The sequence below is a fragment of the Mastigoproctus giganteus genome, chromosome 10 (genome assembly GCF_048544385.1).
Source record: "Mastigoproctus giganteus isolate SK-2022 chromosome 10, ASM4854438v1, whole genome shotgun sequence".
Lineage (NCBI taxonomy): Eukaryota > Metazoa > Arthropoda > Arachnida > Uropygi > Thelyphonidae > Mastigoproctus > Mastigoproctus giganteus.
Window position 1 is genome coordinate 211266374 of NC_143584.1, and position 144179 is coordinate 211410552.

At 36.5% G+C, this 144179-nt stretch overlaps 2 protein-coding genes across 2 annotated transcripts; both read left to right on the plus strand.

Annotated features, from left to right (window-relative positions):
- The first annotated feature begins 763 nt into the window (after nt 1-763).
- LOC150079848 (transmembrane protein 41B-like) lies at nt 764-44626 on the plus strand. The gene is made up of 7 exons (XM_090382562.1): nt 764-868; nt 23857-23986; nt 26172-26300; nt 30329-30422; nt 31865-31969; nt 37158-37296; nt 44436-44626. The coding sequence occupies exons 1-7, from the start codon at nt 769-771 to the stop codon at nt 44603-44605; spliced, it is 867 nt and encodes a 288-aa protein (XP_090238688.1). The 5' UTR covers nt 764-768; the 3' UTR covers nt 44606-44626.
- Nucleotides 44627-130586: 85960 nt separating this feature from the next.
- LOC150079849 (uncharacterized) lies at nt 130587-132710 on the plus strand. The gene has a single exon (XM_090383252.1). It carries the CDS (start codon nt 130587-130589, stop codon nt 132624-132626), a length of 2040 nt encoding a protein of 679 aa, XP_090239378.1. The 3' UTR covers nt 132627-132710.
- Nucleotides 132711-144179: the final 11469 nt, after the last annotated feature.

The window sequence follows — 144179 nt, forward strand, 5'->3', positions numbered from 1 at the left end:
TTTGAACAACGTAGCCAACTTCTAGTAATCAATAATAATCACATGATTAAGGCTAAGGCGCATTTAGGGCTAGAGCCTCAAGCTACGAACAAATTTAGACTATGTATATAAAGTGCTTAGCATCATAATACACAGCCATTTCTGAATAAACAGAAAATTTTTAAGGTGGCATCGTTTTAGGTTATATCTCATATTGTGAATACCTTCACAACGAGTTGCCATGATATTGCACTACTTCGAATAAGTAACGCTTCACCTAAGGAGAAGACTAGTGTTACTTATTCTCAGATAGGTACCACCACCCAGACAGCACTTTTCAGGGCTATTTGGCCCTTCGTCAGTGACTTCGTCAGTGAGTGGGTACCTACCCACTCACTGACGAAGGGCCAAATAGCCCTGAAACAGTGCTGTCTGGGTGGTGGTACCTATCTGAGAATAAGTAACACTAGTCTTCTCCTTAGGTGAAGCGTTACTTATTCGAAGTAGTGCAATATCATGGCAACTCGTTGTGAAGGTATTCACAATATGAGATATAACCTAAAACGATGCCACCTTAAAAATTTTCTGTTTATTCAGAAATGGCTGTGTATTATGATGCTAAGCACTTTATATACATAATCACATGATGTAAATTCCTGTTTTTAATTTGATTTTGTTTATTTTGAGTTAAAAGCTTTTATTAAATGCTAACATTTTCCGCATGGTGGATCTGTATGTTTATTTCCTAGAGAGTTTGCGGGTTTCGCGATATCACTGGTTTTCGTAAACATGTCCACTGAATTGGCTTGTAGCGAAGATGAGCATTTGAAAGATGGTTTGTTATTTCGAAGAAGTGGTAAATATTTTGAAACTTCTGCGGATCATACAGGTATTATTTTATTGTAACTCGCTTGCCCTCATTCCAAGTTTCAGTGGATTGATGTAACTTCAACTTCTTGACCACATTATTATTTAATGTTTGAAGTATTGCGTAATATAATACAGTATAACATGGAAGAACTTTATAACTAAGTCCTCTAATTTTTTGCTCGAAATCTGTCGGGCGTCAGGTGGTAGATGACTTTCATCAACCGGTGAAATACCACCACTTTGCTTATTGGAGGCTTGAAGTGGTGAAACCCATGTTTAGTCTCTAGAGCAAAGTTTCCGGTATCCCCCCCTCCCCCATACTTCTCCTTCAACCCATGCATAGTACTATAGGTTTTGATACCTTTCGTGTTTGGGGTTTTCATAAAAAAAAAAAAAAAACATTTATTTGCTAGCAGGTTATATAAGTCCAGAGCAGTAATTCCCCCCCCCCCTTTAAAAATAAAATCGACAGTATAATATCACAAATGAGTCTACGAGATAAAATGTAAATACCATATATAATTTGGAAAATTGGTGTGTCGTCCTGTCGGGACCTTGGGCACCCCATGGGAGCTAGCGCAACGAAATTTCTAGTCTCCTTGTCCGTCTGGGGTTGGGGGATGTTAAAAGTCTGCAAAGGCCACGGCACAGTAATGATAAAATAAAAAATTCATCAATTTTTTATTTTATCATTTCCTCCTTCCCCAATCCTCATGCTGATTAGTGTAGTACTGTATTCTGAAAACGTGTTCAATGAAATCACTGAATTTTTCACTAGTTTTTAAATAATGTTTCACAAAAAAATAATAAAGATAAAAACAAAAAATATATATAGTTTTAATAAATTATTCAATGTTGGATCCTTCAGCCAGTGTTATATTGGGTATTAGGGAAATCTGGAACAATGAAAATGTGGAGCAGTGCCTAGTAAAGGCATTATTCATGTTTTGATTGCAAACAAGAAATAGCACTGCCATGTTAAGGAGAAAAACAGCCAGAAAATTCATGATGTCAATTTCGGTAAAACCATGAAAATATGTATAAGAGGTGAAAGGAATTATGAAAGACATAGAACAGTGGTTCACAACCGGTGGTTTGCAAACCCCTGGGGGTTCGCACTAAAAATTCTGTGATGGTGTCTGCTTAGATTTACATAGGAAATTTTGGAAACAAGATTTTTAAATGAAAAGGGCAGAATGATTAGGACAAATTGTAGGATAAGAATGAACTTTAGATAGCGGAAAATAAGTAGCTTAATGAACAATAGATATAATTTTAGTTCTATGTTTCTCAGAGAAAGGAGTGCCCTTAACTGGAATGAACCATAAAGAATGGCAGTTGAAAGCTTTCAAATGTTTTTCAGTGAGAAAGGTAGGAAAGGAAAGATAGATACCTTGTTTGAGGAGCTAACAAATAAATTTTTATAAATGTAATAATTAAACAAAGGCAAGGAGGAATGAGGCAAAATAAATAAGAGAGGGATTTGATTAGCCAGGTTGTGATGTGTGGAAAGGAGGAAATGGTTCGTGGAAGAAATATGTTTCCTCCATGCCAAAACTCCATATATTATATAGAATAAATTATAATTATTATTATATAAATTATTAATAAAAATATTATATAAATTGTTAATAAAAATATATAAATTGTTAATAAAAATGTTATTACATAAATTAAAATAAATGGAATATATTATATTCCATATATTTATGTAATTTTGGTGCGAAGAAGAGTGTGGTGTGTGAAGAAGGGGTTCGTGAGTCAAAAAAAGGTTGGGAACAGCTGATGTAGAATACTAATAAGCCTAGAGATAATTTTAAAAAGCATACATAATAAGGGATGAATGGATGTTCTGATGTTACTGGTACAGCATTATCTAAGGTCATAGTGAGCCAAGCCCAGGATCCTTATACAAATAAAAGGATGCATAATAGTATAAAACCACTGACAATATTTGCATTGATGCCCAGAGTCTAACCATGAATTATGGGTCTTAAAAGTGAAAATTTTGCCCTCTCCCCCAAAAGTCGTTTATTATTAACTCTGTTGCTAGTGCAGTAAAAAAAAAAAAACCTGCATAAACAGACACACTGTTCTCCTGGATGAACGGGGAAAAGGGCAAAATATAGCTTAAAATGGGGTACCAGAAAATATATTCTTCATTTTGACACTATATTGGATAATAGACAGATATCTTTAGAAATGGTAGTATTATTATTAAAAAGAAAAGATTTCCTGAATACCTTTTTTCCAGCAGAGTGTCATGGACTGAGAAAAATGAAAGTAGGTATCAAAACTCTATGGGGAAATTACATGAGTGGGTGCACTGCATTTTTTACTCCAAAATGTATTTTTTTTTATGAATACACTCTTCCATTTAAAAAATAATCTGATGCAATTTGAAATTAAAAAGACTATTGGGCACATATTAAAATTTGTACTGACATCATTTTAACTGATATTAAAACTCTTAATATGTGTAGTTGGCAGCATATAACTTTGCACCCACTGTAGGGTTAAGTTTTGCTTTCAAGGAGACATTCCTTTTTATAGACATTCTGAGACTTTTATCCTTATATTATAAAAAATTTTTGTAAAGAATGAGACAGGACCACATTTTAGAACACTTAAAGTCACTAAGTTTTCTTTCCCCCACCTCCACTGAAATATTACCTGGAGATCAATATTTTAGAGATTGGTGGTTGATATTTGAGTAGTTGTACAGAGCAGAGTTTATTGAACTGGAAGGTAGAATTTAGTGTGATACCATCAATAGAAATAGATAGTATTTACAGTCAACATACACGAGAAAATGAATGTGAAAGTACAGGTTGGGGAACTTCAGCATTATTTGAGAAGTTAGAAGATGGCAATATACCATCACAGTCAAAGAGGTAACTGGCTACCCATTTTCAAAATGAAGACGAACCATGAAATATGCTTTATGCCAAACCCGATCAAAAGATTTAGAAATGTTTTGCTCAGTTGCTTGAGTTTCTCCAAACGTTTCCATAGAATTTGTTACACAGATGAATAAATAAGCCATAAAAAAGTAACACCAGTGGATCATTATTGGCAGAATCCATATTGATCATTAATCAGATGGAAGATATCAATAGTGTAAGATGAGTTCTCAGTTGTGAATTTCTCCATTACAATTCAAGGTATGAAATAAGTTTAATAGAATAATTCGTATATAGGGATTTGTCACCCTTCACAAGAATTGGCTGGACGTGCACAAATTTCCATGCAGGAGGAAAGACACAGGTGGAATACAGAATAAATGATTGTAAAAAAAGTAACAAAAAACATGGGTTAATTAGCATTTAGCATTAGCAATAGTAAAGACATATGATGCAAGAAAGCAAGCTTATACAGCATCAGCCAAAAAAAAAAAAAAAAAAAAAAAACCTCTAATTTCACCCATCCACTCGCTCCAAATGTTTATCTAGTTCTGCCTTGAATCTGTTTAAGCTATCAACTTCTACAACACAGATAGAAGTTTGTAGTAGTGGCATGTGATGCAAGAAAGGAAGGGATGAGCTTATGAACTGGATTGATCCCATCCACCCCAGGTGCCTTTCTTATGTTTATCTTCAACAATTTCTCCTCCACTTTGCTCTCAGTTATTAGAAAATCATCTAGCTCACTGCCAGAGTTTAATACACCTCTGGCATTCCCCTTCCTGAATAACTCCTCACATGTGAATGTAGATGCAAAATACTCATTTAGTTTGTTAGCTACCTGAGCAGGATCATCAACAGTTGAACCATCAATATCAAATGGACCAATCTGATTCATTCCCTTCTTTCTAGAGTTTGTAAGTAAAGAACTCTTTGCTGTTTTCTTTGCATGCTTTGTCAAAGATTTCTCGTAATTTGCCTTTGCCTGTCTAACCGCCTTTATGATGGTTACAGACAAGCTTACAATATATTTATCATAAGCTTCTGTGTCACTTGTTAATTTATATGTATTCCATGCATTTTTCTTCTCTTCCACACGTCTCATTAGTTCATCTGACATCCATTTAGGCCTAAACCTCGAACAATATTTCTTAGTTGGTATGTAAAGCCTAGTAGCTTCCAAGATTAATTCTTTGAATGCTTCCCATTTTGAATTTGCAATTGTTAGCATCATCAGTTGGTCCCACCGTACAGAATTTAAAAACTGTCTCAGACCACCATAGTCATCTTTACGAAAGCAAAAACCCTTCCCTTTACCCTTGATGGTAGTTACCTCTTTGAGTAAATCCCACTTCAGCACACTGTGATCACTGCCACCCAGTGGTTCCTTTATCTGCAGATTCTTAATGCATGAAGAATTAGTACTGATAACCAGATCAAGAGTATTACTCCCTCTAGTTGCCTCCTGAACATGCTGCTGTAGAAAACAATCATCGAATAAATCCACAGAAGCCTTGCTAGTGTGTGAGTGACCAACCCACAAATTCCAGTCAATATTTGGGAAATTAAAATCCCCCATTATAAGACTCTCTGATTTACTGGCCCACTCTGTATCTCTGTACAGTTGTTTTTTATACTCATCAGAGTCATTAGGCTTATGACATACTTCTCTGAATTTTTCTTTCCCAGTGCTTATGTCACACCAAACTGACTCGACACTGCTCTGTCCACCCATGTCGACTATCTGTACTTCCTTGGATTTTGTGTTTCCTAACTAATAGCATAACCCCTCCTCCCTTCCTTTCCTGTCTGTCCTTCCTGTACACATTGTACTCCCCAAATTCCATTTCTGCATTCCTTATATCTGTGGGACACCACGTCTCTGACATCGCAACAATATCTGCCTTTGATGTTTTGACCAACACCTCAAATTCATCAAATTTATTTACCAAACTCCTAGCATTGGTGTACACGCAAGTCCATGTATCCCTCCCCAAGCTAGCAGTTTTCTGACCCACCTAACACTGCCTCAATAGCATCAGCAAATATTCTTGCACCCTTTCTATTTAAGTGTATCCTATCTCTGTAGAAGAGCACTCTCCTGTTAGCAAGCACAGACCAGGCTGAGAAAAATTCTACCCAAAGCCTTGCACAATCTCTCCAGGGCAGAATTGCAGACACTTTCAAATTCAACCCTGATTATTTAGGAGAGGTGTTTAAGAACAAGTGGAGAAATGCTGCTTGTTCTTAATATCCTGTGCTAAAAGATTCTCTAGATTAGAATAATCCTGAATATTGAGATTGTTTAGGATTCTTCTATTCTCTTTTTCTCAGAAACCCAAAGAAAGCATTGGGTAGGATGTGTTTGTTTTAGAAAAAGGAGATTTTTTTAAGATTGTCTCTGCAAGAATTAGAAGAAAAGTAAGATACAAGCAATTTAGCTTTGTCTGTAAATGAAGATGTAATAAAACCATAAGGATGTAATAAGGTTATGGACTGACAAGTTGCAGCTAGTGCTTCTGGCTGAGGACAAGAAAATTTGGCTGTCATTTATACGAAAGGAAAATTTCCTATGCACAGACTTTTAAAATTAGAGTGTAAATGTAGTAATAACTTGTTTACAACTTTTTGTTAGATACTTGGTTTAAGCAAAAAATGAAGCTGTGGGTTTGAATGGGTTGTAAGCCCATTTTGATGTTTCATTTTTACTCTGAACAACCTTAGCTCATTTTAAGGAAAGATTTTCTTTTTGGAAGAGTGAATAAAGAATTTTATTCCTACAAAAATGATATCATGCACACACTATCTGAGCAATCATTAAAATTGGAAGATTTAAAAGGGTAGTACAATCATGAAGAATAGGAATTATGTAGTTAATTCCATTTGGAATTGTTGTAATGCCAAATGATATAAAGTTTAACATGAGACATGGGATATAGGTTCCGTTGCAAAAGAGACCATTCCTAAATTGTAATCCGAGGTACCTTAGAAGGATAGCTAACGTCATCTGTGTACTTTGAAGAATTGTTGGTAAGGGGTCAAGAGGGTTGTGTATGCAGTAAAGATTAACTGGTATTCTAGTAGGTAAATGAATAAATTGTGTGGGATCATTCATAATAGCAATGGCTTCAACATCTCAATCAGGTGAATTTGAGAAAATTTGAATCCATCTGGAGTTACAAATGTTAAAAATTTTAAGTGACAGGTCTATGCAAAATTTGACTTTATTTTACTTTCATTCCTTTACAGACCATCCAATAATATTTTAGTGTCAGTTATATCACAAACATGCTACTTTGAGAATTGGGCATTATATGAATTTAACACCAAGAAACAAAAATAAAAACGTGTTTTCACGTTATCGTGCTATTCAAAGTTTTGCATGGAATAGCTGTACTAAAAAACTTTGTGTGTGTGTACACGAGGTGTGGCAATAAAGTTCCTGGACTGGTACAATAAAAAGAACACAAAGTGAAGGAGCTCAAACATGGTTTTATTTATTTTTATTCAAAGTAATCATTCACTGATTGAATGCACTTATTACACCATTCTAAAAAGAGTCAGCAAAGGCATCCAACAAGATGATTATGTGGTTACGTTTTTCTTTATGTCCTTAACATCCTGAAATCTCTTTCTTTTGAGGGCAATTTTCACCTTGGGAAAGAGGAAGTCTGCTGGTGCTAGAACAGAAGAGTAGAATGGATGGTTGATATGTACAATGCTATATTTCATCAGAAATGCCTTCACAAGTGTGGAATAGGCATGGACATTTTTGTGCAACAAGAACCAGCTGCCTTTCTCTCAAAATTGCAGTCTCACCTGGAAAATGAGCTTCAAATAGTTTTTGAAGCATCTCTATGTAGAACACAGCATTGACTCTCGCCCCTTCAGTTACAAATTCCTTGTGAATCACACCTTGTTTGTCGCAAAATATGATTAGCATTGTCTTGATTCTGGACTTCTGTAAAGAAAACTTTTTAGTCCTTGGTGATGATTTTAAAGTCCACTGCATGCTCTGAGGCATCATCTCTGGATCATACTGAAACACCCAACACCCATCTTCAGTGATAATACAGTCAAGGAAATTAGGATTGTCTTGACAAGTCTAGGTGAAGTTTATGCATGATGACACTCTTCGTTGATTCTGCTCATCTGTGAGGCTTTGTGGCTCAAATTTTGCACAGACCTTTCTTTTACTTAAATTTTCATGCAGAATTTGACAAATTGTCTCTTTATTCATATCTGACTCATCAGCCATCATTCTGAGAGTCAGATGACAATCTTTTGTCACAATTTCCCAAACGTTTTGCAACTTAGACCTTATTTCGAGTGGTTGACAGACTCCCACTTCTTTGGTTATCGTGAACATCCTCATGTCAGTCTTTGAACCACTTATACCATCCAAACACACTGGTACAACTTAATGCACCAGTGTGTCTGAATGGTATATCACCATACACAGTTTTTAACATTTCATATGTTTCTTTTGCAGATTTTCCCACTTAAAAACAAAATTTGATATTCATTCTTTGCCCCATTGCAAAATTATGACAGAATTTTAATGCTACTAATGAAACTGAGTGTTACTTGCAATCTGTCAGCTTACCTGGACAATCTCTGTACCACCTTACATTGCAATTCAAACTTCTTCCATTTATTGGAAGAAGTTTGAATTGCAATGTATCACTCCCATTTATTTTCAAACTCATTGAACATGACTGCAACAGCACCACTCCGGGATCTTTATTGCCACATCTATTTGTGACAATAAATGAAACATATATAGTTAGAAAAAAATAAACTTTTAATATTGAGCATGACTTGCATGGACTTGAACGACATCAATAACCCTTTGGAGTATACTGTCTATCAGTTTTTATGTGGTGGAGGTAGGAATCTTACTCCAGTCCTTCCATGAGGTTGTGCTCAATTCTCTGCTTGATGTAGACCATCTTGTTCTGGTGCTCAATACAGGACATTGTCTTGCTGGTACAAATGTGAATTCCACAAAAGAACTGCTAAATTGCAGGTAAGGCAGAACTGCTCAATGTCACTATAGACTGCTGCAGTAATGATTTTTCAGTGCACTAATTGTGTTAATGAAACAGGTTGTTATTTGCAATCTGCCAGCCTATTGGACAATCTCTATACCACCATCTGTTGGAGAAAGTTAGAACTAAAAACCACTTCTGTTTATTTTCAAACTCATCAAACACGACCACAACATCACTGGTCTGGGAACTTATTGGCACGCCTTGTATATCTGTAGGAGTGCCCTGCAACTTTGTCATAACTTGCTAATTCCTGAGATTATCTTGAGTAAAAAATGTTATATCAACATGGGTGGCACCCTATGTGCCAAAAAAAAATCCCCAACCATCCATCAACGTGGGTCCATTTCGCCATAATTAGAGCCCTAGGTATCGAGGCAGTGTTAGGTGGGTCGGAAAACTGTTAGCTTGGGGGGAGACAAAGACCAATAGATTGACAGTAGCCACTGGCAGAGGTGAAAGAGATTCTTGCGCTGCTTCTATTAGAATGAGCAGAAGCCTGAAAAACAAGATGCATGGTATTTCAGAGACTGCTGGGAGCCATTGCGGTACAAGTAAACACATGGGTTGTGTTAGGATAGCTAAGAATAGAAACAGGTGCAGGTATACTTGCGTGTACACCAATGCTAGGAGTTTAGTAAATAAATTTGATGAATTTGAGGTATTGCTCAAAACATCGAAGGCAGATATTGTTGGGATATCAGAGACGTGGTGTCACACAGATATAAGGGATGCAGAACTGCAATTTGGGGAGTACAACGTCTACAGAAAGGATAGACAGGATAGGAAGGGAGGAGGGGTTATGCTATTAGTTAAGAAACACATAAAAACCAAGGAAGTGAAGCCAGTCGACATCGCTGGACAGTGCGGTGTGGAGTCAGTTTGGTGTGACATAAACATTGGGAGATCAAAATTGAGAGTAGGAGTGTGCTATAGGCCTAATGACTCTGATGAGTATAATAAGGAACTGTACAGGGAAATAGAGTGGGCCAGTAAATCAGAGAGTCTTATAATGGGAGATTTTAATTTCCCAGATATTGACTGGAATTTGGGGGCTGGTTACTCACACACTAGCAGGACTTTTGTGGATTTATTGGATGATTGTTTTCTACATCAGCATGTTCGGGAGGCAACTAGAGGGAGTAATACTCTTGATTTGATTATCAGCAGTGATTCTTCATGCATTAGGAATCTGCAGATAAATGAACCACTAGGTGGCAGTGATCACAGTGTGCTGAAGTGGGATTTACTCAAAGAGGTAACTACCATTAGGGGTAAAGGGAAGGGTTATTGCTTCCGTAAAGGCGGCTACGATGGACTGAGACAGTATTTAAATTCTATACAGTGGGACCAACTGATGATGTTACCAACAGCAAATTCAAAATGGGAAGCATTCAAAGAACTTATCTTGGAAGCTACTAGGCTTTACATACCAACTAAGAAATATTGTTCAAGGTTTAGGCCAAAATGGATGTCAGATGAACTAATGAGGCATATGGCAGAGAAGAAAAATGCATGGGATACATACAAATTAACACATGACACAGAAGCCTATGATAGATACAAGTTGATATGCAACCAAGTTACAAAGGAGGTTAGGCAGGCGAAGGCAGATTACGAGAAATCCTTGGCAAAGGATGCAAAGAAAAACAGCAAAGAGTTCTTTACTTATGTAAACTCTAGAAGGAAGGGGATGAATCAGATTGGTCCACTTGATATTGATGGGTCAACTGTTGATGATCCTGCTCAGGTAGCTAACAAACTAAATGAATATTTTGCATCGACATTCACACATGAGGAGTTATTCAGCGAGGGGAATGCCAGAGGTGTATTCAACTCTAGCAGTAAGCTACAGAATCTTGAAATAACTGGGAGTAAAGTGGAGGAGAAACTGTTGAAGATAAACACAAGAAAGGCACCCGGGGTGGATGGGATCTATCCAGTTATATTAAAGGAGGCAGCAAAGGAAGTAAGCAAACCCTTAGCCATAATTATGAGAGCTTCCTTGGACTCAGGGGAGGTACCCATAGACTGGAAAAGTGCAAATGTGACCCCAATTCACAAAGGAGGATCAAAGGCTGACACAAGTAATTATAGACCTGTGAGCTTAACTTCTGTTCCAGGAAAATTAATGGAGGCACTGGTTAAAGAAGCACTGCAGGATCATTTAGACAAGACTTCAGTTATAGCTCAGACACAGCATGGTTTTGTTAAGGGGAAGTCTTGCCTGACCAACTTGATTGGATACTATGATGCAGTCACAAAAGAACTGGATGCAGGGAATAACTTTGATATTATATACTTGGATCTTAGAAAGGTTTTTGATACTGTTGCACATGGAAGACTGCTACACAAATTGGAGCAGTGTGACATTGGAGGCAAATTGCTGCTATGGATAAAGGGGTGGTTGAGGGGGAGAAGACAGAGAGTGGTAATCAATGGACACTGCTCATCGTGGACTGATGTTATTAGTGGAGTCCCTCAGGGCTCAGTGTTGGGTCCATTATTGTTTTCTGTATTTATAAATGATATTGATGATAGTATATCGGGCTTAATGTCCAAGTTTGCAGACGATACAAAGGTTGGCAGGGTTGTCAAGGACACTACTGACACTATGCTGCTGCAACAGGATCTGGAAAGGTTGAGCAGATGGGCTGAGAGGTGGCAAATGAAGTTTAACATTGACAAATGTAAAGTACTACACATGGGAAACAGCAACCCCAGAGCAACGTATCAACTCTGTGGTACTACACTGACAGTGGTAGAGAATGAAAGGGACTTGGGGGTGGTTGTGCAGGCAGATATGAAGTTCTCTGAGCAGTGCAGACGGGCTGCAAGAGTAGCTCATGGAGTATTGTCAATGATATACAGGAATTTTTCCAGCAGGGATAAGGAGGTGATTATTCCGTTGTATAAGGCGATGGTCAGGCCACACCAAGAGTACTGTATACAGGCCTGGAGGCCTCATTTCAAGAAGGATGTAGAGCTGCTGGAACGAGTACAGAGAAGGGCAACAAGAGTAGTGAATGGAACAAAGGGGTGCTCTTACGAAGAAAGGCTTAAGTTTTGCAAATTACAGTGTCTGGAGACTAGGCACCAGCGAGGTGATCTGATAGAGGTGTATAAAGCCTTGAATGGTTTAAGCATGCTCAATGCTGATGGGATTCTTCCTCTAGCTCAGAAAAATCACCTGAGAGGGCATAAATTCAAATTGAGGAAAGACAGATGTAGGATAGACGTGCGGAAATTTGCCTTTAGCCAGCGGGTGGTTGGTTGGTGGAACAGACTTCCATCCCTTGTGGTGGAGGTTGATAGCCTAAATAAGTTTAAGGCTCAGCTGGACAGGTATTTTGAACGAACAGAGAGGTGAAGTGGAAGTGGTTTTTTTTTTTTTTTTTTTTGGCTGATGCTGCATAAGCTTGCTTTCTTGCATCAAATGCCTCTACTAATGCTAATGCTAATGCTAATTTGAACCTGAAGATGTTGGAATTCTCCCATTGGTTAGCTGCACATCCCTGTTTGCATTGCTACATTTTGTTCACCAGTAATGTACATTTTACTTCTGTTGAGTCCACAGTATCAGAAACTCAGGCTAATCAAACTTCAGTATTTGTTTTTCTGTAAATGTTATGTTCTTGGTGGACAACTGCTTGAACCATATATCTTCTCACAATTTCTGATAGGTGACGTTTAATTTGAATTTTGCAAAATGAATTGTCGGCCCTCTTAGAGAATGCTCCTCTGAAAATGTGATTCCAAATGTACTAACACTGTGACAGTGAACCCCTGCATTTCAATAGAAATGTCACAGTATCTGAATGAACCATTCCTTGCTGATAGATCAGCTGTGGTGGTATGCCAAATTGGACACCATCATCAGATCACAACTCCTAAGATTACCATGTATGAGTCTACATGAAAAACATGGTGTATGATTGCAAGATGGACACAAGAGCTGTATTATATCACACAATTTTTGATGACATGGTAATAATTGCTGCAGTTCTTCATAAGGTTACTTGTTCACTAATGAACATGTAACCTTACGAAGCCAGTCTCAAAGTTGATGCCGGACATTTTCAACAATTACTGTACACAGTGTAGCAGTTGGAAAATGAGACTGATGCTAGAAAAAAAATAATGATCCCATGTATGAGTAAACTAACCTTGGTTTATTCAAGGTAACTTTCTCCCACATCCACGCACTGCATGCAATGATCACAAAGTGACTGGAACAACTGGGAGAAGGCTGTGACTGCTATACCTGTTCGATATTCTTGTCACAGCTCTTTTAATGTTATTGATGTAAGTGGTGCCGTGAGCTTCAAGAACAAAAAGAAGTCTCATGGGGCTATGTCTGGTGAATATGGTGAGTGCAAAAGTATGCAGCCTTTTTTTGCTAGCCAAAAACTCCTGAATATTGAAAGCCTTGTGGCTTGGTGCATCCTCTTTTAAGATGAACCAACTGTAGTCTTCTCCATACTGAGGCTACACATAATAGATTCTCTGTAACAAACATTTCAAAATGTCTAGATAGTAGGCAGCAGTAACACATTGGCCATTGGGCATGAAGTCTTTGTGTGCAATTCCCTTGCTGTTGTAGAAAGTGATGAGTGTCGGTTTGATTTTTCACCTTTCGTGACAAATTTTTTTGCCTTTGTGTCAGTTTGCCAAACTTCCACTCTGCACTTTGTCGCTTCATTGTGAGGTTGTACCGTAAACACCCCTCTGTTCACCATAATGATCAAATTCATGAAGTTGGGTTTGCCTTCAACAGCCTCAATGAGTTCTGTGCAGTATTCAGCTCGTGCCTGTTGTTGACTGTCTGTTAATGAATGTGGAACAAACCACACACAGATCTTAGTTTTCTTCAAATCCTGGGTTATTATTTGTTTTTTTTTTTTTTTTTTTTATGAAAACCCCAAACACGAAAGGTATCAAAACCTATAGTACTTAGTACCGTGCATGGGTTGAAGGAGAAGTATGGGGGGAGGGGGATGCCGGAAACTTTGCTCTAGAGACTAAACATGGGTTTCACCACTTCAAGCCTCCAATAAGCAAAGTGGTGGTATTTCACCGGTTGATGGAAGTCATCTACCACCTATGGTTTCCTTATTAATGCACAGATCTTCTTAAATTATTTGGACATTGCACATTGGTAATGATTTTCCACACCTTTTCAATCAAATCTGGCACTTGGACCATTTTTGCTGAGCCCGGATGTTTGTCGTCTTCTAGTGATTCTCTTCCATGAGTGGGACATTTGTTCTACTCAAACACACGTGCATGAGACACAATTCTCACCAGTAGTGTAGCCAGGATGTTTTGTCAGCAAGTACATTCACGAAAAAAGGTCCCAATTGCCTAATGCTAAAAAGTGCGACAATACCAGAATTCGGCGGTACAATGTACCTGCTGACCCTACCCTGGCTACGCCACTAATTCTTACTTACACGTGCTTCATCATTTGAAATGTTTCATGGTGCTTTTTCCCAGTTGAACACAAAAATTTATGTTGCTCTTTGTTCCGTGGTCCCTCCACAATACAGACACAGGAGAGATGTGCAGTTCGGCTCACATTATGTTCTGAAATTGCAACAATTTCTGTTGACCTTGACTGCAGTGCTCAAGGAACAATCACCCTTTCATTTCATATTTACTTCTAATAGATAACAGCACCAGCACTCATAATATATCTTGTTTTCCAATTGCTGCACAAATACCGATTGAAGTGATTTTATTTTCTCTCAATGAACAAGAAACGTGAGTTTGTATCTTTAAAGACTTTGGTGGCAAAAAACAAAGTATCCTGATGCCTCTTCATAGAAAAATGGTTGATACTTTCTTGTTTAAATAAAAGCGATATCTATATAGTATTTTTAGCTTTCACAAAAAGAAAAGCAAGCTCTGTCCTTTCAGAGGTTTTAATATGAAACATGAGGGAGACTAGAAAAGTTGAATTTATTTTATCAAGGCATGTCTTTATAGTTTACTTGCAAAACAATGACAAAACCTTTTATAGATTTTTGTAGAAAAACTAACATAGTCCTGTTGGAGATAACATGGATATATGAAAAAATTGGAGTACAGCAATTACTGAATTCCTCACCAAAGGAGGCAACTCCCAAAGAAAGTCATGAAAAAAGGCATATGCCCTGTTGTGTCACGTCAAGTAAATTTCTGGAACAGGCAATTCAGTTGGTGAAAGAAGTCTGCACCATATGGAAAAGGTGTGGTTTAAATCCCATCAAAATGGGAGGAATTTATACAGACTTTTTTTGCAGCTGAGTTAGTTGGTCTGAGGTAGAGGTTACATCCCTTAGAATACATGCAATTTACAGACAATATGCTGACATCTCATAGCCTTAGTTTCTTTTGGAAAAACAAAACAGCTGGAAGATGACAATGCATAAGACTCGTGATTCAGTCAACATCACTAGAAATATGTGATAAAATGGAACTGATGGTTGTGATGATGGGGAGACATCTAAAAGTTACACAGATAATATATGAAACTAGCATAACACGACCAAGTGTTTTGTGCATGATTCATGATAAACTTAATTTAATGATGTCAAAGTTGTGTTATTGCTGGTAATCCTGTGTAACAATCAGAAGAAAAACATTAGCATTAGTAGAGGCATATGATGCAAGAAAGCAAGCTTATATAGCATCAGCCAAAAAAAAAAAACCCTTCCCATTTTCATCCATCCATTCACTCCAGATACTTGTCTAGCTCTGCTTTGAACTTAAGTTGTTGACCTCCACTATGACAGGTGGAAGTTCCAACAATCAAGCACCCACTAAAGGCAAATTTCTGCACATTTATTTTACAATTGTCTTTCCTCAATTTCAGTTTGTCCCCTCAGGTGAGTAATCTGAGCAAGTGGAAGTATCCCATCAGCATTGAGCTTGCCCAAACCATTCAAGGCCTTATACATCTCAATCAGATTACTTTGCAGGTGCCTAGTCTCCAGATGCTGCAATTTACAGAACTTAAGCCTTTCTTGGTAACAGCAACCCTTTGTTCCATTCACCAACCTTGTTGTCCTTCTCTGGACTTGTTCCAGCAGCTCTACATCCTTCCTAAAATAAGGCTTCCAGACCTGTATGCAGTACTCAAGGTGTGCCCCAACTATTGCCTTATACAAAGGAATAATCACCTCCTTATTGGACAGCGGTTTCAAAGGAAAACTTGAACACTTTTAAAAGACACCCCATAAAGTTTAACATCTAGGTTAACAGCAGATAGGCCCTGAGTGCCAAGCAAGTGATCACAGCAATTTGAAAGTCTTTTTTCCAAGTGACTGATTAGAGATTGTTAAAACCTTTTCTTTTATAAAGTTATTTATTTTTGGCTCTTCCTAAATAAAGAAGTAAGCTTCCTGCCAAGAAAGGAAAGACACCTTTCTATTCTATTATATATATATAATTGGCGCCTCCATAGCCAGGTATGGCAGGAGCAGCAGTGCGTAGCACACGCTTCTTGATTAGACCAGGGTTCGAGCCTGTCACCACCAAATACAGAGGATGCGGAAAGGTCAGGGAATGACCACCGCATATCCCTGGAGCAATATGGCCTTAGTTGCTGATGCTCCTAAAAACCAAATAACAAACAAACCACTTTTCAAGGATCGATTTTAAGTGCCATGCTCTTTGCTTTATGTACCAATGGCATTATAAGAGACATCCCAGCTACAGTAGAAGTTTATATGTATGCAGAGGATCTTGCTATTTCCTGTCAATCATCGAACATGGCTACCATTGAAAGACAACTACAGATAGCAATAAACAAAATTGAAACTTGGACAGAAAGCAACGGCTATCAATTAACCAAGGGGAAAAAAGCAGCAATACACTTCTGTAAATTAAGATCGCTTCATCCAGAACCTCTATTAAAACTGAAAGGCAGAGAAATACCGATTTCTGAATTTAGACACCAAATTAAATTTCCGTAAACATGTAACCTATCTACGAACTACATGCCTCCAGAAATTAAACATCCTTCGTGCAGTATCCTAAACATCTTGGGGTGCTGACAGACAGTCATTGCTGAATTTATATCATGCTCTAATCCGGTCACGATTAGATTATGGAACTATAGTATATGCATCAGCTAAAAACAGCATCTTGCGGTCTCTAAACACCATTCAACACAGTGCCCTTTGATCCGCACTAGGTGCCTACAGAACTTTGCCAGTTCGGAGGTTGTACATAAAGCACACGCCCCTCCGCTTTATCTTAGAAGAGAACGCTGCCAAAATAAGAATCTTTCCAACTCACTCCTGTTGGGTATGCCTCAACGAACTTCTATGGCCAACACTTTACGAATCCAAGCCCAATGAACCCAGACCTGCTGGGATACGTCTTCAAGAAGTAATACAGAAGTGGAAAATCGATCTCAATAAAATTGCGGAAAGTGTAAATATGCCTTTACCTCCATGGAATAGACATGATATAAACATTGATCTTTACTTTGCGCAGTGGTCAAAAAATACCATTTCATCACTTAACATCCGACAGTTACATGCCAACTATACTTCGCAACATACTGGGAAACTCATAGTTTATATGGATGGGTCTTAAGTCCCAATCACATGTAGGTGCAGCAGCTGTATTCCCTTCGCATGTAATCTCAAAATCACTTCCAATTGAGTGCAGCATACTTTCTGCAGAACTGTATGCTATACAGCTTGCATTAAGTGAAATATGTCAACTCGTCTCTCTCTCTCTGTCCTAATATATTCCGATTCGCTCAGTGCTATCTCAGCCCTACAGGATATACAACATTCTCGCCATCCCCTTCTACAAAAAATTAGCTTTCTTATCAACTGATGTCAAAAAAAACACTCTGAAATAACCCTTTGCTGGATTCCAGGACACTGGAATAGAAGGCAACGATAAAGCAGACAATGCAGCCAAGTCAACATCAGAACTGTCAAACGAAACAATGTCAGTACCATACACTGATTTCAGATCAATTATTATTAGAGCAAGTGAAGATGAATGGGCTCAAATATGGAGAAATAAAACTAATAATAAACTCCAAGAAATAAAACTGAATCCAGAAATATGGAACTCAAGCATCAGAAAAAGTTGCAAAGAAGTAATTCTTGCCAGACTGCAAATTGACCACACTCACCGTATGCATTATCATCTACTAGCTAATGAGAATCCCCCTCTCTGTTTTCAACGCCAAGTTCAGCTTAGTGTCAAACACATCCTATTAGTATGCCCGCGCTTTAGAAATTCCAGACTACTTTGCTTCCAACTTCTATGTAATAACCAGAATCCACCTACCCTCCAACAGATATTAGAAAACTCTGCAAATTTAGAGGAACTGTTTAGTTTTATTCGGAAAATCCGATTTGACAAACGAATCTGAAAATAGTTACAAAAAAAAAAAAAAAACCACACACACCTGGAAAGACACGTCTTGGCCTTGATGCCCTTGTTTCTTAAAACCCTTAATTAACAACAAACGCAGCAGCAGCAAATAAAACTTTGATCTGTCATTGGGAGCCAGAAACCAAGCAAGAATCCCTACACTGGAAACACAAGGAGTTATATATATATATTATATATTACTTGTTTTTAGGAGCAGTAGCAACTATGGCCATATTGCTCCGGGATATGCGGTGGTCATTCCCTGACCTTTCCGCATCCTCCGTATTTGGTGGTGACGGGCTCGAACCCCGGTCTAATCAAGAAGCGTGTGCTATGCACTGCTGCTACAAGGAGTTGCCTACTGTAAAGAAGTTGGACTCACCAGTCTGCTGAGAAGGCACTAAAAATATTAAATAAATGTGATGTAATCAAATAATGATTTACAAAATTAATTCTTTACCACCTATGAGAATTACTGCAAATTGAAAAATAATGCTGAAGAGGAGCTAAATGCTGCTAACAAAATAAAATTTAAAAAAAATGAACAAGCAAGTACCTGCACCTACCCAAGAAAGCAGTTGAAAACATGCACCAAACAAGGATGTAAATGATAGGGACAGATTCAACAGAAAGCATATCCTTAAAAGTGGTAAGCTCGGCACCCGAGAAACTGGAAAGACAAAATGTAAATTTTCATGTTGATTGGAGTCCATTGAAAAGGCAAACAGAAATGCAAATACACAACATAAAATATACTAATTAAAAATACAAATCAATGCAAAATATATCAAATTATAAAAATATTTAAACAAAATACAAGGAAACTCAAAAGAGAAAAGAAATTAAACTAAATTAGAATAGGGGCATAATGAAGAACATGGTGGGGGGAAAGACAGAAGAAAGTAAAAACAGACTGCACTGTTTAGATCAGAGTTCACTAAAAATATAAATGTGGTGTAATCAAATAATGATTTATAAAATTAAACAGTGCTTTGTCATGTATAAGAATTGCTGCAAACTACATCAAGTAATGCTGCATACAAGCATTAAAAAAGGGAAAAAAGTTCAAGCTACTTAAGAAATATAAAAATGCCAAAATAAATAAATGCTAATAAATATAATAAATAAATAATAATAAGTAATACTAATAAATAAAAACAAAATAAACTACCTAAATAAATATAAAAATACCAAAATACACAACTTTTTATGTATCTCTTCAGCATTACTTGTTGCAGTTTGCAGCAGTTCTTGTACATGGTAAAATAGTGTTTAATTTTGTAAATCATTCTCTTCTGAGAAAATTGTGGCAACATTTTTCTGATACTCAAAGTGGATTCTTCTTGTTGCCTATGTGCCCTACACATCTACAGTCTCTGGTGAAGTACATTCTTCTGCATTGCACAAAATTGAATGACTCTATAAGGAAGAATCAGCCTGGATGGAAAACGTTTGCATGGTGTTGTCTCGTGACAATGTGTTGATTCACAGAAGGCATAATTCTGATAGCTTCACTAGAAGTTATCCTGTCAGAAAGAAACTGCCCTCTGAAGGAACTAGAAGTCTCTTCGGTGGGTATGTTTTTTTGTTTTTTTTTTTTTTTTTTTGAGAAGTTTGCAACTTACCCTCTCTCAAAGGGTAATTTCTTAGAAACAAAATGAAGTGGTTGCATTGATATCAAAGGGGACCACATTTAAAAATAAAAACATTTGCCTTCTACCTTTGCGTGTTTCTTAATTTAGATAATATTTCTGGTGCTTCTCATACCTTCATGTGGACTGCATTGTAACCAGCAACATATAAGGTGTGCTATTAAATAATGAAACTATTGCTATAAAATAAAAATAATGAAATTTTTCATACCTTAAAAGTTATCCCCTTCAAAATAATTGCCTTGAGATTACACACAGTTCCATACGTTTCTTCCAAGCACAGAAACATTTCTGGAAGTTATCTTCTGTAAGCCCTTTTAACACTGTTTATTTTTTCTGAATGGCTTCAATGGACTGAAATGGGTTCCCTTAAGTACACTTTTCAGTTTAGGAAGAGAAAAAAGTCACAAGGGGCAAGGTCTGGTTAGTAGGATGCATGTTTACACATGGGAATTTGTTTTTTTGCCCAGAAACTGGTGAGAGCATGTTGTGTTCTGGAGCATCTAACCATCCTGCCACGAGTCGGGTCTCTTCCTTTCATACAGTAGAACTTTAATATAGTATGTTTATTGACACTCTGATTTGGTGGGACATATTCAGCCATTCAGCCATAATAATTCCTTTAATATCAAAGAAAACAAGAAGCATGGTTTTCATTTTTGATTTGATATTCTTGTGGTTTTTTTTTTTTTTTTTTTTTATGTTGGATTGTTTTGTCCTCCATTGTACTTGACTGTCTTTTAGTTTCTGGATCATAAGGAACAGCCAACTTTCATCGCAAGTAATTACAGTACTCAAAGTCTGGATCTTCAATTTTTTTTCAAAATATCTTCACAAACTAGGTGGCTTCTCCTTCTTTCATCTTCATTCAAAATTTTTGGCACCATCTTGGCGCACACTTTTTTCATGCCTAAATTTTCAGTTAAAATTTGTCTATTTCTTTGTCCATATTGAGTTCTGATGCAACCATTTTAATGTTTAAACGACAATCGCTTATAATTAATGTCCTTACCCAGTCCACATTTTCATGCCTGGTTGTTTGTCATCATTCAAATTCTTTTTTCCTTCTAAAAATATTTTATGCCATTTAAACATGCAAGCTTTTGACATATCTTCCCCATAAACTTGATATAACTGATTATTTTCAGTTGGTATTTTCTTTAATTTTATTAAAAATTTGAGGTTGATTCATTATTTGATTCTTTTGTTTGTCATTTTTCCAGCAAACTGCAAAAACACAAGGTAATGAAAACCTGTCTCTTTAGAATTAGTAAAGGCACATGATGCTAGAAAGCAAGCTTACATAGCATCAGCCAAAAAAAAAAAAAAATCTTCTAATTTCACCCATCCACTCACTCCAAATGTTTGTCTAGTTCTGCCTTGAATCTATTTAAGCTATCAACTTCTACAACGACAGACGGAAGTTTGTTCTAGCAATCAACCACATGCTGGCTAAAGGCAAGCTTCCGCACGTCTATCGTACAACTGTCTTTCCTCAATTTGAATTTATGCCCTCAGAATAATCACCTGAATAATCAGGTGATTATTCCGAGCAAGAGGAAGAATCCCATCAGCATTGGAGTCTCTACAAAGCGAATAAGCATGTTGGAGTGTAACTTTCCAGACAACAGGGGAAAGGTTCAAGGTCAGCTGCTGTGCCTTTGTTTCATAGGTGGTGCTTGGTGTGTAGTGGTTACATGCACAGTCTCCTTATTTAATACCACACCTTGTATTGAACACCAGATTTCATAAAAAATATGTTAATACTGTATTGTGAAAAAACAGTAACAAAGGATTACTGAAGGATGCATTACTGATTTTAGCAGGTGGAGAAACTTGAGCTGAGTTATAAAAGTTGGATGTGGCATTGGTGTCAAACTTATGTAATGAGAGTTCCTCGGTTGTGAGCTCTGAGATATACAGAGATATTACTTGAGTTTTTAGAACAAAGAAAGACAATTCTAGATGTTATGGCATAGCTGTTTTGGGTGTTTGTTGTTATTGTTGTCATATATCATATGTTGTTTCACATTTCTTTATACAGGCACTCCCCAGCTTACGTAATACTCGACTTGTGGAAATTCTACTTTACATAAGTTTTTGCTGGCAGGTGCAAATTTAGAAAATCGTGGAAACGTTTTTGCATCCTGTAGGAATAATTGGAGGTATTGTGAAAATATCGTAATGTGAACCCAAAACACTTTTTTTTTTCTTTTTCTTTTTTGTAATTCATTCCAAGACCTCAGAAGTTGAAATTTTCGCTATATAACTAAGCTATTTATCTCTCTAAAAGGTCATTTTTATAATGGAAATTTCATTACACTTTCATTGTTATCATATGTTTCATTATAAGAATCAATTTTGAACGTCTGTGATATTTTTCTTAAACACATTTCTGGAGGTCACGACCATAAAACAATAAAAACAGTTTGCACTTTCCAGTTTATTGGGCTTTTCTGTTAGCGCAATCTATTATAAACAGTTAGTAAACTCGATCTTATTGCATTTGCGATAATACCGATAGCTGGAATTCTGTAGTTTTTTACATTGCGGTACAGTATTATGGTGAAATGAGTTCCCTTCTGAAATCTTCAGTCATATAAAAAGCATAAATAAATTTTCAGAATCTTCTCTTCATTCCTAATTACTTATTACAATGGTGAAGGGAAAGGGACCAACGGACAGTGCAAGTGGTGGCAGTGCTAGGAAACCAAACAAAATTGATTTAGAAATGAAGATGAACATCAGCAAGTTTTACCTTTTGAGCATCATTGCCAGAATTAACTTTCCAGCTGAGGGCTGTGGAGATTTAGAAGGGTTTTTTCCAACACATCACAAAATTTCTCTGCAGCTCCTGTCTCCTCTCTTTTTGGAATTTTATAATTTTGTACACTTTTGTAATTTTTCCTGCGCATAAGATAAAAAAATTGCATAAATAATTCTGTTTACATGTTCATTGAACATTTATTTTTTGATTCAAGCAAATTCAGCTCACATAGTTTCGAGTGCTGCATAAGCATTCAGGGAAATTCTGACTTACGTAGAGTTCCATGGAATGCAACCCTTGCGTAAGTCGGGGAGCAGCTGTATATGATAAGAGTTCCTTTACATTAGTTAAAGAACTCTGTTGTCAGCTCTGAGATCTGCAGTAATGTGTGAGCTTTTAAAGCAGAAAAACACTTCTTTTTTTTCTTTTTTTTTTTATGGAAACCCCAAACACGAAAGGTATCAAAACCTATAGTACTTAATACTGTGCATGGGTTGAAGGAGAAGTATGGGGGGGGGGGATGCCGGAAACTTTGCTCTAGAGACTAAACATGGGTTTCACCACTTCAAGCCTCCAATAAACAAAGTGGTGGTATTTCGCCGGTTGATGAAAGTCATCTACCACCTACAAAATGATTACCTGTTTCTTAGTAAATTTTCTTTTTCATTGTTATTTATTAAACATTGCGATAGAAATTTTTGTTTTGTTATCAGAGTAATCCTAACTCTGTGCAGCATAGAGCCAGCATCTTTCTATGTGTAGTTGAAATTGTAGAATGGGTCTTACACATCTTACACAAATTAAGTGTTTACAGCTTTCTCATACATTAAAATAATTGTGTTTCTCCTGCAATATTGGTTAGGTGGATGTAGCATTGGCATTAGTTGAGGCATATGATGCAAGAAAGCAAGCTTATACAGCATCAGCCAAAAAATTGGGTCCATGGAACTCTTTATAGAAGTGATGAAAAAAAATGTTTGAAGTTTTCCTTAGCGTGATTGCTTAATGGGACAGATTTATACTCCTGACTGCCTTTAATCTTGTTTCTCCTCCCCCCCACCTCCCTACATAATTTTCTTATGTCAAAGTAAGATATGAAAGTATGGGTGGCTGCTGTTAGGCACTTTCCCGCTCTGTCTGTTGGTAAATTTGTCCCTGGTTATGTTTTATTACTAAATACTTTTACAATTAATATGATATTGATTAATAACGTTACTGTAATTTTTAAAACTTAGTTTTTGTTACAGGTAAATCTACTTGTAAACAGGAAACAGAACATGGAAGCACTAGGAAAGCATTCCTTATCCTTGTTATCATCTTTGTTGCCTCAGTTTCAAGTCTGTTGATTGTTTACCATAATTTTCCTGAACTAGAGGAGTAAGTATCCAAAATTATATCTCAAGAAATGTTAAATAAAGAAATATTTCCCTATAGAATTCTCTTCCACATTAATACTCCTCTAGTATTAATATTCCTGCTTATTAAGGAGGATTGCAGTTGATTTACTACATTACACTTTTATTTACTTATGAAGAAATGTAAAATAAAATATTTCTTGATATGGTTGAATGGCTGTTTAATGTAGTGATTGATATCTTGTTCAACAATTGTTTACAAGCACAATGTTTAGATTCCAGTAATATTAAGATGCTTGTTGGTTAAAATAACTCTTTTATGAGCAGAAGGGCAATAGAGTATCGCTTACATCAGTGATGGAAATAAGATTTGGAGACTTACAAGGGGTTACAATTATAAGACTCATTTATGAGGGACTGCCCAAAAGTTAGAAGAATATACAGTGGATTCCGGTTAATCCGGGCAGCCGTTTATTTGGGGCAAATCTTAAAAAACAGAAACCAATCGAGAAAATAGTCAGGGTTTACTTCGCTTAATTGGGACAGCATGCCGTTGAATCGGGGCAGGAGACCGCAGCACTGGAGATTATCCTACGATTGTCTCCGACGGTACCACGTAGTTCGGTCAAAATTCTGGAGGTCACAACCATAAAACAATAAAAACAATTAGCAGTCACCTGTTTATTGGGCTTTTGTGTTAGTGAAATCTATCATAAACTGATAGTAAACTCGATCTTATTGAATTTGCGATAATACCGACAGCTGGAATTCTGTGGGTTATTATGGTGAAATGTGTTTACATTTCCATGAAATCTTCATTCGTATTTTTAAAGCTTTGTAGCTTGTTAGTCCGTTCTCACTTGCGCACATCATGTTACTTACAATTTGTGTGTGCCGTGTTTTTTGTTATTGATTGCTTATCTTTTTACTGTTTTAAATTTTAACACCCCCCCACCCACCCACAAATGTCAGTGAACAGAAATGTCAACTAGTTAGTATGTACATACTAACTAGTATTCCGATTATCACGTATATTCTTCCGATTTTCATGTATCATTTAATTTTTTAATTGGTAAGGTAATAAAGGGTAAATTTGTGCTTAATATATCTTTGCTTTTATAGCCTGTGGATAATATTCCTCCTATTTTCGCTAATTAGAATTGCTGTTTAATAGAATTAAAATTCAATTCACAAACGTGATCACAATGACTGGTGCTTACTGCACATCGTATAGCATTAGCATTAGTAGAGGCATTTGATGCAAGAAAGCAAGCTTATGCAGCATCAGCCAAAAAAAAAATAATAATAAATAAATAAATTTAAAAAAATAATAAAATAACCACTTCCACTTCACCCCTCTGTTCGTTCGAAATACCTGTCCAGCTGAGCCTTAAACTTATTTAAGCTATCAACTTCCACGACAAGGGATGGAAGTCTGTTCCACCAACCAACCACCCGCTGGCTAAAGGCAAATTTCCGCATGTCTATCCTACATCTGTCTTTCCTCAATTTGAATTTATGCCCTCTCAGGTGATTTTTCTGAGCTAGAGGAAGAATCCCATCAGCATTGAGCATGCTCAAACCATTCAAGGCTTTATACACCTCTATCAGATCACCTCGCCGGTGCCTAGTCTCCAGACACTGTAATTTGAAAAACTTAAGCCTTTCTTCATAAGCGCACCCCTTTGTTCCATTCATTACTCTTGTTGCCCTTCTCTGTACTCGTTCCAGCATCTCTACATCCTTCTTGAAATGAGGCCTCCAGGCCTGTATACGGTACTTCACTATGTTGAGTTCATCGTAACGTGATTTGATTGTACAGTGAACCAATTGTAAAGGGGGGGTACATTGTATTTTTAACTATTTACGTGAAACTTTGGATAATTGGGGCAGCCGCTTAATTGGGCCAAAATGCACTAGTCCCGATGTGTCCCAAATAACCGAAATGGACTGTATTAATATCATTATTATTAAATTAAGTCAAAATTTTTAATCAGATCCTTTAAATTATACTAGATAAGTGTATGAAAGGTTAAATTAAATTAATGATATCAGAAATATTCAGTTAAAGAAAATAAAAAAATCATTTTATTTTATTACAAGCATTATTTTATAAATATTTAGTACCATTTTCTTGCTAAAATACAAGAAAATATTCTTAAATCTAGTATTTTAAACATAAGCTAAATCTTTTTTTCTATATTTAGAAATGAAGCAAAGTTTATCAAACTACCAAAAGATATTGATGATGCAAAGAATCTTGGAAAAGTTCTCTCTAGATATAAAGACCGTTATTTTTTTGCTGTTCTTGGTGGCTTTTTTGTTACCTACATCTTGTATCCTTTTTTCTCTTTGCTTTCTCCATCATGGCTGCTGTGTATATTTTTTAGTTTTTTAATGCTGAATAAACTTATGTAAATGGCAACTAATTTTTTGAGTTTTCAGCATATATGAACAAAAAAAGTGGAGAAAATTAGAATGATTCCTGTTTGGTACATATACTTTTAATAAATTTAGCATTTGCTTTGTGGGTGTGGCAATTACACACACAAAATAAGGTTAATTAGGAGGGCATCATTAGACTCAGGAGCGATTCCCTTTGATTGGAGAAGTGCATAAATACATAAAGGCAGCTTTAAGTGCAAAATGGGTAACTACAGATTGGTCAGTGTGACTTCAGTGGTAGGGTAAATCACAGAGGCAATGATAAAGAGTGCAATACAGGGACTTTTAGGTAGAAACAGAATTCTGAAGGATACACAACACAGTTTTGTTAAGGGATAATCATGTTTAACTCACCTGGTTGGCTATCAACATTGTTTATTTGGATTTTAGCAAAACATTGGACTCTGTCCCTCATGAGAGGTTACTGTATCAGCTGGTACATGGAGTTCACAGAAAAGATTCTAAGATGATCACAGGTTGGCTGCAGGGCAAGAAGTTGTGATTAATGGTTATTTTTCATATCAGTTTAATGTTAGAAATGGGATTTCAAAATTATTTATTCTGTAAACTGCTGTCAGCTGATATTCATAAATAATATCAAAGATATAGGATGTGATGGCAAAATTTACACATGATGTGAAGATCGAAGAGTGGTTAATGATCAGTACCAAGCAATTCTCCTTCAGTATGACATAGATATGTGTCAAGGATAGTCAGAAAGGTGGTTTCTACATTTTAATGCAGCAAAATGCAAGGTTTTACACATTGGGAATGGCAATGAGTTTCATATGCTAGAGCAGTGGTAATCAGCATCTGGTTGTGCAAGTCAAAGTGATAAAGTAACAGCTATGAGACATAGTAAAGATATCATGAAAGATTTCAAATTGTGGGAGCTTGTGGGGTGCTTCCATATTGTAAACGGCACGACTTGTCAGTTGCTCATGACTACTGTGGTTAATGTGTACAAAGAATGGTGTCAAACAGGTCAAATTAGAATGTCAGGGAAAGTACTAGGGAAAAGAATATTCTAGAACTGATCACCCATGAACCAGATGACATAATAGGACTGATAGTACAGGAACCAGTAGCAGGAAGTGATCACAGAGTTCTACAGTGAACGATGAAGAGAGGAGTAGCAGTAGTTTAAGGTGAAGGAGTGGGTTATAATTTCAGGAAAGGAAATTAAGATGGATTAAGGTGCTACATGGCCTCTATTAAATGGGTAGATATCACAGAGAACAAATACAATTGAATTATGGTATACCTTTAAAACATAATTCACACAAAAGCCTTGAATGCATAAATACCATTAAAAAATACTCCATGAGGAGGATTCCAAGTTAGATGAATAATGAAGTTGCCAGAATACTTGAGCAAAAAAAGATGGGCATGGAAAAGTTAGAGCAATGAAAAGTACTGAAACCTATAACAGCTACAAATTGATCTGTAATAGCGCCACAGAAAAGGTTAGACTGGCAAAGGCAGATTATGAGAAATCGCTGGCAAAGAGCACATATATAAATGCAAAGAAGAGGGGAACAAATCAGATAGGATCCTTATGTAATGGATGTGGAATATTATATGATACCCCAGCTGATGTTGCAGACAAACTCAGCAGTTACTTCGCATTGATATTTACAGGAGAAAAACCCTTTATGTCAATGAGAAATTATGGGAATGAAGTTGAAAAATATGAAATTAATAATAATATAATTTCACATGATTATTTAATGAAAAAACTTTTGAGCCCAGAAGTTTTTCTAGCCACCAAGGTGCCTGGGGTAGATGGCATATACTCTATAATTTTTGGGAGGTGGCATGTGAGTGCATTGAACCATTAAGGCTAATTATGAGAGCATCACTGGACTCAGGAGAGATTCTGTTGGTTTGGAAAAGTGCTAATCTTTTGGCAATACTAAGAGTGTAATGGGAAATTACCAACCATTCAGTCTAACTTCAGTAGTAGAGAAAATCATAGAGGCAATAAACAAGGGTGGAATTCAGGATTCCATTTAGATAGAAATGGAATTCTGAAGGATACATAGCATGGTTTTGTAAAAGGAAAATCATGTTTAACAACTCTGGTTAGCTATTTTGACAGTCACTCATGAACTGAATTTAGGGAATAATTTCAACATTGTTTATTTAGATTTCGGCAAAGCATTTGACTCAATCCCACATGAACGGTTACATTATAAGCTGGAACAGGTTGGAATCACAGGGAAAATCCTTAGATGGATAGCTGGGTGGATTTAGGGCAGAATGCAGAAGGTTATTCCTCAGAGTGGGTTAATGTAAGAAGTAGGGTTCCCCGAGGATCAGTATTGGGACTACTGTTATTTTTGATTTTCTTAAATGACATTGATGAAGGGATAGAGGGCGTGATGCCAAAATATGTAGATGATATAAAGATCATAGAGTAGTTAATGATCACCGCCAAGCAGAACTTCTTTAGAGTGACCTAGATAGATTTCAGGGATGGTCATAAAAGTGGCAGCTATGCTTTTATTCAGCAAAATGCAAGATCTTACGCCTGAGGAACAGTAACCCCACAATACCTTATACACTTGGTGGAGGTGAAAGGGATTTGGAAGTTATGATACAGTCAGACATGAAGTTCTCATAGTATTATAGACAGGTTGCAAGGAAGGCCTATGGTGTCCTATCGATGATTTATTAAACATTTGCTAGTAGAGGCAAGGATGTCATAATCCCATTGTATAAGCCTATTGTTAGACCACACTTGCAATACTGTGTTCAAGTATGGAGACCACACCTAAAAGACATCGAGCTTCTTGAAAGGGTGCAAAGACAGGTAACTCACCTGGTGAGATAGGCAGAAGGGCATCCATATGAGGAAAGACTTCGAATATGTGGGTTGCACAGCTTGGAAATTAGGCACCTTAGAAGAGACTTGACTGAAGTGTTTAAGGCTCTGAGAGGCGTAAGTAAAATGGATGAGGATGAAAGTTTTGCAGTAATAAATGATTCCAGAACTAGGGGCCATAAATTCTAGTTACGGGGGGGGGGGGAGATGTTTAGACTGGATTGGAGTAGGTTTTATTTTAACCAGCGAATTATAAATCACTGGAATGAGTTACCTACATGGGTTGGTAGAGGCTGACAGTCTGGGGAAAAGCAAAGGTCAGCTGGATAGTTACCTACGGGAGAAGGGAAATGCATAGGTGGTCTATTTCCTTTTATTTTATTATTTATTTAATAATATTATTTTACCCCCTTTTTTTTTTTTTTTTTTTGGCTGGTGCAGCATAAGCCTTAGGCTTCCTTGCACCGTATGGCCATTACTAATACCAAACCACCTCCCACTGACAGGACTGTAAAGGATTACACAAGGTGAATGTTCATAGTAAGCAAAGGGTGCAGCATGGTTTGCAGCAGGTCACTGTGTGAGAGTTGACATCTCAACTGTTTGGGGAATGCAAGAACAATATCCCAAATGACGATGCACCACACACTCAGATGCATAGGGTTCCAAAAAAGATAACCCAAGAGATATCCTCTCCTCTCTACTGATAATCATCAATGGCGAATGCTGTAGTGTAAACAACACACCGGTTGGACACTGGAGGGCTGGAAACGAGTGTTCTGGTTGGATGAGTCCAAATACCTAGTGCAACATGCCAGTGGATGCTTTTGTGTGTGTGGCACAAGCAACACACAAAAATTATCCTCATTTTGAAAAAATGCATAATCAGTAATAAAGCAACACAAAGTAATGCCTTTTGCCAGTGCAGAAAAAGTGCCTGTGGCTTCCTTTGACTAAAGTAGTTATAGTTGTCTCAAAATTCTAAATCTGTGCATATCTTTCTTTGTAAATATTTATTCTTAGTTTAATGTTACTGAATGTAAATATTTGCTTCTGTTGATTGCTAAATTTTTTTCCTTAAACAACATCCAGTTTACAGTCATTTGCTATTCCTGGATCCATCTTTCTTAGCATTCTCTCAGGGTTTTTATTTCCCTTTCCTCTTGCACTCTTCTTAGTGTGCCTAGTAAGTATGAGCTTTTCATTTGTTTTTTCTGTTAAAGAAGTTATTTGAAATTTAATATATATAGCATTTTTACCTTTGAAACTAGAATTTGATAGTGTAACTTATAATCTATACATATAGACAGAATCATACCCAAGAATTCAGGATAATCAAGAATTTTTGGATTAAATGATGCAGGTCCTGTTAGTCTGTTCTAGTTGAACTTGCATTTTTGAAGGAGATAAAAACAAAATTAATTCTCTTATAAATGAAAATCTTTCAGCAAACATGAAAACTATTAATTGCACAGAAATTTGCCTTTAGCCAACAGTTGTTTGGTTGCTGGAACAAGTGACTGTCTGTTGGAGAAGTTGACAGCTTAAGTAAATTCAAGTCTTTTTTTTTTTTTTTTTTTTTTTTTTTTTCTGGCTGATGCTGTATAACCTTGCTTTTTTGCATCAAATGCCTCTGCTAATGCTAAAAAATCAAATTTTAATTAGAAATATAACAGCTTTTTATCCTTAAATTTCCTATCAATATAAGTATTTATTAAGGCTTATCAAGATTTAGCAGAAGTGTAAATTCTATGTAATTTATTCTTATGAGAGAACTATGTCCAGTCTAGGTTGATGCATAAGGTTGCCTCATTTATCAAAGAATAAATGACCACTTGGTGATGTTCTGATTAAATTATGTAAAGCTATTTTGGGAGATACAATATGCATTAATTTAAAGAAGGTGGGGAATTTTGCAAGGAGAGGAAAAAGTAGTTTCAGGATTATTGCAGGATTTTTCCAACAGCAAGGCCATAATGTGCCCACTAAATTTATCTGAGAATTTGAAGCACATCTTGTGGTAATGGAGGAGGGGGACAGAAAATGCACGTTCATCTCTTTGATTAAAGAATTTTGAAACAACTCTGGAATCTATAGAATACTGCTATAAGAAAGCTATTAATATTACACATTTTAGAATACAAAAAAAAAAAAAAAAAAATGCCGACCGGGCTAGCCGGGTGGGTAAAGTACCTGCCTGGCAACCCAAAGGTTGTGGGTTCGAATCCCGCCTCGGGCTTGGATCAAAGTACTGCAAAAACCTTGGGAGGTGCATTATGGCCACAGAAGCTGATGCGCCAACAACTACCAAAAAAAAAAAAAAAAAAAAAATTACTGATAAAGAAAAATTTATTGTTTATTAAACAGTGATATGATAAAAGTAAGATGGGGGTGATGAAATAAGCATGTTCTGGAAATAATTTGATGCAAACGTTTGTAAAGTGTCACTGATCCATTCAGCATTTAAAATAGAAATAGATATTTAATTAATGGTTAGAACAAAATATTCTACGGATGATAATACTTTTTCAGTTTATGACATTTCAATTTTGTATGACATCTCTGTCTATTTAGTTGTGAAAATTTTTGGTTGCTAAATAAAAATTAAATCCATTTTCTTATTTACAGTGCTCAGCAGCTGGTGCATCATTTTGCTACCTGTTGTCCTACCTAGTTGGGCGACGATTAGTTTTAAAGTATCTACCAGAGCGTGCAGCACAGTGGTCCACTCGTGTAAGGTTTCATTAAATTAATTGAGATTACATTATAGTAGTAGTAATTCATATAGTAGAGGAAAAAGGGAAAGTTAGAATATTTGTTTATGAATTTATTTGTAACATTTGAAAGAATGTTCAACTTAAGTAAATTTAAGCATCCATTCAGCATTTAAAATAGAATGGAATTAAAAAGGAATTTAAAATATCCTTTCAGTACATAACAATAAGCAAACTCGGTTTTCTACTTAATCCATCAGTCTTATATTGTGGAGCAGTTGTAGCATTAATGCTTTTGCCCTAAACTTAAGGAAATTTATTTTACTTGCTGCACCATCTTTCATCTCACATATTATGGATATACCATGTTTCTGGGTTGTTTAGATCTTCACAGTGTCTACGTACCACCCAATGAACTGTAAAAAAAGGTCTAAACTTAGGTATAGCTGATAGCATATACTTTAAATAAATAGCAGTATACTGCTCCATTGAAACAGTGCTTTTTATTTAGAGTGGTGCAGTACTAAGGTAACTTGTGGTAGTGTCTTTGCAACATGAGACTGATGCGCTGAATTACAAAGGGTACTAGGAAAGTTTTGCAATACAGCTTTGTTTATTTAATTTTTTCAAAGTAATTTCCTCTACATTCAATACACCTCTCCATCCTCCGAAACCAATCTTTAAACCAGTTCTGCCAAGTTTCACTAGGGAGTAAAGCACACTCGTTGTCCCAAGCCCGTAGAAGGTCCTCATCACTGGAAAACCACTTCCCTTTTAGCTTCATTTTCACATGCGGGAACAGTGCAAAGTCGCAGGGAGCAAGGTCTGGACTGTAGGGAGGGTGCTCGAGAAGTTTCAGTCCTGTTGTGGTCAAATATTCGGTGCAGGCTTTGGCGCGGTGAGCTTGGAGCATTATCGTGATGGAGGTACCAGGTGTCCATTCTTGACTTTGGCCGCAGGTTCTTCATAGATCCAATGACTTTAGGCAGGCATTGTTCAGTATACCACTTAGCTGTGACTGTCTTCTGCGTGTCCAAAACGACACGTTCCACAATTCCACTCGATTTGAAAAATCGAGTGGCATTGTGGTAAAGTTTCTTCTTTACAGATCGGGATTTTCTGACAATTACGGGTGTGTCATCATCATCAAAGACCCAAACTTTGTTTTGAGCCTTGGTCGGCAGATCGTAATAGTACAGCCAAGTCTCGTCACCTGTCACGATGTTGTTCACATACCAAGATTGTCCCTTATCAAACTTTTTTAACATCTCCCGGCACCAAGTCACACGTCGTGTCATCTGCTCTTCAGTCAGTTGATGCGGCACCCAGAGAGAACAAAGTTTTTTCACGTGCAAATGATCTTGCAGAATCGAACGAATTGCTGGTGCATTTAGGCCCAAAGTATCCTCTATCTGTTGGTAGGTCACTCGCCTGTTTTCGTCAAGCATTTTCCTCACAGCAGTAACGTTTTCCTCCGTAACTGACGTTCATGGCCTTCCCGGCCTCTCAGAATCCTCCAGAGTGAAATTTCCCCTTTGGAATTCTCTATACCACCTGAATATCGTTGTACGATGTGGACAATCATCATCTAGTGCAAGAGTCATTTCTTCTAAGCACTGGTCTATGGTTAAACCGCGCACGAAATTATACCGCAAAACTGTCCTTATCTCATTTCGTGACCACGATGCCATCGCAAGCACTTTACACTCTCACTACTAATGAATAACTGAGCCCATCGACTTGGCGCGGCGGCTACTATGCACGTATGAACATGTCTCAACATGCAGCAACAAGCAGCTTCCTGTGATTCATTGTTGCGTCATATTGCAAAACTTTCCTAGTACCCTTTGTATAAACCTAGTTTGTGCATTGCTACATACAGAACAAGGTATGCTCTTCTTGTACAATAAGAATGTTGAAGGAAATTATTTTGCTTCTAATGACCTGTAACGAGCACCGAAGAGCACTAGCAGACAGAGACATAGAACACCCTTCGTCTTATTGGTGTAGTATTTTGTTTTAATTCAGTTTCTACTCTTGCTATTTATACTCTGTGTATTCCTTTTAATGTATTATTATTTTAATCCTCAAATAACTCATATAACCTCTTATAAATATACCTATTCAAATGGTTACTATTAATTAATTGCTATAAATTAACTTACTTTTACACTTATTTATATACTCTAACTCTTAATGTCTTGTAGTATATAGAGCTATTTATGTGTTGGAAATGCTCTTATTATCTGTTATGATTATGTTCTGGTTCCGTAATCATCGTTCATTGCTTTCGATAATGCAAGTGTGACAGCTTTGGCTGTTGTGATGTGACACTAGCAACATACCAGTTGAAGTTGTGCTTTAATTGTCATGTGGGACATTTCGTGCAGTTGTATTGATTCATTTCCAAGTATTGTATACACCAATTTTTTATATATGCCAGTGGGTACACTGTAAAAATTACACATACACGGACTTTAAGTCTAAAAATTACATGCAAACTTTATTAACTATCATTATTGTGAATTTCAACAGTATCCTTGTTAAAGGTCCACTATGCCATTATGAAAACCAGAATTCTCTCAGCATTGAATGATTTAATAACATGATATGATAAATTTTATACATCATTTCGGTCTGCTCGAGCAAAAGCCTTCTAACATCACTTTTACTTCTTCTGTTGTCTTGTATCCTTTTGCTGTTTGCTTCTGCTTAACTTTACCTTTCCAAAGGAAAAGTGTTGTTAAGCATTGCCAATGAATTTGTGAAGCACTGTCTGTCCACTTTTCTCCAGAAAAAAAAAACAATAAAAATAAAAAAAAAAAAAACCAAATTCTTAGAGATTTCATAGTGGACAGGTTCCAAAGGTGTTTTTCCTTCTGCTTGGAAATTTGCTCATATCCAGCCAGTTCCTAAAAAGGGTGACAAATCCCTCCCATCCAATTATCGTCCCATTGCAATTACTTCTACTCTTTCTAAAGTAATGGAGAAATCAATTAACCGCCAACTCTTAAACTACCTAGAAACCTTCCGTCTGATCAACGATCGCCAGTATGGATTCCGTCGGTGTCGATCCACTGGTGATATTCTGGCTTATGTTACCCATTTATGGACTACTTCAATGGAAAGGTTCGGTGAAACACAAGTAGTTGCTCTTGACATCTCAAAGGCTTTCGATCGTGTTTGGCATAAAGGTCTTCTAAACAAGCTTCCATCTTATGGTTTGCCAACAGTTTTTAGTAATTGGTTATCCAGTTTTCTCTCTGATCGCTCACTGAGGGTGATGGTAGATGGCTCTCTGTCTTCTAACTTCTCCACTAATGCCGGTGTCCCCCAAGGTTCAGTTCTTTCCCCCACTCTTTTCCTCTTGTATATCAATGACCTTCTTCCATTGACTGGAAATCCTATCCATAGTTTTGCCGATGATAGCACATTGCATTCAACTTTCCATTTTGAGAAACCTTGCCCTGCTCAATCAGCTTCAACTTCTCGAAAATCTGCTACCAATTCCTTAAATGCCGATCTTCAGGTAATTCTCCAGTGGGGCAAAGACAACTTAGTTGATTTCAACCCTTCTAAAACTCAGTCTTGTCTTATATCTCGCAAAAAGGATTCTTCTGCTCCTATGCTTATCTTTAGTGACACTCCAATTTCTAGGCAAAAGGATATATCTCTTTTGGGGATTACCCTGACTTCTAATCTCTCTTGGCACAAGCACATTACAAATATTGCTTCCTCTGCATCTAGAAAACTTGGTTTTCTCTTTCGCTCTCGGCGTTACTTTTCTTCCAAACAGCTGCTCACTCTGTATAAATCGCAAATCCGCCCTGCCATGGAATATTGTTCCCACATTTGGGGTGGTGCCCCCAAAACCTCTCTCAGGCTTCTTGATTCCATTCAGAAGAGGGCAGTTAGGTTAATTAATGATTCATCTCTAACAGAGTCTCTCCACTCGCTTTCTCATAGACGTACTGTTTCTGCTGCATGCCTCTTCTACAGATATTTCCATGGGCACTGTTCTTCTGAATTGGCTTCTATAATTCCCGCTCTCTCTTTCAAAACAGTCCGAACACGTGCCGCCACCAGCCAACATCCATTTACTGTCCAACTTCAAACCCACAGAACCAACTTTTCATCTTCCTCATTTATTCATTCAACTGCCGTTTTCTGGAACAACCTTCCTTCATACGTATTTCCTGAAAATTACAATCTACAGAAGTTCAAGTCCAATGTCAACAAATATCTTCTTTCGTCTCCTCAACCTCCAATCCAAGCACGGTACTAAGTACTATAGGTTCTAATACCTCTCGTGTTTGGGGTTCACATAAAAAAAAAAAAAAAAAAAAAAAAAAAAAGGTGCTCCATCTTGCTGAAACCAAAAATGCCCAAGATGGTTAGATAAGACTATTAATCAACAGGCCCATCAAAAAATGAAGACCAAATGGATATCTCTGTGGGTTTTTCACCACATCATAAATAGATGGCTTATGTTCTAACTCATTTTGTTAGACCGAATTGCGGCCTAACAAAATGTGCAACTTTAGCATTAGTAGAGGCATATGATGCAAGAAAGCAAGCTTATACAGCATCAACCAAAAAAAAAACAAAAAACTTCCCATTTCACCCATCCATTTGCTCCAAAAGTTTGTCCAGTTCTTGAATTTATTTAATCTATCAACTTCCACAACAACAGATCAACTGCCTGCTGGCTAAAGGAAAATTTCTGCACATCTATTCTACAACTGTCTTTCTTCAATTTGAATTTATGCCCCCCCCATCAGGTGTGTAATCTGAGCAAGAGGAAGAATCCCATCAGCACTGAGCTTGCTTAAACCATTCAAAGCCTTATACCCTTTTTGGAACAGGCTTCCATCTGTTGTTGCAGAAGCAGATGGTTTGAATAAATTGAAGGAAGAACTAGAATAATTGTTGGAGGGTATGGATGATTGAAGTGTGTGTGTATTTTTATTTTTTTGGCAGCTTGCTTTCTTGCATCATTTGCTACTACTACTATTAGGATTCTGTCTCTTGTTGACAACACGTAAATATATATTAACCATTAATTATTGGTTTTTAAATCAAGGATTTTGTATGATGATTAGTTTTAAATATAAGTTCATGAATGGACATTGTTGGTTCATTTGTGTATTTGAATGGGAAGCTGATTTATAAAATTAATAATGTACTTTTGTTGTTAATTTTTTCAGGTAAACAATCATCGTTCAAATCTCTTAAATTACATAATATTCCTTCGCATTACTCCATTCCTTCCCAATTGGTTCATTAATATTACCTCACCAGTTATCGATGTTCCACTCTTACTGTTTTTCTTGGGTACATTTATAGGTAAGTATTTTTCCTTTAAGAAAAAGGTTATATGTAACAAGATGATATTTATACAAGAGACATCAAATCAAGCTTTATGCTTATATTAGTAGCATACTGGAGAGAATGCATCCAGTTCGTGTAAAAATATCTTAAGTAGTAAACATTTCTTACATGAATCTTATTAATAACTGATAATGGACAGCAATATGAACTAAAGCTCTATTATAACTAGTAGATTTTATATTTAATTGTTGATTTTAAAAAGTTATTATGAGTTTAATTTAATTATACACTATATTTTATGATTAATATATATCAGTTTTTATTATGGTAAATTAATTGGGATCAAGATTATTCTGCTTTAATGTAATGGAAGCACAATTTTTTTGAACTATTAAATCATATTTACAATTAATGTCCATTTAGTTCCATGAGTGATTTCTGTAAATGCTGTTTGCATAGAACTGCAGTTAAACTGTGTTCATGAAACATGCATGTGATTTTTCTGTTGTGCTATAATTTTTTTGTAGAGGTGGGGTGTGTAAACAGTGTTATGTCAAGGGTACTTACCAGAAAATTTTCAAAACTTTATGTAAGTAGAATGTCCCTGGTTTGAGTCATACTTTGTAACTGTGACTCAAAGTGGGGGAATATCTTCTATAAGAAACAGTGAAATAGGTTAGGAATACAAACTGAAAGGTAGGATTAGGTTTTATCTCATTTTAACAACCCAAATTTATGTGCTTATATAACACATACATATATTTAGAAACAATTCCAAATTTAAAAATCATTAAATAGCATTTTATGCTGAATGGGCTAGCCGGGTGGGTAAAGTGCCTGCCTGACAACCCAAAGGTTGCGGGTTCGAATCCCGCCTCGGGCTTGGATCAGAGTAGTGCGAAAACCTTGGGAGGTGCATTATGGCCACAGAAGCCGATGCGCCGACAAGTAACAATAAAAAATAAAAAATAAAATTAGCATTTTATGTACTACTTAAATGCTTAAAATTTTTACTTACATTTTTAAGCAAAATATTTTACTCATTTTTAATAGAAAACCATATTTTGGCATTTTTTATCCTAACCTGTCATTCATTTTTATTAAATGAATTTTTTTTTTTTTTTTTTTTTCTCTCTCTCTCTCTACTTACCGATCATTTTAACAGAAACCCAATTTAAGCACATGGTGGTTTACATACATATATTGCACCTTTATTAGCTTCTAGATATGAGATGAGCTGACATTCAAGGACGTCTCGGCAAACATTTTTTTTTAATTATTTCAGAATTAAAAAAAATAATAGTTTCAAATAAATTGAAGAATACAGAGGAATTTTAAAAGAATTAACCTTGACCTATCAATCACGTTTATGATATTACCTTCAGAATTTGATGAGTTGTGCTTGATTGGTGAAGGTATTGAGAGAGGATTGGTGGAGGAACTAGTGTCTGATGGGTCAACAACTGTTAGCTACATCACTTCAGCAGCATGTTTGAGAGGCAACCAGTGGGGTTAATGCTCTTGATCTGGTTATCAGCAGGTGGTCTTGGCGCATTATAGCCTTAGATGCTAATGCGCTAATAAAATCCAAACTAGCCAACCAACCAACCAACCAACCAACCAATCTGGTTATTAGCAGTGATTGTTCATGTATTAATAATTTGCAGATAAATGAACCGCTAGATGGCAGTGATAAGTTTACTGATGTGGGATTTACTTAAAAGGTATAAGTACCATCAGGGGTAAAGGGAAGGGTTTTTGCTTCTGTAACGGTGACTACAGTGATCTCAGACAGTTTTTAAAATTCTGTACAGTGCGACCAACTGATGATGTTGCCAACAGCAAATTTTAAGTGGGAAGCATTCAAGGAATTAATTGTTTGTTTGTTTGTTATTTGGTTTTTAGGAGCATTAGCAACTAAGGCCATATTGCTCTGGGGATATGCGGTGATCATTCCCTGACCTTTCCGCATCCTCCGTATTTGGTGATCATGGGCTCAAACCCCAGTCTAATCAAGAAGCGTGTGCTATGCACTACTGCTCCTAGCTACAGAGGTGCCAGGAATTAATTGTGGAAGTTACTAGGCTTTTCATGCCGATTAAGAAATATTGTTCAAGGTTTAGGCCTAAATGGATATCAGATTAACTAATGAGACTCGTGGCAGAGAAGAAAAATACATGGGACGCATATAAATTATCAGGTGACACAGAAGCCTGTGGCAGATATAATCTAGTCTGTAATCAAGTCACAAAGGAGATTAGGCAAGTGAAGGCAGATTAAGAGAAATCTTTGACAAAGGATGCTAAGAAAAACAGCAAGGACTTCTTTACTTATATAAACTCTAAAAAATGAATTAGATAGTATGAATCAGAGCTGAATACTCAATACGTTCTACTTTGATATTAATATTTGTAAAATAATAAGAGGAGTTTACCTCAATATAGTACTTAGAACACTTCCGTATGATACTCTCCAGAAATTAAAACGAAAAAATCAAAAACTTACATTAGAGTAAAAAATAAATAATTAAAAACCAATTTAAATCAATTTAACACAATTAAAAATCAATTTAACACAATTAAAAATTAAAAAGAATCTAACGAAAATATTCAAAACAATTTTCCTTCCTGAAGCTGACAGCGCTTTTCGACCATATGTCGTGATCACAGGAATGAAAATTACCGAATAGGGTTGAACCTGAAACTTAAATAGCGATTATTTGTCTTCGCGCATGCACATAAAGGTCCACGCATTGGAGATCAAATATGGCTGTTCAACATTTAACAGAATTAGTGTGTAATTTAATTTCTACGGTTTCTGCAATTAATAGTCGCGTATAATTACGTTGAACATTAAGTATTTTGACCTCGTTAAATAAAAAAGTATGTTTTTCATTAATTGCATGGAAGGCTAATTCTGACGCTGCTGAACGAGAAGCACGGAATTGAGGCTTCATGTTGATTTACACGAATATTCAGAGAAAATCGCGTCGAACCTTGGTAAGACGAGTCGCAATCACCGCAAGAAATGTTGTATACCAGATCATTAATTTGTGTTGCGAACGTGGAATGAAACTGAGTGATTGTTCAGTATAGTGTGTAATTTCCGTATTGGCCTGGCCACAATTTTAAATTCGGTATCTTTAAAGAATCTGTTAAGCTGTTTGTGCCACTGTTCAACATATGGGACAGAAATAAAGTATTTTTTGATATCAAAAAATACTTTATTCAGGTTCAACGATATTCCGTAATTTTTATTCCTGTGATCACGATATACGGTCGAAAAGCATTGTCAGCTTCAGGAAGGAAAATCTTTTTGAATATTTTCGTTAGATTCTTTTTAATATTTGTGTTAAATTGGTTTTTAATTATTTATTTTTTACTCTGATATAAGTTTTCGATTTTTTTGTTTTAATTTCTGGAGAGTATCATGCGGAAGTGTTCTACATACTGTATTGAGGTAAACTCCTCTTATTATTTTACAAATAAACTGTAAAAGGAAGGGGATGAATCAGATTGATCCACTTGATATCAGTGGTTCGACTCTTGATGATTCTGCTCAGATGGCTAATAATCTGAATGACTATTTTGCTTCTACATTCACACATGAGGAGTTATTAAGGGAGGAAAATGCCAGCAATTCATCAAACTGTAACAGGGTGCTTAATGATTTTGTAATAACTGAGAGAAAAGTGGAGGAGAAATTGTCGAAGTTAAACGTAAGAAAGGCGCCTGGGGTTGATGGGATCTATCCAGTTATATTAAAGGAGGCAGCAAAGGAACTAAGCAAACCCTTGGCCATAATTATGAGAGCATCCTTGGACTCAGGGAAAGTCCCTATGGACTGGAGATGTGCAAATGTATCCCCAATTCACAAAGTGGGATCTAAGGTTGACACGATTAATTATAAACCAGTTAGTTTAACTTCTGTTCTGGGTAAAATAATGGAGCCACTGGTTAAAGATGCATTGCAGGATCATCTAGACAAGACTGCAGCAATAATTCAGAATAACATGGGTTTGTTAAGGGAAAGTCTTGTCTGACAAATTTTATTGGATACTATGATGTGGTTACAAAAGAACTAGATGCAAAAAACAATTTTGATATCATATACTTGGATTTCAGGAAAGCTTTTGACACTGTTGCACATGGAAGATTACTGTATAAATTCGAGGAGTATGGTATTAAGGGTAAGTTGCTACAATGGATAATGGATAAAAGGGTGGTTGAGTGGCAGAAGACAGAGTGGCAAGCAATGGATGCTGCTCTTCATGGACTAATGTTATTAGTGGAGTCCCACTGGGTTTGGTGTTGGGCCCACTATTGTTTTGTATATTTATCAATGATATTGTTGAAGGATGAAAGGGTGGTTGAGTGGCAGAAGACAGAGTGGTAAGCAATGGATGCTGCTCTTCATGGACTAATGTTATTAGTGGAGTTCCACTGGGTTTGGTGTTGGGCCCACTATTGTTTTGTATATTTATCAATGATATTGTTGAAGGTATATCAGGCTTAGAGTCGAAGTTTGCAGATGATACAAAGGTTCGCAGGATTGTTAATGGCAGTGTGCTACTGCAGCAAGATTTATAAAAGTTGTGCAGATGGGCTGAGGAGTAGCATCTAAAGTTTAACATTGACAAATGCAAAGTACTGCATATAGGTAGAAGTAACCGCAGAGAAACATACCAACTGTGTGGTACTACACAGGGTGGTAGAAAATGGAAAAGACCTGGGAGTGATTGTGCAGTCAGATATGAAGTTTTCTGAGCAGTGCAGACAGGTGGCCAGAGCAGGTCATGGGGTATTGTCAATGATATACAAGAATTTTGCTAGCAGGGAAAAGGAGGTGATTAACCCATTTGTATAAGGCAATTGTCAGGCCATGCCTTGAGTACTGCATACGGGTCTGGAGGCCTCATTTTGGGAAGGATGCAGAGTTGCTTGAACGTGTACAGAGAAGGGCAACAAGATTGGTGAGGGGAATGAAGGGGTTCTCTTACCAAGAAAGGCTTAAATTCTGCTAATTGCAGCGGTTGGAGACTAGGCACCTGCGAGGTGACCTGATTGAGGTGTATAAGGCCTTGAATGGGTTGAGCACACTGAATTTTGATGGGATTCTTCCACGTGCTGAGATTATGAACCTGAGGGGGCATAAATTCAAATTGAGGAAAGACAGTTGTAGAATTGTGCGTGCACACGCTTCTTGATTAGACCGGGGTTCGAGCCCGTGACACACGGAGGATGCAGAAAGGTCAGGGAATGACTACCGCATATTCTCGGAGCAATATGGCCTTAGTTGCTAATGCTCCTAAAACCAAATAACAAACAGTTGTAGAATTGATGTGTGGAAATTTGTCTTTAGCCAGCGGGTGGTTAATTGCTGGAACAAACTTCCATCAGTTGTTGTGGAAATTGATAGCTTAAATAAATTCAAAGAGGAACTGGACAAACCTTTAGAGGGAATGACTGTGTGAAATTGTTTTTTTTTTTTTTTTGGCTGATGCTGCATAATCTCATATGCTTGCTTTTTTTGCATCACATGCCTGTATTACTACTACTACTACTTGCTTCTGTAACATCCAGCATTTTGATTTCTGTAATAGGTGACTTAGTAACTGTTGTTGCAGCAGTTTTCTTTGCCTGAATGCCAGAAGTGCATAGTTCAGGCTCATCCATGAGCTATTTGGGTTCCTTTTTGCTGTAGCCTGTGCAAAACATCTTTTAAAATCCATGCTATATTGTGTAGGCATTCTTAGAAATACTTTGTTACACTAGAACTGCAAATCCCTTCCTTTTAAAAATATTGTGAACATCATCTATAGTTCCTTCTTCAAAAGTCTACTGGTCTAATTTGAGAAGGTCTACATTACTTGGAGACATAGTATGTCATTCCAAAAGCAGTTTCAATTATTGTTTTGTACTTCAAAACCAATTTCACGTTAGTTTGACTATATCACTGCATATTTTCTTTTGTGGTTTCACCCCTCCCCTTCAAAGCACATTAGGATACAGTTTTTCCCAAGTGCTGTACGTTAAACAAGAAGAGGTTTTATCTTAGGTAGAATCAGTTATAAAGTACATTACATTTAAGATTCTGTTAATGCTAAAGGCCACTCCCTAGGCTGCAGTTATAAAGTACAGTCATATAAAATGTTAAGCAATTTTGTGTATTCCTGGCCTCTGAGTCTGTCTCTACCATGTAGCCAAGTGGTCAGTTGTAATAGTGCAATAATGTACCTGCATTTGAGTGGACTGTGGTTTGAGCTCAAAATAATTGCAAATTCCTCTGACTTAGTGCCCATGCTGTAGCATAAACAAGTAAATTTTTCCACTGAATTTATAGAATGTCCTTTGCAAGTAATGTCTTCAAGTTTTACAGTTATTCTCTGGCATAATCGATTTTGTCTTTGATGACAAAACAACTTTTATGCTTGGACACAGCTATTCAAAATCCGGGTTGTGGAAGTTAATATTTTCTAAAAGGAGAAGTATCTTGAAAGCAAAATATTTTTTAGCATCTTATCATCACTAGCACTGCCTTATTCCAGAAAAGTCAGCCAGTCCTGTGAGGCCTTGAAGCTGGGAACACTTTGCTCATTAATAAAATGCGCAAAGTGCTCCCAGCTCTTAGAAGACATATACTTCCCATATACCCTGGTTTCATCTACATTTGACACTTGTCTAGGACCATAGCTGCCTACCTCAGTCAGTTTAAATTTTTTCAGAAGTTTATCTATAGCCTCTGTCTTGGCACTGGCCTTCTCCCTGAATTCTCATGCTGTCAACCTAATTTATTGTCTGGAATCATTAAAACCATCCACGTGGAGCCTTGAACGGTTTCTCTTCACTTCATCAGTCTCTCTCAACTCCTTCAAATCCTTATATAAGCTGAGGGCCTTCTGCTGAATCAGCATAAGAACACATTTGACATGTTCTCATGCAAATCCTTTCTCTCTTCATATTTTTAATTTAGCAGAGGCTGTAGAGTCCATGAAATCAGTTGTTAAAGTGAGGACTGCTTTGTAAATCCTGTTTACTAACTTATTTCATAGATGATTTAGCTTTTGCTATGTTAAAATAATAAAGTTATAAAAATACTTGTGTGAGTTATACTTGGAAATAACTGATTTATTTTTGTATTATTTTCTCTGTTAGGTGTTGCTCCACCTTCATTTGTTGCCATACAGGCTGGCACTACACTTCATCAGTTGACCTCCTCAAGTGATGCTATATCTTTGACATCAGTATTAATTTTAGCCGTATTTGCAATATTTTCCCTCATTCCTGTTATATTTAAAAAGAAATTACAATCAAAATTAGAATAATAGAAAAATTAATAGGATAATTTTCTCATATATTATAAATTCATATATTTATTTGTTTTTCCCACCCCTAATATCTTCCATATCTACACAGGATTCTGTTTGATAAATATGTGAAGACAAAATAAGGATCCTCTTTTAATAAAACATAAAAGAACTTAAAAGAATTTTCATGTGTAAATGTGTATATTTGATAGAAAGTTGTAACATGTTATATATTAATAATGTTTATCACTGTTAAACATACATGGGCTTTTGTATATATATATATATATTTACAATGAATGTTCAGAGATATCTGCTATAGATCCATATGTAAATTATAAATTCAGAGTTGTTCATAAGCCTTGCATTACCAATACATTTGATACAGCTTAAAGTGAATAAAGTTTTTTAAAAAAGCGAAGGATGTGATGAAGTGCCGTGGTAGTTAAAACTATTGAGATGTCAGAAACCTGACTTCTTGTTAGTTTTTTGAGATTTTTATTCTGACTTTTATAATGTCACATTGTTGTTCTCAAATTTGCTCACACATCAGACAGCCTGTTATCTTTAGGATTCCTTAACTGTTATGGTTGGCATTATTTAGTTTGGTTTTCGAAATTATTTAATTTCAGTTTTTGCATCCTTTTTGGGATGAAATTCACTATATATAAGAGAATTGCTGTTCATATAGGATGACTTGATGTTCATAAAATTATTTGAAGCTGGCTGGAATACATTTGAAATTATTGCAGTAATGTTTCGTTGCATGGAATTAACCTGGATACCTATTTCATCCATTCTGTAATTCTGAATCATATCAGCTGCTGTAATTATTCTATAGTACTGGTATTACCTTAAACAGCAAATTTTGTATCTTAACTCCATGATTGGAATCTATCTCTTTGATAGCAGGTATTCTCTCTGTTGTATGTTCAGGTCTATATTTTTCTTAAAGAATGAATGGAGCCAGTTATATCTTGCTTTTTTCCTCTTTTTTTTTTTTCTCCCCTCAGTCCGATAATCTTTATTTAATGCATATGAGTGGTCAATAAATGAGTGCTGTAAAAGTAAAGGTATATGAAATTAACAATTCCTCAATATCAGCACACTGATTGAACTCTTATTGCAGTAATGCTTGGTTTTTGTTTATAGACTGGCACACAGTTCTTTTTGTTTTTTGCTTGTCTTGAGGTTAGTTTATATATATGAATAAATTTTCATAAAATTTTGAGGTTTCTTCTGATTTAAAGCTCAGCCCAAAAGTAAATGTTCACTTAGCTACAAATTCCAGACTTACTTTCAACCGTTATTTATAAATTTTTGTAATGTTGTTTCTCAACATTCCAAAAATTGTGGCACATTGGATGTACTCTCAAATATAGGTGGAAGCAAATGTGTTAATTCCCAATTTTACAGCAAAATCATAATACAGAATATGAATTGTTTAATGTGTGGAATGATGACAGTTGACTGAATGTGACACTGGTTAATAAATTTAAAAAATATTTTACAAGTAGGGTTTAGTACCATTCTGTACGTAACATGAGCAAGCTAAGTTTATTACTTAGTGCATTGATCTTTCTCTCATGGAATTATATAAAATGGAACATATATTGATCATTGGGCTCAGAATTATCTTATAAGACACTCTCAGCCCCTCATCAGCTCACACACGAACTGAGGAAATGTCCATCATTCCTCTTGCAAAGTGGAATACTTAGTACCTTGTCATCTCTTTGAATTTGATTTTAGTCAGCTAGGTGCTGTTTAGGGATGTCAAATAACCGGGATTTTTTAATAACTGGTTATCTGATTTTTTTTTTGTGCTAGATAACCAGTTAACTGACATTTTGATACTTAAATCATTGTCTATTTCTTCAAGTTTTGCAAACATGAATTTTAAAATACCTTCCGCAGTCATCAATGTCGTTGTTTCTTTGCTAAGTTCTACTACACCTAATTCTATCAGTTTTAAAATTTTTATTAATTCCATAGATTTGAAATCACTCTCGTAATATACATGAGTTTGTCTCATATCATGTAGTTTTTTTAATACAATTTTTAACAAGAACTAATCTTTCAAACATTGGAATTAATGAATTCCATCTGGTTTTCACATCTAGAAGTAATGACAATTCTTTCCCCTTTTCTTCAACTATATATTTTTGAAGAATTGAATTTTTTAAAACTTTTATAAGTTCTTGAACACGTTACAACTGTATTTAAATTTTCTGTTAACTCCAGTTCATTATTATTCTGATACGAAATATCTAAACTATTTTCTAATTGTAAATCATCATCAGAATTGGATACGTCATCAGTTTCATCTTCATTAACCTCTTCGTCAAGTGATTTCTTTTACTTTTGATAAAAAAACATCAAGAACAGTTAAGTGAATAGCATGACTATAACATAACTGGTTCACTCCAGTTAACAAACCATACTTTTGCATCACCTTTACACCATCATGTGTAGATGCAACAATGTCCTTTTCAAATTCAATGCTGAATTCTTGTAGTTTAGTGTGAAGGGCGTTGCAAAGTACCTTTTATGTAAATCAGTCCCAAATTATAATTGCTTTTTTATAGGTGTAAAGTCACATTAAGATAACTCTTCATAGTAACACTAGTCCATCAATCGTTATGGAAAATTTGACATTATTGTTAATTAACTTTAGGAATTCATCTTTCTGTTTCAATTTTACCTCCTTACAAAATTAAATGATTAACTTTCTTACTGTTGCTCGGCTCTGTGGCATTTCATAGCCCCTTTTCACTAATTGAAAAATTACCTTTCGCCGCACATTCAGACAATAGTTCGACTAAACTTTTGCATTTTATATATATCAATATAGAACCGCTTTCAATTTTTTGTTTCTTTGCAGAGTCAGGAGTAGCATTGTCGTCTTCGAATGTAATGTGTTTGTGTAGATGATTTCACAGTCCTGTTGTGGAACCTCCTTTGCACTGTCTAGTGATGGAACGTTGAGAACAGCGAGCAGAATGCTGATCGGTTTTTTAAAATAATTCCATACTTCTGATTTCTTTGAATTCATCTTGAAAAACCCCTAAAATAATTTTAAATTAATATAATAAAATATGACATATAAATTGAAACTCTGTTCCAAAAAAAATTAAACGGAAAATAATCAAGGACTAATAAACGATCTCGTTGCGATATGTAAACAAATTCGCTGCAGTAAAAATATCTAATGAATTTATTACGTACTTGATAATAAAACACTGTCATACAATAAAAAAAAACCATATCATATATCATTATAAATATAAAACAAAGAAACTATTTTAGATCTATTTTTGTGTGTAAATATTCGCTGTCATTCAATTACTTATTTTTTATTTGTTATCTCTTAAAAGATAATGAAACACGACAGCGACGCTTGTAGCATTGAATGACAGTATAACATAAAATATGTGCTCTTTCAGAACATTATGTTATCAAAAACTACAATCTTGTCAATTATGCAGTAGAGTACCATTCTTTTTTTTATAACCCACCAAAAAAAGGAAATGACCGGTTACTGGACATTAATAACCAGTTATCGAATAGTTATAAATCTGCTCAAATAACCAGTTAACTGGTTTGACATCCCTAGTGCTGTTTAATATGTTTTCTATTTCTAGTTTGGTGGTTTTTAATAGTCATATGACTGCAGTTTGTTTTTAATTCAGTTTTACTCTCCTTTTGATGGGCGGTAATATGGTAGTACCACCCACACGGAAAAACCATCCCTTTGTGATACAGAAATTGTGGCAGACCTCCCCCCCCCCCTTTCTGCTTTTATGTCCACTGATGGGATTTGAGATTCAACTCATTGAATGATCTAGCAAGTAGTTTAACCTCTAATGCACCAGAATAAAGTTGAATCTCTTGTTTTGATTGGCATGGAGCTTCCATCCTACCAAAAACGTTTTACTACTAAGTAATATTGAGTCTAAATATATTTAATATAGGCTAAAATTTTGAATGAAAAAATATTGAAACATGGCATAAATATTTTATACGAAATTGCAGAGATAAATTCAAAAACTTTGTCAAAGATAAGGATGATGCAAAACTTGGAACACCTCTGTATACACATTTCGTTATCAACCTGTATCAGAATCTTAATCGTTTATCATTTTAGTGTAATATATCTGTAAATTTTGGTGTCCTTGGTAAATACTCACTCTAATTTATTTTCACATACTATTTCTGTGAATAAAAGTGCAAGGTTATATGGGATGGTCAAGTTCTTGATGGTGTATATAAAAAATCAAAGCAGAAATAGTAATTGAGAATTTCTGATCCTGGAGTAGTATGGTTACTAAAAACAGTGTTTAATAATTTAAAAATTCTTAAATTAAAGCAAATTAGCAAAAGGTCTTTAATAATATTGTCATTAGGACTAATAACATTAATTACATGCTATTCTTTATAAGGTTAGATTAATAGGTAATTTTATTATCTAATAATGAATTTTGGTCATATATTACTATCAATATTAGGAAATTTAGTTTTCTGGTTTACTCCATTCTGCTTTCACATTATTACTTTTTCTACATAGAAAGGGACCTAGTGTGACTTCACCTTCACAGCCAAAAATCTATTCAGAGAGCATGTACATATTCGAGTTGTGTTAACTGTATAGCTGTAAATGCAGTGCTTTCTAAATGTATTTGATGCTGTCAGAAACATTTGTGCCAAAAATAATTCCACATTCACCCAGAATTTTGTAATTATTCAACACTATCCATTTTGTTCCTTATTTTTAAGTTAGTGGACATTCAACTTATAGAACTCCAGCACAGAACTTCCTTTGTTTCAAGCCAAAATATATAAACAAAAGAGAGAGAGAGAGAGAGAGAGAGAGAGGGGGGGGGGGGGGCGTTAAGCTCAACCAAGGCAATCTGATATCAACTGTCTTATTAACTTTCTCTTTGAAAGTTAATAAGTTCTCTTTTAAAGAGAAAGCATATGAAAAAAAAAAAATTATAAATTTTTTTAAAATTTTCTCAATGATTCGATTTTAATCAGTTTACATCAACATATGCAATGAAAACAATGTTGATATGATGCCAAAATTAGCGATGCCCTTTTGAACTTTACATGGCACACCATGGCATTGTGACACCCATTTTGGAAATCTCTGTTAATATTTTGCTTTAAATGTGTTAAATTATTTAATATGAGAATTTTTTCTTATGCCTTTTGTTTTAACAACTTAATTGGATTCTAGCTGGTTTAGATAGATTTCTAAGTGGATTATAGTTAAATGATACTACATTAATTTTGGTATACAGTATGTTTTTGAAATCTATGACTACTTTTAATATAAAATATTTAATGACCAATGTTTAAATTGCACTTTGTAAAATTTTAAAATAAATGTAATTATTGATTAGATTTTATTTTTTGCACTACTGTTAAACATTCCTCCAACCATGAAATAGATGGTTTATCATGTGCATGGTTTTATAAAAAGAATTTTAATGTCATTATTTTTATATTTATTTATTTTTTACTTCATTTGTTTCATTTGTTTTGTGATCTTTTCTCCAGATTTTCAATCAAAATAATTTATTCATAAATAGTAAAACCCATTCATTATTGGCATTGTTGTACTAGACTGCTATATAGAAGTATTTAAAATGTATGAAATACTGTTCATTTAATAAATTGGTTCATTTTTAGCATGATACTGTTTCCTTTAGAAAATCTGTATACAGATAAATCATTGTTATGGTATATGCTGATGCCTCAGAATATTTTTTCTTATGCTTTAAAAAAAATTTTGCTATAAAGGGAAATTTTCTGTCACTCTAAATATGACAGTACATTTCATAGCACCCAAAGGCTCTACTGTAGATTTTTATTATCATCAGCATCATGTTTTAAGAGAATGCCATTGCACTTAACTCCCACATGTGTGAAAATGATATTAAACTTTGAGTTCTCAATAGTAGATGTTCCTTGGTATAGGCTTCAACACCCCACAATAAGAAATACATGTATTAGTGTGTTGAAAGTATAGTGGTTTACTTCTCTAGATAGTCATGGTAACACGGTTGGTAGAATCGTTATCCTTCCCACACCGGGTGGGAAAAATCCGAATTTGAGTACCATCGATGACTGGAATTTTTATGGGCCTTTTTCACAATGTGGCTGAGTTAGTCAGGCGAGGGTAGCATGGTTTTTTCTCCTAGAAACTGGTTTTCGCTAGGGAACCAGAAAATTGGCCACAGAACTCATGCAATTTACAGACAGTATACACAGAGCAATATGGCCTTAGTCACTGATGCTGTTAAAATCCTACAACAACAACCACTTCAGGTAAAATGCCTTCAAGTATATGATACCAAAATTATTTTTTGCATCCAGATCCTTTGCGACCACATCATAGTATCCAATGAAATTGGTCAGACAAGATTTCCCTTTTTAACAAACTCATGTGTCTGAACTATAACTGCAGTCTTGTCTAGGTGATCCTGCATTGCTTCTTTAACCAGTAATTTCATTATTTTCCCTGGAATAGAAATTAAACTAACACTTCTGTAATTATTCATATCACCCTTTGTAAATTGGGGATACAGTTTCACATCTCTGGTCCGTGAGCTCCCCTGAATCCAAGGATGCACTCATAATTATGGCTAAGAGTTTACTTGCTTGTTTTGCTGCCTCCTTTAACATAACTGAATAGGTCCCATTCCACCCAGTTGCCTTTCTTATGTTGAACTTCGATTTCTATTTTCTGCTTTGCTCAGTTATTACAAAATCATTTAGCTCCCAGTTATAGTTTGATAAACTTCTGATCTCCACTTCCCTACAGAATTCCTGGTGTGAATGTACAAAGGGTACTAGGAAAGTTTTGCAATATGATGTAACAATGAATCACAGGAAGCTGCATGTTGAGACATGTTCATACGTGCATAGTAGCCGCCGCGCCATGTCGATGGGCTCAGTTATTCATTAGTGAGAGTGTAAAGTGCTTGCGATGGCATCGTGGTCACGAAATGAGATAAGGACAGTTTTGCGGTATAATTTCGTGCGCGGTTTAACCATAGACCAGTGCTTAGAAGAAATGACTCTTGCACTAGATGATGATTGTCCCCATCGTACAACGATATTCAGGTGGTATAGAGAATTCCAAAGGGGAAATTTCACTCTGGAGGATTCTGAGAGGCCGGGAAGGCCATGAACGTCAGTTACAGAGGAAAACGTTACTGCTGTGAGGAAAATGCTTGACGAAAACAGGCGAGTGACCTACCAACAGATAGAGGATACTTTGGGCCTAAATGCACCAGCAATTCGTTCGATTCTGCAAGATCATTTGCACGTGAAAAAACTTTGTTCTCTCTGGGTGCCGCATCAACTGACTGAAGAGCAGATGACACGACGTGTGACTTGGTGCCGGGAGATGTTAAAAAAGTTTGATAAGGGACAATCTTGGTATGTGAACAACATCGTGACAGGTGACGAGACTTGGCTGTACTATTACGATCTGCCGACCAAGGCTCAAAACAAAGTTTGGGTCTTTGATGATGACGACACACCCGTAATTGTCAGAAAATCCCGATCTGTAAAGAAGAAAATGATAGCTGTATTTTTCAAATCGAGTGGAATTGTGGAACGCGTCGTTTTGGACACGCAGAAGACAGTCACAGCTAGGTGGTATACTGAACAATGCCTGCCTAAAGTCATTGGATCTATGAAGAACCTGTGGCCAAAGTCAAGAATGGACACCTGGTACCTCCATCATGAAAATGCTCCAGCTCACCGCGCCAAAGCCTGCACCGAATATTTGACCACGACAGGACTGAAACTTCTTGAGCACCCTCCCTACAGGCCAGACCTTGCTCCCTGTGACTTTGCACTGTTCCCGCATGTGAAAATGAAGCTAAAAGGGAGGCGGTTTTCCAGTGATGAGGACCTTCTACGGGCTTGGGACAACGAGTGTGCTTTACTCCCTAGTGAAACTTGGCAGAACTGTTTTAAAGATTGGTTTCGGAGGATGGAGAGGTGTATTGAATGTAGAGGAAATTACTTTGAAAAAATTAAATAAACAAAGCTGTATTGCAAAACTTTCCTAGTACCCTTTGTGGATGCAAATACTCATTCAGTTTGTCAGCTACCTCAGCAGGTTCATCGCCAGTCAAACCATTGATATCAAGTGGAACAATTTGATTCATCCCCTTCTAAAGTTGCATAAGTAAACACGTCTTTGCTGTTTTTCTTTGCATCCTTTGTCAAAGATTTCTCTAATCTGCCTTCTCTTGCCTAACTTTGTAATTTGATTACAGACTGCCTTATATCTACCATAGGCTTCTGTGTCACCTGATAATTTATATACATCCCATGCATTTTCTTCTCTGCCATGAATCTCATTAGTTCATCTGACATCCATTTAGGCCTAAAACTTGAACAGTATTTCTTAGTTGGAATGAAAAGCCTAGTAGCTTCCAAGATTAATTCCTTGAATGCTTCCCATTTAGAATTTACTGTTGGTAGCATCAGTTGGTCCCACTGTATAGAATTTAAAAACTGAGACCACCAAAGTCACCTTTACAAAAACTCTTCCCTTTGCCCCTTATGGAAGTTACATCTTTAAATAAATCCCAGATCAGTACACTAATCACTGCCACCGTGTGTAGTTTTTTATCTGCAGATTCTTAATTCATGAATAATCACTACTGATAATCAGATCAAGAGTGTGACTCCCTCTGGTTGCTGTAGAAAACAGTCATCCAATAAATTCACAAAAGTCCTGCACAAGTTCCAATAAATATCTGACAAAAAAAAAAAAAGTTAATATCCCTCATTGTAAGACATTCTGATTTACTGGCCCACTCTATTTCTCTGTACAGTTGCTCATTGTACTTATCAGAGTCATTAGCCCTATAACACACTCCTCTCGTTTTTGCTTTTCCATTGCTTAAGTTACACTCAACATTGCACTGTCCACCTATGTCAACTGGATACGCTGCCTTAAATCTTATGTTTCTTAACTAACAGCCTAACCCTCCTAGGGCTTCCAACACCAGTCAAAATCTTAATTTCAGTATTTTTAATTAATGAAACCAGGATACCAGTATTCCAAAAACAAACGCTTTTCTCAATAAATTTTGATGACAATTAGGTTAAAGTAAGTAAAAAACAAGTGCTGTAATTACTTGAATTCATGTTTTAAATAAACTTTTATTGCAATAATAAATATACTGAAAAAAATTAAAATACAGTTATTCTAAAAAAAAATACATATTGTTACTGCAAAGTTTAGTTATGTTTAAGCATCCACACTACCTGTCCGAATAAAGTGAGCTCTTAAGAAACATAAGCAATCAATAGTATGATCGTTTAAAATGGATCTAATTTTGGTACATAGTACATATTTGATTAGAGGCAGAAAACGCCCTTTCGGATTATTCTGCTACTGAGGTGATCTCAGTCCATATTTTCTGGGCTTTGAACTTTTTTAGCAAAAATAGTTAAAAATATTTCATTGATTTCTTATTTTGGAAAGAATTTGCAGAACACTGATGTTCTGTTCAGTGTTGGCCTTCCCTGGTTGAATTATGTTCATCATTTTCTGAAGGAGAAAGTTTTATTAAGCGAAGTATAATTTTCACTATAGTATCTTTACTGAGTTTGGGAGAGAGCAAAGAGTGGGGACAACGAATAACGAAGAGAGCAAAGAGTGCGGTTAAGGAATTCTTCACATATATAAATGCAAAGAAAAGAATTACAAATCAGATTGGACCCTTATGTAATGGGTGTGGTATAGTATTAGATGCCATAGGCCGACCGGGCTAGCCGAGTGGGTAAAGTACCTGCCCGGCAACTCAAAGGTCGCGGGTTCGATTCCCGCCTCGGGCTTGGATCAAAGTACTGCAAAAACCTTGGGAGGTGCAATATGGCCACAGAAGCCGATGCGCCAACAACTACCAAATCAAAAAAAAAAAAAAAAAAAAGATGCCATAGCTGAAGTTGCAGATGAACTCAACAGTTACTTTGCATTGATATTTACATAAAAAAAAACCCTTTGTGTCAATGAGATATTATGGAAGTGAAGTTGAAAAAAATGTGATTAATGATGTTGAAATTTCAAATGATTATTTGATTAGAAAACTTTTGCGTCTACAGATGAATAAGGCTCCTGTGGTTGATGGCATATAATCTTAAAGGAGGCGGCAAGTGAATGCATTGAACCATTAAGGCTAGTTATGAGAGCATCACTGGACAGGAGAAATTCTGTTGGATTGGTGTAAATTGGAACATAAAGGCGGTTCTGGGAGTGTAATGGGAAATTACCGACCGGCCAGTCTTACTTCAGTAGTAGGGAAAATCATGGAGGCAATGATCAAGGGTGGAATTCAGGATCATTTAGATGGAATTTTGTGGATACAGCATGGTTTTGTAAAGGGAAAATCATGTTTAAGAAATCTGCTTAGCCATTTTGACAGGTCAATCGTGAGCTGGATTTAGGGAATAATTTCTACATTGTTTATTTGGATTTCAGCAAAGCATTTGACTCAGTCCCACATGAGTGGTTACTCTATAAGTTGGAGCAGGCTGGAATATAGGGAAAATCCTTAGCTTGATGGCACCAGGCAGAGGGTTCTGATAAATGGTTATTCCTCAGATTGGGTTAATGTAAGTAGTGGGGTTCCCCAAGGATCAGTATTGGGACCACTTTTTTTTTTTTTTTGATTATCTTAAAGGACATCTATGAAGAGATGGAGGGCGTGAGGTCTAAACTTGCAGATGATGTAAAGATCAGACTAATTAATGATTGCCGTCAAGGAGAGCTTCAGAGTGATCTAGATGGACTTCCGGGATGGTCAGAAAAGTGGCAGCTATGCTTTAATTCAAAATGCAAGGTCTTGCACCTGGGGAACAGCAACCCCAAAATAACTTATACACTTGATGGAGTTGAACTAAAGTCAGTAGTGGAGGAACTGGACTTGGGAGTTACGATATGGTCAGACATGAAATTGTCCGAGAATTGTGGACAGGTTGCAATGTTGCATGGTGTCCTATTGATGATTTATCAAACATTTGCTAGTAGAGATAACGACGTCATAATCACATAAAGGTGATTTTATAACCTTTATGTGATTAAATTATAAACAATTATTATTTTTTTTAAATTAGTACCGAAAAACCGGTATTTTTTGTATCAATGCTGGAAAAAAATGGCCGGGATCCTGTCCTTTCTGTACACATTGCACTTTACAAATTCCAATTCTGCATTCCTTATATCAGTGACAACAGGTCTCTGATATCCCAACAATATCTGCCTTTGATGTCTTGACCAGCATTTCAAATTCATCAAAATTGTTTACTATACTCGTACTCCTGGTATACATGCACCTGTTCTCATTCAGCAGGAAATGGGAATTAAACAGACTAACTTCACTAGGTATAGAGGCAGATGAAAGCAGTTTCCTTCATAAATATCCCTGGTATTGTTCATAATCGAGAAACATCTTCCAATAAAATTTGACATGGCTGGTAGATAACTAGAAACTTATTCACATGATTTTATGTATTGTGATCCATATAAAAATTCCAGCAACAAATACTTAAAAGTCAAAGATTTAAATCAAACAGATAGGAATTTAAAAAAGTATTTAGAACTGCCTAATATCTTGCAAATTTTGTATATGAAATTTTTGATTATTACCTTGGTGGAGGAGTTAACCTTTTTGTACATTGCATACCTTTATGTAAAGACTTGTTTAAAAGCACATTCAATTCATTACAACTCGAACAGGTGAAGCAAAAAAAGTGCATTTTGGGCAGCCACCTCTCCTAGACAGAATATACCTGGTTTTAAGAACTCCCTTAACAGGATAACATTGACGTTTTGGCTCCAGTCTTTCAACAATTGATATTTGATCACCATGCTGCTGCACAGTGAAAGCAATTGCTAAGAGAAAGAGCAACACTTCAAGTATTACTGTAATGGCAAAGTGAAATACTGGGGTGGGTGGGGGAAGAAAAGTTCGTATCCTCACTGTAAAGCAGTGGACTCACACTAGTGATTCATTATTTTTCAAAATTAATCTCCTGGAAACCAGGGCTAGAAATATAAAATTTTACCAAATGGAACTCATCAGGATAACTTGTGCAGAAGTCTATTAACAAGCATATATGGCATTACTGATGCATATGAAAAACAACATTGGCATCCTGCTTCAATTGTAAGCCCTTTTCTAAACTGTATGTGCTTAGCTCAGTGATGCTTCAGTGTGTTTAATCCAATGAGTCATGAAGGCCATAAAATACTGGCTTCCATGGCAGATACAGCCTTCTCATTTGCTTTGAATTTTTATCCAGTTATTAAAGTTAAATTTGAGTGAAAATAAAAGTGTAGTGAGAACTAAACTTACGGGACAAAAAATAAGAAACTTGTTTCAGTTGGCATCAACAAATAAATGTACATTATGACCACAATTTCCTTGGCATCAGATAAGTACTGTACACTCTTCTGGGACTTCTTAGCTCAGTGATGTCTAACCTTTTTTTGGTACTGGTGCCATGTTCAAAGTTAGATTCCTTTCATGGGTCGCACTGAGTGATTCGAGAAAAATTATTCTGTTACATTTTCCATATCTTGTTAAAGGGAAGGAAGTATTTGTTTTCATGTTACCGTTTTTTACTTTCAGGCTATATATTATATAGCCTGAAAGGCTTTATATTATGTAGCTATTTTATATTATAAAAAATACAAATTCCCAACACTAACAAATCTGTCAGTAATTTTTATTTTAGAATTTATTTAAATTATAAAAATATGACTTTCTTTCTTTTTTTAAATGATCATGTTAGAAAATTTAAAACCTGATGAGGATCACTGCTTTTCAATATTAAGATGAATGAATAAATATAATGATACACCTAAATGCTGGAGAGGACTTCATCCTGCAGTGGATTGAAAATGGCTGATGATGATGATGATGATACACCTAAAATTGAAAATATTCGAAAATTTCATTAAGTACAATACACAATTACATTTACTGAACAAAATATTTAATGAGAATTTTTTTTTGATAATTAACAAATTTTAAAATTCTGTTTTAGTTCACTTTTCATACGTGCCGTATAAAAGTAATTCGTGGGCCACATCAGTGATCTATGGCCTTGGGCCATAGATTGGACATCACTGTCTTAGTTGATCCAATCAATGGGAACACAGGTGATCTTTCCAATTTTCAGAAAGCTGTTGTTGGAACACGCTTAGCAAGAGCCACAATTGTGAGAACAGAAATTATTGGTGTGTCAAAGGCAACCATCACAAAAGTATAAAAACGATGTGAACAATGAAAGTAAAACGCAGCTCTAAAAGAAAAATGTGTCAGTACTCAAAGAACAGGACTGCAGGAATTCAAAGCAAATTTCATGTCAGAATAGAAGGTCCAGGGTGCAGCAAATAACTGAAAAAATTCAAGGCAAAGACTTGTTTCCAACCAAATTATGTCGTCGGAGTTGAAGAATCTGGGATTTGATGGTGTACCATACAAAAGTCATTTCTTTCTGTAAAAAAATCAAAATATTCAATTGGAGTGGTGGAAAAATATCACGTGTGATGAGTCGATTTCAAATCTTTGCACCATGGTGACGGTGTGGCATGAAACCATGTACCCAGACTCGTGTCCAATCGAGTGGCTGGTGTGGAATCAGGTGCGGACTGGATCTGCTCAAATCATGAGGTCACTTTAACTCCAATGGTAACACATGGTAATCCTGCGTAAACAGTCACTTTAAGAAAGAAAGAAAGAATTAAGTTATCAATACTTCTGGGATAGCCATGGGCTTTTGGGTGAACAGTTTTCGTTAATTAATTTTGCACATGCATTAGTTTCCATGCTTTTATTATTTTATTAATCCCCGAAATTTTGCCTTCGACAGACAAGAATGTTGGTGCCTAAACAGTTCAATAAACTGCTTTACAAAGTTTTTAGATATTTTTAAACTTAATCTGTGCATTAGCAACAGTTTGCTATTGGAACAACCTCAATTAGTTTATACGTGGAGGTTTTCCTTGCAGGTATTACTACGCTGGTTTTCTTCGCGGATAATACCCGCAGTTAAAGTAAAGTGTAAAGTGTGCTAGTTGTCTGACGGCACCAGGGGTTTTCCCCATCTCTGTGTTGTATACTCTGTTTGTGCATCACAGTACTCTGTGGAGGCCAGAGATTTAAAAGTGTAGGGGTGGAATCTCATGTAGTGTTATGTTCGATTGTTCTTCTGACCATTTAGCCATTGAAACCCACCATTGCCCACGCTTTGCCACGAGGAGGCAGGTCAGGCACCCGTAGATTTTTTAATTACTCTGGCAGGCTCTGCCACATAGTTTCCAAAGATTTCAGTGGCAAAGACCTATAAAAAAAAGAAAACTATTATTTTTAGGCCACCCGAATAATGAAATTCATCTGCCGTGCTGTGTGTCTTATGTCTGTTAATTGCGTGTGTTCTATGGTCGATTTGTCTGTTTTTGCTGGATGAAAAATCCCAGTTTCTGGGGGAACTTTGCTATCTTCGCCTGCGATTGACTAACTAAGCCACGGAGTGAAAAAAGCCCATTAAAGTTCCTCGCGTCATCGATGGGATTCGAACCCGGGCCTTTTCCACCCGGTAGGGGAAGGACGGTGACGATACCACTGTGCTACATGCGCAGACGGCAAAGACCTATAGAAAAAAAAATTATTGGACATATTTCTCAGAGGTTTTTGACTGGCAGAGTAAACCGACGGATAAAATCACTCCTGTAAGGCCGCCAAATATATTTAGTCTTCCCAACATCAGTAGTAGCAGTGGTAAATGATGCAAGAAAGCAAGCTTATATAGCATCAGCCAAAAAAAAAAAAAAAAATTTATCCATCCTTACCCTCCAAGAATTTGACTCGTTCTTTCTTGCCGACCGGGCTAGCCAGGTGGGTAAAGTGCCTGCCTGGCAACCCAAAGGTCGCGGGTTCGAATCCCGCCTCGGGCTTGGATCAAAGTACAGTACTGTAAAAACCTTGGGAGGTGCACTATTGCCACAGAAGCCGATGCACCAACAACTACCAAAAAAAAAAAAGAAAAATTCTTTCTTGAATTAATTTTATTCAAACCATCCACTTCCACATCAAGAGATGGGAGCCTGTAAAAACGATCAACCACTCTCTGGTTGATGGCAAACTTCCGCACATCTATTCTGCAACCGTTCTTCCTCGACTTAAATTTATGCTTCCTCATGTGTGTAATTCCAGCAAAGGAAGAATATTATTCGCATTCAGCTTACTCAATCCGTTCAGGGCCTGAAACACTTCAATCATATAATCCCGCAGGTGCCTAGTCTCCGAAAGCTGCAATTTGCAGAACTGAAACCTTTCTAGATAAAACACCCTTTTGTTCCCTTCATCAATCTAGTTGTTCATCTCTGCACTCGTTCCAGCAGATTTACATCCTTCCTAAGGCGCCTCCGTAGCCAGGTGGGCAGGAGCAGCAGTGCATAGCACACACTTCTTGATTAGACCGGGGTTCAAGCCCGTGACCCACCAAATACGGAGGATGAGGAAAGGTCAGGGAATTACCACCGCATATCCTCGGAGCAATATGGCCTTAGTTACTAATGCTCCTAAAAACCAAATAACATAACATCCTTCCTAAAGTGAGACCTCCAGACATGTATACAGTACTCAAGATATGGCCTAACTATGGCCTTATACAAAGGGTTAATCACCACCTTATTCCTGCTAGCAGACTTTCTGTATATCATTGACAAAACCCCATGAGTTCTTTGGCAGAACGTCCGCACTGCTCAGAAAATTTTAAATCTGACTGCAAAATTACCCCCAGGTCTTTTTTTAATTTCCCACTACCCTGAGAGTTGTTTCACAGTTGATAAGTTACTCCGAGATTATTGCTACCCATATGCATACATTTCATTTCTCAATGTTAAATTTCAACTGCCATTTCTCAGCCCATCGACCTAACTTTTCTGAATCTTGTTGGAGTAGCATACCATCATTACTGTCGTTAATCACACTGCCAACCTTTGTGTCATCTGCAAACTTTGACATTAAGCCTGATATACCTTCATCAATACCATTAATAAATATTGAAAACAATGGGCTCAACACAGAACCTTGGAGAATTCGACTGATACCATTAGTCCACAAGGAGCAGTACCCATTGATAACCAATCTGTCTTCTTCCGCTTAACCATCCCTTTATCCATAGCAGTAATTTGCCCTTAATGTCACATTGGCCTAATTTATATAGCAGCCCTTTATGGGTAACAGTATCAAAAGCCTTCCTTAAAACCAAGTATATGATATGAGAAGGTATATGAAAAGGGCAACAAGATTAGAATGGAACAAAGTGGTGCTCTTACGAAGAAAGACTTAAGTTTTGCAAATTACAGTGTCTGGAGACTAGGCACCACGAGGTGATCTGATAGAGGTGTATAAAGCCTTGAATGGTTTGAGCATGCTCAATGCTGATGGGATTCTTCCTCTTGCTCAGAATAATCACCTGAGAGGGCATAAATTCAAATTGAGGAAACACAGATGTAGGATAGACGTGAGGAAATTTGCCTTTAGCCAGCGGGTGGTTGGATGGTGGAACAGACTTCCATCCCTTGTCGTGGAAGTTGATAGCCTAAATAAGTTTAAGGCTCAGCTGGACAGGTACAGTATTTCGAACGAACAGAGGGGTGAAGTGAAAGTGGTTTTTTTTTGGCTGATGCTGCATAAGCTTGCTTTCCTGCATCAAATGCCTCTACTAATGCTAATGCTAATATCAAAATTATTTTTTGCATCCAGTTCTTTGGTCGCTATCAGATTGGTTAGACAAGATTGCACCCTTAACAAATCTATCCTGTAACTGCAGTATAATCGCATTCCTGTCCAGATGGTCCTGCATTACTCCTTTAACTAGTGACGCCATTATTTTCCCTGGAACAGATGTTAAGCTGATAGGTCTGTAATTACTCATGTCACCTTTTGATCCTACTTTATGAATTGGGGATACATTCGCACATCTCCAGTCTATAAAGACTACCGAATCCAAGGATGCTCTCGTAATTATGGCTAAGAGTTTGCTCACATCGTTTGCTTCCGCTCTTAATATGACTGGATATAACCCATTCACCCCAGGTGACATTTTTTATGTTCAGTTTCAACAATCTCTTTTACTTTCCTTTCATTTATCATAAAGTCATTTAGTTCCTCGCTGGAGTTTTTTAAATTTCTAGCATCCCCTTCTGTAAAGCATTCCTCATGTGTGAATGTAAATGCAAAATATGTATTCAATTTGTCAGCAACCTGAGCGAGGTCGTCAACAGCTAATCTATTGACATCAAATGGCCTTATGTGATTCAATCTCTTCCTTCTACTGTTAATTTAAGCGTATAATCTTTTCTCCTTTACTTTGCATTTCTTGCCAGAGACTTCTCATAATCTTTCTTAACTTTCCTAACCTCCTTTGTGACTTGATTACAGGCAAATTGATATCTACCATAGTCTTCTGTGTCGCCCGATAATTTATATGCATTCCATGTGTGCACTTTTCTTCTCTTCTACATGTCTCAGTAGTTCATCTGACATTCCTTTAGGTCTAAGCCTTGAACAGTATTTCTTTTTTGATATGAAAAGCCTAGTAGCTTCTTTGATTACTTTCCCAAATGCTTCTCATTTAGAATTTGCTGTCGGTAACATCATCAGTTATTCCCACTGCACAGAATTTAAAACTCTTTGAGACCACTGTAGTCAACCTTACAAAAGCAAAAGCCTTTCCCTTTAACCTTGACAGTAGTTTAGTCTTTAATCAAATTCCACATTTGTACACTGTGATCGCTCCCACGCAGTGGGTATTTTACCCGAAGATTCTTAATGCATGTAGAATCACTGCTAATAACCAAATCAGACATATTACTTCCTCTTGTTCCCTTTCTAATATGCTGCTGTAGAAAACAGTCATCCAAGAAATCTTTAAAAGCCTTACTAGTGTGTGAGTGGTCAACTCCCAAATTCCAGTCAACATCTGAAAAGTTAAAAGTCCCCCATTATAAGACATTCTGATTTACTGGCCCACTCCCTTTCTTTCTATTGCTATTTGGTTTACTTATCACAGTCATTAGGCCTATAACACACTCCTACCCTCAATTTTGTTTTCCCTGTGCTTATATCACACCAAACTGACTCAACGCTGCATTGGCCACCCATGTCGACTAAATGCGATGCCTTTGATTTAATATGCATTTTAACTAAGATCATTACACCTCCATCCCTCCTGACCTGTCTGTCCTTATACATTGTACCCCCATATTCAAATTCAGCATCGCATATGTCTGAGTGACACCATGTCTCCGTTATCCCTTCAACCCCAGTGGCTCACATCTGGTGAGTATGGGCTTGGCACGCCCAGGGTCCTGAGTTTTTTGGCTGGTGCAGCATAAGCTTCAGGCTTCCTTGCACCATATGGCTAATAATAATAATAATAATAATAATAATAATAATAAAACGTCTGTATTTGATAACTTAATCAGTACCTCAAATATATCACTTTTATTTACAATTCCTCTAGCATTAGTGTATATGCACATGTTCTTACTCCTATTTACATTTACACAGCCCATATGTTCAATAATACCATGATGACCCACAACAGACCCTGAAATCTCCAACACCTTATTTTCCAGGCTGCTGTATTTTCCAATAGAAGCAATGCAGGAATCATCTTCATCTCTGACTTCGGCTCCAGTTGATCAATTTGTCTGTGTATTTCCCTAAGCCTGCAATTTGGAGAGAAACATAGTCACGTTACATACCAACATTTCTCCTTAGTCGTGGAGAAATGTTGGTATGTAATGTGAAGAAACTATCGGCGCTGTCAACAAGCAGGCTTAAAATAAACTTCCTTCTGGTTGTAGAGAGATAAGCACAACCAGTGCTAACTCGCTTTTGCCGTGTTCATTACCATCGCAGTCTTTTGGTGTCCGTAGTTCCTAGAGTTCTAATCCAGGGCCTTACTACCTTATATCAACCATGTTAAGATACCCTTTTGTTAAGTATATTGTTTTATTTTGTTGTTGTTTTAAAGCATTCGTAAATGTTTATATAAATTTGGTTATAATGTATTTTCGCAACACTTATTCCAGCACTAACTTACTCGCAATACGAACTTTAAAGACGCTATTTTGATAAAAGAAAAATTTTTCTTCGAAATCTGTTTAAAAATTATGCAACATAATTCGAATAAATTTTTTTAATTCTATTTGAATTTTACGTTTTTTTGGGTGCCTCTTTTTTCTTAGGCCATAAGCACGTTGTCTAAAGTGCCGAATGGAACAGATGTTCCTGAGCGTGTAGAGGCAAGAATAGGCAGATCGGCTTCACGAGGCTGACATCATAGGAGCCCAGTTGATGCTGTTTGTTTCAATGTCTGTGCTGGCTTTCAACTCTCCATTAACTGACATGATTCATTTAAGCTGCTTATAGCATCAGTAACTGGAAAGTGGTTAATGAGGAGAGGAATTTTTAAGGGCCTTTCTCACAACGTGGCTTAGATGTGAAAAAGGTCCTCTTTGTTGGTCTCGTGCGATTGTAGAATGGTTTTTCCTTCCGGAAACTCGGGATTTTCATCCAGCACACAGCAAATCGACCACAGAACACATGCGATTTACAGATATATTTTATACGGCACAATATGGCCTAAGTGGCTGGTGCCTAAAACTTTAGTGTACCCTTTTCTCTACCCGTACTGTTGAAAAAAATGTTAGCTAACTTCGAAATTACCCAGGTCTGCCACCGAATGTTATTATTATAAGAAATAGAATTATTATTAGTGCAGAAATTTTTCCCTTATTTTCTATATTTATCAGTAATGATATATATTTGTTCTCCTTCACAAATTTTAGTTTAGTGCTTAATGGAATGTAAACTTATCTTGTTTTTTTATTGTCATTTTAATTCGATCGTTTATACTGTTATTTCTTTAGTAATTCACCCTTGAAATGTTTTGAGCAAGCAGCTGACTGTTGGTTTCGTGAGAATAATCAAACAGCATTAATCATTATTATTTAAATGTTATTAAAAACAGACAGAAACGAACTCTTTCGATTTTAGTTATTAATATACATTTAAAGTCTAAATAGAGTAGTATGGCATTATGTACCACAACACTATTAATAGTTCCTAACAACTAACACTAATGCAAAAAACAGGCGTTTTAATACGCCATTTACAGGGACAAAGGGATAACTTGGGATAAATAGGGATAAGTATTGGTTGTATCGATTTAGACGTAACGCTCGTTTGGCTCTGTATATTTTATGGTTTTGATGGTGATTATAGGATTAAATTATTATAAAGGTATATGTATGGCATCCTTCTGTGCACGGTAATGTTTAGTTGTTAATCTGTTATGTTCTGCAGTATTTTAACTTAGACAGTCAATAGCGTTTGACAGACTGCGTCGTAGGTTTTAATTAGGCTTAGCTTCGTCGCAGCGCTAACTGCACTAAAATTATCACCCTGCATTGTTTTGAAAGGATATCATTAATATTGTTTTTTGATAATATTTTTCATTTTTGTTTGCGAGCGTAGTTAATTATTGATGTTGGAGTAGAAATGAACGTTTCGATAGTTTTATTTGGTGCCGCAATGGCATGGATTTTTAAGCCTAATGTTAGTTACGCGGTTACTAGGTTACGCGACGCTTAAACTTTTAATATCATCTAAAATTACTTTTGAAGTCCGTTAACGAAACGAAGAAGTGTATTGTGCAAATAATAAATTATTATTTTTATATTATAATCACAGAATTTTTGTTTTATTTAGCACTATTTTGTATTTCAGTGTTTTTGATTTGTGGTTTCAGTTTCTTTCATTTTGTCAAGGGTGTGTGGAAGTTGAAATTAAAAAATATATTTCTTTTAAAGGGAGATGATTCTGGTGGTCCATAAATTGCCAATTTCTGCATAAATTACAACCCCATATTGCCTATATATTTTTCTTTTTTTCTTCCCACCATATGAAGAAATTCCTAACGTGATATTTCTTCAAATTACTTTAGTGATAAAGTAAGACTAAGTTATTTTGAATCAGAAGTTGAAGAGCTGTGTATATACCTTAAATTTCCATTGCTTTTTATTATATTCAGGGGGTTCCTGGTATCCGAGTATTCATTATCCTAGTCCACGCAGTTACGAGGATTTGAAATTAAAGAATTAAAGGAAGCCCTTGAGAAAATTGACCAAGCACTTGAATATTTTTGTAAGGACGACCTTCTTCATGATCGTCCAGCAAAAGTTAAGCGCGAAGTTAAAGGCATAACTAAATGTTACGACACAATTTTATCTGAAAAAATACGGCAGAAAAAAAATAAATAAAATACAACTCTGGCCTCATTCGTAAAACTGAAAAATAGTGTTAACTTCAATAAACTTTACTTAACCTTACATTGTTCAACATGTTATAATAAAAAAATGTCTAATAGACTAATTGTCTCATTGTTCAGTTCCTTCAATCCATTTTTTACTATGTACAAGTACATAATACATCTTTCCAAAAATTTGGTCCCCATTTTAAGTGGAATTTTCTGGAACCAATTAACCTCGGATAACGAGGACACCCTGTATTTAAGTGCAAACTGTTAGAAGCTTGGCAGTATTATGGTACCTATACAGTATAACTTGCAAATTAAGCTTAATAGACAAATTTACTACATTATTACATGGACATTTTTATAAAGAAATTTTCCCAAATTTATGCAGTACATTTTTTTTTATCTGTTTTGATAGTTTAACAGTATTGTCTTGATTACTTGTTAACTTGCTAAATTGAGAAGTGTATCATAGTAAAAGTATGATGAATATAAGTTTAAAGTTTTGACATGTAGTAACTTATAATTATTAATGAAATGAACACCCAAACAGTAGTAGATTTGGTCATTTTGTGTCGTAGACCCAGCATAAAGTTTTGACTCTTATGTTAGCATTGTTAACTGACGTACAACTTAGTGCAATTGCATCATTTCTGTATGTAGTCAACTACTTAAGTAGTTATAAATTGGCATCATTAAGTATATCTCATATTGTGAATACCTTCACGAGTTGCCATGGTATTGCACTGCCTCTAATAAGTAACACTTCACCATATGAGAAGATTATTGTTACTTATTCTCAGCAGATACCATCACCTATATAGCACTGTTTTGGAGCTTATTGGCTCCTCATCAGTAGGAAGGCAGGTATCCTGGTGTTGCAATGATGACAGCTCAGTTGCGAAATGTAACTCCACAATATGGAGTTACACTCCTCATTGAAGTGTAACTCCGATGAGGAGCCAATAAGTTCCGAAACAGTGCCGTATGGGTGATGGTATCTGCTGAGAATAAGTAACAATAGTCTTCTCCTATGGCGAAGTATTACTTATTTGAGGTAGTGAGATACCATGGCAATTCGTGAATGGCATCATTAAGTATATCTCACAATATGAGATATACTTAATGATGCCAATTTATAACTACTTAAGTAGTTGGCTACATACAGAAATGATGCATTTGCACTAACTTGTACATCAGTTAACTTCCTATGTAACCTGAGGCTTTAGCCCTAAACTAATCTGTTAGCATTATTATTGATCATATTAGATAATTCATAATGATATGAACTGGTAAAAGTGGCATTTTTATTTATTTGTATATTAAAAACATCTTGGCTATGCCATCTTTATAACAAATCATTATAGGATGACGGGATATTTCAATGAAAATGTTGAAATCAATTAATGTTGGGACACATTAAATGTTCAGTCTTAGGGCCCATCTTAGAAACAAATACTGTTATCCCTGGTCTGGTCTAAGTTGGTAATATTTTTTTAAATTTTATAACATCACCTAAACAGGTGAGTCCACTATATATTTAAAAATCTGGGACACTCCAGGAAAGCTGTTTTGAAGCTTATTGGCTTACCATCAGTTTTGTGGATAACCCCTAGTAGTGAGTGTATGACAAATTAGTGAATGCCCAAGTAGTATATGGGGAAAAAAACTTCTATTTAAACATAACAACAACCATTATGTGTACATTTCTCTACCCCCCCCCAGAAGTAGGCTTTAATCAAATAAAGTTGGGATGCTTGATTGCATTAAATTGACAACAAATCAGTTTCTCACTTTGGATGAAATTACAGAAATTATGTACGTAACCACACCAAACCACTTCAAGTAGTGATCACTTCAGGCTATCCAAAGGTGAGGAAGTAAGTTGCATAAAGCAATGCAGGTGGTTTGCTTGGTATTAAAAATACATACATTCTGCAAAAGAGTAACAGATTACATCATATGGATTATATTGAATTTTTAACTATAAAAAATTAATCATAGATATATATAAAAGGCCATGGAGGTTATAAAATAGTCGATGCTATTGTGATATTTTCAAAATCACAAAAAATAGGATTTAAACAACATAGTAAAAGCAATAACCTTAATGCGTAACAGTAGAATGAACTTCACTTTACCATGAATTGCCTAATATTGTATTACTTTTTTAATTAAAGAATACTGAAATGAGCCACTGGTACAACAGCCTGCTTTGAGATTTACTTTTCTCCCATCCGATATCAGGTGAACCTAGTAACAATTTCATGACAAAATGGTGATAATAAAATTAGCAATTTTATAATTTTGAAGTTCTAACTTCATGTGCTGTGTGACACTTCACATTAACCTGTAACTGGTCACATGAAGAATTGTTACTCCTTTAGGTGCTGTGGTCTAAGTGATCCTACCCCCTTGCAGTTTTAAAGATCAGCAAGAAGTAATTCAGAATTTCCCACTTTTTGATGCCACCTTCATTTTCACTCTATTATGAACACAACACAACTGAGAAAATTCTTTTTTTTATATTAAACATGTATATTTTTAATTATTTTTTGAAAATAAATTCCTTTCTGCTATGCTTTAGATCTGTTGATGATTGAAATATGAATAAAAAACCTGTGTGCTACATCTAATCTTTCTTTCTCTTTCATGAGCTCAGCAAGAGTGGTTTTGTGATTAGTGTTCCAGCTGATGGTAGTCTCTTGAAATCTTTAATGGTTTGCTAACCTTTGGGTTGGTTTTGGAGAATGGAATGAGCATACCACAGTGTGGAATGGGGTGTGGTTTTTTTTTTTAACTATTGTGCTGTTCTCTGTCCTCGTGACACCAGCCAGTCAATAACATGGAAGTTTCAGAGTTTAATAGTTGAAGATGCTGTGCATGCTTTAATCATTGGACACCAATCAGATGCTTCAATACTACAAAGCCAGAGAGAGCATAACTACTGGGGATGCTGCCATAAAGCCCGCATGCTTCAATAATTGGATGCAAGAGATGCCACTCAAGACATGCATATAATTAGGCTTAACTTGAACCTGCATGTTTTTTCTGTTTGCATAAAAATTAACAGAGATTGTGGAAACTATGCAGATAAAAGACTTATTAACAGCTGAGAGTTTTAGTAATGTTGACCAGGTAGACAGAGCACAACATTAGTGAAATCATGCCGGACACGTGACTCCATGCACTAAGCTCAGGGTTAAACAAATTCATTGCCAGTGTTCACTAGAAACACCTGTTTGATCAGGGAACTGGTGATCTTGAAATTGATTCTCATAGCAATCTCTTAGAGAAATGTGATTAACCTTTTAGTAATGTTGACCAGGTAGACAGAGCACAACATTAGTGAAATCATGCCGGACACATGTGACTCCATGCACTAAGCTCAGGGTTAAACAAATTCATTGCCAGTGTTCACTAGAAACACCTGTTTGATCAGGGAACTGGTGATCTTGAAATTGATTATCATAGCAATCTCTTAGAGAAATGTGATTAACCTTTCAGCAGTGCCATTTGTTTAAAAGAAATGCAACTTATTATAAAGTGAAACTTATTTTTCAGTGACCATTAAGACAATTGCATTTACTAGGCAATTTAAATACTTTCACTCACTAAATATATGAGAGGATGGGAAAGCAATGCTTTCTGTGACAATAGATCAGTAATCTTGCCTTTCACCAAGTACATTATACTTGATTTTTTCCATCAGACCTCTAGGAATGCCATCTTTATAGCTGCTTTTGGATAGCTAAAGCAGCTGTATCTAGCAGACAGAGCATATATCTATCTCTAACAGAGATAGATACATGATCTTGTCTGGAGATCTGAGTGTCAGAAGGGTTGAATTTTAGGAAGATTGAAATTAACTAAGTTATCTTCACGCCATTGGATAATTACCTAGAAATCAGCATTTAAGGAATTGGTGGTGGATTTTCAAGAAGATGAAGCTGTTTATGCAGGGCAACGTTTCTCAAATTGGGAGCTGTACTGCAATGTGCTGTCATCAGCAAAACTGTGCATAGGATTTACAGTCAGTGTAAGGTTATTAATATATTTTCAATAGAGGAGTTAGAAGAAAAGTAGGATGCTAGTAAGTTGGCTTTATCTTTAGCTGAGGAGGAAATAAATCCATCATGTTTTAACAGAGATGGGGGGTATAGATGGGCAAAAGTTGTGGTTGTAGCTTTGGCAAGGGATCAGAATGTTCAACTACTGTTTGGACACGAAGAAAGTTTTCTACTTTTGACCTGTTCAAAGTCTAGTTTGGATTGATTAATATCTGCTTTCTAATTGTTGCAAGCTTTAGTATAGGCAGAAAATGAACCTGGGGATTTGAATGTGGGTTAGTTGTGATATGCAACTTTGTTATCTCGAACAGCCTTTGTATATTTATTGGAAAAAATCAGGGTTTAGATAAAGATGAGTTAAGGTGGAGTGTGGAATGAAGGATTTCACCCATATGGGAATAATTTCACTAACATGATCTGAGCAAACATTAACATCAGAGATTTAAAACAGTAATCTGCCCAATGAACAGAAGAATAGAAATCTCACAGATCGTCCCATATTTCATTCCTGTAATGTTGAAGAACACAAGGTTGAAAATGGCCCTGAGAGAAAGGCTCCATTGGAGAAGAGACCATCACCAAGTTGTGATCTGAGGTTAGAGGACTGCACACCTCAACTGTGTAGTTGGAAGGGTTGTTCATGTGAAAAATGTCAGTTGTGTTGGCTGTGTGGTTATGATTGTATGATATTTTGGAAGGTAAATGAACAATCTGTGCAAGGTCGTTAGTAATTGATCTCGCCTCCTGGGTCTGGGTGACTAGAAAACTGAAGCCAGCTGGAGTTGTGAATGTTAAAATCAAGAAAATTGCCTCACTTTTAGGAAAGCTGGACTGAAAAAAGTCAAATATCAAGAAAGGAAGTCAAACAGTTCCAGGTAATTCATGGAGTTGGGAGAGGCTACAGATGAATTTGACAGAATTGAGTAGAAGAATATCAAGCCAGATATGATTGAAAAGGGAAGATTCCCAATTACTACCTTTGACAGGGAATATCAGAGTGGACATATGCACAACCCCCACGAAGAGCGAAAGGAATCATACAGCAAATAATTTGGATGACTAAGATGATCAGTGGTTGAATCAGCCAATAGCTGGGATTCTGTTTCCTTTTTTAATTTAATTTTTATGAGAATCCAAAGCATGAGAGGCATTAGAACCTATAGTTAGTACTTAGTATCATGCATGGGTTGAAGGTTGAGAAGATGAAAGAAAACATTTGTTGGCAGACTTGAATTTCTGTAGGTTGTAATTTTCAGGAAATACGTATGAAGAGAGGTTGTTCCAGAAAACTGAAGTTGAAAGAAAATAAATGAGGAAGAAGAAAAGTTGGTTGTGTGAGTTGAACAGTAAAAGGATGTTGACTGGTTTCAGCACATGTTCAGGCTACTTGGGAGACAGTGAGCAGGAATTATAGAAGATAATTCAGAAGAACAGTGCCCATGGAAAATGCCTATACAAAAGGCATGCAGCAGAAACAGAATGTCTGAGAGTGGAGAGACTTTGTTAGAGATGTCATTAATTAATCTAACTTTTCTCTTTTGAATGGAATCTAGAAGCCTGAGAGAGGTTTTGGGGCACTGTCCCAGATGGAACAATATTCCATGGTAGGGCTGATTATGCAATTTGTACAGAGTGAACAGCTGTTTGGAAGAAAAGAAACGCTGAGAGTGAAAGAGAAAATCCAGTTTTTTAGATGAAGAGGAAGCAATATTTGTAATGTGCTTGTGCCAAGAGAGAGAGAGATTAGAAGTCAGGGTAAAACCCCAATAGGGATATATGATCTTGTATAGAAATCAGAGTATCGTTAAAGATAAGCATAGGAGCAGAAGAATCCCTTTTTGTGAGATATAAGACAGGACCGAGTTGTGGAAGAATTGAAATCAACTAAGTTATCTTTGCCCTACTGGAGAATTACCAGGAGATCAACATTTAAGGAATTGTTAGTGGATGGTCGAGAAGTTGAAGCTTTTTATGCAAGGCAAGGTTTCTCAAACTGGAAGGTCGAATGCAATGTGCTATCATCAGCAAAATTATGGATAGGTTTCTGATCAATGGAAGAAGAACATTAATATACAAGAGGAAAAGAACAGGAGAAAGTACCGAATCTTGGGAAACACCAGCATTAGTGGAGAAATTAGAAGACAGAGCTATCTACCATTGCTTGCTCACAGTGAACAGTCAGAGAGAAAACAGTTGGAAAACCATAAGATGGAAGCTTTAGAAGACCTTTATACCAAACACAAACAAAAGCCTTTGAGATGTCAAGAACAATGGAAAAGTTTCACCAAACTTTTCTGTTGAAATTGTTCATGGATGGGTAACTTAAGCAGGATATCACCAGTGGATCAACACTGATGGAATCCATTCTGGTGATCATTGATCAGGTGGAACATTTCTATATAGTTTGAGTTGGTGGTTAATTAATTTCTCCATTACTTTAGAAAGAGTAGAAGTGCAATAGGACGATAATTGGATGGGAAGGATTTGTATCCTTTTTTAGGAATTGGCTGAATATGAGTAAATTTCCAAGCAGAAGAGAAAGCACCTTTGGAATAAGAAAGTGAAAAAAGTCAACACAGAACAGGAATTAGCTGAGGAGCACAGGTTTTGAGATCAAGTGGTGAAATACCATCAGGATTTAGAGCTTTCTTAGCATCAAGATTGTTCAAAATCCTTTTGACGGAAGACCACCTGAGGTATTGAATGGAGTGTAATGGGGATGGTAGGAAGTGGTTTACCAAGATCATCAATGCGTTAGAAGAAAAGTAGGATGCTATCAGTTCAGCTTTATCTTTGGCTGAAGTGGGTTTCAGAACCATCTGGTTTTGACAGAGGCGGGAATAGAGATGGGCAAAAGTTGTAGCCAATAGCTTTGGCAAGAGACCAGAATGCTTAACTACCCTTTGGACAAGAAGCAAGTTTTTTACTCTTAGCTGTTCGAAATATAGTTTGGACATTAATAATTGGTTTACAATTGTTGTGAGCTTTCGTGTAGGCAGAAAATGGAAGTTGGAGATTTGGATACAAGCCAATTGTGATATGTAACATTCTCATCTTAAATAGCCTTAGCACATTTCTTGGAAAACCAAGGTTTAGATCAGTGGTTTTCAACCTTTTTTTAATAATGGCACCCCTAAGTAATTTATTTTATTTTGCGGCACCCCTACTCAATTTTCTCAATATATATATATTGAGAAAATTGATGATATTGATGATAATATTAAAATATATGTTATATGATATTTATTACAATAATATAATTATAAAAATTACATTTCATAATACAAGTTATATATACAGGGTGTCTCAAAAATAAACGCATAACTTCAGGAATGAGTTCCTCATATGTAGACAATAAAAATATTTTATATCAACATAGTTCCGGAAATGCTTGGTTCCCGAGTTATTCACTGAATGTCTTATCTCCCTCAGGTGATCAGCACACTTCATGCACGGTGGCGCTCCAGCACATTTCAGCCACCTAGCCTGCAATTACCTGAATCGAAGGTTTCCTGGTCGGTGGATAGGTAGAGGTGGACCAACTGCCTGGCCTCCACGCTTATCTGATTTAAACCCACTAGATTTCTTCTTATGGAGCCATTTAAAGTCATTGGTGTATTCGACTCCAGTAGCTAATGTGGAAACTCTCCGCAATCGAATTGTGGCAGGTTGTGAGACAATACAAAACATGCCAGAAATTTGGCATTGTCTTCGCGAGTTCATGAGATGTCGATGTGAGGCAGAAGGTGGACATTTTGAACGATTACTATAAGGTGATGTAGTAGTAGTAGTAGTGGCATGTGATGCAAGAAAGCAAGTGTATGAGCAGCATCAGCCAAAAAAAAAAAAAAAAAAAAAATCACACCATTCCCTCCAAATGCCTGTCCAGTTCCTCCTTAAATTTATTCAACTTATCAACTTCCACAACGACAGATGGAAGTTTGTTCCAGCAATTAACCACACGCTGGCTAAAGGCAAATTTCCGACATTTATTCTACATCTGTCTTTTCTTAATTTGAATTTATGCCCCCTTAGGTTCGTAATCTGAACAAGTGGAAGGATCCCATCAGAATTCAGCGTGCTCAACCCATTCAAGGCCTTATACACCTCAATCAGATCACCGCGCAGGTGCCTAGTCTCCAGCCACTGCAATTTGCAGAACTTAAGCCTCTCTTGGTAAGAGGATCCCTTCATTCCCCTCACCAATCTTGTTGCCCTTCTCTGTACACACTCAAGTTAATCTACATCCTTCCTAAAATGAGGCCTCCAGACCTGTACACAGTACTCAAGGTGTGGCCTGACCATTGCCTTATACAGAGGGATAATCACCTCCTTTTCTCTGCTAGCAAAATTCCTATATATCATTGACAAAACCCCATGACCTGCCCTGGCAGCCTGTTTGCATTGCTCAGAAAACGTCATATCTGCCTGCACAATTACTCAAAATACTCATTCAGTTTGTTTGCTATCTGAGCAGGATCATCAACAGTCGAACCATCGATGTCAAGTGGACCAATCAGATTCATCCCCTTCCTTTTAGGGTTTATATAAGTAAAGAAATCCTTGCTGTTTTTCTTAGATTCCTTTGCCAAGGATTTCTTGTAATGTGAACAGTTAAGTGTCATAGACAGACCTTCAAAACTCGGAAACCAAGCATTTCCGGAACTGTGTTGATATAAAATATTTTTGTCTACATATGAGGAACTCATTCCTGAAGTTATGCCGTGCATTTTTGAGACATCCTGTATATACAGTATGGAATTTTATTCTTTATATAGAGGTACTAAGTAAACATCAATTATAGATCACCAGAAAATTAAAAAGATACTGTACACCTTTTTATAATGAAATAAACATATAAATTAAAAAATAATAAGTTTAAGTAACTTAAACCCAAATTACATGGCACCCCTGGAATGTTGTTATGGCACCTCGGTTGAAAACCACTGGTTTAGATGAAGGACAAGATTTTAAGGTGGAGTGTGGAAAAAAGGATTTCATCCCTACAAGAATAATTTCACTTACATGATTTGAGCAAACATTGACCTCAGAAGATTTAAAACAGTAATCCAACCAAGCGAAAGAAGCAAAGAAATTGTGCAGATCATCCCAGTTTACATTTTTGTAATACCAAACAACACAAGGTTGAGAATGGTCAGGAGAGAAAGGCTCACTGGAGGTGAGACAATCACCGAGTTGTGATTTGAAGTACCTAGAGGATCACTCACCTTGACCATGTACTTAGAAGAGTTGTTTGTGAGAAAAAGATCAAGCATGTTGGCTGTGAGATTAGGATTGTCTGGTTTTCTGGTAGGTGAATGTACAATCTGTTTGAGGTCATTAGTAGTTGCAAAAGCCTCGGCATCTTCACCAGTTGGGTCTGTGTGACTAGAAAACAGAAGCCAGCTTGAGTTGTGAACATTAAAATCACCAAAGAAAATTTTCTTACTGTTAGGAAAGTTGAACTGGAGAAAGTCAAGTTTCAAAGAGGGGAAGTCAAACAGTTCTAAGTGATTAGTGGAGTTGGGAGAATGATAGAGGCAACAACAGATGAATTTAACAGAATGTGGTAGAGATTTTTAGCCAAAGAGGATAGAAAACAGGAAATTTCAAATTACTGTCTTTGGCAGGGAATATCATAGCAGACATATGCACAAGTATCACCTTTGAAGTGAAAGGAATCACATGGCAAATAATTTGGACAACTGAGATCAGCAGCGGTTGAATCAACTGATAATTGCGATTCTGTCAGAAAGAGTACATGGAGTTTCATAGACTGTAAGTGGAAATGGACATTGATTGTTGAGATTGGAACTGAGACCATATATGAGGTTTAGAACTTTTTGCAGATAAGTTTGTTCTGTTAGTTTAACAATTCATGATGTGCAGTAGAACATCGGTTATCTGGAATAATTTGAAAGGTTGATTTTTTAAAAATTTTTTTTTATTAATTTATGAATGTTTATTATATTACGAGAGTATTTCTCTCTGTTTTTACTTCATATGAGTGATAGAGTTTAATCATTCGCTTCCGTGAACCAATTTTCCATGGCATATTTTGTTCTCTTCGTTTATGTTTAGTTTAGTTTAGCTCCAGATTCAGTAAGAATAATATTGGCCCAAAACTGCGATTTATTATTTTTCTCAGTTTTTTTTAGGTAAAATGTCAATGAAAAGAAACAGCACTGAAATGCGCAGAAAAACAGGAAGAGTGTGATATAATCAAATTGATATTGTTAAGGAACTTGAGAGATTTAGTGAAAAAAAAAAAAGAAAAAAAAGTTGCAACAACAAAACAAAAAACGATCATACATTATTTTAAAAAATTACTTAATTTTTTTCCACAAAATTTGCAGTAAAATACGTATCCGAATATACATTGCATGTGTAAATGTGCGAATTATTATTATTTTTTTAATTCATTTTTTTCACGATATTTAAAGTCTTTCTTTTACCTTAATATATTATAACAGAAGTTATTTAATCTTACCTTATGGTCGATTATCTGGAAAATTTGGCTGTCTGGAAGAGGTCTGGCTTTAATTATTCCGGATAGCTGATGCTCTACTGTATTTAGTAGTAATAAAAGGTAGGGGGGATGACAAGAATGTACCATAGCCTCAAAAATGCCCCCCTCCCCCCGCCTACACATTACTTGGACTTTCTCCATTCACTATCTGGCAGAGTAGAGGCAGCAAGATTATAGACTAGCTGATCCAGAGGCTTTATAGAGAGTTACCAATATGTTCAATCCAGTGGACTATCTAGACTAAGTAGAAATGGCCATCATTGAGATTAGAACAGACTACGTATGTGTGTGAAATGAATAAGGAAGTACTTGGGAGGTTTAATAAGTTTTATCCATTCAAAAATACTGTTCTCTCAAAATTGTGAAGCTACCGCTACGAGTTGCACACTACTAATAAGTAGTACTTCTCTAAAAAGAGAAGTATAATGTTACTTATTAGTAATGTCATTTCACTCCCAGATGGCTATTTCTGTGCTTGTTAGCACCTCATCAGTGTTGCATCTGACAACTGGTGAAAATTTAACTCAAGCAGAAGCATAACTAGGAATTATGACACCTGTGAAATGCCCTTTTGTTTTCATAAAATAATTAAATTGTAATAACTAATATTTTTGAATTAAATTATAAGAAATAATTATGCATCACACGGTACTTTATAATAATTGATTTGGATAATAATGTTTTTAAAATAAATTACAAAGTCCGTTATTCTTAGTTTTTAAGTCCATTCAGCACCTAATAACAAGTGATAAAAAATAAATAAAAAGCGTTTGTTTTAAATGTATTTTTTATTAAAAAAATAAAAATATCCATTCAATAAGTGTTGCAATCCGTTAAGGAATGCTGAAATATTGGTATAATCCAGGAGCAATTAAAAAACACCCAAAAGTTTTTTTTTTCTAGAAATTAAAAAAAAAAAAAAAAAAGTGTGCCTGCACATTACCAGTTTTTTTTATAATAGTTGTCTTAAAAAATGCCCCTTATGTGTGTTGTCCAAGAAAGAATAAGGATGACATCAGAATTTAGTTTGCAATTTTCTTGCAGTTTCTAAGTGCTGCAATTTGAGGAACTAAAGTCTTTCCTGGTACCTGATAAGTGTAATTTTTTTTTGGGTTCCCAAGTAATCTTGTTGCTCTTGTCTGTACCTGTTTCAACAGATCCACATCCTTTCTAAAATGAGGCTTCTAGACCTGTATGCAGCATTCAAGATGCATCCTAACTATTGCCTTGTACAGTGGGATAATCACCTCCTTTTCCCTACTGGAAAAATTTCTGTATATCGTTGGCAGAACTCTGAGCTGTCCTAGCAGCCTATCTGCACTGTTCAGAGAACTTCATATCATACTGTGCAGTTAACTCCTTTTTTCGTTCTCCACCAGCATGAGTATGGTATCACCCAAATGATATGTTATCCTAGGATTACTGCTGCCCATATGCAATATCTTGAATTTATCAGTGTTAAACCTCAATTGCTACTTCCCAGCCCATCTGTCTAATTTTTGTAGGTCTTGTTGCAGTGGTATGCTTTGACTTCTGTCATTAACCACCCTGCTAACCTTTATACCACTGCAAACTTAGACCCTGGCTTTAACAAATCCATGCCATTGTTGCTATATATATCAGTACTGCTTCAAGATGATCCTAGATTACTTCTTTAACTACTGTCTCCATTATTTTCCCTAGAACAAGAGTCAAGCTTACAGGTCTGTAATTACTCGCTCAGCCTTTTGATCCCTCTATGTAAATAGGTGGACATTTGTGCATTTCTAGTTTACCCATTCTGAATCCAAGGATGCTCTCATAATTATGGCCAGATTTCCTTACCTGTTTTACTGCTTCTTTTAATATAATTGGATAGATTCTCTCAGCCCCAGCATCTTATTTTCTTTTAGTTTCAACAATTTCTATTCCACTTCCTTCTCAGTTTTCACAAAATTATTTTACTTCTGTTATAACATGGTATATTTTTGGAATACTTATGCCTTCAAACTTCTTTGTGTTGAATGTAATTGCAAAATATTTATTCAGTTTGTCAGAAATCTGAACAGGATCATCAACAGGTGTGTGATTCATATTTATGTATAAACATTTTTAGACTAATGTGGTTCAACCCCTTCCTTTTAGTGGAAACACAAGCAAATAATTCTTTGATACTTTTCTTTGCATTCTTAGCCAAAGACTTCTTGTAATCTGCTTTAGGTTATCCATCTCCTTTGTGTCTTTGTTGCCGACTGCTTTATACTTCTGTACACTTCAGTGTCCTGTGACAATTATAATCATCCCTTGCATTTTGTTTTGTCTCATCAGTTCATCTGACATTCATTCAGGTTTAAACCTTGAACAATATTAGTTGGTATATAAAATGTTTAGTAGGTTCTCTGATTACAGGAATCCCCACCCCAGGTGCTAATTTGAGATAACCCAGTTTTATATTTGTATAAAAAATTTAAAAAAAATTATATTTATATATTCTATAAATTTTTATGCAGTATACAAAGAATTAATAATATTTGTATAAAAATTTTATACAAATTTTTATGTTATGCACTTTTTTTTTTTTTAATGTATACTTGTTCGGTCCAGCTTCTTAAACAAAATAAATGAGTTATTGCTCCCAACTCATATAGAAATGGGCAGGCATTGTGAGCACTGCCAGATTTGTCATTTGGGATCCTGGCACACGTTTTTAGAGGCCCTGTACTAATGCCAATTGCATTGTTTCGGGTCACTTGGGGACTTGAGTAACTGCACCTGCTCTCAGGATGTGGTGAAGAGGGAATCGATTTGTTTACATTCTACCCTCTCAACAATGCACTCATCAGTACCATTATGTACTAAGGGGTCACCAATTAATTTCCTTTGCATTGCATATTAAAAAATATATAACCCAACGTGATCCATATTAATAAAAATGTAACTCCTTGCAGTCCAGACCCCTTTTGGCATAAAATTAATATCAAGTAACAATTATGGCAACATACTTTAATTCACTTTTACAGTAGTATCAAAATAACGGCACTCCAAATAAGGATCATTGAGCCAATAGCACATTGAGATTGGATGTTTACATACAGTGCAGATGTCTTACAGTGCTGAAAAAAGAAAATGGCAAGTCACATGATTACTGTATTGTTTATGTTCGCCATTTTGAAAGTGAATTCTGTACTGATGTCATGGATTATACTGCTGTTTTACATTTATTTTAAATTAAAAAAACCCCTCTATGGCTCCTAAAGTTAATAAACCTCATACAGAGAAGAAAAGAAGAACAACATTAAAGCTTAGTGACAAACTTGATATTGTGTATTGTGTCTGTAAATTGCATGTGTTCTCTTGTTGATTTTCCTGTTTTGCTGGATTAAAAGCCCAGTTTCTGGGGAAAAACCTTGCTGTCTACACCTGAGACCGACTAACTCAGCCACGGAGTGAAAAAAGGATCAACGTGTTTGTTTTTCATGTGCAGTTAATAAAAAAAAAAAAAAGTAAAGTGCAGCCATTATCAACCCACTGCAGGATGGGAAGCCTCTCAACAATTCATGCTGAGGGAAATGGACCATAATCTACCACGCTGGTCCAGTGCGGTGTGGCAGATCGACCGTATTCAGCAGGCAGGGGCTTGAACCCCGGTCTACTCAAAGAGCGTGTGCTACTGCACTCCCGCTCCTGCCTACTCGGCTACGGAGGCGCAGTTAATAAAATTGCATTCTTAATCTCGCTATTTCTTATTTAGCCTCATTATTTCTGAAGAGAGAAAATGGAATGAAGACATAAGAGAGAAAATGGAAGCGAAAAAGAATATTATTGATACTATCAAAGAAAAAGCGTTTAACATGGTATGGACATGTAAAATGGATGCAAGAAACCAGATATTCAAAGGCCATCCTGGAATGGATACCTCCAGGAAAAAGGAGAAGAGGAATACCTAGGAAGACATGGATGGATGGAGTACGGGAGTGCATGATAGCCCGAGGTTTAACTGACCAAAGAACCTTGAACTGCACTTTATGGTGGGAAAAAATTCCTACCAAAAAATAATTTGTAGGCTGAGGAAACCCATTGTAAATGGAAGCACTCCTCTTGAAGGAGATTTCTGCATAAATATATTAAAACTAAAACTTTTAGATAACAGATTATTTAAGCTGTCAACCTCTAAAACGACAGATGGAAGTTTGTTCCAGCAATCAACCACATGCTGGCTAAAGACAAATTTCCACACATCTATTATTATTATTTAATTTACATTATTTAATTGTTATTGTGTTAATTATTAATTATTTATTTTCTCTATGATTTTTTACTTTTGTAAATATATTACCTGATATAAGCATGTGTACATGTATTATTTTTGTGTTATCAATTATATGTAAACTAAAAGGGGCCTCAAGGTGATTTGTGCTTCAAGCCTCTAAAGGTGTAAGTTTGGCTCTGAGCAGGCTTGCTAAATTCAAATCCAGTATTGGATGCACTGGTGTAATTTATTCACTGTAAATTTTTTGAAAAAAAAAATTCAAAAACAATTTAAAATAACCAAGCATGGTACTAAGTACTATAGGTTCTAATACCTCTCGTGTTTGGGGTTCACATAAAAAAAAATAATAATAAAAAAAAGAGCTGTAAAATTTTACTTTTAATGCTGCTACTATATTGTATAATGTTGATGTTTCTAAAGGTATTTGTTCAGGCATAAAGAGGGCTTAAAATACAAGAACCATTGGCAAGTAGTGATCACGCAGTCATCAGTTGAAAGATGAAGAAAGATGTTGCAGTAGTTGAAGGTAAAAAAACAGGTTTTAATTTCATAACAGTAGATGTTGACAGTGTAAGGTGCTATATGGTCTTTATTAATTGGGCAGATTTCAGAGTGAGGGTGAAGACACGTGAATTATGGAATACCTTTAAAGCAAAAATCACAGAAGCAATGAATGCATACTACATACCATTAATGAAATATTGCAGGAGGAGAATACTGAAATGGATGAATGCGAGCTGGCCAGTCAAGTAGAGCAGAAAAATTATAACATGGGACAGTTAGAGAGTGATGAAAAGTACTGAAGCCTACAACAGCTACAAGCTGATTTGTAATAGTACCACATATAAGGTTAGAGAGGCCAAGGCTGCATATGAGAAAGCACTGGCTAAGGAAGCAAAGAATGGGATCGAGTAATTTTTCATGTATGTAAATACAAAGAAGAAAAAAGTGAATCAGATCGGACCCTTGTGCACTGAATGTGGAGGCATCTCCATAGCCAGGTGGGAAGGAGCAGCAGTGCATAGCACACGCTTCTTGATTAGACCGGGGTTCGAGCCGTCACCACCAAATACGGAGGATGCGGATGGAAAGGTCAGGGAATGACCACCGCATATTCCCGGAGCAATATGGCCTTAGTTGCTAATGCTCCTAAAAACCAAATAACAAACAAGCACTGAATGTGGAAAAGTCTTAGGCAACCCAATGATTTTGAAAATGAATTGAACAGGTACTTTGCATCTGTCTTTATTGAAGAAAGACTCTTCATGCTGAGAAGAGGCTGTGCAAGTGAGGCTGAGTCATATGAAATTAGTGATTTTGAAATTACAGATGACTGTTTATTAGAAAAACTTTCAAGCATGAAGGCAAGTAAGGCTCCTGGAGTTAGTATTAGTATTAGTATTAGTAACGGCCGTATGGTGCAAGAAAGCCTATGGCTTATGCTGCACCAGCAAAAAAAAAAAAAAAAAAAAAAATCCGAACAAAACAATGATAAAAACAAAAATTAAATAAATAAATAATAATAATTAATAAATAAATAAAAATAATAAAATGAAATTAAAAATTAAATAAAAGAAATTAATCCTATCATCCTATGCGCTTCCCTTACCCGAAAGTACTATCCAGATGACCTTTGAATTTCCCCAAACTGTCGGCCTCTACCACCCATGAAGGCAACTTATTCCAGTAATTTATAACTCGCTGGCTAAAATAAAACTTCCTGCAGTCCAATCTAAACATTTCCCCGCGTAACTTGAATTTATGTCCCCTAGTTCTAGCATCATTTATAATCTTGAAAATTTTGTCCTCATTCATTTTACTGATGCCTCTCAGAGCCTTAAACACCTCAATCAAATCTCCTCTAAGGTGTCTAGTTTCCAAACTCTGCAACCCACATATTCGAAGTCTTTCTTCATAAGGACGCCCTTTTGCCGATCTCACCAGGCGAGTTACCCTTCTTTGCACCCTTTCAAGAAGCTCGATGTCTTTCTTTAGGTGCGGTCTCCATACTTGAACACAGTATTCCAAGTGTGGTCTAACATAAGCCTTATATAATGGGATTATCACGTCCCTATCTCTACTTGCAAAAGTTCGATAGATCATCGATAGGACACCATGGGCCTTCCTTGCAACTTGTTTATGACATATACCCAGTAATTTTGAGGGAAGCCAACAGGGAATGTATTGAACCATTGAAGTTAATTATGAGGAACATCTTTGGACTTGGGAGAGATTCCTTTAGATTGGAGAAGTGTCAACATATCAGCAATACATAAAAGTGATTCTAAGAGTGAAGTTGGTAAGTACTGACCTGTTAGTCTGACTTCAGTAGTAGGGAAAATCTTAGAAGCAGTGATTAAGAGTGCAATTCAAGGACATTTAGATAGATATGGCATTCTAAATAGCACACATGGTTTTGTTAAGGGAAAATCATGTTTAACTAACTTGGTAAGCTATTTCAACATAGCTTAAAAATATAATTCAAATAAAATATAAAAATATTTTATTTTAATTTTAGCAAGGAATTTGACTCAGGTCCTTCATGAGAGGTTATCGTATAAGCTGGAATATGCTGGGATTACTCGAAAAATTCTAAGATGGAATGCGGGGTGGTTGCAGGGCAGAAGGTTGTAATTGATGGATATTCTTCAGATTGGTGTAAAGTCAGAAGTGGGGTCCTCCAAGGATCGGTTCTCTGACCACCGTTGTTTCTGATTTTCATAAACAACATGGATGATGGAATGGAAGGCTTGATCTCAAAATTTGCAGATAATGTAAAGATTGGTAGAGTAGTTAATGATCAGTACCAAGCAGTGCTGCTTCAGGATGGCTTGAACAGGCTGCAAGAATGGTCAGAAAGGTGGCAGCAATATTTTAATGCAGCAAAATGCAAGGTCTTACATTTGGGGAATAGCAACCCCAAAATAAATTATACACTTGGTGGGGTTGAGCAGTAGAGAAAGAAAGGGATTTGGGAGGTACAATATGGGCAGATATGAAGTTTTCTGAGTAGTGTGTAACAGGTAACCAGAAAAGCCCATGGTGTCCTTTCGATAATTTTTCAAATGTTATTGTGTAGAGATATGGAGAACAGTCCCACTGTATAAGGCAATTGTAAGACCACATTTGGAATGCTGTGTTCAAGTATGGGAATCTCATCTGAAAAAAGACATTGGGCTTCTTGAAAGGGTCCAAAGACAGGCAACTTGCATGGTGAGATCGGCAAAAGGGCTTCCATATGAGGAAAGACTCTGTGTATGTGTGCTACAGAGCTTGTCAACCACGTACAACTATCAGAGATTAGGTTTCTAATTTCTAAGGCTCTGAGAGGGTTAATAAAATGAACGAAGGTGGAATTTTCACTGTTATAGAGAATTCCAGGACTCGGGGGCATAAATTCAAATTACAGGGGAAGTGGTTTAGGTTAGATTGTAGGAAGTAATGTTGTCTTCACAGATATTTGCGCTGAAAGTTTGAATAAATTCAAAGGTCAACAGGAGAGTTACCAATGTGAGGAGCAAATCTGTAACTTATCTACTTGTTGTGACCCAGTGCAGCAAACGCTTGCGGCTTTCTTGCACTGTATGGCATATTACTATTACTATATTGCTATTAAAAAATTTTTCAATATCAAAAACTTTCCTATCTTATATTTAAATTTCAGAGCAGCGATGCAGGAAATATTGAAGTTGGAGCCAGAGCTCTAACAAAAATTAACAAAGGAGAGGCATTCTACTCACATTTTTCACAAAACAGAGCTGTAAACAATTTTTTATCTCTGTACTTTTCCAGTTAATAATTAACAATGGAGATCAAAAGTAAATATCATTCATAAGGAATAGTAAAAAACTCGCACTGATATGGAATTACATCAGTGAATTAGAATTAATATATGTTTAAATTTCTTAGTTTTTCTATTTTTTTTTGTACAAAGTACACAAAGGTAACAGCTAAGCAGTTAAGAAATATTGTTGATATTCTACTCTGAGTATTCTCACAAAGTCTAATTAGTGCCCTGTTACTGTAACAACGTTTACCCAGACTATACTTGCCTTCATGGAAATGGCTCTTGACCTGTGAAAATGAATATGTATACATCACCAGTAGCAAACATGTTCATTCAATATTACCCTCGAGAGAATGGATGTTTGGCACAGAGAGAATGGAAATGCAAGAAAATGTCATTTAAATGTGTCCACATTCAAGTTGGGGCATGTCTATTTTTGAGAGGTTGTTTAATGTGCAATTTCTAATACTTTTGGTGAAGTAAAATTTGCTTTCCTGTGATATTGACTGTATTATTATGTGTTCTTCCATTATATATAGTGAGTTTACCACTTGTCAATTTATTTAGTGATATGAGTTCATATTAGCATTAGTGTGGAAGCATGTGATGCAAGAAAGCAAGCTTATATAGAATCAGCCAAAAAAAAAAAAAAAACCCTACCTGTTTCACCCATTCATTCACTCCAAAAGTTTCTCTAGTTCACCCTCGAATTTATTTAAGCTGTCAACTTCCGCAACAACAGGTGGAAGTTTGTTAGAGTAATTAACAACCTGCTGGCAAAAGGCAAAAGGCAAATTTCCGCACATCTATTCTACAACTGTTTTTCCTCAATTTGAATTTGTGCCCCCTCGTGTATGGAATCTGAGCAACAGGAAGAATCCCATCAGCATTGAGCTTGCTCAAACCATTCAAGGCCTTATACACCTCAATCAGATCACCTCGCAGGTGCCTAGTCTCCAGACTTTGCAATTTGCAGAACTTAAGCCTGTCTTGGTAACAGCAACCCTTTGTTTCACTCACTAATCTTGTTATAGTAGCTCAACAATTTTCCTTAAAATGAGGCCTCCAGACCTGTATGCAGTATTCAAGATGTGGCCTGACCACTGTCTTATAGAAGTGGATAATCATCTCCTTATCCTTGGTAGCAAAATTCCTATATGTCATTGACAAGACCACGTGAGCTACTCTTGCAGCCTGTCTTCACTGTTCAGAAACCTTCATATCTGACTGCACAATTACCCCTAGGTATTTTTCATTCTCCATTACCCTGAGTGTAGTACCACACAGTATGTTTGTTACTCTGGGGTTGCTGCTACCCATTCAGTTGCTCCCTCTCAGCCCATCTGCTCAACTTTTCTAGATCCTGTTGCAGTAGTGTACAGTTCTTACTGTCATTAACAACCCTACCAACCTTCGTATTGTCTACAAACTTGGACATTAAGCCTGAAATACCTTCATCAATATCATTGATAAATACAGAAAACAACAATTGACCCAAAACAAACCCCTGGGGAACTCCAGTAATAACATTAGTCCACAAAAAGCAGTGTCCATTGATTACCACTCTCTGTCTTCTCCCACTCAATCAACCTTTTATCCATTGTAGCAACTTGCCCCTAATGCCATACTGCTCCAACTTGTACAGTAGTCTTCCATGTGCAACAGTATCAGTGTTCTCCCCAGAAAATTTTGCCAGCCGGGTGGCATTATGAAGTAGCCTGGTGGGGAAGTGTAATAAGACTTCGCAATATTATAAAATTTTCTGTTATTTATAAATTTGACTTAAGTGATCCAGAGAAATAATTTATTGCGTTATATGCTCCTGTCACATTGATCTCGATTTTATAGTATGTTCGAATTAATATTGATCGAGATCAGTGAGCAGTACTATACGGTACCACGAGAATCTCTTCATTTTTAGCCAGGTGGTCAGTTAAATTCACCGCTCATTTGCTAGGTCCTGGGGAGAACACGGAGTATCAAAGCTTTCCTAAAATCCAAGTATATGATATCAGAATTATTTTTTGCATCCAGTTCCTTTTTGACCAGATCATAATATCTAATCAAATTGATCAGACAAGGCTTCCCCTTAACAAATCCATGCTGTGTCTGAACTATTACTGCAGTCTTGTCTAGATGATCCTGCAGTGCTTCTTTAGCCAGTGACCCCATTATTTCCCCTGGAACAGAAGTTAAACTAATAGGTCTGCAATTACTTGTGTCACCTTTTGATCCCCCCCTTTGTGAATTGGGGATATATTTGCACATCTCCAGTCCGTGGAGGACCTCCCCTGAGTCCAAGAATGCCCTCATAATCATGGCCGAGGGCTTGCTTATTTCCCTTTGCCTCCTTTAATATAACTGGGTAGATCCCATCCACCCCAGGTGCTTTTCTTATGTTTAACTTCAGCAATTTTTCCTCCACTTTGATCTCATTTATTACAAAATCATTTAACTCCTTGTTAGAGTTTAAGCTTCTGGCCTCCACTTTTCTCATATGTGAACGTAGATGCAAAATACTCGTTCAATTTGTCAGCAACCTGAGCAGAATCCTCAACAATCGAATCTTCAATATCAAGTGGACCAGTCTGATTCATCCATTTTTTCTATAGCTTATATGAGTAAAGAAGTTTTTACTGTTTTCTGTGCATCCTTTGCCAAAGATTTCTCATAATCTGCCTTTGCTAGCCTAATGTCCTTTGTAACTTGATTACAGACTATCTTATATCTACTGTAGGCATCTGTCTCCTGATAATTTGATGTGAGCTCAAGCAGTTTCTCTTGACATTTCAAAGGCTGTTTGTGTTGGGCATAAAGGCTCTAAATAAGCTTCCATCTTATGGATTGCTGACTGTTTTTTGTAATTGGATATCCAGTTTGCTGTGGGTGATGAGAGACAGCTCTGTCTTCTGACTTCTTTACTAATGCTGTTGTTGCCCATGGTTCAGTCTTTTCTCCCTCTCTTTCCCTCTTATATTAATGACCTTCTTTCATCAACCAGCAATCCTATACATATCCATATTTTTTGATTATAGCACATTGCAATCCACTTTCCAGTTTGAGAAACCTTGACCTGCACAAGCAGCTTCAACTTCTCGAATATCCATTACCAATTCCTTAAATGCTGATCTCCAGTTGGGCAAAGATAACTTAGTTGATTTCAATTCTTCTACAACTCAGTACTGTCTTATATCTCGCAAAAAAGATTCTTCTACTCTTATGCTTATCTTTGATGATACTCTGATTTCTAGGCAAGATCATATATTTCTATTGGGGATTACCCTGATTTCTAATCTCTCTTGGCATAAGCATCTAAAAAAAATCACCCCCCATCTCTCTCTCTCTCTCTCTCTCTCTCTCTCTCTCTCTTTCACACTTCTAAGTTTGCTAATGGTGGATATGCAGTAATGGAAATCAGTGGCAAAATATGAAAGTATAGTAGTTTTGTCATTTGTTACTCATTTGGAGAGGTCTGGACAATCCCATTGGAGACTTCTTTAATCCCTCAGTGCTAGTGTGGTATTTGATAGACACTTTTTTTTTACATTTTTCAGATGAGTGTAATGCATGAACCTAAACCATTATTTTATTTAAAATGTTTATAATTTTGTTTCAAGTGATTTCTTTCTGTGCTATTAACAAGCTATTTCAGAAATTGTGATCGCTCATCAGAGTGTTTCATCTTTGTTGAATTTTTTATTTCAGGGTTATAATAATTTAAGACAAAAGTTTATCACTCTCAAGGTCATGACTCTGCTTTTGATAATTAGTTCTACCTAAGAAATATTTCGCATTTTGTAAGTATTTTATCAAATAATTTCTTTATATATTAAGAAATCATACTTTTTTTTTCCTGGTTTAATGCCAATAACCAGACTGTAAATGTGGTAATTAAAATATATCTATTTTGTGGAATTAGTCTGTGTTCTTAGTCAGCCTGTTAGTGATGTTGTGGAATTCTGAAATAAGAGGTTTGTGTGAGGTGGGGGGAATTCATTCCATCTTAAAATGTTTATTTATATTGTGAGCTACTCTGAACATTTTTGTTCTGATCAGTAGCACATTTCTCTATAATTTTAAAATATTATCATCATGTTAGCACTTTCTTTTCTACTTGAATCTCATAATCTAGGTAGTTGAAAATCCTGATTTTTCATATACCATCCTTCAAAAGCTTATAGAAATATTCATGTGCTCCTATATGTGATATTTCTGAATACTTTTCATTACTTGGATATTTGAATATTTGTGAATAATCAGAATACTGTAAATAATGAGATCTTGTCTCGGCACCTCCATAGCCAGGTGGGCAGGAGCAGCAGTGCATAGCACACGCTTCTTGATTAGACTGGGGTTCAAGCCTGTGACCACCAAATACGGAGGATGCGGAAAGGTCAGGGAATGACCACCGCATATTCCCGGAGCAATATGGCCTTAGTTGCTAATGCTCCTAAAAACCAAATAGCAAACAACAGATCTTGTCTGACATCTGACAAGTTACTATGACTCAGTAACAAAGGAACTTGATGCAACAATTAATTTCGACATCATATACTTAGATTTAAGTAAAGCTTTTGATACTATTCCACATCAAAGACTACTGTGTGAATTGGAGCAGTGTGGCATTAGGGGCAAGTTACGGCTATGGATAAAGGGTTGGCTGAGTGGCAGAAGACAGAGGGTGGTTGTTAATAGTCACTGCTCTTCCTGGACTAATGTTATTGGTGTAGTCTCCCAAGGTCCAGTGCTGTCCCTTACTATTTTCAGTATTTATAATGATGTTAATGAAGATGTACCAAGCTTAATGACTACCTTTTCAGTTGATACAAAGATGTACAGTTTTTGGTTAATGATAGAAATAAAGGCATACCACTGCAACAAAACCTAGCAAAATTAAGCAGATCGACTGAGAAGTGGCGACTGATGTATGCAAATGGTTGCAATAATCCCAGTTGTGACCCTCATGTTGAGTATGTTACTGGTCAACATGTTGAAGAACAAAATAGGCATAATTCTACAGTGTGACATGAAGTTCTTTGAGCAGTGCAGACAGGCTGCTAGAAAAGCTCATGGGGTTCTGTCAATTATATACAGAAATTTTACCAGCAGGGACAAGGGGGTGATTATCCCATTGTATAAAGAAATAGTTAGGCCGCATATTGAGTACTTCATATAGGTCTGGACTACTATTTTAGGAAGGATATGGATTGGTGAGTGAGGTGAAAATTTGCAAATGAACAGATTTAACATAATTTAGCTGTGAATATACATACCTTTTATAAATTAATGTATACTTCAAAACATTTAACCTATCTTATCATACTGAGGTTGGAGTTTTGAATTGGCCAGTCTAAGGTCTAGAAATTGGTGGAATAATGAGCATTTAAACCTGCATTGGGATTTTAAATGCTCAAAGAACTTCAGGTAGATGGAACAGATGGGATGAGAAAAGGACTTAGATCTCTTCATAAGAGGTGTGATAGAAGGTTGTCTTTAATTTCTTAAAGAATTAGATTATTCCCAGATGTTTTGTAGTACTTCCTGTACCACTTCTTCAGCGACTGTAAAGACAGCAGAACTGTTAAATTATATATGGTGACGATTTACATAAAGTTATATAAATCAACAAAAAAAAAAAAAAAAAAAAACCTGCCCACTTATTCTGTCCATCCCTTCAAATAATTTTTCTAACCATCCTTAAAATTTATTCAAGCTAGCCATTTCCACAACACCATATGGAAGAGTGTTCTAAATAGTCTTCTGTCCTGCAACAATCTTTTTTCACTTTATGTCCCCCTTAAAGAGTAAGAATGCCATCAGAATAATTTACTCAATCCATTCAAAGCCTTAAACATTTCAATCAGATCTTTTCACAGGTGCCTAGTTTCAAAGTGTTGCAATTTGCAGAACAAAGGAATTTAATGGTAAAAATACCTGTTTTGGTTCTTTATTAATCTTGTTGCTCTTCTATGCAACAGTTCCACATATTTCTTAAAATGAGGCTTCGAGATCTATATGCAGTACTCAAGATGCACCTAACCATTGTTTTATACAGAAGGATAATCACTTCCTTGTCCCTGCTAATAAAATTCCTGTATGTGGTGCTCAGAGAATTTCCTGTTGGACTGTACAATTGTCCCTAAGTTTCTTTTGCTCTCTATCACCTTGTTGTTGTTATTTGGTTTTTAGGAACAATAGCAACTAAGGCCATATTGCTCCGGGGATATGCGATGGTCATTCCCTGACCTTTCCATCCGCATCCTCCGTATTTGGTGGTCACGGGCTCAAACCCCGGTCTAATCAAGAAGCGTGTGCTACGCACTGCTGCTCCTGCCCACCTCGCCACGGAGGTGCCACCTATCACCTTGAGTGGTGCCACCCAATTTGTATGTTATTCTGGAATTACTGCTGCCCATTTGCAGTACCTGGCATTTATCAATATTAAACCTCAACTGCTGCTTCTCAACCCATCTACCAAGTTTTTTAGGTCTTGTTGCAGTAGTATGCCTTGATTCACTAATCATCTTGCCATTCTTTGTATTAACTCAAAACTTAGACTATATAGTCTAAGTTTTACACAGTCTCACACAATATAAGCTCTGCAGCCTAACACAATATAAGCTTGCTATTAGTTCATTAGTATTGTTAATAAATGTTCAAGACAGTAAGGGATCCTGAAGGATGCCACTAATAACATTAGTTCAAGTAGTTTGGTGCCCATTTCTAACTACCCTCTGTTTTCTGTCAGTTAACTATCCTTTTATCCATACTAGTAACTTGGTCTTACTACAACACTGCTTCAATTTTTACAGTGGTTTTTCAAGTGGAACAATGTCAAAACCTTCACTGGAAACTAAGTATATGATATCAGAATTATTTTTGCATCCAGTTCTTTGTTATTACTGCATCATATTGACTAATCAGTTTGTCAGGCAAGATTTACCCTTAACAAATCCATACTATTAACTACATTCTTGTCAAGATGATCCTGCGATACTTTGTTGACCACTGACTCCATTACTTTCCTTGGAACAGAAATGAAGCTTACAGATCTGAGAGAGAGACTCTAGGTACTTTTCCTGAATTCAGGTATGCTCTCATAATTATATGCAAAATCATTTAGCTCCCAGTTATAACTTGGTATAAGTCTGGTATTCCCATCCCTGAAGACATCTTCACACGTGAATGTACTATAGATGCAAAATATTTATTTGATTTTTCACCAATCTGAACATGATCATTAATAGTTATACTATTCACATACAGACCAGTGTGGTTAATCCTTCTTTCTAATATGTTGTGTGAAGGGCATTATTCTATTTATTTTAATTATTTTTTACCACTTAATTGCTACCCTTACACATAAATTTAGTGTTTATAAAAACATATTTTTGTCATTTTCCTGTTCTTCTGATTACGAAAGTAATCAGAAGAACAGGAAAATGCATGGCCGTTCTTAGTTGGTGGAACGATTTGTCTGGTTAATTCCGATAACGAACGAGACTCTAGCCTACTAAATAGGGGACTGATCACAGAAGTCGGTCCGTCTTCTTAGAGAGACAAGCGGCGTTTAGCCGCACAAGACAGAGCAATAACAGGTCTGTGATGCCCTTAGATGTCCGGGGCCACACATGCGCTACACTGAAGGAATCAGTGTGCTCATCACTGTCCGGAAGGACTGTGTAACCCCATCAACCTCCTTTGTGATGGGGATAGGGGCTTGTAATTGTTCCCCTTGAACGAGGAATTCCCAGTAAGCACGAGTCATAAGCTCGTGTTGATTACGTCCCTACCCTTTGTACACACCGCCTGTCGCTACTACCGATTGAATGATTTAGTGAGGTCTTCGGACTGGCGCTCGGAGCGGCCACCGTGTTGCGCCAGCGTGCCAGAAAGATGACCAAACTTGATCATTTAGAGGAAGTAAAAGTCGTAACAAGGTTACGACAAGCTTCTCTAATAATAAGCAAAAGGAAAGTTAAACTTTTTTGGAATTCTAGTTTGGTATTCACTTTACTTTTCACTTTGCACAATGCAAATTTCCTGTTAGCGTGATTTTTTTTATGTGATAATTGAAAAAGATTTGAATTGCACGCTAAGCTTACCATGCGTCGGCCAGGCAGTAAACAAGTGTTTGCCTGCTGCCTGCCTCGGTGTATTTCCATCAACCACCGGAAGCAGACATGTTACTTGTTTATCTCCCGCTAATAGTCATGCAGACTTAAATTTAAAAATTAGAATTTTTAAATGAGCCAGATTAAAATGTTACCACAAAGAAGATATTGGTAAAAGAACTAGATAATTTTTTGTATCACAGAGAGCTTCAAACAAAAGGTTTGAGGTTCTCTGCAATATTTATTTTACCAGGGCCGAGAGCAGATTGTTGTCAGCTATTGGAAATTAGCATTAGCAAGGGCACATGATGCAAGAAAGCAAGCTTATATAGCATCAGCCAAAAAAAAAAAAAAAAAACACACCTCCTAATTTCACCCATTCACTCGCTCCAAATGTTTGTCCAGTCCTGCCTTGAATCTGTTTAAGCTGTCAACTTCTACAACGACAGACGGAAGTTTGTTCCAGCAATCAACCACCTGCTGGCTAAAGGCAAACTTCCGCACATCTATCCTACAACTGTCTTTCCTCAATTTGAATTTATGCCCTCTCAGGTGATTATTCTGAGCAAGAGGAAGAATCACATCAGCATTGTGCATGCTCAAACCATTCAAGGCTTTACACACCTCAATTAGATCACCCCACATGTGCCTAGTCTTTTTTTTTTTTTTTTATGTAGACCCCAAACACGAGAGGTATTAGAGCCTATAGTACTTAGTACTGTGCTTGGGTTGGAGGTTGAGAAGACCACAGAAGACATTGGACTTGAACTTCTATAGACTGTAATTTTCAGGAAATACGTATGAAGGAAGGTTGTTCCAGAAAACGGCAGTTGAATGAATAAACGAGGAAGATGAAAAGTTGGTTCTGTGAGTTTGAAGTCGGACAGTAAATGAATGTTGGCGGCACATGTTTGGACTGTTTTGAAAGAGAGAGCAGGAATTATAGAAGCCAATTCAGAAGAACAGTGCCCACGGAAGTATCTGTAGAAGAGGCATACAGCAGAAACAGTACGTCTATGAGACAGCGAGTGGAGAGACTCTGTTAGAGATGAATCATTAATTAACCTAACTGCCCTCTTCTGAATGGAATCAAGAATCCTGAGAGAGGTTTTGGGGGCACCACCCCAGATGTGGGAACAATATTCCATGGCAGAGCAGATTTGCGATTTATACAGAGTGAGCAGCTGTTTGGAAGAAAAGTAATGCCGAGAGCAAAAGAGAAAACCAAGTTTTTTAGATGCAGAGGAAGCAATATTTGTAATGTGCTTGTGCCAAGAGAGATTAGAAGTCAGGGTAATCCCCAAAAGAGATATATCATTTTGCCTAGAAATCGGAGTGTCACTAAAGATAAGCATAGGAGCAGAAGAATCCTTTTTGCGAGATATAAGACAAGACTGAGTTTTAGAAGGGTTGAAATCAACTAAGTTATCTTAGTCCCACTGGAGAATTACCCAAAGATCGGCATTTAAGGAATTGGTAGCAGATTTTCGAGAAGTTGAAGCTGATTGAGCAGGAAAAGGTTTCTCAAAATGGAAAGTGGAATGCAATGTGCTATCATCGGCAAAACTATGGATAGGATTTCCAGTTAATGGAAGAAGGTCATTAATATACAAGAGGAAAAGAGTGGGGGAAAGAACTGAACCTTGGTGGGACACTGGCATTATCGGAGAAGTTAGAAGACAGAGAGCCATCTACTATCACTCTCAGTGAGCAATCAGAGAGAAAACTGGATAAACAATTACTAAAAACAGTTGGCAAACCATAAGATGGAAGCTTGTTTAGAAGAACTTTATGCCAAACATGATCGAAAGCCTTTGAGATGTCAAGAGCAACTACTTGTGTTTCACCGAACCTTTCCATTGAATTAGTCCATAAATGGGTAACATAAGATAGAATATCACCAGTGGATCGACACTGACGGAATCCATACTGGTGATCGTTGATCAGACGGAAGGTTTCTAGGTAGTTTAAGAGTTGGCAGTTAATTGATTTCTCCATTACTTTAGAAAGAGTAGAAGTAATTGCAATGGGATGATAATTGGATGGGAAGGATTTGTCACCGTTTTTAGGAACTGGCTGGATATGAGCAAATTTCCAAGCAGAAGGAAAAACACCTTTGGAATAAGAAAGGGAAAAAAAAGGCCGCAAAGAATAGGAGTAAGTTCAGGAGCACAGGTTTTGAGAACAAGTGGAGAAATACCATCAGGACCAGGAGCTTTCTTAACATCAAGATTCATCAAAATCCTCCTGACATCCTTTTGACGGAAGACCACAGGAAGCATTGAATGGAGTGTGTTGGGAATGGTGGGAGGTGTTTTACCAAGATCATTAATACGTGAGTTGGAAGAAAAATGGGATGCTAGCAGGTCAGCTTTATCCTTGGCTGAAGTGACAACAGAACCATCTGGTTTTGACAGAGGTGGGAGCAGAGATGGGCAAAAGTTGCAGCCAATAGCTTTGGCAAGAGACAAGAATGCTCAGCTACCATTAGGTCAAGAAGCAAGTTTTCTACTCTTAGCCTGTTCAAACTCTAGTTTGGATTGATTAATAACTGTTTTACAATTGTTGTGAGCTTTGGTGTAGGCAGAAAATGAAACTGAAGAATTAGAAACAAGCCAATTACGATATGCAACATTCTTCTCTTGAACAGCCTTAGCACATTTATTGGAAAACCAAGGTTTAGATAAAGGACGAGATTTTAAAGTGGAGTGTGGGATAAAGGATTCCATTCCTGTAAGAATAATTTCACTGACACGATCTGAGCAAACGTTGACATCAGAAGTTTTGAAACAGTAATCCGACCAAGGAAAAGAAGAAAAAAAGTCTCGCAGGTCATCCCATTTTGCATTCTTGTAATGCAAAACAACACGCTGTTGGGAATAGCCATGAGTTAAAGGTTCCATTGGAGAAGAGACAATCACCAAGTTGTGATCTGAAGTGCCTAAAGGACCTCTCACTTCGACCGTGTACTTAGAAGGGTTGTTTGTGAGAAAAAGATCAAGCATATTGGCTGTATGATTAGGATTGGCCGGTATTCTTGTAGGTAAATGAACAATCTGTGCAAGGTCATTAGTAATTGCAAAAGCCTCAGCATCTCGACAAGCTGGGTCGATGTGACTAGAAAACGGAAGCCAGCTGCAGTTGTGAACATTAAAATCACCAAGGAAAATTACCTCACTGTTAGGAAAGTTGGAATGGAGAAAGTCAAGTTGCAGTGAGAGGAAGTCAGAGAGCTCCAAGTGATTGGTGGAGTTGGAAGAACGGTAGAGACAACAGGTGAATTTTATTTGACACAATTAGGTAGAGAGATTTTAAGCCAGAGAAGATCAAAGAGAGGAGATTCCAAATTGCCAAGTCTCTGACAGGGAATATCAGAATGGACATATGCACAAGTACCACCTTTGAGGCGAAAAAAATCATACAGCGAATAATTTTGGCATCTGAGATAAGCAGTACTTGAATCAACAGATAACTGAGATTCTGTCAAAAAAAGTACTTGGGGTTTGGCAGACTGCAAGTGGAAATGGATATCGTTGAAATTATAATTGAGACCACATATATTTGTGAAATGAATTAGGAAGTGCTTGGGAGGTTTAGATCTTTTCGCAGATAAGCTTGCTCTATTAGTGTGACAATTCATGGTGTATTCAATAGTAAGAAAAAGTGGGTGGGACATGATGTATGAAGTAATGAAATTTTTGGATATGGTGTACACATGGTAAGAATATACCCAGATCCTTGACATAATGTGGCCTCGACAACGCTCCCCGCATACACTCTACTTCGACTCCCTCCAGTCACTGTCTGGCAGAGTAGAGGTAGCAAGATTATACACTAGCTGATCCGGAAGCCTCCTAGAGAGTTACCAATAGGTTCGGTCCGGCGTACTAACTAGCGGCCGGCCTGCGAATGCTGTTTTAGAGCTGTACCCTTGAAATGTAAGGAATATTGGATCTCACCACGATGTTCATCATAACCTCAAAGGTCATCAATCCTACTGCATGATGGAAGAGATAGGGAAGGGTTGACTGGAACTTAGCTCTAGAGACTAAACATGGGTTTCACCACTTCAAGCCTCCAATAAGCAAAGTGGTGGTATTTCACCGGTTGATGAGAGTCATCTACCACCTTGTACTGCCTGGTAACATAGATGGGCGGCGTTCCTCCATGTGGTTGGGCGCCACACCTTGACTTCTGCTTACGTTGGTTCACACCTGGATGGTCACCCACCATGTACTTGTGCATGGAGGTTATACCCAGGATTACTAACAATCCCACCATTGTGAAGTTGCAAGCAGAGGATTTGGCTGCCACAGACCGTCCGGACTTCGCCGAAATTGGTTCCACTTCTTTTTTTTTATGTGAACCCCAAACACGAGAGGTATTAGAACCTATAGTACTTAGTACCGTGCTTGGGTCGGAGGTTGAGAAGACGAAAGAAGATATTTGTTGACATTGGACTTGAACTTCTGTAGATTGTAATTTTCAGGAAATACGTATGAAGGAAGGTTGTTCCAGAAAACGGCAGTTGAATGAATAAATGAGGAAGATGAAAAGTTGGCTCTGTGGGTTTCAAGTTGGACAGTAAATGGATGTTGGCTGGTGGCGGCACGTGTTCGGACTGTTTTGAAAGAGCGAGCGGGAATTATAGAAGCCAATTCAGAAGAACAGTGCCGATGGAAGTATCTGTAGAAGAGGCATGAAGCAGAAACAGTGCGTCTATGAGACAGCGAGTGGAGAGACTCTGTTAGAGATGAATCATTAATTAACCTAACTGCCCTCTTCTGAATGGAATCAAGAAGCCTGAGAGAGGTTTTGGGGGCACCACCCCAGATGTGGGAACAATATTCCTTGGCAGGGTGGATTTGCGATTTATACAGAGTGAGCAGCTGTTTGGAAGAAAAGTAACGCCGAGAGCGAAAGAGAAAACCAAGTTTTTTAGATGCAGAGGAAGCAATGTTTGTAATGTGTTTGTGCCAAGAGAGATTAGAAGTCAGGGTAATCCCCAAAAGAGATGTATCCTTTTGCCTAGAAATCGGAGTGTCACTAAAGATAAGCATAGGAGCAGAAGAATCCTTTTTGCGAGATATAAGACAAGACTGAGTTTTAGAAGGGTTGAAATCAACTAAGTTATCTTAGTCCCACTGGAGAATTACCTGAAGATCGGCATTTAAGAAATTGGTAGCAGATTTTCGAGAAGTTGAAGCTGATTGAGGAGGTCAAGGTTTCTCCAAATGGAAAGTTGAATGCAATGTGCTATCATCGGCAAAACTATGGATAGGATTTCCAGTCAATGGAAGAAGGTCATTGATATACAAGAGGAAAGGAGTGGGGGAAAGAACTGAACCTTGGGGGACACCGGCATTAGTGGAGAAGTTAGAAGACAGAGAGCCATCTACCATCACCCTCAGTGAGCGATCAGAGAGAAAACTGGATAACCAATTACTAAAAACATTTGGCAAAACCATAAGATGGAAGCTTGTTTAGAAGACCTTTATGCCAAACACGATCAAAAGCCTTTGAGATGTCAAGAGCAACAACTTGTGTTTCACCGAACCTTTCCATTGCATTAGTCCATAAATGGGTAACATAAGCCAGAATATCACCAGTGGATCGACACTGACGGAATCCATACTGGTGATCGTTGATCAGACGGAAGGTTTCTAGGTAGTTTAAGAGTTGGCGGTTAATTGATTTCTCCATTACTTTAGAAAGAGTAGAAGTAATTGCAATGGGACGATAATTGGATGGGAGGGATTTGTCACCCTTTTTAGGAACTGGCTGGATATGAGCAAATTTCCAAGCAGAAGGAAAAACACCTTTGGAATAAGAAAGGGAAAAAAGGCCGCAAAGAATAGGAGTAAGTTCAGGAGCACAGGTTTTGAGAACAAGTGGAGAAATACCATCAGGACCTGGAACTTTCTTAGCATCACGATTCATCAAAATCCTTCTGATATCCTTTTGACGGAAGGCCACAGGAGGCATTGAATGGAGCGTGTTGCGAATGGTGGGAGGTGTTTTACCAAAATCATTAATACATGAGCTGGAAGAAAAATGGGATGCTAGCAGGTCAGCTTTATCCTTGGTTGAAGTGACAACAGAACCATCTGGTTTGGACAGAGGTGGGAGCAGAGATGGGCAAAAGTTGCGGCCAATAGCTTTGGCAAGAGACCAGAATGCTCAGCTACCATTAGGGCAAGAAGCAAGTTTTCTACTCTTAGCCTGTTCAAAATCTAGTTTGGACTGATTAATAAATGCTTTACAATTGTTGCGAGCTTTGGTGTAGGCAGAAAATGAAACTGAAGAATTAGAAACAAGCCGATTATGATATGCAACAGTACAGAGAAGTGCAACAAGATTAGTGAATGGAACAAAGGATTGCTCTTGCAAAGAAAGGCTTAAATTTTGCAAATTACAGTCTGGAGACTAGGCACCTGCAAGGTGATCTGATTGAGGTGTATAAAGCCTTAAATGGTTTAAGCATGCTCAATGCTGTTGGGATTCTTCCTCTTGCTCAGAATAATCACCTGAGAGGGCATAAATTCAAATTAAGGAAAGATAGATGTGCAGAAGTTTGCTTTTAGCCAGCGGGTAGTTGGTTGGTGAAACAGACTTCCATCCTTGTTGTGGAAGTTGATAGCCTGTATAAATTTAAGGCTGAGCTGGACAGGTATTTGGTACAAACAGAGGGTTGAAATGGGAGTGTTTGTTTTTTTTTTTTTTTTTTTTTTTGTTGATGCTGCATAAGCTTGCTTTCTTGCATCATATGCCTCTACTAATGCTAATCTCTTTCATCATGCAGTATGACTGATAATTTTTGAGGTTATGACGAACATCGTGGAGATCCAATCTTTCTTACATTTCGAGGATACAACCCTAAAACAGTGTTCGCAGGCTGGCTGCTAGTTAGTACACCGGATCAGCTAGTGTAATATAATCTTGTTACCTCTACTCTGCCATATAGTGACTGGAGGGAGTCCGAGTAGTGTGTAGGGGAGGCATTGTCGAGTCCACATTATGTCAAGGATCTGGGTATATTCTTACCATATGTATGCCACATCCAAAAATTTCATTACTTCATACAGCATGTCCAACCCCACTTTTTCTTACTATTGAATATACCATGAATTGTCAAACTAATAGAGTAAACTTATCTGCGAAAAGATCTAAACACATGCACTTCCGAAACACTTCCTAGTTCATTTCAAAAATATACATGATCTCAATTCTAATCTCAATGATGTCCATTTCCACTTGCAGTCTGCCAAACCCCATCTACTTTTTCTGACAGAATCTCAGTTATCATTGATTCAACTTCTGCTCATCTCAGTTGCCCAAACTGTTCGCTGTATGATTCCTTTCACCTCAAAGGTGGTACTTGTACATATGTCCGTTCTGATATTCCCTGTCAGAGACTTCGTAATTTGGAATCTCCTCGTTTTGATCTTCTCTGGCTTAAAATCTCTCTACCTCACTGTGTCAAATTCATCTGTTGTCTCTACTGTTCTCCCAACTCCACTAATCACTTGGAGCTCTTTGACCCTCTCTTTGCAACTTGGCTTTCTCCAGTCCAACTTTCCTAACAGTGAGGTAATTTTTTCTTGGTGATTTTAATGTTCACAACTCCAGCTGACTTCCGTTTTCTAGTGACACCAACCCAGCTGTTCGAGATGCTGAGGCTTTTGCAATTACTAATGACCTTGCACAGATTGTTCATTTACTTACAAGAATGACAGACAATCGTAACCATACAGCCAACATGCTTGATCTTTTTCTCACAAATAATCCTTCTAAATACACCATTGAAGTGAGTGGTTCTTTAGGCACCTCAGATCACAACTTGGTGATTGTCTCTTCTCCAATGGAGCCTTTATCTCATGGCTCTAACCACCCTCATTGTTTGGCATTACAAAAATGCAAAATTGGATGATCTGCGAGATTTCTTTTCTTCTTTTCCTTGGTCTGATTACTGTTTCAAAACTTCTGATGTCATTGTTTGCTCAGATCGTGTCAGTGAAATTATTCTTGTAGGAATGGAATCCTTTATCCCACAATCCACTTTAAAATCTCGTCCTTTATCTAAAGCTTGTTTTTCCAATAAATGTGCTAAGGCTTATCATAATTTGGCTTGTTTCCAATTCTTCAGTTTCATTTTCTGTCTTCATCAAAGCTCACAACAATTGTAAAGCAGTTATTAATCAGTCCAAACTAGATTTTGAACAGGCTAAGAGTAGAAAACTTGCTTCTTGCCCTAATGGTAGCTGAGCATCCTGGTCTCTTGCCAAAGCTATTATTGGCTGCAACTTTTGCCCATCTCTGCTCCCACTTCTGTCAAAACCAGATGGTTCTGTTGTCATTTCAGCCAAGGATAAGCTGACCTTTATCACAAAATTGGAATAAACGGAGGGTTGAAATGGGAGTGGGTTTTTTTTTTTTTTTTTTTTTCTGGCTGATGCTGCATAAGCTTTGCTTTCTTGCATCATATGCCTCTACTAATGCTAATGCTAATTTCTTTCATCATGCAGTATCACTGATGACTTTTGAGGTTATGATGAACATCATATGATGAACATCATGATGAACATCATAACCTCAAAAATATCTAAAATCTAATTTAAAATCTCGTCCTTTATCTAAAGCTTGTTTTTCCAATAAATATGCTAAGGCTTATCATAATTTGGCTTGTTTCCAATTCTTCAGTTTCATTTTCTGTCTTCACCAAAGCTCACAACAATTGTAAAGCAGTTATTAATCAGTCCAAACTAGATTTTGAACAGGCTAAGAGTAGAAAAATTCAAACTCACTGCTGTCCAAATTCAAACTCACAGAACCAACTTTTCATCTTCCTCATTTATCCATTCATATACCGTTTTCGGGAACAACCCCTCCTTCATATGTATTTCCTGAAAATTACAGTCTACAGAAGTTCAAGTCTAACATCAACAAATATCTTCTTTCATCTTCTCAACCTCTATCCCAAACACGGTACTAAGTACTATAGATTCTAATACCTCTCGTGTTTGGGGTTTTCATAAAAAATAAATTAAATAAAAATAAAAAAGAGAAAAAGACAGTTTTGTCTTCTCTGCCTTGTTTAACTGACTTTGTATCTTGAAATTGTGGTGTCAAGCAAGTTGTGACTTATCTTATCTTATCTTCCTTCACGGATTAGGCATTCCTAATGTTCCGATCTCAAAGAGGTCTGAAAGTTGTGACTTGTCACAACGTATTCAGTAACTCTTTTAGATCTAGTAATGAATGAATTGTTTATTTATCTTTTTTTTTTTTTTTTTTTTATGTGAACCTCAAACACGAGAGGTATTAGAACCTATAGTGCGTAGTACCGTGCTTGGGTTGGAGGGTGAGAAGATGAAAGAAGATATTTGTTGACATTGAACTTGAACTTCTGTAGATTGTAATTTTCAGGAAATACGTATGAAGAAAGGTTGTTCCAGAAAACGGCAGTTGAATGAATAAATGAGGAAGATGAAAAGTTGGTTCTGTGGGTTTGAAGTTGGACAGTAAATGGATGTTGGCTGGTGGGGGCACGTGTTTGGACTGTTTTGAAAGAGAGGGCGGGAATTATAGAAGCCAGTTCAGAAGAACAGTGCCCATGGAAGTATCTGTAGAAGAGGCATGCAGCAGAAACAGTACGTCTATGAGAAAGCGAGTGGAGAGACTCTGTTAGAGATGAATCATTAATTAACCTAACTGCCCTCTTCTGAATGGAATCAAGAAGCCTGAGAGAGGTTTTGGGGGCACCACCCCAGATGTGGGAACAATATTCCATGGCAGGGCGGATTTGCGATTTATACAGAGTGAGCAGCTGTTTGGAAAAAAAGTAACGCCGAGAGTGAAAGAGAAAACCAAGTTTTTTAGATGCAGAGGAAGCAATATTTGTAATGTGCTTGTGCCAAGAGAGATTAGAAGTCAGGGTAATCCCCAAAAGAGATATATCATTTTGCCTAGAAATCGTAGTGTCACTAAACATAAGCATAGGAGCAGAAGAATCCTTTTTGCGAGATATAAGACAAGATTGAGTTTTAGAAGAGTTGAAATCAACTAAGTTGTCTTTGCCCCACTGGAGAATTACCTGATGATCGGCATTTAAGGAATTGGTAGCAGATTTTCGAGAAGTTGAAGCTGATTGAGCAGGACAAGGTTTCTCAAAATGGAAAGTTGAATGCAATGTGCTATCATCAGCAAAACTATGGATAGGATTTCCAGTGAATGGAAGAAGGTCATTGATATACAAAAGGAATAGATGGGGGAAAGAACTGAACCCTGGGGGACACCGGCATTAGTGGAGAAGTTAGAAGACAGAGAGCCATCTACCATCACCCTCAGTGAGCGATCAGAGAGAAAACTGGATAAACAATTACTAAAAACATTTGGCAAACCATAAGATGGAAGCTTGTTTAGAAGACCTTTATGCCAAACACGATCAAAAGCCTTTGAGATGTCAAGAGCAACTACTTGTGTTTAACCGAACCTTTCCATTGAATTAGTCCATAAATGGGTAACATAAGCCAGAATATCACCAGTGGATCGACACTGACGGAATCCATACTGGTGATCGTTGATCAGATGGAAGGTTTCTAGGTAGTTTAAAAGTTGGCGGTTAATTGATTTCTCCATTACTTTAGAGAGAGAGAGTAGAAGTAATTGCAATGGGATGATAATTGGATGGGAGGGATTTGTCACCCTTTTTTGGGAACTGGCTGGATATGAGCAAATTTCCAAGCAGAAGGAAAAACACCTTTGGAATAAGAAAGGGAAAAAAAGGCAGCAAAGAATAGGAGTAAGTTCAGGAGCACAGGTTTTGAGAACAAGTGGAGAAATACCATCAGGACCTGGAGCTTTCTTAGCATCAAGATTCATCAAAATCCTTCTGATATCCTTTCGAAGGAAGACCACAGGAAGCATTGAATGGAGCGTGTTGGGAATGGTGGGAGGTGTTTTACCAAGATCATGAATACATGAGCTGGAAGAAAAATGGGATGCTAGCAGTTCAGCTTTATCCTTGGCTGAAGTGACAACAGAACCATCTCTCTTGAACAGCCTTAGCACATTTATTGGAAAACCAAGGTTTAGATAAGGGACGAGATTTTAAAGTGGAGTGTGGGATAAAGGATTCCATTCCTACAAGAATAATTTCACTGACACGATCTGAGCAAACATTGACATCAGAAGTTTTGAAACAGTAATCCGACCAAGGAAAAGAAGAAAAGAAATCTCACAGGTCATCCCATTTTGCATTCTTGTAATGCCAAACAACACGAGGTTGGGAATAGCCATGAGATAAAGGTTCCATTGGAGAAGAGACAATCACCAAGTTGTGATCTGAAGTGCCTAAAGGACCTCTCACTTCGACCGTGTACTTAGAAGGGTTGTTTGTGAGAAAAAGATCAAGCGTATTGGCTGTGTGATTAGGATTGTCCGGTATTCTTGTAGGTAAATGAACAATCTGTGCTAGGTCATTAGTAATTGCAAAAGCCTCAACATCTCTACCTGCTGGGTCGGTGTGACTAGAAAACGGAAGCCAGCTGGAGTTGTGAACATTAAAATCACCAAGGAAAATTACCTCACTGTTAGGAAAGTTGGACTGGAGAAAATCAAGTTGCGAAGAGAGGAAGTCAAAGAGTTCCAAGTGATTAGTGAAGTTGGGAGAACGCTAGAGAGAACAGATGAATTTGACACAATGAGGTAGAGAGATTTTAAGCCAGAGAAGATCAAAGAGAGGAGATTCCAAATTACCAAGTCTCTGACAGGGAATATCAGAACGGACATATGCACAAGTACCACCTTTGAGGTGAAAGGAATCATATAGCGAATAATTTGGGCATCTGAGATGAGCAGTAGTTGAATCAACCGATAACTGAGATTCTGTCAGAAAAAGTACATGGGGTTTGGCAGACTGCAAGTGGAAATGGACATCGTTGAGATTAGAATTAAGACCACGTATATTTGTGAAATGAAATAGGAAGTCCTTGGGAGGTTTAGATCTTTTTGCAGATAAGCTTGCTCTATTAGTTTGACAATTCATGGTGTATTTAATAGTAAGAAAAAGTGGGTGGGACATGCTGTATGAAGTAATGAAATTTTTGGATATGGTGTACATGTGGTAAGAATATACCCAGATCCTTGACATAATGTGGCCTTGGACATCGTTGAGATTAGAATTAAGACTACGTATATTTGTGAAATGAAATAGGAAATCCTTGGGAGGTTTAGATCTTTTTGCAGATAAGCTTGCTCTATTAGTTTGACAATTCATGGTGTATTTAATAGTAAGAAAAAGTGAGTGGGACATGCTGTATGAAGTAATGAAATTTTTGGATATGGTGTACATGTGGTAAGAATATACCCAGATCCTTGACATAATGTGGCCTCGGCAATGCTCCCTGCATACACACTACTCGGACTCCCTCCAGTCACTATCTGGCAGAGTAGAGGTAGCTAGATTATACACTAGCTGATCCGGAAGCCTCCTAGAGAGTTACCAATAGGGCCGGTCCGGTGTACTAACTAGCGGCCAGCCTGCGAACACCGTTTTAGAGCTGTACCCTCGAAATGTAAGGAATATCGGATCTCACCACGATGTTCGTCATAACCTCAAAAGTCATCAATCATACTGCATGATGGAAGAGATAGGGAAGTGTTGACCGGAACTTAGCTCTAGATACTAAACATGGGTTCCACCACTTCAAGCCTCCAGTAAGCAAAGTGGTGGTATTTCACCGGTTGATGAGAGTCATCTACCACCTAGTATTGCCTGGTAACATAGATGGGCGGCATTCCTCCATGTGGTGTGGGCGCCACACCTCGACCCCTGCTTACGTTGGTTCACACCAGGGTGGTCACCCACCATGTACTTGTGCATGGAGGTTATACCCAGGATTACTAACAGTTCCACCATTGTGAAGGTGCAAGCAGAGGATTTGGCTGTCACAGACCGTCCGGACTTCGCCGAAATTGGATCCACTTGACTTGAGTGTCACCCGAATATCAGTTCCATCAGCGTTTTAGACTCTCAGGTAGCAAGTTCAGCTTGTCTGGCATATCTGAGAGAATGTCTGTGCCATCCTCAAGGACCATCTGCAGTCAGTCTGAATTAGTGTGTTAAATAGAAACAGTTTTATGTGTTTCATCGCATTTCAAAATGTGTGATTTTATTAATTAGTGAATTTGCATTAACTTTTGTTTTAAATTAGGAAAGAATGCAACTGAAACTATGAAATATTAAGAGCAGCTTTCAGAGAAGAAGCTGTGTGTCATTGGTTTGCAGAGTTTAAAGGGGATTGTTTGCCTGTCAGAGATGATCCTTGCCCTGGCTATCCTTCAATTTAAAAAAATAATAATTGAGTCCCGTGTGTTTTATAATCTGATCAGAAGTGATTGACATTTGACTATCCACAAAGTTGTTGGTGAAATTGATATTTCTTATGTGATGCATTTCAACCAAGTCTGTACCTTGCATCCTAACTGATGATCACAGAGATCAGCAAGTTCTTACGTTAGGATCTTTTTCAACAGACTGTTGACTCACTTTTTTTTTCCATCATTACTGGTAATAAATCGTGGTTGTGTGGCTGTTGTCTTGGATCTGTTGGTTTGTTTCTAATAATTGCAATAATAGAAATAATGTCTTGTTTAAAATCAAAAAGAATTTGTTCAAACTTCACTCAAATGTGCCATATTAGCATATCACAAAACATCATATGTACATCAGTTGTCTTCTGAAATGCACCAATTTTATTAGGAGTCATAGAAAAAGAGAGCAACAACCATTTGCATGTAACAGTTGTACAATAGAACAGGTTTTTTGTAAACTGCTGCACCTTTAAGTCTGCTTCAGATTTAAATATTTTGTTAATAAAAATATATCCTAATTAACCCCAGGGGCTCACATCTGGTGAGTATGGACTTGGCACACCTAGGGTCCTGAGCTGGATATCATCATTCTTCTTTTTCTTGGTGATTCCCTTTCTGTCTCTCAGGGTAATTCAGAAAATTGTTTTTTGGCTGGTGCAGCATATGCCTCAGGCTTCCTTGCACCATATGGCTAATAATAATAATAAGTGACAGAAAGGAGCTCCTAAACAATAGTCTTGAAACAGTCTCAATTCACTATAAGGATATCTTGCTTTTCATTGAGCATAAAAAACTTAGAAATTACACATGTAGCCAATAAAAGTTAAACCGACTTTACTTCCTGAAAATTTCTGTGTATGTATATATATATATATAATAATAATACTACGGATAATATAAAATTATATACATTATGGGTTATTATATTATATTATATTATTATATATAATATAATATACAGGCATACCTCGGTTAACGTTACCTCTGATAACGAAGCCTCGCTATAACGAAGTCCGCAATTTCAAGCCCCATTTAACATAAAAAATATTCCATTTTTGTTTAATCACCTGAAATCTAAACAAACTGAAGAAATTACGGAAACATTTGGGGCTTCTCGTGGTTGGTTCGAGAAATTTAAAAAACGGGCCAGGATTCATAGTGTAAAATTAACAGGAGAAACTGCAAGTGCAGATGTTGAAGCTGCAAATAAGTTTCCAGAAAAACTAAAGGAAACAATTAAACGTGAAAATTTTCCACCAAATTTGGTGTTATGTTGACGAAAGCGGTTTGTTCTGGAAACGGCTACCAACAAAAAGCTTCATTTCTATTGAAGAAAAATCAGCTGCTGGGTTCAAAGCAGCCAAAGACCGTTTAACGTTACTCTTTGGATCAAATGCCTCTGGCGATTATAAATTAAAATCGTTATTAGTTTACCATTCAGAAAATCCGAGGGCGTTAAAAGGTAACATAAAAATGAATTTACCTGTAATATGGAAAGCAAATAGAAAAGCGTGGGTTACCAAGGAGTTATTTACTGATTGGTTTGTTAACCACTTTTGTCCTGGAGTAAAACAGTACATATTGTCAAAAAAACAACTTTGAAGAAAAAGCTCTTTTGTTGTTAGACAATGCTCCGGGACATCCTACTGATCTTAACACGTTGGACACATGCATTCCTGTCAAAGTTGTGTTTCTTACAGCAACCACAACTTCCCTGATTCAACCATTGGATCAGGGAGTAATAGCATCATTTAAAGCTTATTATCTGCGTCGAACTTTAAGCAATTTAACTGAACTAGAGGATAAAGAGGAAATGACAGTTAAAGCTTTTTGGAAAAACTACACCATTAAAAACGCAAGAAAGCATTGATAGTTCTTGGAAAGAAGTCACTAAGAAATGCTTAAATGGAGTTTGGCGCAAAATATGGCCAGAAGTTGTACTAGAAGAAGAAAATAACATCCAAGAAATTAGAAATGAAGTTATCCAGATGGCTCAATCAATAGGTTTCGAAAATGTCGATGAAGAGGATGTTAGAAATTTATTGAATGTAGAAGATGATGGTTTTTCAGTGGAAGATTTAGAAAGCCTTGTTAGCAACGAAGACAAAGATAATGAATGCGAAGTTAAAGAAGTTCCTGCCGAAAAAGTGTTAACAACCAAAGATTTAAAAAGGTGCTTAAATGATATTGAAAACGTTTTAAATTTTTTTAGTGAAAATGATCCTGATTTAGGAAGAAGTGTTATTGTTAAGCGATCAGTGTTAAATGCAATAACTCCGTATAGGCAATTATGAAAGAGAAAAAAAGCATAAACAATCGACTTTAACCTCATATTTTAAAATGTGATTTCACTTTGTATGTAAGTTGACTGTTTATTTAATAAAACTTTTCTTTGTTCGAAAAAAAGCTTTTCATTTTCTTTACGTAGGAACGTATCCCTATTCTGGCCATAGTATTTTTACCTCTGAAAATGAAGTTTCGCTTAACGAAGTAATTTCGTGGAACGCATCCTATTCGTTAATCGAGGTATGCCTGTATATATAATATAATATATAATATATTATATTATATTATATTATTTTATTATATACATTATGGGTGCTCTGCATGATTGCTTGCAACTGCTTTGACTCATAAATATTACATTTACTGTCGTTTTAACTTCCTTTTTTATCAATAATTATAATTATATATATATATATATATATACACATTCTAAATGTTTTCATCTACTGTTATTTTAGAAACACTTAACCCTTTATTTATTTCTTTTTTTTTTTATACCACTTCAACATGACAAAGTTTAACTAATCTTAAAGAATTTTTAAATCTGAAAAACTGTTGCCACTGGAATCAGTGGCAACAGTTTTTCTTCAACAGGAATCGCCTTTATGTTCTTTAAGAAAAAAACATCCTTCCCATTTCACCCATCCAGTCACTCCAAATGTTTGTCTAGTTCAGCCTTAAATTTATTTAAGCTATAAGCCTCCACAACAACAGATGGAAGTCTGTTCCAGCAATCAACTACCTGCTGGCTAAAGGCACACTTCCGCACATCTATTCTACAACTGTCTTTCCTCAATTTGAATCTATGCCCCCTCAGGTTCTCAATCTGAGCAAGCGGAAGTATCCCGTAGCATTGAGCCTGCTCAAACCATTCAAGACCTTATACACCTCGATCAGATCACCTCGATCAGATCACCTCGCAGGTACCTATTCTCCAGATGCTGCAACTTGCAGAACTTAAGCCTTTCTTCATAAGCATACCCCTTTGTTCCTCTCACCAATCTTGTTGCCCTTCTCTGTACTCGTTCTAGCAACTCTACATCCTTCCTAAAATGAGGCCTCCAGACTTGTATACAGTACTCAAGGTGTGGCCTGACCATTGCCTTATACAAAGGGATAATCACCTCCTTGTCTCTGCTAGCAAAATTCCTATATATCATTGATAAAACTCCATGACCTGCTCTGGCAGCCCATCTGCACTGCTCAGAGAACTTCATATCTGACCGCACAATTACCCCCAGGTCTTTTTCATTCTCCACCTCCTCAAGTGTTGTACCACAGAGTTGGTACGTTTCTCTTGGGTTACTGCTACCCATATGGAGTACTTTGCATTTGTCAATGTTAAATTTCAGTTGCCACTTCTCAGCCCATCTGCCTAACTTTTCTAGATCCTGTTGCAGCATACTGTCTTTACTGTCATTAACAACCCTGCCAACCTTTGTATCATCTGCAAACTTGGACATTAAGCCTGATATACCTTCATTGATATCACTGATAAATACACACATTTATATTAAATATATACATATTTAGGCAACACATTTAACTTTAAATAATAATCTTTTCTGTCTTGCACAGTAATTAACCAATTCATGTGCATTAAGAGTTTTGGCATCAGATTCAGAAATTTCATCCCAAATATGACGAAGGTTCAGCATCATCATCATCAGCCATTTTCAATCCACTGCAGGATGAAGGCCTCTCCAGCAACTTTCCAGTTCCTTCTGTTTTGAGCACTGGCCATCCATTTACTACTCAAAAACTCATGAATTTCATCTATCCATCTCCGCCTTTGTCTTCCAGGTTTTCTTCTAGCTCCTCTTGGGTACCATTCTGTTATTTTCTTAGTCCATCTGTCATCATGTCTTCGAGCTATGTGTCCTGCCCAAGACCATTTTAGTTCTTTAGTTTTGATAAGAATGTCCTTTACTTGAGTTTGCTGCCTAATCCATGTGTTTCTCTTCTTATCTAACAGTCTGATTCCCAATATAATTCGTTCCATTCTTCGCTGTGTAGTTCTCAGCTTCTCTTCCATTCTTTTGGTGAGTGCCCAAGTTTCACTTCCATAAGTCATGGTGGGGAGTATACATTGGTTCATTATTTTACGTTTCAGACAAACTGGGATATTGCTCTTCAGTATGTGACTATATTTCCTGAATGCTATCCATCCAAAATTTATTCTTCTCTTGACTTCCAGCCATTTATCATTATTACAGCTAATAACTTGTCCCAGATAAGTATATGACTCCACCTTTTCAATTACTGCTCCTTCAATCATTATTTCCCTTTCCGTGGCATACTTGTTCATCATTACTTTTGTTTTAGCCATATTCATCTTTAGTCCAAAATCCTTACTAACTGTGCATAACTGATTAAGATTTTCCTCTAATTCTTTGGGATCGTGGCTTATGACCACAGTGTCATCTGCAAATCGTAAATGGTTTAGGTACTCTCCGTTCACATTGACTCCTTTCTGCGACCAGTCTAACCTTCTGAAAGCTTCCTCAAGGGCAGCAGTAAACAGCTTCGGAGATATCGTGTCTCCTTGTCAACTCCTTTCTCGATTTTAAATTTGCTACTGTCTTTGTCTAGTCTAATAAAGGATGTAGCACTCTCATATATTTTCTTCAAAATCATAATATATGGAGTATCTATGCCTTGTCTTTCCAGTGCCCGAAACATTGCCTTATGCTGTATGGAGTCAAATGCCTTTTCATAATCCACAAATGCCAGGCATAATGGTGTTTTATATTCATTTGCTTTCTCCATTAGCTGTGATATTACGTGAAGGTGATCCATAGTTGAGAATCCTGTCCTAAAGCCAGCTTGCTCTTTCGGTTGATTCTCATCAAGTATTCTTTCTAATCTGTTAGTAATGACCCTTGTGAACAACTTGTAGATATGGGATAACAAGCTAATTGGTCTATAATTTCTAATTTCTGATTTATCTCCTTTCTTATGCAGCAAAATTATGATTGCATTATTCCACTGCTTAGGCATCACACCTTTTCTAATGCACTTTGTGAAGAGCCTTGCCAGTTTTTGTGTTATGTCTCTTCCTCCCAATTTTAACAACTCCACAGTAACTTCATCTTCCCCCGGGGCTTTCCGATTCTTCATTTTCTTCAATGCATGTTCTACCTCATCAGGAAGAATATCGGGTATGTCGTATGTGTTGCTACTTTGCAATCCATCTTCCCCACTGCTGGTATCATTCCCTCGCTCCTTGTATAATTCTCTATAGTAGTCTTCTGCTATTTGAATTATGCCTTCTCTGCTGTTTATAAGTACACCATCGCTATTCTTCAGTTTCAGTATCATTTGTCTTTCTGTATTACTGCTCATGGCTGCTGATTTAAATCCTTTGTTTTTCCTTAATGCTTGTTCTACTTTTCTTGTGTTAAATTTTCTTATGTCCTCTCTGAGTCTCTTTCTAATGGCTTTGCATAACTCAGTATACTCAATTTTCTCCCTGTCAGTGTTTTTCTTGCTCTTCATTTGTCGTCTTTGGTTCATCATGACAAGTGTTTCTTGGCTAATTTTTTCTTCTTTGGATTTCTGTTTCCCTATAGGTTTCTTGGGCTTTATCACTTTCAGAAAGTTGTAATATTCCTCGTCGATATCTTGGTCCTGAGCAGTCTGCAGAAGCTCAAACTTGTTCTTAAGTTCCAGTACATACTGCTTTTTCTCCTCCTCTGTTATTTCAAAGACCTTTCTATTATTTACTCGAGTCAGTTTTTTTCCTTTCCTTTCCTACATCCACATCAAGTGTACATCTTACCATTCTGTGATCACTTCCAACATTTACCTTATTCAGGACAGTAACATCATTCACAATATATCTTCTGTTAGTGAGGATGAAGTCGATTTCATTAGTTGTTAATCCATTTGGACTCTTCCATGTCCACTTTCTGTTCATCCTTTTCTTGAAAAAAGTGTTCATTACTGACATTCCTTGAGATTCTGCAAATTCCACAAGTCTTTCACCTCTTTTATTTCTTTCACCAATTCCAAAATTTCCTATAGTTCCTCTTTCTGCACTGTTTTGCCTTTTTCCAACCTTAGCATTGAAGTCCCCCATAATAATAGTGTAGTGGGTTTTCTGCTCATCTAGAAGACCCTCAATTTCAGTGTACATTTCTTCAACCTCTTCATCATCATGGCTCGATGTTGGTGCATAAATCATTATAATCTTTAGCTTGTACCTCTTAGAAATCTTGAGTATTAGTCTTGACACCCTTGGTGATGTACTTTTGAATTCCAAAATGTTGTTTTTAAAATCTTTATGGACCAGAAACCCAACTCCACCTTCACTCCTTTCACTGTTTCCATTGGTGTACAGCAGATTTCCACTTGATAAACTTATAAGTGATTCATTTCTTCTTCTTGTTTCAGCCAAACCGATGATATTCCAATTCACATTTTCTAATTCCTTTTCCAGCTCTAATATCCTGTCTTCACCGATGAGTGATCGTACGTTATAACAGGCCAAGTTCAATTTCTGTGCATGGCAGCCTGGTCGAACCCAGAGATTCTTAGCACCCTCTGCTTCCACTCTGATCCTCTCGCTGCCGTAAGAGGGAGAGTGAAAGCTGCTGGGGACTGAGGGCCATTTGTATTGTTGTGCTCTCATTGCTGGAGGGTTTGGTCTTTTCCTCTTCACGCTGACCAGGCGTCTTGAAGAGAACCACTCTACACGTTCGTTGCCACCTAAGTGACGTAACAGGGCTTACCATCGAGAAGGTGTGCATGAGTGGATTTTAGGGAGGCAGGCCAACCGGACTTCTCCTAAATCTTCTGTAATAGAGAGATATTGGATCCATCAGTGTTTTAGGCTGAGTGTCTGATAACACACAGGATACCTGTTCCCCTCTAAGCCCCTTTCAGCATCAAATAGCCTAAATCTAAAAATAAGTGAGATAGGCCCTGATACCTTTTTAAATGAAACACCCTGTGTATCTTTTTTAGTTTGTTTGATATCCAGTTCTCCCCATTTTTGTTATAATAAGAAGCTTCTATTCTAATAGGCAGTATGCCAGAAGGGAAATTTGCCTTCCCATTTTTATCTCTTTTGATTACTAACTCAGTTAACTTTTTTCAAATCATGGCTTTAAATGAATCATTACCTTTGTGGATTATTTCCATTTAAACCACTGTTACTCCACGATAATTACCTTTATAGAGAGAATCATATTCTGGAACCTATACTAGTCTGCTGATCACATGCACATCCTTTTAGTGGTTGGTATGTCCAGGCAAGTAAGAGAAAGGAGGGCAGTTGTAACCCTCAATTGGCCAATTGGAGAGACTAAGTAACCTGTGTTACCTTCTAAAAAATCAGTTCTCTTGTATTGATGTATGTGGATTTTAAACTCAAAGTAAAAAAAAAAAATCTGTGGCTGAAATGTGTGGCATTATGTACCTCCCCATATTTCTGTTTATTGCCTTATCTATAAATTTTCTTATATACATAGCTTCTGTAATTTTTCTTTTGGTAAAATTCCTTTCCCCCAATAATTTTGAAATTTTTTTTAAATTACAGGCATGGGAACATCCATAGGCACGCTCTGCAATCTGAGATTTCCTGCTATTGCATTCCCCTTTTCTGCATATTTTCAATATTTCCCCATCCTTGTTTCAAATAACTTTCCAGTCACCTGATGTAAATTTTCCTGCAGTTACATGCATTTTTGTAAATAGCATGTCTGCTTTTGTCTGGGAAATTGAGTCCTTCAGAAAATTACAGATTTTGTTACAGGTTTAAATACTGCATGAAGTCCATATTTTTTTACATATTCCCATGGTTTTCTCTTCTATTCCTTTAAGTAAGATATTGACTGCTTTTTTTTTTAATTTGGCTCTATCTGTATTTTATTACTATTAAGTGAGTATACCACTTGATACCACATTGTTCTTCACTTAATAGTAATAAAATACAGACAATTCAAAAAAGCAGTCACAACTCCTCACATAAAAGGAATAGGAGAAAAAAATCATGAGATACAGACACGTATTTACAGAAACATGTGGTTGCAGAAAAATTTATGTCAAGGAGACAGGAAGATTATTTGAAATGAAGATGGGGGAACATTGTAAACATGTAGAAAGTGGGAAACAATAGCAGGAATTCTGATATTGCAGAGCCTATGGATGCTCCTGTGCTTTTAATGTAAAAAATTTTGAAGTTATTGGGAAAAGGGATTTTATCAAAAGAAAAATTATAGAAGCTATGTATATAAGAAAATTTAAAGATAAGGCAATTAATAGAAATATGGGAGGGATATAGAGGCATCTTTTCAACAATAAATATAAATTTATAATGAAGAATTCTTTTTTGTTTGCTTGTTTTGTGGTTTCTTTCCCCCCCCCCCCTTTTTATCTGGGTTTAAAATCCATGTACATAAATACAAGAGAACTTTGAAGGTAGCATAGGTTACTCAGCCTCTCTGATTGACCAGCTAGGTGCCAGTCTCTCTCTCTCTCATGTGATCTCTCTTTTCTTACTTGCCTAGACATCCCGACCACTAAGAGGAGTCGTGCAAGTGATTAAGAGTCAGTATAGGTTCCAGAATGTGATGCTCAATAACAGTGGTGTAAATTGCAGTTATCTTGTAACCTTCCAGCTGTGATTGGTCACCAGTTGGCATTGTTCCTGTCCTCGTTATAGGGCCAAAATCTGATCTCTAGAGCCATGAAAGCAGAAATGGATTTTAATGTCTTCACACCTCTAAGCTGATTGGCTCTTGGTAAGACACCACAAACTGACTGACAGTTCTCAACCCAAGAGGTTAAAAACAAGTTTTTTTCATATATAGGATTTCTTGTTATTTTCTTCTGACTTTTTCAGCCTGTACAACATACAAATCAATACACACTTGTCTACAGACTTGTGTACTGGTGAAGTATGGACTTAGACGTTGGTGCACTATAAAATGAATAACAACAATCAGTATAATTTTATCATTTTTAGTAATTATTTTTAATTACCTGTGTTTATATATATATTTATATTTTTTTTTTTTCAAAGTAAACCACGCAGCTTTTGTTATTTATTTGTCCTTTAGTTCACTATAAAGAAGTGAGATAAAAATGTGTGCCAGGCCACAAAATACCCAAATTCAACATTAAAATTCATCATTCAAAAAGGGAAGTTCTTTTAATTGAAGAAGCAATTTATGCCATGCACCCAACCAATACTTGGGCAATTAAAGCCAAGGGATGTGTGTGCATGTGTATTTTGATATCTTAGCAAAAATTTTAAATTAGTTATTGTATTATACAGATTATACCTAAAATAAGTGCAGTAAATTGGAGGCTATGTTCCATAGACCAAAACAATGAAAAAATGTTATACAAATCTGGGTCCAGAAATGATTTATTAACAAAGTAAAAATTTTCTTTGCAACAGCAGGATAATAGAACTTCATTTCAAACGTGCCTTATGATATGTTTAATTAAGGAAATTGGAGTTAAAGTTAAAGATGTGAAAGTAAGGAGTAATTGCCTTTTATCACTACCACTTGTCCCATTCAAACAAAATACAGACACTATGTTTACAGCTATAATGAGTTGACTGTGTGCACTAGCATATGAGGCTAATCACACTAACCGACAAAATTTTTTTTTCGTCATACCTCTGAACAAAAGTTGGTTATTCTGAACAGAATTAATGTCCTGATTATGAAAATATCATTCTTTTACTTCTGTCACATCTACATCAAAAGATATACGCATTTTTTAAATTCCTTGTTTTTATACATATCAGCATATGTGGTTGTAATTATTACACACAATATATGTTACTTAGACATGTTTCCCACTCAATGATTTCCTTTTATACTCCAGATTGCTTTCCCGTTTAAGGAACCAACAGTAATCTCCCATCGTGGCAGAGTCCCAGTGATCTTGGTATCATTTTTCCATTGCAGATGCATCCTGGTGAAAGTGCTCTCCTTGTTCGTCACTGACATCTGCTAAGTTCTCAGGAAAGAAATCCAGATGGGAATGAAGGAAATGCATTTTCAATGACATTCAGCACCCCATGTTCTTGTAACATTTCAGCAAGTTTGTCACCAGTTGCTCATAGTTCTCTTCTTTTCTCTTTCTGAGGAATCCGTGTACCACAGCCTTAAAAGATCTCCATGCAGTCTCCTAAAAGATGAAGAATTTCAAAGAAATTCTTCATCTTTTAGGAGCTTTCTTATTTGAGGACCTATGAAAATTCCTTCCTTCAGCTTTGCATGAGATAAATTTGGAAACATTTTCAGTAATTATGCAAATCCTCTGCTTTCTTTATCCAGTACCTTAGTGAAATTCTTAATCAGTCCAAGCTTGATGTGTAAAGAGGGAAGAAAAACCTTTTGTGGATCACCCAGTAGAACATAATTTACATTGCTTTTGCCAGGAATATATTCATCTCTCTTGTCCCAGTGTTGTGCAACATAGTGTTTGGCTATTGCACGACTATCCCACAAACACAAGAAACAACAGTATTTAGTGAAACCACCTTGCAACCCAACTAGCAGTCCAGTCACTTTGAGATCACCACAGATATTCCAACCATAGTCATTGTAACATATAGCAGCAAGAATCAGGGACATACTGTCGTAAATTTCTTTCAGGCCAACAGCATGAACAAGAAGAATTGATGGTAAAGTATTTCCATTATGAAGCAATACTGCTTTCAAACTTAGCTTTGACGCATCAATGAACAAACACCATTCAGAGGTATTGTGATCAATGTTCAGTTCGTGCATAAGACCAACAACGTCTTTGCAGACACATGTTGTGTTCCATTGCAAAATATCTTGAAAACTCTTCATTTTACTTATGGTATATTGTAATGTTTGTACCTTTGGTGAGTAAGTGCCACTGCTGTAGTCTGGATCTGATTAATTCAGCCTTCTTTGGGTAAGCCCACGTCTCTGATCAAGTCTCTTAATTCTTCTTGTTCAATGTAGTGTGAGGCCTTTTCTTTTTCTGGCTCGTAGTCCAAATTATGTGAAGTACATGGTTCCGCAACATCTGGTAAAACGATTTCTTCTGTACCTTCATCACTACTTCCAATACCCAAGATTTTGGTGGCACGGGTACTGGCAGTTCTTTACCGTGTGGAACTGGCCTAATTGCTGATGGGATATTTGGATATTTGATGCAGTGCTTGCTCTTTTTGGAAATACCTTTTATTTTTGTCATGCAGAAATAGCAGTCATCGAAATGATTCTTGTGCTCATGCCACACCATAGGGATGGCAAAAGGTAATGCTCTCAGCTTGCCATATAACCACAGCCTTAAGTTCATTCTACAAGTAATACAACAGATATGTGGAGCCCAATTTTTTTCTTGGTCACTGACTTGCAGCCGAAGTACAATGAATATGCAACTTTTGTGACATTGTATATTTTCTTCCTCTGAGTTTTTGGGGTTAATGTCCACAAACATAGCAGAAGTTGTCTGGGTGATTTACACAAGTTCTGTGCTTTGTCTTCTCCATTTTAACAATGCATTGACCTAAAAACAGTAAAAGCAATTGGTAAATTTGAACAGAAGGTGAATTCTTGTAGTGTAGTTTATCATACACTATATATTGAACAGTTGAATAGTGTAATAAAATTAATAAAATTACTGACTTGTCTAGAAAAGTACATCAAAATCAAAATATACTATATTGCAAGAACAATAATGATGTACTTGCTTAACTTTTAGCCCAATAAACAAAACCAACCAAAAGTTAATAAGTTTAAAAATTGTATTTCAAACAGTAATGATATCTTTGTACAGAATCCAGTTATCTATCTATATCTTAAAACTGAGATGGATAGGAAATTTTTATGATTGATTTTAAATTCAATATATAAAACTTGACCAGAAACAACCATTGATTTGCTGGAGGTAAAAATCATGTTGGGTAGCGATCACTGTAAACGCATTCATTTTCGGTGCACTTCATATGTTCATATAGTCAAGTATTGTTCATTTGGTGCCCTAGCATAATTTGTAATTATGCTTAAATTGAACAACTATTGATTATACTAAATCTTGATGCAGCAGTTGTACATAGAGATGTATGCTGTTAATCATTGTATTAGAAAGATTGGTAGTTGTACAGCAAACTATACGTGAAAAGAGTTTATGTGGAAGAGCAAATACTGTAATTTTCAAATGGCTCTAGTTTGCTAACAAAGCTATTCTAGACCCATGTTGATATATAATTTATTCATTGTTTTGGTACATAGAACAAACTCTTCAATATAGTGTACTTATTTCAGGGACACCCTGAAATATATTTGCATTAAAGCTAATTTATTAGAGAAAAGCAAAATATTTAAAATTTTAATTAAGAACAGTGCAAAAATAGTTAATTGTGGGCCAGAGATAAATAAGGGGAATGTCATTTTTGTATGTATGTTTTTAGAAGGGCATTGTAGTTTAGCATGGGAATGTGTGCCTGCATTTCATTTTGTAATATTGATTCATGTTTTTCTTTTTCTCTGATAAAATACAGTTGAAGTCTAGTGAAATATTTTCAGATATAAAGCAATGGAATCTGTGTAAGCTTCTCATTTTAAAGCTAATAATAATTCATAGCAAAAATATACAGGGTTGTTAAAATTAAAGTATCCCTATGTAGATGGCTCTGGAGCGAGTTCTAAGGCTCGTACTGAAGAGAAATTTGGACAACGGGTACAATAAAGAATGCGCTTGCCATTTATGGGGGAAAAAAATTAGTTACAAAATTTGTCACTATATGGTGCTGTGGTAATACAAATCACTTGGACAGCACTACATTTGTTCAATGTGTCCTCCATTTTGGTCAACAACAGTTTCCATTCGAAGAACATTTCTACAGTAGAACGTAACATGTCAACTGGAATAGCCAGCACATGACGTCTAATGCTGTCCTTCAGATCTGCTAGTTTGACATCCTTTCCAATACACCTGGTTTTTCAAAAAAACCCCGCAACCAGAAGTTGCATGGGGTGAGGTCCGGTGATCAGGGCGGCCAAGATGTCTGGAAACAACAGCTGATGACCCGTTCGTCTGTAAAGTGTTGCCTTAGTAAACGGTGGATGTGGGATGGCGTACCATCTTGCATGAATATGGTATCCTGAAGGCACCCACGTTGTTGCAGCTCTGGCATTGCAAAATTTGCCAACATTTCATAATATCGCTGTCCAGTGACAGAACAGGTATGGGGTCCAGTCATTGTTACCTGTTCAAAAAAATATGGGCCAATCATGAATGTGGCCGTAAATCCACACCGGACTGTCACTTTTGGAGAATGCAGTGGGACTGCTTGGATAATTTTAGGGTTTTCTGTTACCCAAATGCGTCAGTTGTGCGTATTCACTTGTCCATTTAAGCAGAAGTGGGCTTCATCACTCCAAAGGAAGTTCCATGGCCAAGTGATATCCACTGTCATTCGTGCCAGAAACTGAAGTGCGTATGTGAAACGAATATCTGCATCACCATGCTTTAGCTGCTGTAGCATGTGCATCTTGTAAGGATAGTACCGCAACACCTGACGCATTACTAGCCTTACAGTGGAATATGGCATGTCCACTTCACGAGAAACAGCTGGCAAACTTGCGCTACCACATGGAGATTGACTTGATAAATCCACGACAACCATAGCCACATCTTCAACACAAGAGGAGTCCACTCGTTTTTGACCTCTACCTGGATGAACACCAAGGTGTCTTGTTGCATCAAATTTCGCAATCATTTTGTGGACAGCACAAACAGTCATAGGTCCACACCTTATGCTCTTCTGACGCCAGAATTCTCTGATAGCTGCAGCTGCATTATTGCTGTTCAGCTTCACTAGTGGTACCTTTTCCTGCAACATTGTTGGCATTGCTGCTGTAGTGCAGGAAAACATATACTGTATAATTTTGAAGAGACTGCTTTGCTTTTATACAGTACAGTAGAGCTGAGTAGTGGCACTGTGGCAATAACTTATGATTATGCAAATAACGTAAGTTATTTGCATAATTGTAACTAAGATGGTTACACACCATACAGTGACAAATTTTGTAACTAATTTTTTTTTTTCCAATAAATGGTGAGCGCATTCTTTATTGTACCTGTTGTCCAAATTTCTCTTCAGTATGAGCCTTAGAACTCGCTCCAGAGTCCTCTACATAGGGATACTTTAATTTTAACAACCCTGTATTTTAAAATGCGTTAGCACCTCATATATCTGGCATCCTTTGGAGCATAACACGTGTTGGATTTTTGAAAATTCCAGTTTTTTGAAGGTTATGCATACAGTTTAATTCATTATTTTTATTAGATAATAGACCAGCTCTGATCTCCATAATCTAAACAGAACAATAGTCACCAGCATTAAGAGTAAGCGATCTGCAGGTTTACTTAACAAGTACAGGGCAATGCTGAAAAAAAGTCGCAGGTTAGGGTTTAATTTGAAAGTGTCTGCAATTCTGCCCAGACACGATAGGAGGGAGTATACGATGAGAGCCTTGTCAATCAATTCAGCCCTGGAGAGATTGTGCAAGGCTCACGGGGATAGAATTTTTTCGGCATGGTTTGTGCTTGCTAACAGGAGAGACTGCTTCTAAAGGAATGAGATACACTTAAATAGAAAGGGTGCAAGAATTTTTGCTAATGCTATCGAGGCAGCGTTAGGCGGGTCAGAAAACTGCTAGTTTATGTGATTCACAGACTAAAAGATTAATGGTAGCCGCAGACAGAAGCGAAAGTGATTCTTGCACTGCTTCTATTGTAATGAGCAGCAGCCTAGTGAGCAAGTTGCTGGGGATTTCAAGAGCTGCTGGGAGTCATCATGGAACAAGTAAATACATGGGCTGTGTTAGGGTAACTAAGAGTAAGAACAAGTGCATGTATACTTGCATATATGCTAATGCTAGAAGTATAGTAAATAAAATTGATGAATTTGAAGTGCTGATCAAGACATCAAAGGCAGATATTGTTGGGATATCAGAGACATGGTGTCACACAGATATTAGGAATGCAGAATTGGAATTTGGGGAGTACAATGTGTACAGAAAGGACAGACAGGGTAGGAAGGAAGGAGGGTTTATGCTGTTAGTTAAGAAACACATAAAATCTAAGGAAGTGCATCTAGTTGACATGGGTGGACAGTGCAATTTAGTCCGTTTGGTGTGACATAAACACTGGGAAAGGGAAAATGAGAGTAGGAGTATGTTATAGGCCTAATGATGCTGATGAGTACAGTGAACAGTTGTGCAGAGAAATAGAATGGGCCAGTAAATCAGAATGTCTTGTAATGGGTGATTTTAACTTTCCAGATATTGACTGGAACTTATGGGTTGGTCACTTGCATGCTAACAAGACTTTTATGGATTTATTGGAGGATTGTTTTCTACAGCAATATGTTCAAGGGGCAACCACCAGAGTGAGTAATACCCTTGATTTGATTATCAGCAGTGATGATGCTTCATTGGGAAATTGCAGATAAAGGAACCACTAGGTGACAGTGATCACAGTGTATTGATGTGGGATATACTTAAAGATGTAACTACCATCAAGGGTAAAGGGAAGAGTTCATGTTTTCGTAAAGGTGACTACAGAGATCTCAGACAGTTTTTAAATACCATAGAGCAGGATCAACTGATGATGTTACTAACGGTGAATTCTAAATGGGAAGCCTTCAACGACTTAATCTTGAAGGCTACTAGGATTTTCATACCAACTAAGAAATGCTGTTCACGGTTTAGGCCTAAATGGATGTCAGATGATTTAATGAGGCTAGTGGCAGAGAAGAAAAATGCGTGGGATGCATATAATTTATCAGGCGACACAGAAACCTACGACAGATATAAGCTAGTTTGTAATCAAGTCACAAAGGAGGTTAGGCAGGTGAAGGCAGATTAAGAGAAATCTTTGGCAAAGGACGCAAAGAAAAACAGCAAAGAGTTCTTTATTTATTAAACTCTAGAAGGAAGGAGATGAATCAGATTGGTCCACTTGATGTTGGTGGTTCGACTGTTGATTATCCTGCTCAATTAGCTGATAAACTGAATGAGTATTTTGCATCTACATTCACACATGAGGAGTTATTCAAGGAGGGGAATGCCAGAAGTTTATCAAACTCTAACGGAGCTAAGTGATTTTGTGATAACTGAGAGCAAAGTGGAGGAGACATTGTTGCAGTTAAATATAAAAAAGGCACCTGGGGCAGATAGAATCTATCCAGTTATAACGAAGAAGGCAACAAGGGAAGTAAGCAAACCCTTAGCCATAATTATGAGAGCATCCTTAGAGTCAGAGGAGGTCCCCATGGACTGAAGATATGCAAATGTATCCCCAATTCACAAAGGGGGTTCAAAGGGTGACACAAATAATTATAGACCTGTTAGTTTAACTTGTGTTCTGGGGAAAATAATGGAGTCACTGGTTAAAGAGGTGATACAGAATCACCTAGACAAGACATCAGCAGTAGTTCAGACACAGCATGGGTTTGTTAAAGGGAAGTCTTGTCTGACCAATTTGATTACATACTGCAATATGATCACAAAGGAACTGGATGGAAAAAATAATTTTGTTATCATATACTTAGATTTCAGGAAAGCTTTTGATACTGTTGCACATGGAAGACTGCTGTACAAATTGTAGCGGTATAGCATTAAGGGTAAGTTACTGCAATGGATAAAGGGATGGTTGAGTGGGAGATGGTAGAGATTGGTAATAAATGGACACTGCTCTACGTGGACTAATGTTATTAGCGGAGTCCTCCAGGGTTCGGTGCTGGGCCCATTGTTCTTTTGTGTATTTATCAATGATATCGATGAAGACATTAGCATTAGTAGAGGCATATGATGCAAGAAAGCAAGCTTATGCAGCATCAGCCCAAAAAAAAAAAAAAAACCCTCCCATTTCATCCCTCCATTCATTCCAAATGCCTGTCCAGCTCATCCTTAAATTTATTTACGCTATTAGCTTCCACAACAAAAGATGGAAGCCTGTTCACCAATAAACTACTCACTGGCTAAAGGCAAATTTCCACACATCTATTCTACAACTATCTTTCCTCAATTAGAAACTGTGCCCCTCAGGTTCTTAGTCTGAGCAAGACGAAGAATCACATCAGCATTGAGCTTTCTCAACCCATTCAAGGCCTTATACACCTCAATCAGATCACCTCGCAGGTGCCTACTCTCCAGGCACTGCAATTTGCAGAACTTTAGCCTTTCTTGGTAAGAGCACCCCTTTGTTCCCCTTGCCAATCTTGTTGCCCTTCGTACTCATTCTAGCAACTCTACATCCTTCCTAAAATGAGGCCTCCAGACCTGTACACAGTACTCTAGGTGTGGCCTGACCATTGCATTGTATAACGGGATTATCACCTCTCTGTCACTGCTAGCAAAATTCCTATATATCATTGACAAGAGTCCATGACCTGCCCTGGCAGCCCATCTGCGCTGCTCAGTGAACTTCATTATTTGGCTGTACAATTACCCCCAGGTCTTTTTCACTTTCCACTTCCCTGAGTGTAGTACCACCCAGTTGGTATGTTTCTCTTCGGTTATTGCTACCCATAACCAGTACTTTGCATTTGTCAATGTTAAACTTCAGTTGCCACTTCTCAGCCCATTTTCCCAACTTATCTAGATCCAGTTAGAGTAGCATACTGTCATTACTGTCGTTAACAACCCTGCTGACCTTTGTATCATCTGCAAACATTGACATTAAACCTGATATACCTTCATCAATATCATTGATAAATATGCAAAACATTAATGGGCCCAACACCGAACCCTGGGGAACTCCACTAATAACATTTGTTCACGAAGAGCAGTGTTCATTGATTACCACTCTCTGTTGTCTCTCACTCAACCATCCCTTTATCCATTGTAGCAGCTTCCCCTTGATGCCCCACCTCTCCAGTTTGTACAGCAGTCTTCCATGTGCAACAGTATCAAAGGTTTTCCTGAAATCCAAGTATATGATATCAAAATTATTTTTGGAATTCAGTTCCTTTGTGACCACATCATAGTAACCAATCAAATTGGTCAGACAAGACCTCCCTTTGACAAACCCATGCTGTGTCTTAACTGTTACTGCAGTCTTGTCTAGATGATCCTACAATGCTTCTTTAACCAGTGATTCCATTATTTTCCCCAGAACACAAGTTACTCTAACAGGTCTGTAGTACTTGTGTCACCTTTTGAACCTCCTTTGTGAATTGGTGATACATTTGCATACCTCCAGTCCATTGGGACCTCTCCTGAGTCCAAGGAAGCTCTCATAATTATGGCTAAGGGTTTGCTTACTTCCTTGCTGCCTCCTTTAATATAATTGGATAGATTCCGTCCACCCCAGGTGCCTTCCTTATGTTTAACTTCAACAATTTCTCCTCTACTTTGCTCTCAGTTATTACAGAATCACTTAGCTCCCTGTTAGCATTTGATAAAGTTCTGGCAATCCCCTCATTGAATAACTCCTCATGTGTGAATGTAGATGCAAAATACTCATTCAGTTTATCAGCTACCTGAGCATTAATATCAATAGTCAACCCATCTATCTTAAGTGGTCCAATCTGATTCATCCCTTTCCTTCTAGAGTTTACATAAGTAAAGAACTCCTTGCTGTTTTCTTTGCATTCTTTGTCAAAGATTTCTCATAATCTGCCTTCGCCTGCCTATTTGTGACTTGATTACAGATTAGTTTATACCTGCCATAGGCTTCTGTGTTGCCTGGTAGTTTATATGCATCCCATACATTCTTCTTCCCCGCCACTAGCCTCATTAATTCGTCTGACATCCATTTAGGCCTAAACCTTGAACAGTATTTCTTAGTTGGAATGAAAAGCTTAGTAGCCTCCAAAATTAAGTCCCTGAGGGCTTCCCATTTAGAATTCACTGTTGGTAACATCATCAGTTGATCTCACTGTACAGAATTTAAAAACTGTCTGAGACCTCTGTAGTCACCTTTACGAAAGCAAAAGCCCTTCCCTTTAGCTTGATGGTAGTTACATCTTTATATAATTTCCACATCAATACATTGTGATCGCTGTCGCCCAGTGGTTCCTTTATCTGCAGATTCTTAATGTATGAAGAATCACTACTGATAATCAGATCAAGAGTTTTATTCCCTCTAGTTGCCTCCCGAACATACTGCTGTAGAAAACAATCATCCAATAAATCCACAAAAGCCTTGCTAGTGTGTGAGTGACCAACCCACAAATTCCATCAATATCCGGGAAATTAAAATCCCCCATTATAAGACACTCTAATTTACTGGCCCACTCTATTTCTCTGCACAATTGCTCATTATACTCATCTGATCCATTAGGCCCATAACACACACACCTACTCTCATTTTTCCTTTCTCAGTGCTTATTTCACACCAAACAGACTCAACACTGCATTGTCCACCAGCATCAATTGGATGCACTTGTTTAGAGGCACGTCCGTAGCCAGGTGGGTAGGAGCAGCAGTGCGTAGCACACGCTTCTTGATTAGACTGGGGTTCAAACCCATCACCACCAAATATAGAGGATGCAGTGAGGTCAAGGGAATGATCACCGCATATTGCCGGAGCAATATGGCCTTGTTGCTAATGCTCCTAAAAACAAAATAACAAACAAACAAACTTCCTTAGATTTTATATGTTTCTTAACTAACAGCATAACCCCTCCTCCCTTCCTATCCTGTCTATCCTTCGTATACACATTGTACTCCCCAAATTCCAACTCTACACTGCCTATATCTGTGTGTCCACGTCTCTGATATCCCAACAATATCTGCCTTTGATGTCTTTGATTAGCACTTTAGCTCATCAAATTTATTAACTATATTTCTAGCATTGGTGTACATGCAAGTATATATGCAACTGTTCCTGCTCCTAGCCACCCCAACACAGCCCATGTATTTACTTGTTCCACTATGACTCCCAGCAGTCCTGGAAATCTCCATTACCTTGCTTTCCAGTCTGCTGCCCATTCGAATAGAAGCAGTGCAAGAATCACTTTTGTCTCTACCTGCGGCCAGTGCTAACATTTTAGTCTGTGTATCCCTCCATGCTAACAGTTTTCCGACACACCTAACACTGCCTCGATAGCATCAGCAAATATTCTTGCACCCTTTCTATTTAAGTGTATCCCATCCCTGTAGAAGCAGTCTCTCCTGTCAATAAGCACAGACCAGGCTGAAAAAAATTCTTCCCCTTGAGCCTTGCACAATCTCTCCGTGGCTGAATTGATTGACAAGGCTCTCATCATATACTCCCTCCTATCGTGGCTGTGCAGAATTGCGGACACTTTCACATTGAACCCTAACTCGTGACTTTTTTCAACTTTGAACTTTACTTGTTGAGTAAATCTGCAGATCTCTTACTCTTAATGTCATTAGTTCCAACGTGTACAACAATATCACCTTTTGGGCCTTGAAAAGATGATATCTGCTCTATGTCATCAAAATTTGCCCCTGGCAGACATACCCTGGTTCTATTCTGCCTATCTTTCTTACATAGCATATTCCCTGTCTCCCTGATAATAGAGTCACCAACAATAACTAGTTCCTTTGGGACCAGCACATTCTGCCTTGGAGATTGCCTCTGTGTTGCCTGATGCACAGGTCTCTCGTTGAGCTGGGCAGTTGAGAGCCTGATGAGCCCCTCATATTAATTTCTTCGAGGGCATTTACACTACACTTCAAGCTCTCATAGATGCCCATCAGAACGCTGATTTGGCGCCTAATTTCTTGACACTCCAGACACCTAGCACACACAAAGGCATCCTCCTTAGCTAGATCATATCCTGTTTTAGAAAGGTCGGCAAACATTTCACATTTCGCACATTTTTTGAGACTGTGATGCGTTGGATAATTGCCCCCTTCGTTTCTCCCCTGAGTCACAGCACTCTCGCTAGTCTGCATCATGATTTCTGTTTAAATACAATTTAATTAACAATGAAATTTAATAAGATTAATAATATTTTTGATTAATTGATAATACTATAATAAGCTAACAGATTCCTAATACAGTGCTTCATATTACGCTATTTAGTTTTACTTTATATCTTCGCTATCAGTTCGAGATACAGGCATACCTCGGTTAACGTTACCTCTGATAACGAAGCTTCGATATAACGAAGTCCGCAATTTCAAGCCCCATTTAACATAAAAAAAAATATTCCAGTTAATCACCTGAAATCTAAACAAACTGAAGAAATTACGGAAACCTTTGGGGCTTCTCGTGGTTGGTTCGAGAAATTTAAAAAACGGGCCAGGATTCATAGTGTAAAATTAACAGGAGAAGCTGCAAATAAGTTTCCAGAAAAACTAAAGGAAATAATTGAACGTGAAAATTTTCCAAATTTGGTGTTCAATGTTGAAGAAAGCGGTTTGTTCTGGAAACGGCTGCCAACAAAAAGCTTCATTTCTATTGAAGAAAAATCAGCTGCTGGGTTCAAAGCAGCCAAAGACCGTTTAACGTTACTGTTTGGATCAAATGCCTCTGGCGATTATAAATTAAAATTGTTATTAGTTTACCATTCAGAAAATCCGAGGGCGTTAAAAGGTAACATAAAAATGAATTTACCTGTAATATGGAAAGCAAATAGAAAAGCGTGGGTTACCAAGGAGTTATTTACTGATTGGTTTTTTAACCACTTTTGTCCTGAAGTAAAACGGTATTGTCAAAAAAAAACAACTTTGAAGAAAAAGCTCTTTTGTTGTTAGACAATGCTCCGGGACATCCTACTGATCTTAACACGTTGGACACATGCATTCCTGTCAAAGTTGTGTTTCTTCCAGCAAACACAACTTCCCTGATTCAACCATTGGATCAGGGAGTAATAGCATCATTTAAAGCTTATTATCTGCGTCGAACATTAAGCAGTTTAACTGAACTAGAGGATAAAGAGGAAATGACAGTTAAAACTTTTTGGAAAAACTACACCATTAAAAATGCAATTGAAAACATTGATAGTTCTTGGAAAGAAGTCACTAAGAAATGCTTAAATGGAGTTTGGCGCAAAATATGGCCAGAAGTTGTACTAGAAGAAGAAAATAACATCCAAGAAATTAGAAATGAAGTTATCCAGATGGCTCAATCAATAGGTTTCGAAAATGTCGATGAAGAGGATGTTAGAAATTTATTGAATGCAGAAGATGATGGTTTTTCAGTGGAAGATTTAGAAAATCTTGTTAGCAACGAAGACAAAGATAATGAAGACGAGGTTAAAGAAGTTCCTGCCGAAAAAGTGTTAACAACCAAAGATTTAAAAAGGTGCTTAAATGACATTGAAAACGTTTTAAATTTTTTTAATGAAAATGATCCTGATTTAGGAAGAAGTGTTATTGTTAAGCGATCAGTGTTAAATGCAATAACTCCATATAGGCAATTGTTAATTTAAAGAGAAAAAGAGCATAAACAATCAACTTTAGACTCATATTTTAAAATGTGATTTCACTTTGTATGTAAGTTGACTGTTTATTTAATAAAACTTTTCTTTGTTCGAAAAAAAAGCTTTTCATTTTCTTTACGTAGGAACATATCCCTATTCTGGCCATAGTATTTTTACCTCTGAAAACGAAGTTTCGCTTAACGAAGTAATTTCGTGGAACGCATCCTATTCGTTATTCGAGGTATTCCTGTATATATACGTTAAGCTGTTTCTTATCGACTACAATATGGTGGCTAGTTCAACAAAATATCGGGCTTAAATGTCCAAGTTTGCAATGATACAAAGGTTGGCAGAGTTGTTAATGACACTAAAGACAGTATGCTACTGCAACAGGATCTAGAAAAGTTAGGCAGATGGGCTGAGAAATGGCAACTGAAGTTTGTAACATTGACAAATGCAACGTACTCCCTATGGGTAGCAGTAAACCAAAAGAAACATACCAACTGTGTGGTAATACACCCAGGGAGGTGGAGAATGAAAAAGACCTGTGGGTAATTGTTCAGTCAGATATGAAGTTCTCTGAGCAGTGCAGACGAGCTGCCAGAGCAGGTCATGGAGTTTTGTCAATGATATATAGGAATTTTGCTAGCAGAGACAAGGGGGTGATTATCCCTTTGTATAAGACAGTGGTCAGGCCATACTTTGAGTACTGTATACAGGTCTGGAGGCCTCATTTTAGGAAGGATGTAGAGTTGCTAGAAAGAGTACAGAGAAGGGCAACAAGATTGGTGAGAGGAACAAAGGGGTATGCTTATGAAGAAAGGCTTAAGTTCTGCAAGTTGCAGCATCTGGAGACTAGGCACTTGCGAGGTGATCTGATCTGATCGAGGTGTATAAGGCCTTGAATGGTTTGAGCAGGCTCAGTGCTATGGGATACTTCTGCTTGCTCAGATTAAGAACCTGAGGGGGCATAGATTCAAATTGAGGAAAGACAGTTGCAGAATAGATGTGTAGAAGTTTGCCTTTAGCCAGCGGGTAGTTGATTTCTGAAACAGACTTCCATCTGTTGTTGTGGACATTGATAGCTTAAATAAATGTAAGGCTGAACTAGACAAACATTTGGAGTGACTGGATGGGTGAAATGGGAAGGGGTTTTTTTTTTTTTTTTTTGGCTAGTGCTGTATAAGCTTGCTTTCTTGCAACTAATGCTAATTAAGCCAAAATGTTAACTCCTACTATTGGATAAGTCTAGTGGGTAAATCAGCTTACCTAAGAAATAAAGGTTGTTGCCTTGAATGCTGGCTCTAGTATAGGTGCTGTGATTGTCCAATATTAATATGAGGTATAAATAGCATGATATGATTTCAGCAGTGAAATCACCTTAAAATCTAAATACTTTCTATTGTACTATTAAGTGCAATTCTGTCGATTAGTATTGAATGTCTCACAGAATTATTTTATATATTGCAAATACTTAGTAACGGTGACATAGTCTAGGAAATATGTAACACAGAAAGATTTTACATATTTCCTAGTACATTACATGTACAGTTTACTACTCTCAGAAAAATATTCAAAAATGTATGCATTTTTGGGATTCTTCTTTATATTATTTTAAAATATATTTTGAAGAATACATTAATCATGTTGTTTTTCCTTGTTTCTTTTTGTGAATATTTGTGTTGGAAAACAAATAAGATTTTATTATTCATTAAAACATTTTAATAATTATTATTTTAATTTCTATTAAAAAAGTTATCTGGACCATATTTGACTTTTTTTTTATTATTCCCTACAGAAAAATAGTAAAGGAACTAACAGATAAGAGTTAGCTACGTGTTTGGTCATCCAGGAAAGTAACAATGTCCGATGATAATGTAGAAGAGGATTCGGTATTGAATTATTCCACAAAAACTTCACCTTCAGAGGATAGTGCTTATAATTCATCTCAGCAAGAGGGCGAAATTTCCTCTCATGTTTCTAATGAAATACTCTGCACTGATTCAAAGGCTACTTATACTTCGGGTAATCACGAAGATGGTGTTCATCGTAACATGTCTAATACACAAAATAATGGTTACCATGATATTCCACATGAAATTTTAAATCCAGAAGTACTCCTAACAACAGATTCTGCTGTTCAGAGCAGCTTTTCATCTGCATTCCATTGCAAATATCCTCATTGTGGTTTCAAAACATCAAGCAGTACAGTTCTTATGAAGCATGAAATTTCCCATGAAAATCCCCAAAGTGGCAGATATCAGTGTGATATCTGTCATATGAAGTTCACTGTTTTTGCTAATATGCGTCGTCATAAGCTTGGTCATTATGGTGTTAGACCTTTTGAATGCCGGCTTTGCACGAAACGATTTTTCCGTAAAGATCATCTTATGGAACACTTAGTGCGACAGCATTCTAAACAGCGACCATATCGCTGTCCATTCTGTATAAAGAGTTTTAACTTCAGGCAACATCTAAAAGCTCATTTGTCAACTGATCATTCTGGAGTAACTCATGATAAGACTTGTAAAGTTTGTGGTTTTAAAGCATCATCAGTTACTGGAGCAAAAATTCATTTTACTACATGTCACTTAAAACAGTCACCATCAGTTCAGGGTACTGGTTCGATTGAAAACAGTACTAATTTAATTTCCACTTCTCAGTCACGTTATCCTGGTGTGGAAACCACTATAGGTGTAGATTTGGGAACGGTTTCACAAAATTTTTCATTTGTTCCTCCACATTATCCTGTTTCGATGGCTGGAGACAATATGCCTTGTCTTGAAGGCCCATCAGCTTCCAATTTCTGTTTTCCAATAATGTCACATGATGTTGCAGCTCCTCCTCCTCCTCAAGTTTCTGTTATATCATGTAGAGGGCAACCTTCACATAATATGATGGCAGCAATATCATCTCCAGTATGTTCAAATTCTTCTCCAACTACTACCATGAGCCCTTCAGTAGGCAGAAGTAACCAGGTTTCACATAATAGCGGTATTGGTTATGGAAATCATTATATATCGAGAATGAATGTTAAAACAGAGCCTCCTGAAGTGGTTGTTGATGATAGCGAAAACAGCACAAGTCAGCCAACAAGCACAATGGAATTAAATAACAACCAGGTTGAAACTTCCTATGCTTCTCAAGAAAGACATGGGCCAGATCATTCAGAGGCCGATGCGTCAGTGGAAACAAAACATTCTCCTTATTCAGAACATGGTTCTGATAGTTGGCCATCTGGAACAGTAGTGCACAGATCTGCCAGCTCTGACTGCCAACAGAGTCGACCACGTGAATCAGTGAAGGGTTCAAATGTATCTGCAGGACTGAGTTCTACATGCTCAAGTCAAAACTGGAGTGCTGAAGCAGAAAAGAACTGTAAAGATGTAAAACTGTGTCGACACGGAAGACTGCACTGCAGAAAATCATGTTCATCAACACATCAGACGACATCTGGAAAATGTACAAAGCCTCTCTCCTCAAATGTTCATAACAATAATAGTACGGATTTAAAATTGGCAAATAGCAGGAAGCGACATTATTCTGAAACGGTAGTATCTGAAAATAGACTAATTCCCTTCAGAGAAACAGGACTTTTGACAGTGAGGGAGTCTTCAATAGCAGATGCACCATCTTCTCCTCCTGCAACTTGGTGTCATTCTTTAGAATCAAAAGCTCAATCTGATAACATCTATGATGATGATGAACAAGACAAAAGTGCACTTCATCAAAATACTTTAAGTTGTCCATATTGTGGTATTGTGTTCCCTGACCAGACCCTCTATTTCTTGCATCGTAGCTTACACACAGATGCCAGTCCTTGGAAATGTAACTTATGTGGTCAGCAATATCGAGACAAGTATGATTTCAACTCCCACATTATCAGTCAAATGCATCGCTGAAGCCATACATCCCATTTGGAGTAGCGTCACTTTATCTTGGAGCAGATTGTTGCCGAAACTACGTATGTAATTTGTTTAGGGAGAGTATTAGAAAACATTTTTAACATCATGTTTCTGTTACCCATTTTTTGTTTGTTTTTCTGTATTATTTACATTGTATAATTATCCATCCAAAATTTAGTATATAACTTTTCTTTTATATATATATATAGTATATGAATATACATATAAAAGACAAGTTTGCGATATTAAATACTTGTAAATTTTATTTTTGTGTTTTGTATGTCATATATTTTACCATTTTATGGGTTTGTTTTAATGGAAAGATGGTGCTATGTATGTTGCAGTTATTCACTTTAATGTTATTGCTAAGCGAAAGATTTTATTAAACGTCAGTCTTGATGATTAATGCATTATAGACATTGCTGTTTAAAATTGTTAACATAACCACTGTATTGAGCTTTTATTAATAGCTGATCTATATTACTGTACAAATAAATGAAAGGGTTATTAAATTGCTTTAAGATACGTTGAAAAGAAGTGTTAATGTTCTTAACTTGTAATGAAGACGTGTATGGTATTTCATTGCGATTAGTCTTTAGAATGGTTAAGGAGAGATTAAGCATAGTATATTTTGTCTAGAGTTCAACTTTCCTCCAGTGCATCCTGTTTTTATTACCAGCAGTAATGATTATAAAATTACATTCTCCTGCAATTTTATAAATTAAATTATTTTATTTTCCTAACATTAAAAACATCACAATTAAAAGAATAGCAAGAACCTATGAACAATATAGCAAGAAAAATTTTCTTATAACTAGAAAATAATATATAGAGCAGCTTTTAATATGTAGTTATAAACATTTTAATACATTTCAAATATCCAAAAATGGATTCCATTTGTGACTTATAATTCTACACTAATGTTAGAACTCCAGCCTTATTAATATAAATTAAACTTGTACCGTAGAACTAGTGCAGATTAACTTGCTGTCATTTAGCATTAATTTGCTTTGTTTTTATAATATTATGTAAGAAAGGGGGGGAAATGAATTAGTGAAACGTTGCCAATATGAAGCAGAAATAAATTTAAAACAAAATGATGATAATAAGTGCAGTTATATTAGATTTAATTTAATTTGTTTTGAAATAGTTTTGAAGAAACAGCTCAAATGAAAATCTGTTTAGTACAAAAAAAAAAAAACTTTAAATTTAATTTGTTTTGAAGCAGGCGATTTATAAGATTTACTTTTTTCGGATAAGGTTAGGATTTGGATAAAAGCTTGAGCAAAAGACTTGTTTGTTTTTTTAGGTCACTTGTAAATCATAATTAAAGTGTGTGTGTGATAAGTAAATAAATTAATTAATTAAATAAATAAATTTTCTGTTTATACTCTGGGACAACCACCCTGTCAGAGTAGTTCACAAGATCGAAAGAATACAAGAAACAGCACCATGTTTAGCAGTCACGCATTTGAATTCAAAGCATGTGTACTTATGCACCCTTGTGCCTGACCACTTGGCTATGGCAACCAAAATAATTTTTCTGATAAAATGCCATTTTTAAAGTTATCTGCCATATGTTATTTATATCATTCCCTTACTTGAATACTAAAATTAAATCTCTAAATGGCACTTATTATTGTTATAGAATAAATGAATATTTTACATTTGAGACTACTTTGCTTTACAGGTTGGTGTAAAAACGAAATTGTTAGATTTCAAATTGCATATAAGCATAATTAAGAAATGTCACGAAACATAAATCTCTCTCTCACACACACACACAGTAAACTTAACTTTTGTGGTAGTAGCAAATACTTAATATTCAGAAGTGGGTAATGCTAGATAATAGACATGATTCTCCATGTCTGGGACAGTAACCTACAGGTTAGCTGCAGCACCAAGAGACCAAAAGTTATATAAAGAGTAATGTGTTGTAAGTGTACAAGTTTTTTTTTTTTTCAGTTAAAAAGTTTCTTTTTTGGATTGTGTAGGTTTAGTTTTTTTAAGTGTACAAATATATGAGCAAAAGCTGAGGTGCTATTCTGTGTTAAGGTCAGCTACACACATACGTTCCATTTGCCATATTTGTTGGTTTTCCATAAATAATATTATGAATTAAAGATTAGATCCTTGCTGTTCTATTTAAGATTTTGCTAAACATGCTGCTTTTGTGATTCATGCTGAACTTTGAAAAAGAATATTAAGATATGATCAGAAGTTTTTAAATAACATTAAAAATTACCATTAACCAATTGTGACATATTTGGATATGATTTAAAAAAAAAAAAAAAAAAGTATTGAAAGCTTGGATGGCAGTGAAACAAGCTCACCTCAGTGTAATTAATGCCCTTACATAGTGACATTTTACAGGTGGCTATTATGAAGCAGGCCAGGATTTTTTTTACCTCTTTTCTTTCTCTTTTTGTTTTGTTCTGCATGTGTTGAACCCTTTTGGCAACAGAGATTTGGTTACATAAATATTACTCTGTGATCCTTCGGAAATACATAACATTTTATTTGAAGGAGAGGGCAAAACGTCACAGCGAAGTCAATGTTATGAACTAGAATGGAGAGGAGAAAATGAAGACAAAGCAAACATGGATAAAGAGCAGTAGTATTACTGTGATTCTTGTGTTAATTTTGATAATTATTCTTTATCCAACTGATCCAATATCTAAGAATTAAAATAATACTATTTAAATCAAAGTTAAGTGACCATTGATGAAGCTGGCTAGTCCAAAAAGTGTGAAATAGTATAAAACAATACACTAAATGCACTAAAGAATAGTGAAATAAATTAAGGAAAAAGTCAGCCATTAGTCCCTTCTACTCAAAGGCTACTAGACCAGTGACTGATGGAATGCATTGAAGTATTCTGTTCGAAAACCAAATTGAGTGCAAATGGTGACTCGTTTTTGCCCTCAGTTATTTGATTTATGAAATACTTAATTTCATCATATACTGTCCGTGGTTGTTTTTTTTTTTTTTTTTTTTTTATGATGATACACTACATTTCACCTTTTTGCACAAAGAGCTGTAACCCTTCAACTGTCAACCACCAGTTCCTTAACTGCTGATTCCCCAAGTAATTTTACAAGGGAGAAGAAAACTTCTAGATAAGATCACCTTACTGAGGGAATCCTGTGTTGTTGTTTTTTTTTTTTTTAACTTTTCTTGGCCCTAAGTATGTCATAAATGTTGCTTCTTCTGCACATTGAAAAAAAACTAGGCTCTTTTGATCTTAGTATTATTTTTCTTCTGAACATTAGCTGATACTAAAAATCTGCCCTACAATGGAATCTTTAATGGAATATTGATCTCACATCTGTGCTGATCCCTCAAAATCTCTGGCGCCTCCGTAGCCAGGTGGGAAGGAGCGGCAGTGCGTAGAACACGCTTCTTGATTAGACCGGGGTTCGAGCCCGTCACCACCAAATACGGAGGATGCGGAAAGGTCAGGGAATGACCACCGCATATCCCGGAGCAATATGGCCTTAGTTGCTAATGCTCCTAAAAACCAAATAACAAACAAACCCTCAAAATCTCTCTTAAATCTGTTACTTACAAACTCGCTCTATTTTATATCACACCAATGTTCAGTTTTTGCTACAAGCCTTTTCTAAAATCTGTTTCCATAGGCAATATTCTTCTGAATTAGTATATGTAATTCCATCTCTTTCTTCCAAACCAATTGAACACCTTATGTCACAGTTGAACTCCAAACTTGCCAAACTAACTTTTCCTCTTCTTCACATATCCCTTCTGTTCTTCAGTACAACTTTCCTTCTTATGTATTTCTTGAAAATTGCAATCTACAAAAATTCATCCACACTGTGAACATGTCTTTTCTGTCTTCTCAAACCATTAACCATGTAGTTGAGCAGCGGTGCACAGCCTAGGGGTCATGACTGACCCCCTTGTGAGTTGCAGAAGCTCAGTGGGTCATGGGGGAGGATAGCCAATTAAGGAACATTAAAAAAGAAATTATACTCAAGCATAATACTGTTGTCATATCATGAGACATTGTAGAAGCTACAATGTCATGCTAAATGATAAAAGTATTATGTTTAGATCTTACTTCTTTCCAAAATTCCCTAATTGGCAACACTCCCTCATGACAATGGCTGTTATTTTACTTGATACTGAAACTTGTTACTCTGTTTCATGGACATGATATTCTTGGTTAAATGTGTGGACAGTGAAGTCTGAGAGAGAGAGTTTTTCTGTTCTTTATACTGTACCATCTTCATTGTATAAATATAATAAGTATTATTTAAAACCCATAAATGACATATTCTTCATATTGCTCCCTAGGCAAATAGATGGGGGTTGCATGTTGTTGTTGTCATCTAAATTTAGGTATCATGAGTAGGAAGAGGTTGTGCACTCCTGTAGTAGAGTATTATAGGTTCTAGTAGCTTCTTTATTTGGGGTCATTAAAAAAAATAATAAAAATATCTGTTCACTGTGATGTGAACCATACTGTAATACAAATAAAATGCATACTACTAAAATACAGTACATTAAAATACATGTATAATGCTCACATACCAGAACATAACATACACTAAATGGGATTGTAGTGTTATCGGTAAGCATTTAATAAAAATCTCTAGTCAAACTATTAAATTAAATCAAAGCATTGATATGTTATGTTTCCCTATACAGCTACACTTATAGCTTAATTATAGCTTACCCCACACATGGCAAGGGAATCACCAAGCTACCATGCATAAGCCATCAGGGTATCAATTTCATGGATACATTTTCTTGAAAATTTAGTTATTATCCAATTTAGATTACTTTAAACATGTTATATAGGGTGCATTAGGTGTGACTGATTTAGAAGTGCTAAAGTAAAATGTCTTTAGAGACACTGTTTTTATAGGTAAAGCAAAAGATTAATGTAAGCTGATTTTTGTGAGTTCAGCTGTACATAGAAACTTTTCAAAGGCCTTTCTTAATCATTTAATAAAGAATTAAAATAATATTGATTCAATTTTATTTTCAAACTAATTATATTGTATATTAAAAAGCTATATATTAAATTAGCACTGAATCCATTCTTAATTGATTGATCAGTATAAGGATGAAAAATATATATATATCTGAACTTGTTTGTGGATAGCACCAGCAATTTTTTCTTTGAATAGACCATTAGCACATGATCTGAACATCAAAACAAAAACCTACATATGAACAACAACAAGGATTTGAGAGGCTTAAAAAGAAACAACCTATATTTTAAGGTAGAGGATAACAAATGAAAATAGGAAACAGTTGCTTTTAATGCACATGTTGGAAGAGATAAAAGTAATGGAATAGTTGAGTTACTTAACCCATCAAGAGATAAGAAAAGAATTGCTCTTCCTCTAAACACATGGGTTACTTAGACCCCATATGCCTACATTTGAAAAATCAACAAAAAATAATTCAAAATTGTTCACTTTTTTTTTTTTTTTTTTTTTTTCGATGCCACATATATTTTAAATCTTTTCTGAGTACAACTGTGAAAAATAGAAAAATACATTTTAATTAATTTTTGAAATGAAAACTCCCTTTAGACCTGTCAATGGACAAAATGGAAATTTAAAAACTGTGCACTTCAACAAATGCCTATAGTTGGATGCAAGAGCCTGTCAGCGACAGGAGTGCCAACTGTGAATGAACTGTGTGTGTGAGAGAGAGAGAGAGAGAGAGAGAGAGAGAGAGAGAGAGAGAGAGAGAGAGAGAGAGAGAGAGAGAGAGAGGGGTTTTTCTGTGATTTATTTTGTTTCTCAGGCAGTGCCATACGCATGTGAACATGCTCTTGTACAGATATAATAATAATACTACACAGGAAAAAAGACTGTGTAGTAGCATATGAGCCAGTGCAGTATGACTAGTTTTATCAGTGCCAGGGAACCTGTTAAAAATTAATCTGAATAATTTGTTTGCTCACATGATTATCTCTTCCTTTTCACATATAAAATAAAATAATAATGAAGCCATCTATCATACTTGTATACATGCAATTTTCAGGCAATTATATTTAACATGTATAAGAATGGATTAGGCATGTTTTCAAAGCTTATCTACCTTGTTTACTATCAGAAAAGAAAAGTCAACCTGCTTAGAGAACTTGGTGTGCCAATTTCAAAAAAAAAGTGGGTTATAATTGAAATGCGAGCAAGCATAAGTATATGATACATTTGATCGGAATAATGCAGGTCTTCTTTGCTTATGAGTTAATTTAGGTTTTTTTTTTCCTTCTTTTTTTAAGAATTTATTATGTTCAAAAGTCTGTATATTTATGAATTATGTTGTTAGTTTATGGTCTAAGAAGTATTTTGCTTAACTATATTAAGAAAAATCCTTTGCTTAGCATAAAAGAAAAGTGAGATTCCGGTAATTCCTTTGATTATGCATTGCTTTACAATATATTTTCTTGTGGTAATCACTTAAAAAGAGTGCTATCAAGAATGAAGATGGGTATGTTCATTTGAGAAGTTTATAAAGTTTTGGTACATTTTGATGGCATAAATTAGGAGCATCTTATTTAGGTATCTGAGTTTGGCTTACAGATTTTTTTCTGTAAGAATTAATCTTAGCGCAAGTATTTAGCTTGAATTTATATTGATAGATCATGGATAACAAACTAGTGAGTATAGAACAATTTGTTCATCAGTATCAATTAGGTATACTTGTAATGTTATTTAGACATAGCAGTTGATAACTTGTAATCTATTGAACAATTTTTGTAGCACTTGTTTAACTTACATAATGCAGCTTTTTTTTTTTTATACAGAAAGATTTTCATTGTTCAATTTTAAATGGAATGAAAGTAATTTGGAATACTCAGTTAATACAGCATATTATATTTTTGGATTTATATTTTAGTTAATACAGCATATTATAAGTTCTTGCAGAAACATAGCAAATTGACAACTTTCTTGTAGTTAAAATTTAAATCGGTAAATGATATACATATTAAAAAGTATTAAAAATAATTGTGGTTAAAATATAATTACATCATTTTTTATAATTTTTTATTTTATGTATTTTTTTGTCTTAGATTTTATCTTCAGATAAGTGAGACATAAATAATTACAGTAGCATATTAGAACCGGCTATCATTAGCTTTTAACAAACATTCTTATACTACTTCTATAGTACCAAGTGTCTGTCTCTGTGTATTAAGATCTTTAATCAATCTTCCCCCTTTTTTAAACACTGTAGTAGACATCAGCTGGTTTACATCAAGGTTTTGTGTTGTTGCAAAATATATTCAACTGCAAAGTTAGTTTTATTGAAACAGATTTTGATTATAAGGAAGCTGTTCTCAGTTATCATGTTAAATGTTTTTGCCACTAATATAAAGATTTTTGTTTTAAAAAATGTAAGCTTTGAAAAAAATGTAAGGTGTAAAAAATGTTATCCGAACCTAAAACAAGGCCACTACACATACTCCAGCTTCTCCAGAGTTGCCACTTAACTAGATTAACAACAGGGGCTGTAAAGCTCAGTACTCAGTAACCCTGAAAACTGTGTGGGTTATTTTGTTTATTTATTTATTTTTTTTTTTTACTGGTTATCTTTTAAAATCTTATAGTGGTGTATTAATTAAAATCTGCATTAAAAACCATTGTTGACCTTTTTAATTCAGTTATATCTTCTCTTTTAAAAGTTTACATTGTAACTCTATTTCCTGCACAGTAAACTGTGCAGGAAATAGAGGCTTTGATTACATAAATTAGCCATTTTTGTTGTTGGCTGTTTAGTACTGTACTACAAATTAGTTTATCTCTAAAGAGTGACTCTATGTAGAAGGGCAGTTTGCTATAAGAAATTTACAATATATAAAATTTACTTTTTGAGGCCCCTAAAAATAAATCAGAAACATAACTCTTGACAAATGCCTTAGAATGTTTTTGTCTGATGAAGATAAGTAACAAATTCTCAGATTTTAACAATAGACAGTAGTGTATATTTGTGTGAAAAATATATACATAATAAATATTTATATTAATTCGTGTCTTTTAATTCAAGCCTAGGATTTTATGTTTGGCATATAAATTGACCTTAAACTTTTAGGTTTTTTTTTTGTGTTTTTTTTTAAGTGCTGGAGAGGTTACTTATATGTTGGAAGGTACAGTAAATAATATTTATATCTGGAGAAGATTAAGAGAAATTTACCTCAATATGACCAGAGAACCATAGCTCTGGTTTATACTATCATAAAATTTATATATGCCTTAAAAATTTGCTTTTCAGATTGAGTTATTTCAAAATCACAATTAATAGATTTGTCTTAACTATATTTAACATACTTATTAATGAATAACATATCATGCAAGTTGACCTAACCCAGTGTACTAGCAGATAAGATTTAAAGTACTGCTTTACATGCAGATTTTTTTTTTTTTAGTAGATTACTAAACTTAAGTGTTGTTTAAATAACTAAATCACTAAAATTCTGATTTAGTTGATCCATAATATTCTGGATCACCAAATCATAATTGCAAAATAATTGACACTTAACTTCGTGTAAAGACTCAAAGGTGTCTGTATTTGCAACCGCATACTCGTTCTTAATGCGAATGTGATATAATGTTTATGCACCAACCAGGCACGTGCCGTGAGTACTCAGGGTAGGCAGTAGACATTTATAAAGTAAATTGTAAACAAAAGGCCTTGTCGCTATAAAACAATCTGTAAAAATATTTTTAAAAATATTTTAAATTTTATTATAAACCGTAAGAAGAAAGTATGTTGAATCTTGCGTTAACCAATTATAAAATCCATTGCTCCTCACTAAGGTATATGAATCCCACAATAAAGGATTGCTGTTAATGCTGTTGAAACATTCGCAAAGGTCACTATTGTAGTGTAAAATAGTTTGTACTAGTTTTTAGTTAGAACTCCATCTCGTCGATGCAACCTTTGGAATGCGTTTCTGCACTATGTCGTCAAGAAATTGTGTTCGTTTTGTTGAGTGACTGAAAAATGAGGCAAGACCCTCAATGGTCTTGAAAAATATTGTGCATTCAGATATGAATTTCACTGACTAAGGCAGAACAAGATTCAACTTGTGAGCATAGCAATGGGTAAACAATGCTGATGGTGCTTTTTCTCTTACTTTAGCTTGAATGCTATTTAAATGCCGATGATTTAAAAGCTATTTAAATGCCATTACCGATGCGCCATCATATGTCTTGTGCTATAAGTTTATCAGCGCAGATGTATTTTTCTAAATTTTTAAATATGCATTCTGTTACACCAGTAGCTGTTTTGTCTTTAAGTTTGTCAAATCCTGTGAAGGCTTCTCTAATTTCAAAATTCAAAACATATCGTAAAACTGGAATAATGAATGGGGATCTTTTGATCTCTTCTTTAATATTATTTTCTACAGCTGTTCCTACTGCTTCAATCAAGTCATTTTGGATCTTGTTAGAAACACCTGAAAAAAACGGATGATGTCTGTAAACGTTGTTACAATTTTTCATCAAATTTTGCAGCGTAGTTCAGTAACTCAGTATAGTTTCCACAATTTAAAGAGGATTTGATTTCATTATTACTGCAAAAAGCAAGTTCTTTTTTAATCAAAAATCAAGTAGCAGATATTAATTTTTGCAGTATGCCTCTGTTCTCCTTTACCTTTTTATCGTGAATTTCAACTCTAAGTTTTTTCAGCTTATCTATGCTCAAGTCAATTCGTGTAGATCCAAATGTCTTCAATGATATTTGGCTTTCATGATGTGCAGCAGATATTTTGTGTTTACTTAAAGTATTAGGCAAATTATTTAAATCACAATATCTGGTTCTTACCCACACACTTTCACTGGATACAGAAAATAACACGCATGGGAAACAAAAGAGTCTATTTGTTGTAATACAGCCGCACAACCAATCTTTCTTGTTGTACCACGCAGTTTGAAATGTTCTTATTATTTTTGTCCCTTTACGCTGTTGAAGTTGTTTCAGTTCCAGTGTTGATCTTCCACTTTTAATCACATTAGACTTTTCTTCATAAAACAGATTAGAAAAATTTTTAAGACTCACTGTCCATATTTGAAATCTGAAATTGATATCTTATTTGATATTTGAAATTTGCCTCTATCACTAGAGGCAAGCAATGCAACAACACACATATGTATACTCCTCACTCTGCAAAGACCGGTGGCACACTGAAGCGAAGGCAGGAATTATTCCCCCTTAAAACATAGTATTTCATGCATCTGGAGCTGCTTAACATGGCACGTGGTTTAAAAATGTAACGTGTTAATATATATATTGAGGTTGAAAGGCACAGGGAAATTGTGCCTGTCACCTCAAAATATACCCATTTACTAAATATTACATTAAATTTCATGCATTAAATTAATATTTTTATAATTAATTGGAAATAATTTTTTATATTTAATAATTAATATTTATAGTTTTAGTCTGGCTAGGCACTGCCTACCTTGCCTACCCAGAGGGAATGTCCCTGGCACCAGTCCTTCTCTTTATGAAAACATGTTACATGGGATTTAATTTTAGACACCATGCAAAGCCTTAGGAAAAACTTGGGGAAGTTTTATTAGGAATTGTAATGTAATGTATTAGGAATTGCAATGTAACAAATATATTGGTTACATTGGATTCCGTGGGTGTGCACCACACACCTAGCACACTCTGAATATACTGAATATACGCTCCTGGTTCATAGTCCACATTTAGAAGTGGACTATGACTTAGAATCCTGGTGTTTTGTGAGAGTTTTATCTTTCCATACTTTTTTTGTAGGTCAGCATAGCTCATCTCCCTGTGGCTGGTCTTGAGATTTCTTTTTGACATCCTGCTTTGCTGTCAATCATTGCCCCTAGATATACAAATTGAGCCATAGCCATTATGTCAATGCCAGCTGGGGAATCTACTCTTCAGTTAATTTGCATACATTCTCTCTTATTTCTGTTAATGCTGAGGCCATGAGTGATGCTTTCTCATTCTACCCTGTCAAATAGTGACTTTAGTTCTTGGTCACTTTTACTAATTAAGATGGTGTCATCTGCATATTTCAGATTTGTGATTACTTTCTGGTTGATGTTTACACCTCTGGTCCAACCATTTAAATCCTTCTTCATGATGTTTTCTCCATACAGATTGTGTACAGTCCTGGAAAGAGTATGCATCCCTGTCTGTTGCCTCTCTGTTTTTAAACCATTCTAAGAATCAGTTTTCTATTCTAATTGCTGCATTGTCATAGATTTGGTTAATTAGATTTTCCAAGTGAGCTGGGATGCCTGTGTTGGTCAGGTTGCCAAAGAATGTCCCATCTCACAAAAGCAAAGGCCTTGTGTTATCAACAAAGCACATGTGAAGGGCATGTTAAATTCTTTTTCCTTTTCAATCATTGTCTGATGTTTGCCGTCTGACCTCTTTTTCCCCTTCCAAGCCTGAACTCATCCTGTTCATTGGGCAGCTGAGCATCAATGTATTTATGGATCCTTTCCTTTATAATGTAAAGTAGAATTTTGCTTGCATGTCATATATCAAGGCAATTGTTCAATAATTACTGCATTCATT

What these genes read in the sequence shown, in the direction of transcription:
- LOC150079849 (XM_090383252.1), top strand. Translation starts at nt 130,587, where the DNA reads ATGTCCGATGATAATGTAGAAGAGGATTCGGTATTGAATTATTCCACA.
- LOC150079848 (XM_090382562.1), top strand. Translation starts at nt 769, where the DNA reads ATGTCCACTGAATTGGCTTGTAGCGAAGATGAGCATTTGAAAGATGGT. An exon ending in AATTTTCCTGAACTAGAGGA is followed by an intron (nt 23,987 to 26,171) that starts GTAAGTATCCAA and finishes TTCTATATTTAG; the next exon opens with AAATGAAGCAAAGTTTATCA. An exon ending in CACTCTTCTTAGTGTGCCTA is followed by an intron (nt 30,423 to 31,864) that starts GTAAGTATGAGC and finishes TCTTATTTACAG; the next exon opens with TGCTCAGCAGCTGGTGCATC.